This window comes from Pistacia vera, unplaced genomic scaffold, assembly GCF_008641045.1.
Source record: "Pistacia vera cultivar Batoury unplaced genomic scaffold, PisVer_v2 Contig872, whole genome shotgun sequence".
Classification (NCBI taxonomy): domain Eukaryota; kingdom Viridiplantae; phylum Streptophyta; class Magnoliopsida; order Sapindales; family Anacardiaceae; genus Pistacia; species Pistacia vera.
In genome coordinates, this window is record NW_022196748.1 from 8305 (window position 1) to 152483 (window position 144179).

Below are 144179 nucleotides of genomic sequence, written 5' to 3' on the forward strand. Positions count from 1 at the left end.
TTTCTTGACCGCCGAAGAAGAAAGTCTTGCACTGATCGATCAGTTCCCTTTCCGTTAATCTCTTCCCTTTCCGATCATCCACATTGTTTGCTTCTAGCAATAGTCCCAATAAGTCCTTCGAAGGATGCCCGTTATTACCAGCTTTCTTTCGGGCAGTTATGATCGATTGAAGAAGACTATCTATTTCTTTTCCAAGTTTTATGGCCTCCAAGTTTTGCATAGGGTTCATAAAACTGCTAAAAGGGACACCCACATAGCGGTTGTACTTGAAAAGTGCAACCTGCATGTCGGTTAATTTTTTTAATACTTCTCTTCCATTTTCGTAGCTTATGCCGAAGCTGGTTTTTGCGATGATTTCACCGGCCGTTGCTATAATTTCTCTCTCTACGTCGATTTCTGGGTTCCCGAAATTTGTGAGGCTACTCCACTTGTCTAGCATTTTAGAGGTGGACTCCACCATTAAACTTGCCATAGCCTATTGGACAAGCAACATAAATTAAGCAATATTATTGATAAAGAACATTATTGCTAAGATATATGTAATGGATTATAGTTTGACTCTTGCAACAAAGTGCAATTATAACCTCCAATTTATAGCCTAACTTTAAGATTATAGAGTAGATAAATTATTAAATATTAAAATTTTATATGGAAATTGTGGTTTTCTTTTATAAATAATGATCAAGTAGAGATTAGCGTCTTCAGTCATATATATGGTCGGGTCGGCTATCAAGGTGAACAAGTCAAGAGTTTGAAATCGCATGGTGAAACTAGGTTGAAATTCATATTTCATTATGAAAAATGTTCTTTTCAACTTAAAAAAAAACATGTATTAAAAAACTTTTTTTTTAATACTGTTACACTTATAAAGAAATCTTACGAAAGATCTTCATACAAAAAACGAGTAGAAAAATAAATATAATAAGTTTAACTTTTTGTTTAACTTATTTATTTATTTATTGTCACTTCATTTTATATAAAAATTTTGTATGATTTATTAGTAAGTAGAGTATTATTGTTTTTTTTTTTTGTTGGGATCCATATTTGTATTAATTTGGACGAGAGAGAAAGAGAGAGAAAGAGACCTTCAAGTTGGAGGAAGAGAATGCAGGTGTGATTACATGCCGAAGACGAACCCATTCATCACCTTCAACCATGACTAACCCGTCACCAAACATGGGTTTTCTGTCATATTTAAATACATTTGGTTTTCCCCAACTCTTTCCCATAACCCCTGAAGACAATTTCTTAAGAAACTCTGGATCTGCAATGCGTAAAAATGGCTCGGTACCCAGCCAGTAGATGAACACTTTGCCTGCAAAATTTATAAAGTACTCATAATCAATACACACATATACGTACGTTCAAATGATTAACAAATCTTGTACAAACTGATTGCTCAAATTTGTAAAGATCCATTAGGGTTTTGTTATTAAATGACTTACCATAAGACTGTTGCCACCGAGCAAAGTAAGGAAAAAGAGCTGAGTGTATATCATGAGAGATAGTTGAAGACGACCCAAGTGATGAAGAATCACTCTTCGTCTTCTTCTTCTTCTTCATCATCTCAGTGATATTCCCAAAAGGAAAATTTGGAGTCGGGCCTCGAAGCCCACTCTTTTTAATCTTATGATATGCTAAAACAGGCAAAATCCAGCAAGAAATCAACACTCTCAAGAACACGAATAAAAGAAACACCATCAATGCTAAGTTAAACACAGAAGATAACAGAAGCAAAGCCATCGATTCTCTCTCTCTCTCTTTTTCTTTCTCTTTCTCTCTCAAAACACTATCTCTAATCTCTGCTCTATTTTGGTTGATATAAAAACCGGGAGATCAAATGGGTATTTATAGGAGGAGATTGGCCTTCAAGCATGTCGGAGTTTTGACTTCGACAAGTACCTATTTGAAAATGCGTTTGAACACTTTTCAACTCCGTAATGATCAACTTTTTTAATTGTCTTTACGCACAGTATCTTAATCGTATTTTTATTTTATATCATAAAGTATGTTGCTTTTGGTTTTTGTCTTTGTCAAACAGCTAGCGGTTTGGCCTTTATACTGCTAGCTGGTGACGCGCGCTTAAGACAACAAAATTCTAATTTTTATTATTACTTTACAGTGTGGACCCGCCTCCAAAGGGTTCAACCAATGGATGAGCTCACGTTGGATCTTTTGACTGGCGTTTAGCTGTCTTCCACGTGGATTATGAGAAACCAGTAATTTCTCCGAATGTTAATCAGCCAATCAGAAAATACATTAAACATAATTAATAACATATACCCTTTTTCATGTGTGGAAACTGAGGAAACTTTCTATTTTCGTGTGCAATGAGCTCATGGAATCTACTATATTGGAATATTGACTTGTAAAATTCTAATACAAGAAATATATATATAAATATTGTCAAACCTAAAGTCAATTTCAGTCTTTGATAGAATTAAAAAACATGTGAAACCATGCATGCATATCCACACACATAAAGAGGAAATAAAGTTAAATATGATAACACCATTAAATTCTTCTTCCCAGATTAAGTGTTTAATTCGTCAAATTTCAGAAAAATTAAGCTTTAATAAATAATTTAATTAATGTTTATAACTTGATCCAGTAAGAATGGTAATAAGCTTCATAACCAGAGTACAGCAAGCCGTAAAATAAACAGTGGAGGAATGGAGATGAGACAGAGACACCTTTGCATGAAAGTCGTAAGTAGTTTAAATGTTTATGTAAAGTAATGTGAAATTCATTATCAATATGGTAAGAAATAAATAAAGGGTTGTTTTAGATGTGTTTCACGTAAAAGGTAAAATAGTAACAGTTGGCATAAGCCTGCAAGACGTAAGGCAGCAGCCAGATGACATGATATAATATAAGCACCTTTTTTCCATACGTTTTGGTAGACTAAATATAATCCCATCTCATCTCATGCATCTCGATATTCATATTGGGTGCTTTTTGTCAAACACCATATCTGAAACTGAATCCTCTCTTTCTTATTAGACACAAAATTCTTTTATCAAACTATTACATCAAAGAAAATATAGCTATAGCTATAAAGCTTCTCAACTACTTTCTGTTAAGGTGTCATTTCTTCATTCTTTTCATCTTTTTTTTTTTAGGTGTTTTTTGTTCTTCAAGCGCAAGGCTGCACTTGAAATTCTTCTATGTACTTCATTTATTCTATGTCTATAGGGAATGAATATACCACCAATCAGTAATATCAAATTTTTTATGTTGAAAACTTATTAATTAGATGAAGAAAGAGAATGGCATTATGGATCATGAGTTCGAGTGGTGATTGTAATTATGAGAGTTTATAATAGAGTTAAAAAGACTCCTTCTCACCCGAATAATGGCTTAATGACACATTCTCATCCATAGACTTTTAAATATTTCTTTATTACTTAAATTTATATTCCGGCAGTGAATAGAGAGCAAACTCCATCCAAACTGTTGGGACTTTTAAAAAGGGGGGGCCGATGAGTCTTTTGGTGGTGAAATATTGCATTTTGGTGATTGAAATTGATCAAAATTTGACTTGGGAGAGGTGGTTGCTCAAACTTTAATCACTCGATTGGAGGAGGGCGGTAGGAGTAAGGTTTGAGGGGTTTTGGTGAGTGATTATTGGAGAAGAGAATGTTCATAATATGGGGTCGCAACAATGTCGATATGAAACAGAATATAAGTTTGGATATAAAGTTATATTTTAAAAGTCTGTGGGTAAAAAAGTTCATTAAACCATTATTTGGGTGGGAAAAGTCGTTTACTCTTCATAATATCATAATCATACTTGTCTTCATATTCTCATATTCATGATCTATAAATTTTATCTTTATATTGAAAGTCAAAATTTAAGTCGATAGTTGATATTTTAGTCAAAACAATTTTTCTTTCTTCCTTTGTTTTCATTAATTGTTGTGTTAAATTTTTTTTTTTTTTTTTTTCTCTCTCTGACTCAGTCTATATTCAACTAAGTAAAGATGGAATTTAATTAGTTCTTCACCATGTCACCAAAAACTCCAAAAGTGTTAGGAATAGGATGAATTCTTTGTAAGGATTTTTGAGACGAATATTGTATTGACGTAGTTCTCATGATGGATTTACTATGTTCAAATTAAGTATTTGTACATTAATCATCATTGGATGATCTAATGGTAAAAGAGCAAAAGAAAGTTCTATGAGCTCCTAAGTTTGAGTCCCTTAAGCACTAATAAGGATAACCATTAGAGTTTTTACTCAATTAGTAGTTATCGGGCACAGGGATTAGTTGAAGTGTATGTCACTAATGAGGATGACTATTAGAGCTCTTATTCGGTCAATAGTTTTAGAATCTTGAAGGATTAGTTGAGGTGTGCACAAACGGACCTGGACACCCCAATGATAAAAAAAAAAAAAAAATGTATTTGTACATATCAAATAAAATTTTCCAAATCTAAAATTTGGAAAAATAAATATTGACTTTATGCGATAACATGGAACATACGTAATTAATACATTCTCTCTCTCCCTCTCTCTCTTTGCATATTTTAATTTATGAGAGTTTCCATATAATAATGGGTATGGCATATTAAATTTGATAAATATATATACATTTTTAAGAAAATAAAAAAGGAATAAAAATGTATGAGAATTTAAGGCTCCGTTTGATTCACTTTTTTGCATTTTTTTAGAAAAGTTTTTTAAAAAAAGTTAAAAAAAATTGAATTAGGCGGGTATTACGATGTAGGATTTGAAAATTAATAAAAATACCCCATATGTTTGTTTATTTACTAAACACGCCTATAATAAAACTTTGAAAGTTAACAAAAACACCCCCAACCCACCCATTGAATAATCACAGCCGACCACCACTGTCGGAGGGTGGTCGGAATCGCCGTATCGGCGCATAACTGGCTGGATCTTGCCGGTTGTGAGTTGATACGGCCTTTGCCGGCCAGATCTACGACTAGATCTGGCCATTGACGGCCAGATCTGGCCGCATTTGCTCGTCAACGATAGCCAAAGGTACGGCCGTCATTGATGGTCAACAACAATCATATGTTGGCCGTCGTTGACGTCTGGTTACTGCCTTAGATCTGGCCTTTTTCGACCAGATCCACTATGGATCTGGCCGGAAAAGGCTTGATCGGACCGGTAGTGCGCCATTATATCAGATTCCGGCCAACTTCCGGCAGTGGTGGCCAGAATCTGGTATAATGTGGGTTTAGGGGTGTTTTTGCAATTTTGAAAAAAAATATTTAGGGGTATTTAATTAAATTAACAAATTTAAGGGGTTTAAAAAAAGTTGAATAATATTAGATAATATTGTGAGTTTTTGAGCATTTTACTGTTTAACTTTTTTGGGAATACTAATAATAGTATTCCCAAAAACCAACCAAACGGAGCCTATGTCTTTGGAGAAAACAATTTACTGGGTGATGATTCTCCAAATAGTATTGAAGCCCTTAATTGTCTGAAATTAAAATTGCCTTTAACTATCGGCTAGAACAAAGAACATTAATAGACGATCATGAATAAAAACTATTTGACTATTTAAAAAAAAATCTTCAAAATGTGAAAATTGTCCAAAAGAAAATCAGGTGAGTAGAGTAAATATATATCAACAATACTACACTTACAATTTAATCTCACAAATTTTATCTCATAACCCCAACGTGATAACTTGTAATTGGTCAGTTTATAAATATGTCCTACTTGCTTGTTATAGATCTCATCTATCTAATTGCAAACTGACTAATTCGTTGTAAACCAATTTTTATCCAATATATATATATAAAAGAAAACCTTATTAAATTAAATACATTTGACATACGATAACTAATACAAACTCCATCTTTATATTAAAAGAAAAGTGCAGTCCTTGTTAATTAAGAACAATAATTCTCTTTGAAACTAACAATCGTACACAGCTGAAAAGAAATAAAGAGTAATAAATTTCTTTCCCACTACTCCGTATACTCTTCATTTGGTCATCAATTATCTTCTTGTTCTTGTGTGAAATCTGTGCTTGAAAAGAATCAAGAGAGTACTCTCCACTAATTGTCAATCTTTGAATCCCTAAAATTTCGCTGCAGTCTTTCATTTCAAACAATATATTATAACATTAATCACAGAAAGAAAATACAGAGAGGGCAGTTGCCGTCCAATTAGCTGATAAACTACTTCTAGAAAAAGTTGATCTTTTTCAGGTTTTTCAACTATATATTTTTTTAAGTTTAACATGTCGTGAAGGTTTTGTATGCTTGTAATTTCTGTATATGAAGTGGATATTCACTTAGATCGAGCTGGAACTGAAAGGATTCAGAACTTAAGTAAATAAATTAATAAATAAAACTTATAATTTTGTACTAGAATTAGAAATATATTAACTAGAACAACAACAGCTGACTCGATTGTTTGTCTTGATTCATTGGAATTTTAATTTTCACATTACAAACGTGAAAGTGTAAAATGTCATGTGGCAAGTATTTTCATGAGTAGTTGAGTTACAATACGTAGTTGAAATTTAGATAGTAGTTCATTGAATTTGGATCTTTTTCTCAAGTTTGTTCATCTAAATAAGCATGACTAGGATATGTTTAATTTTAATTCCCTTTATTATTAGTATTAATTGTAGTAATCACAAGTTTGATATATGTATTCGGGGTGTACATACTTAATGCAAATTGATTTGTATGATAAAATTTCATCAAAAATCTGCCTGCATTACACAATATATATATCTATATATATATATATATAGTAAAATATATCTCTATAATCATAATGGAAGGATCATACTAATTTATTACTATAAAGAGGTTATAATTTAATGGAGGTGTAGTTACAAAAGTTATTGTTTTGATTTCTTATTTTATAATTCACGTTTTCGTAGTATGTATTATAATTTCAATTAATTGTTTTAGTAGTCATTGCTGCAATTAAATAAGAAAAGAAAAGAAATAATTCTGAGGATAATAATACAAAAATACAAAACGTTTCATACTAATAAGCTTTAAATATACTTGAGAAACTATAAATGTTTTGGCTTCAACAATAAGATATATATGCTAACGAGTTATTATGTACCCACAAGTTAAAAGATATAGTATAAACTTTAAAGCATAATTCATTGTCTTAAACAACTTTAAATAAATATTTTATTTCATCGTAAACCTTTAATATAATATAACATTTTTTTTTTATAATATAAATATAATTATTACTATGTAGAGACAATTTTCAGGAATTAGACAAATTATAACTTATTATAATATGAAGTTTATTCTTATTTACAATTATCTTAAATTGAGACTATAATTTTTTATAATTATATAAAGACTATTTCTATATAAAATATTACTATAAAGAGGTTTTACTGTAATAAATAAATTCATGAATATAAAGAGATTTTACTATAATAAATAAATACATGAATAAATAGATGAAGTTGATTCATAAAAACATTTATTCTTCTTTTTCTCTCTCTGAGATTTTCTCTTCTATTACTTCATTTAGCTCCCAATACAACTGGAATCAATCAATCACGTGCAAATTAGGATTTAGAGTATGGCAAGAACCGAACCAGCTTTTATAGGGTTTCTTAGAAATTAAATTTATATGCTTCATTAAATTTTTTCACGTGGACATTTACCTGGTTAGTGTCTGGCTGTCAGCTTGTCTTGCTTGAACAAATTTCACAAAATTTTCTATTTATTACAAATTTACAAGATGCTTTTAACTTTTTATCTTTTTGTGCTAACGCGTAATAAGCGCAGAGTGCCATAGCCACTCCTCCACTTGATGAAGATGGTCAAATTTAATCTAGATATAGCCACCCTCAGAAACCCAATTTTAGGCAGCAGTCTACTTTTGAAACTACAACAAATTTACCATATTAAAAAACACGTAATAAAACAGTAAGTGCAAGACTAATTAAGCTAATTAAAAACTTTAAGAAGTGCCAACTGTGCTTTTTTATTTGTATATAATTAATAATTGGGAGAACAACATTTTCCCACCCAAGGTTTGGCGAAACGACATTCTTCTACCTTTCAAGTTTCAAATGACATTGTCCTACCCTTCGTTAGGTTCTGTTATATTTTCCATTGATATTTTACTAAAAAGACAAAATACTCTTAAATATTTAAATTTATAAATTTATTATTATTTTTTAATTAGCCAAAAAGTCAAAAAAGAAAAAATAGTTAACCCCGCCGAAAAAGTTAGTAACAATACTATAAAATTATTTAAAGTTAAATGATCTTTATATTTATTTATTTATAATGTCATCAATATCCCATCACTATTATTTAATAATCTATTAAATTTATAATTTTTTCGTAATATAATGTTTTTCATTTTTACTAATTAACACAGAAAATTAACATTCCTAATTAATCAAATAAACAAAGAAAAAAAGATATCTTTATACTTGAACTAATAAATAATTGAATAAAGATTTTGACCTAATTAAATTTTAATTTGTAGTAAACTAACTAAGAAATAAACTATTTAAGAGTATTTTCGTCTTTTTAATTAAATATTAACAGAAAATACTAATAGAACCCGATGAATGATAAAAAAGTATCGTTTCGCCAAACCTTAGGTGAAAAAATGTCATTCTCCCTTAATATTTTATGCAGAAGAATTGTCCCTTAACTATTTATATGGCACCCTTCTTTCGGAGACTCGAGGGAATTGGGGGAAGACACGCCATTGATATTAATGAATATTGGTACTTATTGTAACGCATATATAATTTAATGCATGTTGTTCAAATCAATCTAAGTGTAAAAAAGAGACACGGATGTAATTAAGATGCTAAATAATGAATGTTTGCATTTCTATATTAATTAACTGCATCTAACTTATAATACTTTCCAATTTTCATATCTGTATCCTGATATGGAAACTTTTAAACTTTTTTGTGGTTGAGATGTTTTATGTAAATTTTCAAATATAGGAGAGCTGGGTAATGGTTATTTAGTAGATATTTGAGGGCAATTGTGTCCGAAATGATATTTAATTAAAGGTAAAATAGGTATAAAAATTAGATTACCTGATAATCTTTTAATAATACCTCCTAAGAGGGTATCTGATTACCTCCCACATTACCAACAGTAAACATTATTTGCAATAAAAGATACCCATAATATTTTATTACTTGTAAACCAAACAATGAAATATTACAAAATAAACGAAGATTACTTCCGTTATCTTATTGACCACGATACAAATGCACCCTATAAACTTTTTATTTTCATAGCATTATTTAGGGTTTTTTCTCAACCCTTGAAGTTTAATCAAATAAATTTTTTTTTTTTGTTTTGAAATTTCAAAAATAACATAAATCTCCTTGTCAATAGTGCACTGTTGGGATTTATAATACAATGGATTAGTAAATATTTACCTAATTACCCTTCTGCCATTTATTTTAACCCAAAAAACTTAATGTTAGGATAATTTTTTTTCATTATTATAATTACAAGGATATTTTTTTTTAATTATACTTAAAAAGGATGATTGTTATAAACTTTATTAAATTAGAAAGTAATAATATAATATAATAAAATTATTGTGCATATAAATGAAGAGATATATATCTAATCATTTGAAAGAAAGTTTAATTAAATTTTTTAATAATAACATTATTTACATATTTATTATAATTTAGACTTGTTCAATGATTAAGATGTAGCACCTTCCACCTCTATGAATTAAGAAGCAGTTGATTGGGCCATGGCGAGTCAAACTGATGCCATTCTCCTTCGACTGCCTTACCCAATAACTTTAATGTTCAAGCCGATAATCCTTTCGCTTTCACACACTTTCCTGTGTGAGTACACGTGATTACGTGAAGTCAAATTCTCAACTTCCAAGAATGGATAACTGCCAATCTTAATTAACTTGGTTGACGAAGTCTGAGCTGAAATTACTTACCCAAAAAACAGAAGTGTGACCTGAAATTCATTAAGTTCATACCTGCAATGACCTAGACCTACACAAACCTAATTTTCTACTGAATAATTTCTATTTTCTGGGTCTATTAATCATTAAGACGGTCTCAAAAACAACAGTTTGAGAGCGTGTGATAGCTTATTTTATAACAGTCCATGGCATTAAATACACATTTTGTATCTGTTTCTGGTATAGGAGCACAATTGAAAAATGTCCAGCTCAAGAGTTGTGAAAATTGTGACCTTTTTAATAAGATGGTTCGAATTCGTACAAATTGATGGACGGTTAAATCAAATCAACTAATTCTAGAGTCTGGCTTTGGCTTGATGACAGGCGGCGTTTTGATAAAGACATTTAATTTAGTCGGGCCACCACACGCCCTAGCCCAGCTCCACCACGTAACACATATTATAAATAATATTTATTATGTAGTAGTACACGTAAAAGCCACATTTTCCTCCTACAACGTGTTTGGACCGTATTGTCCAAAATTTTAAGGCCCAACATTTATCATGTGATTCTGAACCTAAACCCTGGCCGCAAAATCGTACCAAACTATTTATTCACAGGGATCTTAACTATCTGCCATTCCTATCCTTTTCATATGAATTTAAAACATGTTATTCAATAAAAATTCGACTTACTCTTGTAACTTAATTTTTTTTTCTTTAATTATTAGTGTGTTTGTAACTTAATTTTTTTTATTTAATTATTAGTGTGTATATTTGGCGTGTGAATAAGTAGTATGCTACCTGACATACAATCAAATATTAGATGTAATATACCCGGTACGCGGTGTTTTATTTATTTATACTCTCAACTGGTAGAATATTATTGTACAAAAATTTAATGTTATTTTTCGTGTATAATCATCATTAGATTTTAAGAAAGTTTATTCGATGGTCCACACGGAGAATAATGTTAATATATACACGTATGTTTTATTACTCTTGAAATAATTAATATTTAAAATAAATACCATAAAATAACTTTTAAATTCTCACATAATTTAAACTTTTTAAGGCTTTCAAGAATGTGTATTTATTTTTATTCATGTTTGTAGTTAATATATATTCTTTTAATTATGTTATACTTTTATATTACATATAAATTGTATGTATTTTTTATGGAAAAAAAAAAAAAAACTCTAGCAAAAAATTGATATCCAAAAGCCTTAAAATATTTTCCCATATAGAGCGAGAACGGGAAATTCTTTCATTAGTTGATTAGATCTTAATGTTGACATAATAATTAGGTTAAATAGTTGTATTATTAAGGATCTTTATTGTTCATTTCCTAAACCCTAAACCCTAAAGGTTTGGGAAATACACACTTACCTCCTCTATGGTTACATTGAGCTGTTAAAATGGATCGTTGACAAACTTTGATTACTATAATGGCTAAATTACCCTTTAATAAGTTTTAGAAAATTTTAAAAAGAAAATCGTAAATTACAAAAACAAGATTAATAACATGTAATATATATATATACAATTCAGTTTGACTAGTTTTTTCTTTTTAATTTAATGATTTCCAATTTTTTAATTTTTCAGTTTTGCAAAGTTATTTTGAAATTTGAAGGGACTTTTAGATTGTCCCGCCGTCAAATCATCAACAGTCTATTTTTAAAAGTAACAATCGTGAGGTAAAGTATGTAATTTTGAAGTCTTTGGGGTCCAAATTAATTAAAAGTTTTAGGGGTGTAAATATATATTTTTTATTACATTAAAGTGAATAGCTTATGAAAATAAAGTCTAGAATACCATGTTCTATCCATACCATAAGGTCCATAATCCAGTAAATTTTTGTCACCTTATTTATTTATTTTTTTAAACTTCCCTTCTATCTTTACAATCAATATAATGGATAGTTATTAAATTGAAAACTTAGCTATCATAGATTATTAGTTTATGATATCTTTGATGTGGTAGTACTATTGTGATATCATGGGCTATGTTTGGCTTAGTATTTTTATCCATATTCTGGATCCTATTCTCCAAATAATGTTTAACATATTATTCCAGAAATATTACCCTATTTTTTTAATTATTTTTAGACCCCATAAGGTTATTAATTTCACTAAATATCCCCTAAAAAAAAGGTTTAAAAATTAACAAAAACACCCCCATCAACCCAACTTATCAGATTCCGACAACCACCATCGGTGATAGCCGGAATCTGTACAATGGCCTAACTTCCGACCAGAAATGGCCGAAAGTTCACCAATGTGGCCTTCAGCGACGGCCAAAGATGGCCGTCGTTTGGCCTTTTCCGACCGTCGACTTCCATAACAGACCGTAGATCTAGCTTTTTTCGGCTAGATCCACCATGGATCTGGCCGAAAAAGGCCATAACGACGTGTTACAGCACAGATCCGACCGATCTGTGCCGTAACAAAATTTTTCGGCTAGATTCACTGCAGGTGGTGGGGGTGTTTTTGTCATTTTATCAGTTAGGGTCTTTAATTAAATTAGTAAACCTAAGGGTTTTTTAAAAAAAAATTAAAAATTACCTCGTAATACTCCCCTATCCAATAACCCAATACTATCCTCAAAATCCTATCCAAAATACTAAACCAAACGCACCCATGGATTTTTTCTTCTACTAAACAATTAGTGTCTATTGTATACGTAAATTCTAAATACAGATATAAAGTATAGAACTATTCGACTTATATATTAATATTGAACTGCTAGCTTAAGTTTTTAGGTTAAGTGATAACTTAATATAAGTACGTATATGACTATTAACTCTCAAATCTGAATCTTCATATTTCAACTATTTAAAAAATAAATCGAACATACTAGCTTAACCTCCTAAGTTTTAACAATGACAAACAGAATAAAAAATAAATCCAAACTACTTGCTTAAATTTTCAAGTTAAGTCTTTTAAGTCTTAACTCAACAAGATTGAACATAATAAAAATAAAGGAAGTACTAAATACAATCTCTTTTTTACTCTCTTTGTCATAGCATAGAAAAAAATTATTAGGTTGTCACGAACACCCAATTCCTTTAACTTTCGTTAGGGTTTACTTACTTACACCCCGCAACATAAAAAATTGACAAGTTACCGTATGGGCCAAAAATCGTCTTGAGCCTTATCAAGTCCAAGCCAATATTTTCTACTACATAGGTCTAAGCAGTAGTGGATCCAGAAATTTTTTTTAGGGTTGGCCAAAATAAAAACTAATTACATATTAATATTTTTGTCCATTAATATTTTTATTAGGGTGGGCAAAATCCAAAAATTATATATATTAATATTTTAAAAAAAAAATTTGAGAGTGGGCCATGGCCTACCCAAAAGTGGGCTGGATCTGCCCCTGGGTCTGGTCCCAACCCAATTCTGTTTGGGCCAGTGTCAAAATTCATAGCATGGTCCAAAACATGCGGCCCAAATCCAGCCTCTCTCTAGAAAACATCTCTCTAGAATGGGCATCATTGATAGCCCACCTAAGGCTGGGCCTTCCATACTAGGGTAATTAGGACTCTTCCTATTTGGGTTCTATCCTAATTCGCCCAAGATTATGTATCTTAGGTGAATTAGGACTCTTGATACTAATGAGGCAACTGAACAAGGATCTTTCATATTCACTGAACCTCTATCATTGTGGATTCAAAGTCCTACTAGGATACGAAGATCTTACAACTAATATATAAACAATGGTCACTCCTCTACTTAGGCATTCAATCTCAATATTATCTACTTGCACCCAAGCTCTTACTCCTAAGAGTTATACACCTACACTGTGGTTCTAGTCTCCGACTAAACTTTTGGTAACCTTTCCTTCCCTTAGCCTTTACTAAATTGCCTCATTCAACCTTACTGGCTTGAGCGTCGGAGTGTCTACGATAGAAACCACATTGGTATTTACGTAAGCTTCGTGCTTGTTTGCTTTGTGTGTAGGTACAATGGATTGTTAGTAGCCTTAACCTCACAGTATCCATCCTTCTTTTTGTATCCATAGATTTTAGCATCTACAACTACCCCATATAATTAACCACTTACACCTCTTACCATCAATTTTTTGTGTTAAAATTAAGTAAGGGAAGGAGAAAAAAAAAAGACCTTATATTTTAAAGTAAGAAGAATTATAAATTAAATATTTCAAAATAACAAAAGTATTCAGAAAAAGTTTTTTAAAATAAAATATATTAAAGATTTAATATTATTTTTTAAATAATTTATTCTTTTTCAAAGAAGGTGTCCGCCGATCTCTTATGTTGAAACCACCATTCTTAGATCGTTTGAAAAACAACATCTTCTTTAAAATAAAAAAAATGAAAAAACTCTAAATTGCTGGCAAAGACTGAAGAGTGTTAAGTGACTGATTAAGAGGGGGTAAGTTATCAATTCTATATGTTGCAGGGGGTGTAAAGGAAATAGCCTCAACAGAGCCCTAACGAAGGTTAAAAGAGTGGGGTGTTTGTGCTAACCTAATAATCTAATCTATGCGCTTGTGAAATGTTTAAACCTAAGGGGAGGTTTGGTAAATAACTCATCTAAATTACTAATTTAACCTTCTTGTCAAGTCTTAAGTCTTAACTTAACAAGAACCAACAAATTAAAAAAAAAATTCAACTTGCTAATTTAACGTTTTAGGTCAAATGTTAATAGGAACAAGCACATTTCAAGCTATTAGCTTAGGTGGTGTTTGTTTCTTTATATGAAAATTGAATAGAACTGAATTTGTTTAAAAACTTAACAGATCTGAATAAATCTGAATAGTTAAAAAATGAAAAATAAAAATTACGTTACATTCGCATTTAAGTTGAATAAACAAAGAGGGACCTAACCTTTTGCGTAATATTTTTAGTCTTAATATAAGAAGAATGAATAAGATATAAAAAAATAAAAAATAAAATAAAAAATCTTAAGGTACGAGCCCAACATTTTATTACCATTGTTAACTTGAAAGAAAAACAAGGGTCAAAAAACGGTTTTCATTTTGATTTTACAAATCATTTTTCTACCTTTATTTAGATGAGTAAATCACATTTTTCTACCCAAAAAGTTTCAAAATACCATTTTCTTACCCAAAGTTTATATTTCATTAATACCTAAAACCGATTTTGACAGCGATAATTCTCTTTGTCACCGCCATTTGAATTTTTGGTCTCTTCTCTATAAAACCTCTTTCACTCTGACACCTGATTTCTCACCGATTGCCGGGCATTGTAAAGGTAGGTTTTTTTTATTCTTAGTTGATTTCTGACTAATTTTGACTGTGAATATTCAATCGGTCACCACCATTCGATGTACTGGTCTCCACTCTATAAAATTTCTCTTACCCTAACTCGTAGTAACTCGTTGAATGTCAACTAAGAAAATGAATTATATTTTGGATATTAACAGAATATAAACTTTGGGTGAAAAAATGGTATTTTGAAACATTTTGAGTGGGAAAATGTCGTTAAGGCAAACATTGGGTGAAGTGAAAACTATTTTTCATTGTGATTTACGTGTTTCGAACTCATTATTTTATCTTAATCCGTTCATAAGATCATTCAAAGTTTTTATATTTAATTAATTAAGAAAAGATTATCACTGCACGTGTATAAATATTTGACCGAAAACGACAATATATACGACGTTGAATGAAATTTCATTCGACTTATTATTCTCCCGAAATGGGGGGAAAAAAAAAGTTCCACATGCATGTATCATGTGAATTGGGTATGGATGTAAGTATGTAACATCTAATTTCAATTCACTTAACATTTTTATTTCTTTTGTAATTAACTATAATTAGACCTGCATGCAGTCAAGTCTAATCAATTGAATTGATTGTCGCACTTGTGTATAAAAGACTCGACCATTGCCGACACAGTTGAATTAACGTTGGGATTGTTTGAATCTAAAGTCTAAACCTATTTTAATTAGGAAAAAAAAAAAGGAATTCAACGACAGTCTTATAATTAATTTAGAACTGGGGATTATATAATAAGCATTTGCATGCGAACGCAAACTTTGAAAACGTGCAATGTTCGCATTGCCATGAAGATTATTGAGAGAATCTTCAACGAGTTTCACCTGAACAAATCTAGGAGTTCATTTTTGAGTTTGGTAAATGTGAGGTTTTGTATAGTCAATAGTTTCAGCTCCGTGGACAATTTTGATCTCAACATTAATTTAAATTTCTAAAGTTTTGAATTTGGTCGGTCAAAGATTATATTCTCGTATATTTTTTTAATTAATATAAATACAAAATGTCACTAAATATAACATATAAAATATTTTTATAATAATAAATCAAAATTACCATAATTTATAAATATTAAAATTAAATATTTTTACAAAGCACGTGGGTTGGCCTATGGCACAACCCAAGACACGACACGATATATAGCAAGCTGTGTTGTGGGCCTTCAAATTTGGTGGGCCGGCATAGACAACAAGGCACAAATTTTTGTGGGCCTTGGCACGACACGACCCACGGCATAATAGGCCTTGAATTTTTAAGCACGACACGACTTACCGCCACCTCTAGCTTCATCCATCAAAACAAAAGTGCGATGATATATGTCAAGGTGCATGTGAATTACTTCACATCCAAGCTTGCCCTCAGAACATTATAAATAGGGGTTCTTCACCTCAAACCGGGGGCACGATAATCTCATTTCAACAAGAACGCCACAATAATAGTTTCTCTATAGCAAATACTCTTTATAATCTCAAGCAATAAAATAACAGGAAACGTAAGAATTATTCTGTGTATCCAAACTACTTTAAAAATCGCTCTTGTCTATTTTTCTGCTTTCTTTATGCATTTATTGCTTTATACCTTATTTTTACACACATAAACCCCAATGAATCATTTGGTTCAGCATCATATTTGCTATTTCACGGTTTTGCACTGATCCTTTGTGCAAACTTCCCAAAGGCTTTAGTACTGCTCATTGTTGCGAAAAACCGCATCAACATAATCCACCTCATAATCTACTAACTCTCAACAACTATTAGAATACTTGTATAAAAGGGGGCGCCACCTCCAATTAGGGGATCCCTGGAGAAAAAAAGAGACACCCCGTAATACAGAGAGAAAAATGCCTGCTTAGTGAAGTATTCTCAGCTCGCTGAAGCATATCATATCTACCTACGCCATCAACAAGAGACCATTAAATCACATTACACAAAAATATGCATAATGTGGTTCAACATATATAACTTGTCTGCGTAAAATATTAAGACAAATAAATCTTCAGTTATACAAACTCCACATTACTCGGTATCTAATTTTAAACCACCTTTCCCTAGTTAGTTTAGTTAGGGAGTGGGCTGTCTCTTTTGTGAAGGATTGTATATCCTTAGTCTCCTTGTTCCTTTGGGGTGAGCTTTCCCTCGCTTGTTCCAAGGTAGCTTAGTTCGGCTTTCTCCCGTCTTTAGGATGTAATTCTTTAGTTCAAATCTTATGCCACTTGAGCACTTCAGTGTAAACAACGTTCTGAGTTTGTTAAATATTGGAACCATTGAATTGAGGACCAATTCTTTATATCTTAAATTTAGTAATAAGTACGGGTTTGAAGGATGATTGGACTAATTATATTTTTGCTTTCCGTAATAATCATTTCAATAAATACAATCGTAAACATATGTTTATAATCTGAACTCATGACTTTTTGGAAGTTGTTTTCTATAATTGTGAAGGGATCATTAATTAATCCTTGAATTGAGTCTTCTATTTTCCCAAATAAGAGGGATTTGGAATGATTCATAAGGTTTTAATTAGTTTAGTGGTCCTCTTCAGTTGTCTGCCATTGTCTTTTTTACTTATCACCAACTAAGATTAAACCGTACTTTCTTTGATGAAATATTCTGATATTTCATGTCCCCAGTCCCCCACCAGCCTCAGCCTCAGCATTATTCTAGCTTTTCGAAGGCAACGGCTACTCATTATTAAAAATTACCTAACTCAAAGATGGATGAGCTCAAAGCTTTCCTCTGTTGGCATTTTGTAGTTTACGACTTTATTCACGAAGTCCAAATAAATTAATATAACACCAATTAACCAAGACAAAGACAAAGAAATAAGAAAAGTGCTTATTTTATTTTTCCTATATCACATATTTTACAATGATATAATATTGCAGCCACAACCACAAGCAAAAACAGAGATGCCACAAATTCATGGCAAAACAGAGATGCCATAAACTTGCGGCAAAATCACTACATAGTAGTAAAAACCTTTTGTCTGCAAAATTTCTACATAGTAGAAAAACTTTGTGATTGATTAAACTGATTACAGGGGTTCAACTATGAGGGGCAACCCATGGGTCGGTCTAAGAGATAGCACAATCGAAGGCGCATGGTGATAATTTGGGGAGAGCTTCACAGAAAACCTCGATAGAATTTTGGTTAAAACAGCCTTATACTCCATCATGGCCAAGTTCCGAGCAACACACATTCTCCCTCCAAAACCAAAAGGCAAAAAACCCATCTTGTGTTTGCACCCACCGTATAATGGATCGTCCCTAAACCTCTCTGGCTTGAACTCATTCACGTCATCGCCCCACAAAGCGGGATCATGATGCATGGCCACCACATCAATCCACAAATTGGTTCCTTTGGGAACCACCACGTCATCAACTTTAATATCTTGGCGCGCTTGCCTTTGCGCATTTGGTGCCGGTGAATATAGCCGTAGAACTTCGTTCATCACCCATCCCATCTGCAACAAATGAACACATTTTATGAGTAAATATAAAATATTTATTCAATATAAACATCGTACTTGCAGAAACACGGAGAGGTTGGATTTGGGCGGCAAGCAGTAGAAAATAATATTTTGAGTTTAGACTCAGCGTGGACCAAACAGAGAAGTCGACGGCTCAAGGGGCGGCCAACGTTGATTTTTGGTTTGATTGAGTATAACAAATATTACGTGGGTGTAAATCTTATCGGAGCTTTGGAAGAGAGGGTATCTAGGCCAAATACTGTTAACCTGTTAAAAGTTCTAAATAATGGTTTATTTGTCGCCAAGTGAAGTGTGCGTGAAGATGACACAAAAATAGTGCTATTTTGCAAGCTATTTATATGACATTCATCTGACATCATCGTTTTTAAGCCAAAACATGTCTTTATAGTTTATTCACGCGCTTCAACGCGTGGACTAAAACATAAGCTTTTTTTTTCGCGGTTTGACCTTTGACGAATGACTCCTTTAAATTATTTAATAATAATATTTTTAATTTATTATATATTATTTTATATAATGACAACATTAGTGTTTTCCTTTTTGGTCAAGATACAGAATGACAACTGACCAGTTTGTTGTTTTCTTTTTTTGGTCATAAAATATCTTACGCATTATAAAATTGTCTGATATTAAATAAATAATTGTATTAACTACGCTTTTTGGTAGACTATCTAATCCAGCTCATCTCCATAGCATACTCGACTATTCATATTGGGGCTTTTAGTGTCAACCACCCATAGCTGAATCTGAATCCTCCTTTCTTATTAGACACAAATCTTTTATCAAACTATTACACAAAGAAAATATAGCATAGCTATAGCTTCTCAACTACTTTCTGTTAAGTTGTCATTCTTCATCTTTTCATCTTTTTTTTTTAGGTGTTTTTTGTTCTTCAAGCGCAAGGCTGCACTTGAATTCTTCTGTACTTCATTTATCTATGTCTATTGAATAATATACCACCAATCAGTAATATCAAATTTTTTATGTTGAAAACTTATTAATTATGAAGAAAGAGAATGGCATTATGATCATGAGTTCGAGTGGTGATTGTAATTATGAGAGTTTTAATAGAGTTAAAAAGACTCCTTCTCACCCGAATATGGCTTAATGACACATCTCATCCATAGACTTTTAAATATTTCTTATTACTTAAATTTATATTCCGGCAGTGATAGAGAGCAAACTCCATCCAACCTGTTGGGACTTTTAAAGGGGGGGCCGATGAGTCTTTTGGTGGTGAAATATTCATTTTGGTGATTAAATTGATCAAAATTTACTTGGGAGGTGGTTGCTCAAACTTTAATCCTCGATTGGAGGGGCGGGTAGGAGTAAGGTTTGAGGGGTTTTGGTGAGTGATTATTGGAGAAGAGAATGTTCAAAATATGGGTCGCAACATGTCGATATGAAACAAATATAAGTTTGGATATAAAGTTATATTTTAAGTCTGTGGGTAAAAAGTTCATTAAACCATTATTTGGGTGGGAAAAGTCGTTTACTCTTCATAAATATAATCATACTTGTCTTCATATTCTCATATTCATGATCTATAAATTTTATCTTTATATTGAAAGTCAAAATTTAGTCGATAGTTGATATTTTAGTCAAAACATATTTTCTTTCTTCCTTTGTTTTCATAATTGTTGTGTTAAATTTTTTTTTTTTTTTTTTTCTCTCTCTGACTCAGTCTATTTCAACTAAGAAAGATGGAATTTAATTAGTTCTTCACCATGTCACCAAAAACTCCAAAAGTGTTAGGAATAGGATGATTCTTTGTAAGGATTTTTGGACGAATATTGTATTGACGTAGTTCTCATGATATTTACTATGTTCAAATTAAGTATTGTACATTAATCATCATGGATGATCTATGGTAAAAGAGCAAAAGAAAGTTCTATGAGCTCCTAAGTTTGATTCCCTTAAGCACTAATAAGGATAACCATTAGAGTTTTTACTCAATTAGTATTTAGCGGCACAGGGATTAGTTGAAGTGTATGTCACTATGAGGATGACTATTAGAGCTCTTATTCGGTCAATAGTTTTAGAATCTTAAGGATTATGTGAGGTGTGCACAACGGACCTGGACACCCCATGATAAAAAAAAAAAAAAAATGTATTTGTACTATTCAAATAAATTTTCCAAATCTAAATTGTGGAAAATAAATTGACTTTGCGATAACATGGAACATACGTAATTAATACATTCTCTCTCTCCCTCTCTCTCTTTGCATATTTTAATTAATGAGAGTTTCCATAATAATATGTAGGCATATTAATTTGATAAATATATATACATTTTTAAGAAATAAAAAAGGATAAAAATGTATGAGAATTTAAGGCTCCGTTTGATTCACTTTTTTGCATTTTTTTAGAAAATTTTTTAAAAAAAGTTAAAAAAATTGAATTAGGCGGTTATTACGATGTAGGATTTGAAATTAATAAAAATACCCCATATGTTTGTTTATTTACTAAACACGCCTATAATAAAACTTTAGAAGTTAACAAAACCACCCCCAACCCACCCATTGAATATCACAGCCGACCACCACTGTCGGAGGGTGGTCGGAATCGCCGTATCGGCGCATAACTGGCTGGATCTTGCCGGTTGTGAGTTGATACGCCTTTGCCGGCCAGATCTACGACTGATCTGGCCATTGACGGCCAATCTGGCCGCATTTGCTCGTCAACGATAGCCAAGGTACGGCCGTCATTGATGGTCACAACAATCATATTTTGGCCGTCGTTGACGTCTGGTTACTGCCTTAGATCTGGCCTTTTTCGACCAGATCCACTATGGATCTGGCCGGAAAAGGCTTGATCGACCGGTAGTGCCCCATTAATCAGATTCCGGCCAACTTCCGGCAGTGGTGGCCAGAATCTGGTATAATGTGGGTTTAGGTGTTTTTTGCAATTTTGAAAAAAAATATTTAGGGGTATTTAATTAAATTAACAAATTTAAGGGGTTTAAAAAAGTTGATATTATAGATAATATTGTGAGTTTTTGAGCATTTTACTGTTTAACTTGTGGAATACTAATTAGTATTCCCAAAAACCAACCAACAGCCTATGTCTTTGGAGAAAAACATTTACTGGGTGATGATTCTCCAAATGTATTGAAGCCCTTAATTGTCTGAAATTAAAATTGCCTTTAACTATCGGCTAGAACAAAGAACATTAATAGACGATCTGAATAAAAACTATTTGACTATTTAAAAAAAATCTTCAAAATGTGAAAATGGTCCAAGAGAAATCAGGTGAGTAGAGTAAATATTATCAACATACACACTTACAATTAAATCTCACAAATTTATCTCATAACCCCAACGTGATAACTTGTAATTGGTCAGTTTATAAATAGTCCCTACTTGCTTGTTATAGTCTCATCTATCTAATTGCAAACTGACTAATTCGTTGTAAACCAATTTTTATCCAATATATATATAAAAGAAACCTTTTAAATTAAATCATTTGACATCCGATAACTAATACAAACTCCATCTTTATATTAAAAGAAAAGTGCAGTCCTTGTTAATTAAGAACAATAATTCTCTTTGAAACTAACAATCGTACACAGCTGAAAAGAAATAAAGAGTAATAAATTTCTTTCCCACTACTCCGTATACTCTTCATTTGGTCATCAATTATCTCTTGTTCTTGTGTGAAATCTGTGCTTGAAAAGAATCAAGAGAGTACTCTCCACTAATTGTCAATCTTTGAATCCCTAAAATTTCGCTGCGTCTTTCATTTCAAACAATATATTATAAGTGGTACAACATTAATCACAGAAAGAAATATAGAGAGGCAGTTGCCGTCCAATTAGCTGATAAACTACTTCTAGAAAAAGTTGATATTTTTCAGGTTTTTCAACTATATATTTTTTTTAAGTTTAACATGTCGTGAAGGTTTTGTATGCTTGTAATTTCTGTATATGAAGTGGATATTCACTTAGTCGGCTGGAACTGAAAGGATTCGAACTTAAGTAAATAAATTATAAAAAAACTTATGATTGTGTACTAGAATTAGAAAATATTAACTAGAACAACAACAGCTGACTCGATTGTTTGTCTTGATCATTTGAATTTTAATTCACATTACAAACGTGAAAGTGTAAATGTCATGTGGCAAGTATTTTCTTGAGTATTGAGTTACAATACGTAGTTAAAATTTGATAGTAGTTCATTAATTTGGATCTTTTTCTCAAGTTTGTTCATCTAAATAGCATGACTAGGATATGTTTAATTTTAATTCCTTTTATTAGTATTAATTGTAGTAATCACAAGTTTGATATATGTATCGGGTGTACATACTAATGCAAATTGATTTGTATGATAAAATTTCATCAAAATCTGCCTGCTTACACAATATATATATCTATATATATATATATAGTAAAATATATCTCTATAATCATAATGGAAGGATCTACTAATTATTACATAAAAGAGGTTATAATTTAATGGAGGTGTAGTTACAAAAGTTATTGTTTTGATTTCTTATTTTATAATTCACGTTTTCGTAGTATGTATTATATTTCATTAATTGTTTTAGTAGTCATTGCTGCAATTAAATAAGAAAGAAAAGAAATAATTCTGAGGATAATAATACAAAAATACAAAACGTTTCATACTAATAACTTTAAATATACTTGAGAAACTATAAATGTTTGGCTTCAACAATAAGATATATATGCTAACGATTTATTATGTACCCACAAGTTAAAAGATAAGTATAATTTAAAGCATAATTCATTGTCTTAAACACTTAATAAATATTTATTTCATCGTAAACCTTTAATAATATAACATTTTTTTTTTATAATATATATATTATTACTATGTAGAGACAATTTTCAGAATTAACAAATTATAACTTATTATAATATGAGTTTATTCTTATTACAATTATCTTAAATTGAGACTATAATTTTTTATAATTATATAAGACTTTTTCTAATAAAATATTACTATAAAGAGGTTTTACTGTAATAAAATTCATGAATTAAAGAGAATTTTACTATAATAAATAATCATGAATAAATAGAAGTTGATTCATAAAACATTTATCTTTCTTTTTCTCTCTCTGAATTTTCTCTTCTATTACTTCATTTAGCTCCCATACAACTGGATCAATCAATCACGTGCAAATTAGGATTTAGATGGCAAGAACCGAACCAGCTTTTATAGGGTTTCTTAGAAATTAAATTTATATGCTTCATTAAATTTTTTCACGTGGACATTTACCTGGTTAGTGTCTGGCTGTCAGCTTGTCTTGCTTGAACAAATTTCACAAATTTTCTATTTATTACAAATTTACAAGATGCTTTAACTTTTTCTTTTTTTGCTAACGCGTAATAAGCGCAGAGTGCCATAGCCACTCCTCCACTTGATGAAGAGTGTCAAATTTACTCAGATAAGCCACCCTCAGAAACCCAATTTTAGCCGCAGTCTACTTTTGAAACTACAACAATTTACCATATTAAAAAAACACGTAATAAAACAGTAAGTGCAAGACTAATTAAGCTAATTAAAAACTTTAAGAAGTGCCAACTGTGCTTTTTTATTTGTATATAATTAATAATGGAGAACAACATTTCCCACCCAAGGTTTGGCGAAACGACATTCTTCTACCTTTCAGTTTCAAATGACATTGTCCTACCCTTCGTTAGGTTCTGTTATTTTCCATTGATATTTTACTAAAAAGACAAAATACTCTTAATATTTAATTTATAAATTTATTATTATTTTTTAATTAGCCAAAAGTCAAAAAAAAAAAATAGTTAACCCCGCCGAAAAAGTTAGTAACAATACTATAAAATTATTTAAAGTTAAATGATCTTTATATTATTTATTTATAATGTCATCATATCCCATCACTATTATTTAATAATCTATTAAATTTATAATTTTTTCGTATATGTGTTTTCATTTTTACTATTAACACAGAAAATTAACATTCCTAATTAATCAAATAAACAAGAAAAAGATATCTTTACTTGAACTATAAATAATTGAATAAAGATTTTGACCTAATTAATTTAATTTGTATAAACTACTACAAATAACTATTTAAGAGTATTTTTCTTCTTTTAATTAAATATTAACAGAAAATACTAATAGAACCCGATGAATGATAAAAAAGTATCGTTTCGCCAAACCTTGTGAAAAATGTCATTCTCCCTTAATTTTATGCAGAAGAATTGTCCCTTAACTATTTATATGCACCCTTCTTTCGGAGACTCGAATTGGGGAAGACACGCCATTGATATTAATGAATATTGGTACTTATTGTAACGCATATATAATTTAATGCATGTTGTTCAAATCAATCTAAGTGTAAAAAAGAGACACGGATGTATTAGATGCTAAATAATGAATGTTTGCATTTCTATATTAATTAACTGATCTAACTTATATACTTTCCAATTTTCATATCTGTTCCTGATATGAAACTTTTAAACTTTTTGTGGTTGAGATGTTTTATGTAAATTTTCAAATAAGGAGAGCTGGGTAATGGTTATTTAGTAGATATTGAGGGCAATTGTGTCCGAAATGATATTTATTAAAGGTAAATATGTATAAAATTAGATTACCTGATAATCTTTTAATAATACCTCCTAAGAGGTATCTGATTACCTCCCACATTACCAACAGTAAACATTTTTGCAATAAAAGATCCCATAATATTTTATTACTTGTAAACCAAACAATGAATATTACAAATAAGAGATTACTTCCTTTATCTTATTGACCACGATACAATGCACCCTATAAACTTTTATTTTCATAGCATTATTTAGGGTTTTTCCAACCCTTGAAGTTTATCAAATAAATTTTTTTTTTTTTGTTTGAATTTCAAAACATAAATCTCCTTGTCAATATTGCACTGTTGGGATTTTAATACAATGGATTAGTAAATATTTACCTAATTACCCTTCTGCCATTTATTTTAACCAAAAAACTTAATGTTAGATAATTTTTTTTCATATTTATAATACAGGTATTTTTTTTTAATTATACTTAAAAAGGATGATTGTTATAAACTTTATTAAATTAGAAATAATATATAATATATAAAATTATTGTGCATATAAATGAGAGATATATATCTAATCATTTGAAAGAAAGTTTAATTAATTTTTTTAAAATACATTATTTACATATTTATTATAATTTAGACTTGTTCAATGATTAGATGTAGCACCTTCCACCTCTATGAATTAAGAAGCAGTTGATTGGGCCATGGCGAGTCAAACTGATGCCATTCTCCTTCGACTGCCTTACCCAATAACTTTAATGTTCAAGCCGATAATCCTTTCGCTTTCACACACTTTCCTGTGTGAGTACGTGATTACGTAAGTCAAATTCTCAACTTCCAGAGATGATAACTGCCAATCTTAATTAACTTGGTTGACGAAGTCTGAGCTGAAATTACTTACCCAAAACAGAAGTGTGACCTGAAATTCATTAAGTTCATACCTGCAATGACCTAGACCTACACAAACCTAATTTTCTACTGATAATTTCTATTTTCTGGGTCTATTAATCATTAAGCGGTCTCAAAACAACAGTTTGAGAGCGTGTGATAGCTATTTTATAACAGTCCATGGCATTAAATCACATTTTGTATCTGTTTCTGGTATAGGAGCACAATTGAAAAATGTCCAGCTCAAGAGTTGTGAAATTGTGACCTTTTTAATAAGATGGTTCGAATTCGTACAAATTGATGGACGGTTACATCAATCACCTAATTCTAGAGTCTGGCTTTGGCTTGATGACAGGCGGCGTTTTGATAAAGACATTTAATTTAGTCGGGCCACCACACGCCCTAGCCCAGCTCCACACGTAACACATATTAAAATAATATTTATTATGTAGTAGTACACGTAAAGCCACATTTTCCTCCTACAACGTGTTTGGACCGTATTGTCCAAAATTTAAGGCCCAACATTTATCATGTGATTCTGAACCTAAACCCTGGCCGCAAAATCGTACCAAACTATTTATTCACAGGATCTTACTATCTGCCATTCCTATCCTTTTCATATGAATTTAAAACATGTTATTCAATAAAAATTCGACTTACTCTTGTAACTTAATTTTTTTTTCTTTAATTATTAGTGTGTTTGTAACTTAATTTTTTTTATTTAATTATTAGTGTGTATATTTGGCGTGTGAATAAGTAGTATGCTACCTGACATACATCAAATATTAGATGTAATATACCGGTACGCGTGTTTTTATTTATTATAACTCTCAACTGTGTAGAAATATTGTGACAAAAATTTAATGTTATTTTCTCGTGTAAATCATCATTAGATTTTAAGAAAGTTTATTCGATGGTCACACGGAGAATAATGTTAATATATACACGTATGTTTATTATCTTGAAATAATTAATATTAAAATAAATACCTAAAATACTTTAAATTCTCACATAATTTAAACTTTTTAAGGCTTTCAAGAATGTGTATTTATTTTTATTCATGTTTGTAGTTAATTATATTCTTTTAATTATGTTATACTTTTTATTTACATAAAATTTATGTATTTTTATGGAAAAAAAAAAAAAACTCTAGCAAAAAATTGATATCCAAAAGCCTTAAATATTTTCCCATATGAGCGAGAACGGGAAATTCTTTCATTATTTGATTAGATCTTAATGTTGACATAATAATTAGGTAAATAGTTGTATTATTAAGGATCTTTATTGTTCATTTCCTAAACCCTAACCCTAAAGGTTTGGGAAATACACCTTACTACCTCCTCTATGGTTACATTGAGCTGTTAAATGGATCGTTGACAAACTTTGATTACTATAATGGCTAAATTACCCTTAATAAGTTTTAGAAAATTTTAAAAAGAAAATCGTAAATTACAAAAACAAATTAATAACATGTATATATATATATACAATCAGTTTGACTAGTTTTTTCTTTTTAATTTAATGATTTCCATTTTTTTAATTTTTCAGTTTTGCAAAGTTATTTTGAAATTTGAAGGGACTTTTAGTTGTCCCGCCGTCAAATCATCAACAGTCTATTTTTAAAAGTAACATCGTGAGGTAAAGTATGTAATTTTGAAGTCTTTGGGTCCAAATAATAAAAGTTTTAGGGGTGTAAATATATATTTTTTATTCATTAAAGTGAATAGCTTATGAAAAATAAAAAGTCTAGAATACCATGTTCTATCCATACCATAGGTCCATAATCCATATTTTTGTCACCTTATTTATTTATTTTTTTAAACTTCCCTTCTATCTTTACAATCATAATAATGGTAGTTATTAAATTGAAAACTTAGCTATCATAGATTATTAGTTTATGATATCTTTGATGTGGTAGTACTATTGTGATATCATGGGCATGTTTGGCTTAGTATTTTAATCCATTTCTGGATCCTATTCTCCAAATAATGTTTAACATATATTCCAGAATATTACCCTATTTTTTAATTATTTTTAGACCCCATAAGGTTATTAATTTCACTAAATATCCCCTAAAAAAAGGTTTAAAAATTAACAACACACCCCCATCACCCAACTTATCAGATTCCGACAACCACATCGGTGATAGCCGGAATCTGTACAATGCCTAACTTCCGACCAGAAATGGCCGAAGTTCCAATGTGGCCTTCAACGAGGCGCCAAAGATCGCACGTCGTTTGGCCTTTTCCGACGCGTCGCTTCCTATCAGACCGAGATCTACTTTTTGTGCGATCCACCAGACTGGCCGAAAAAGGCCTAAACACGTTATACAGACGACGGTCCCGTCCGACCAGATCTGGCCGTAACAAATTCGCAATCACTGCGAGGGGGTTTTTGTGTCACTTTTAGAATACAGACTAATAAAGAAACCTAAGGGTTTAAAAAAAAATAAAAATACTCGTAATACCCCCTACCCATACACCAATACTATCCTCAAAACCACCAATCTAACCAACGCCACCATGGATTTTTTCTCTACTAACAATTGTGTCTATTACGTAAATTCTAAATACAGAAAAGTATGAATATGTACTTATAATATAATGAACCTAGCTATGTTTTATGGTTTAAGTGAATAATTAAAGTACGTATATACATTAACTCTCAAATCTGAACTTCAATTCAACTATTAAAAAATAAATCGAACATACTAGCTTAACTCCTAAGTTTAACAAGGACAAACAGAATAAAAAATAAATCCAAACATCTGCTTAAATTTTCAAGTTAAGTCTTTTAAGTCTTAACCAACAGATGAACATAATAAAAATAAAGGAAGTACTAAATACAATCTCTTTTTTACTCTCTTTGTCTAGCAATGAAAAAAATTATTAGGTTGTCACGAACACCCAATTCCTTTAACTTTCGTTAGGGTTTACTTACTTACACCCCGCAACATAAAAAATTGACAAGTTACCGTATGGGCCAAAAATCGTCTTGAGCCTTATCAAGTCCAAGCCAATATTTTCTACTACATAGTCTAAAGCTAGTGGATCCAGAAATTTTTTTTAGGTGTGCCAAAATAAAACTAATTACTATAATATTTTTGTCCATTAATATTTTTATTAGGGTGGGCAAATCCAAAAATTATATTATTAATTTTAAAAAAAATTTGGAGGGCCATGGCCTACCCAAAAGTGGGCTGGATCTGCCCTGGGTCTGTCCCAACCCAATTCTGTTTGGGCCAGTGTCAAAATTCATAGCATGGTCCAAACAGGTGCGCCAAATCCAGCCCTCTCTAGAAAACATCTCTCTAGAATGGGCATCATTGATAGCCCACCTAAGGCTGGGCCTTCCATACTAGGTAATTAGGACTCTTCCTATTTGTTCTATCCTAATTCGCCCAAGATATTATCTTTAGGTGAATTAGGACTCTTGATACTAATGAGGCAACTGAACAAGGATCTTTCATATTCACTGAACCTCTATCATTGTGGATTCAAAGTCTACTAGGATACGAAGACTTACAATATATATAACAATGGTCACTCCTCTACTTAGCATCAATCTCAATTATTCTACTTGCACCCAAGCTCTTACTCCTAAAAGTTATACACCTACACTGTGGTTCTAGTCTCCGACAACTTTGGTAACCTTCCTTCCCTTAGCCTTTACTATTTGCCTCATTCAACCTACTGGCTTGAGCGTCGGAGTGTCTACGATAGAAACCACATTGGTATTTACGTAAGCTTCGGGCTTGTTTGCTTTGTGTGTAGGTACAATGGATTTTAGTAGCCTTAACCTCACTTCCATCCTTCTTTTTGTATCCTAGATTTTAGCATCTACAACTACCCCATATAATAACACCACTTACACCTCTTACCATCAATTTTTTGTGTAAAATGTAAGGGAAGAGAAAAAAAAAGACCTATATTTTAAAGTAAGAAGAATATAAATTAATATTTCAAAATAACAAAGTATTCAGAAAAAGTTTTTAAAAAAAAATATTAAAGATTTAATATTATTTTTAATAATTATTCTTTTTCAAAGAAGGTGTCCGCCGATCTCTTATGTGAAACCACCATTCTATATCGTTTGAAAAACAACATCTTCTTTAAAATAAAAAAATGAAAAAACTCTAAATTGCTGGCAAAGACTGAAGAGTGTTAAGTGACTGATTAAGAGGGGGTAAGTTACAATTCTATATGTTGCAGGGGGTTAAAGGAAATAGCCTCAACAGAGCCCACGAAGTTAAAAGAGTGGGGTGTTTTGCTAACCTAAATATCTAATCTATGCGCTTGTGAAATGTTTAAACCTAAGGGAGGTTTGTAAATAACTCATCTAAATTACTAATTTAACCTTCTTGTCAAGTCTTAAGTCTTAACTTAACAAGAACCAACAAATTAAAAAAAAATTCAACTTGCTAATTTAACGTTTTGGTCAAATGTTAATAGAACAAGCACTTTCAAGCTATTAGCTTAGGTGGTGTTTGTTTCTTTATATGAAAATTGAATGAACTGAATTTGTTTAAAAACTTAACAGATCTGAATAAATCTGAATAGTTAAAAAATGAAAAAAAAAATTACGTTACATTCGCATTTAAGTTGAATAAACAAAAGGGACCTAACCTTTTGCGATATTTTTAGTCTTAATATAAGAAGAATGAATAATAATAAAAAATAAAAAATAAAATAAAAATCTAAGGTACGAGCCCAACATTTTATTACCATGTGTAACTTGAAAGAAAAACAAGGGTCAAAAAACGGTTTTCATTTTGATTTTACAAATCATTTTCTACCTTTATTTAGATGAGTATCAAATTTTTCTACCCAAAGTTTCAAATACCATTTTCTTACCCAAAGTTTATTTTTCATTAATACCTAAAACCGATTTTGACAGCGATAATTCTCTTGTCCCCGCCTTTGAATTTTTGGTCTCTTCTCTATAAAACCTCTTTCACTCTGACACCTGATTTTCCACCGATTGCCGGCATTGTAAAGGTAGGTTTTTTTTATTCTTAGTTGATTTCTGACTAATTTGACTGTGATATCAATCGGTCACCACCATTCGATGTACTGGTCTCCACTCTATAAAATTTCTCTTACCCTAACTCGTAGTAACTCGTTGAATGTCAACTAAGAAATGAATTATATTTTGGATATTAACATAATAAAACTTTGGGTGAAAAAATGTATTTTGAAACATTTTGAGTGGAAAATGTCTTAAGGCAAACATTGGGTGAAGTGAAAACTATTTTTCATTGTGTTTACGTGTTTCGAACTCATTATTTTATCTTAATCCGTTCATAAGATCATTCAAAGTTTTTATATTAATTAATTAGAAAAGATTATCACTGCACGTGTATAAATATTTGACCGAAAACGACAATATATACACGTTGAATGAAATTTCATTCGACTTATTATTCTCCCGAAATGGGGGGAAAAAAAAAGTTCCACATGCTGTATCATGTGAATTGGTTATGGATGAAGTATGTAACATCTAATTTCAATTCACTTAACATTTTTATTTCTTTTGTAATTAACTATAATTAGACCTGCATGCAGTCAAGTCTAATCAATTGAATTGATTGTCGCACTTGTGTATAAACTCGACCCATTGCCGACACAGTTGAATTAACGTTGGGATTGTTGAATCTAAAGTCTAAACCTATTTAATTAGGAAAAAAAAAAAGGAATTCAACGACAGTCTTATAATTAATTTAGAACTGGGATTATAAAAAATTTGCATGCGAACGCAAACTTTGAAAACGTGCAATGTTCGCATTGCATGAAGATTATTGAGAGAATCTTCAACGATTTCACCTGAACAAATCTAGGGTTCATTTTTGAGTTTGGTAAATGTGAGGTTTGTATAGTCAATAGTTTCAGCTCCTGTACAATTTTGATCTCAACATTAATTTAAATTTCTAAAGTTTTGAATTTGGTCGGTCAAAGATTATATTCTCGTATATTTTTTTAATTAATATAAATACAAAAGTCACTAAATATAACATATAAAATATTTTATAATAATAAATCAAAATTACCATAATTTATAATATTAAAATTAATATTTTTACAAAGCACGTGGGTTGGCCTATGGCACAACCCAAGACACGACACGATATATAGCAAGCTGTGTTGTGGGCCTTCAAATTTGGTGGGCCGGCATAGACAACAAGGCACAATTTTTGTGGGCCTTGGCACGACACGACCCACGGCATAATAGGCCTTGAATTTTTAGCACGCCACGACTTACCGCCACCTCTAGCTTCATCCATCAAAACAAAAGTGCGATATATGTCAGGTGCATGTGAATTACTTCACATCCAAGCTTGCCCTCAGAACTTTATAATAGGGTTCTTCACCACACCGGGCACGATAATCTCATTTCAACAAGAACGCCACAATAATAGTTTCTCTATAGCAAATACTCTTATATATCTCAAGCAATAAAATAACAGAACGTAAGAATTATTCTGTGTATCCAAACTACTTTAAAAATCGCTCTTGTCTATTTTTCTGCTTTCTTTATGCTTTATTGCTTTATACCTATTTTTACACACATAAACCCCAATGAATCATTTGGTTCAGCATCATATTTGCTATTTCACGGTTTTGCACACTGTTTCAACCAATGGATGAGCTCACGTTGGATCTTTTGACTGGCGTTTAGCTGTCTTCCACGTGGATTATGAGAAACCAGTGATTTCTCCGAATGTTAATCAGCCAATCAGAAAATATATTAAACATAATTAATAACATATACCCTTTTTCATGTGTGGAAACTGAGAAAACTTTCTATTTTCGTGTGCAATGAGCTCATGAAATCTACTATATTGGAATATTGACTTGTAAAATTCTAATACAAGAATATATATATATATATTTTCAAACCTAAAGTCAATTTCAGTCTTTGATAGAATTAAAAAACATGTGAAACCATGCATGCATATCCACACACATAAAGAGGAAATAAAGTTAAATGTGATAACACCATTAAATTCTTCTTCCCAGATTAAATATTTAATTCATCAAATTTCAGTAAAATTAAGCTTTAATAAACAATTTAATTATTGTTTAAAACTTGATCCAGTGAGAATGGTAATGCGCTTCATAACCTGAATACAGCAAGCTGTAAAAAAAAAAACAGTGGAGGGATGGAGATGAGACAGAGACACCTTTGCATGAAAGTAGTAAGTAGTAATGTGAAATTCATTATCAATATAGTAAGAAATAAATAAAAATAAAAAGGGTTGTTTTAGATGTGTTTCACGTAAAAGGTAAAGTAGTTGGCATAAGCCTGTAAGACATAAGTGTTAGCCATAAAAATTATAAGGCTACTTCCCAACGCAGTCGTTTTTCAATAAAGTAGTTCAATAAGAACTACACGTCGTCGTTTGGTGTAACTGTAATGAATAGTTAAGTGTCAGTCACTGTACTCACTGAACTCAAGTTTCATTCAATAAATTTTTCTAGAAAATTCAGCTCAAACACTCTCAGAACTATCTCTCTCGAATCCTCCTTCAAACCCTAACCTTTTCATGGTATTAGAGCACCATTGACTAATGTCAACAATGGCAGAAGATTTTGAAAGCTCTTGATTCGACAACCTTGAACAAGGTATTCACAATGCGTCCAGTTCATCCATTTCAGCTACCTCAACAATCTCCTCAAGTCTTCAGGTTATCAATCCGAAGCTAACCAGAGACAATTACAAATTCCAGCGCTCTCAAGTGTTGTTTTTCGTAGGAGCCCATGAATTAGAGGATCATCTAACAGGTTTAATCCCTTGCCCATCTCCTCTTATCGATGCAAAATAAATAATTCAAAGAACAAAACTGTTGATCAGATTGATGATTGTTTGATAACTGAAAGATTAAATCCAGCTACTCTTTATGGAAAATAACTGACAAGTTCTTAGTGAGCTGTGTGTCAATTTCGAAGTGTCAGTTTTCTTCAGAAATATGGTTTGCACTTGAGAAAGAGTTTATTACTGACTCGAAGGCTAGAGCTTTACATTTGAAAAATTTGCTTCAAAACACCACCAAGGAACATCTTAGTATTAGTGACTATGTTAGGAAAATGAAAGGAATTGCAGATAATCTTTCTGCTAGTGGTTAGATTATTTCAAAAGATGACCTGTTACAACACATTTTAGATGGATTAGGTCTAGAATATGATGCTGTTGTGGTTAATCTCACATCAAGAATTGAGTCACCAAATGATTATGTGTCGATACAAGAAGCACAATTTTTTGCTTCAGAAATATGAAATTCGTCTAAACAAGTTCAATTGAGTTGAATTTCACAATAGTTCAGCTCATATTGCTTCAATGACTGATGCTAAGGACTTAACAGTGTCAAATACTATCTCACAACCAAATACCAGCACTTATAATGTGTCTCAAGTTGCTGGTCCCTCTCTTGATTCAATTGGTCATTACAAGATGAGCGGTTCCTACTCTATAAATTTTTCTCAGTATAGTCAAGCTAAATTTCCTAACCAATTTGACCAGTTCTCTCAATCACAGCCTCCATTCAATCTGCATTATGGGTATAGTCTTGGAATTAACAGACCTGCATCCTATAATAATTTTGGAAGAGGCCATGGCAGAGGAAATGGTTGAGGACAACTTGTTTGTTAGGTTTGTAATAAAACTTGACACATTGCTGTTCAGTGTTACCATCGGTTTAACTCCAACTACAATGGTGGTTTTTTAATGTCTGGACATTAGAGTCAATATGGAGGTGTTAGTAATCTAAATCAACTTTATGGTGGTTTTCATAGTCTAAGTTATCAAGGCCATGATCAAGGAACAAACAGCTTTCATGTGTCTAGCTATCAAGGCTTTCAAGGATCTACACTGCCTACTACACCTCAGCATTATAGAGGATTAAATCACCCAAGTTCAATTCACAGTTCTGGTTTTGCAACACCACCACCTCAACAGAATGGTTTTTCAACACTACCATCTTAGCAATTCTCTCAAAATATGGTGATTTGAATTAGGTTCATTTTGCTGCACAAACTGTTCCATTTGGCAATCAAGTGAATAATGTTGGTTCACGGGTGAACAACTCAACTGTTACAGCCCAAACACATTCACCTAATTCAAGTTCTGGACCCAATATTACAATCTTGACAGCCTCTTCCTCTACTCCACAAGATCTTATCTGGTACAAGGACTCCGGGGCCACTGACCATGTCACATCTGATCTAACTCAGTTGCATACAAGCCAGGATTATGCTGGTTCAAGTCAACTTCAAGTGGGAAGTGGTGAGTTTCTCCATATAACTCATACTGGTTTTATATTATTGCCTAGTCAATTGAAAACTAAATGCTTACACTTGAAAAATGTTCTTTGTGTCCCTAGAATAACTAAAAAACTTGTTAGTATATCCAAATTTACTAAAGACAATTATGTTGTAGTGGAATTTAATTCTGATTGTTGTGTTGTCAAGGACAAGGTCACCAAAACAACTTTACTACAAGGAGAGCTTAATGCAGACATGTATCAACTAGCTCTTCCTTCCCAATTACCATATCCTTCTTGTTTTTCAAATATGCATGCTTTATCAAGGAATAACTCCTTTGAAGAAAATAAAGAATGAAAGTATGAAAGAACACCAACTCAATTTCTTCTATGATATACTTTTCTATTGAATAAAGAAGATATAAATAAATAGGTTACAATGGTGAGACAATTCCGGAAAGGAATCTCTCTTAAAGGAAAAAAAATAAAAATAAATCAAGAAGATTTGACAATTAGGAATTCAATCTTCTTGTAAAAGGAAAAGAATAATTAAGATATAAAAAACTCTTAACAAACAAGATACACTAGCTAATACATAACAAGGAAAAAACAATCAAATAAACATAATCAACGACTTGACTTTCAACACTATCCCTCAAGCCGATGCATAGACATTGATCATACCATGTTTCTCTACAAAGTCTTCGAAGTTGGCTTGAGCAAGAGCTTTTGTGAGAATATCTGTAGTTTGACCGGTTGTCGAAGTGTAGCTAACCTTAAAAATTCCTTCTTCAATCTTTTCTTTGATAAAATTTTGATCTATCTCCACATGCTTAGTTCGATCATGATGAACTGGATTCTTGGCTATACTGATGGCGGCTTGATTGTCACAATATAATTCCATAGGATGCTCTAAGGGAACCTTTAATTCTGACAATATTCTTTGTAACCAAATCCCTTCACAAATTCCTTGTGCCATGGCTCAGAATTCTACTTCTACACTATTACGGGCTACAACAGATTGCTTCTTGCTTCTCCAAGTCACCAAGTTTCCCCACACATAGGAATAATATCCTGATGTTGATCTGCGATCTATCATTGAACTTGCCTAGTCTACATCTGAAAATATCTCAATATTCCGCTTGATTGTTCTTTGGAAGAAAAGACCCTTACCAGGTGTCATTTTGAGGTACCTCAATATTCTATAGATAGCTGTCATGTGACTCTTAGTAGGGTTGTTCATGAATTGACTTATCACACTTACTGAGAAACCTATGTCTAGCCTTGTATGAGATAAATATATGAGCTTCCCTACAAGGCGCTGATACCTTCCTTTATCAACCGGTGCACTATCATCGTTGTTAACAAGTTTGACAGTTGAATCCATAGGATTTTTGCAAGCTTGCATGCTAGCATTCTTGTTTCATTCAATAAATCTAGAACATATTTACGTTGTGAGATTGCTATACCTTTCTTTGACCTTGCAATCTCTATTTCGAGAAAAAATTTGAGGTTCCTGAGATGCTTGATTTCAAACTACTTTGCAAGGAATTGTTTAATCTTACATAGTTCCTTCTCATGATCACCTGTCATATTGTCCACATATACAATGATAACAGCCAATTTCCTATCAGAGGACTGCTTCACAAATAATGCGTGGTCTGACTGACACTGAGAGTACCCATACCTTTTCACTTCATTAGTGAATCTTTCAAACCAAGCATAAGGAGATTGTTTTAAGCCATACAAGGATTTTCTGAGACGACATACCTTGTTGACATTGAATCTTGATTTTAAGCCTGCAAGAATTTTCATATACACTTCTTCTAAGTCACCATTGAGAAAGACATTCTTTACATCAAGTTGGTGAAGCAACCAATCAAGATTTGCTGCCAAGGATAATAGTACACAAATGGTATGGAGCTTGGCAACGGGAGCAAATGTTTCCTGATAATCAATATCATATGATTGGGTAAATCCTTTGGCGACCAACCTCGCTTTATACATGTTCACATTCCTATCTGCCTTGTACTTTATTGTGAAAATCCATTTACACCCAACCGGTTTCTTCCCTCTCGGGAGTTCCATAATTTCCCAAGTACCATTCTTTTCAAGAGCCTAAACTTCCTCGTCAATTGCAGTTTTCCACTTAGGACACTTGAAAGCTTCTTGAATGTTCTGACGAACCTGTATCTCTATGATGCTAGTAGTAAAGGCATAGAAAAATGGTGATAGTTTATCATATGAAATAAAATTCCCAATGGGATGCTGAGTTCATGATCTAAATCCTTTTCTCCAAGCTATGTGCATATTCAGAATATCATTTTTTAACTCGGAATCAACAACACTATCTAAGTCAGAAATATTGTTACCTGGAATTTCGCTCGAATTTGGACTTGGTTCAACTTCATGGATTTGTTGAGGAAGTGCTCATTCCTCCGTTTCCTTTTGGATGTGCTCCTTATCCCACAAGTTAACAATGAACTTAGTGTTTTTGATAGTAGGAGTTGATTAGGAGGCTTTGGAGAAATGTGATTTTCTGTGGTGATAGGTGACTCAATAAGTGACTCAAAGTCCCAAAATTGATATTCTTGAGTTGAATTCTCCCCCTGAATATCAGTTTTGGTGTAGTAGAGCTCGTTTTCAAAAAAGGTGATGTCCATCGAATGGTAGAATTTCTGTGTGACTGGAGAGTAACATTTATACCCTTTTTTATTTGAGGAATTCCCAAGAAAGATGCACTTGAACAACCTATGATCAAGTTTACTTCTATGTTATTGATGGACATGGACAAAGACAGAGCACCCAAAAAAAGGATTTTAGGAGGGTGTGACAAGGTGTGTTGAATTTTTGAACTCTAGACGACATTCTATTGATAAGGTAAGCTGCTGTAAGAACTGCTTCCCCCTAGAGATATTTTGGTACATTTGTTGCGAACATGAGCGATCTAGCCACCTCTAGTAAATGACTATTTTTCTTTAAGTGGTTCCATTTTGTTGTGGGGTATCTATACATGACCTTAAGTGAACTATTCCTTCTTTTGCTAGAAATTCTCCTAGGGTAGAGTTGAAATAATCTCTAGCATTATCGAACTTTAGGATTTGTATTTTTTATTAGAATTCGGTTTGAATCATATTTTTGAAACTTTTGAATATTTGAACCGATTTGATTTTTCTTTCATGAGAAATACCTAGGTTAATCTAGTGTGATCATTAATGAATGAGACAAACCACCTTTCACCTGTTACATTTTTTATTTTTGACAGACCCTAAATATCACTATGAATCATTGAGAATGGACTACACGCTTTGTAGGGTTGAATGGGAAAATGAGACCGAACATGTTTTGATAATTGACAGATTTCACACTCAAAGGATTTTGGATTTTTGTTAAATAAGAATGGAAATAAATGCTTGAGATACATAAAATTTGGATGCCCTAAGCGATAGTGCCACAACATGATTTCACTATCGTTATTTTGACAAGAAACAGAAAAAAATTTCCACTAATTGCCTTTTGAGGTTGTTCTTGTGGATAGTGGTGCTCCTTAAGGATGTACAATCCAGAGCATTCCTCAGCATTGACAATCATCTTCCCCAAATTCAAATCCTGAAATTCACAATGAGTGGAGGAAAAATTAATTACACACCTCTTTTCCTTACTGAGTTTACTAATTGACAATAGATTACATTCCAAGTTAGAGACAAAGAGAATAGAGTTGAGAGTAAGGTCCTTTGATAGCACCACTGAACCTGTACCGATAACCTTTGATAGCAAATCATCTGCTATTCAGACCTTTAAATTATTTGGACATGGGCTATATGTATCAAACATCGTTACATTTCCCATCATGTGATTAGATGCTCTTGAGTCCACAATCCAAGGTTTTTTACGTTTCTTACCCATAGTAAAGGCGCTCAAAAAATTATCTTTGTGAGTCAAGGTTCCGTAACCAGTGACATGGTTGGAAGATGAGTCGGTTTGTGACTGAGCTGACAGAAGAGGAGACAATAGTTTTTGAAGTGTCTCCATTTGCTTTTTGTTAAACGGACTTCCTTTAGAAGGTGATGGCTCATCAGCAGAGACATGATTTCCTCGGCCTTCTTTCTCCATCTATTGATGTAGAGATAATACCATGTTAAAAATCTAACAACAATACAACCAATTGCTCTGATACCATGAAGAAAATAAAGAATGAAAGTATGAAAGAACACTAACTCAATTTCTTCTGTGATCTACTTTTCTAATATTGAATAAAGAAGATATAAATAAATAGGTTACAATTGTGAGACAATTTCGGAAAGGAATCTCTCTTAAAGGAAAAAAAATAAAAATAAATCAAGAAAATTTAAAAATTAGGAATTTAATCTTCATGTAAAAGAAAAAGAATAATTAAGAAATAAAAAACTCCTAAAATAATAAAAACTCCTAAAAAACAAGATACTCTAGCTAATATATAACAAGGAAACAAATAATCAAATAAACACAATCAACAGCTTGACTTTCAACATCCTTTACTGCTCAACTTCCTCTGAAAATCCAATAAAACATTATGTTTGTAATAAAGATAGTGTAGTCTCAAATGTGGTCACTAAGAACAATTTGTTTTCTGATTTGAACTCTCTCAGTGACGAAGTTGTTGTTCCTAGTGCTTGTGTTGTTTTGTGCTAAAAAATTTCCCACTGTTTGTACAACAAATGTTTTTGCTGATAATACTAATGCCTGTGCCATTGTTAATAATGTCTCTACTGATGTTTCTAATGATAATACTGCTGCATGTGCTATTGTTAATACCAATACTGTTTGCACTGATCTAGCTGCTCATATTGCTTATTCTGTGTATAAGTCTGATTGTTCATTAGCCCATATACCTAACCATACCTTCTCTAAGGTGGCAAATCCTAAATGTAATATAACTTCTATTCATTTAGCTCAAACTCATAACACCAATTCCATGATATGGTATAAGAGACTAGGTCACCCTCACTCTACTGTTTTTCAGAAAATTATACATAGTATGGTCAAATCAGACTCAGCTTCGTTCAAACCTATGTCCACAGTTGGTTTTTGTGATGCTTGTCACCTAGGTAAAATGCATCAGAATAACTTCCCCACATCAACCTCTAGAGCAACCGCACCTCTTGAGTTAGTGCATTGTGACATCTGGGGACCTTCTCCCCTGGCATCTTCTGAGGGATTTAAGTACTATGTCCAATTTCTTGATGATTTTAGTAGATATATTTGGTTATTTCCCTTAAGAACCAAAGCTGAGGATAAATCCATTTTCATCAAGTTTCATCATCCAGTTGAAAGACAATTTAATTGCAAATTAAAATGTCATCAATCTAATCAAATAGGAGAATATAAAAGTCTTATACCTTATCTCACCACTAAGGGTATTCAATTTAGATACTTATGTTCTTATATTTATCAACAAAATGGTCGTAGTAAACAAAAACATAAGCATATAGTTGAAACCGGTTTAACTCTTCTTGCTCATGCATTCATGTAATGATGGCAATGGGCCGGGCCGGGACCGGGTACCCCTTGACCCAGGCCCAAGCCCAAGCCCGACCATATGACATAGGCCCAAGCCTGGCCCGACGAGTTTTTTATAACCGTAGGCCCGACCCAAGCCCACCTTTTTTAATAATCTTTATTTTTAAATATTAATAAATTTCAAATTTTTTTTATATTTTTAATTTTAGAAATAGTTTTTAAATATTAATTAAAGCTATTTCCGCAAATAATTTAAGCAATAAGTGAGCAATTAAAACTCCATAATATTTTATTATACTAACTTTTCAGCTGTGCATAATATATTATGGTGAAATCCACTTTTATAAGTTGAACCAAACCCATCTAACTCATTTAAAGGCAATTTTAACATGTTAAACCTTCAATATGGGATGAAAATTGAGGTTAGGGTTTGGGGAAAATGGATATATATATATATATATGTAGGATAATATTGTAATTAAATATATAGTATAAAGGTAAATTAGTAAAATTAATACTAAAATTTTTGGGGACGGGCCGGGCCTAAAGTTATACCCATGCCTGGCCCGTACCCGAGGTCGGGCCTTAAAATCAAGCCCAGGCCCAAGCCCAAGCCCAAGCCCGCCAACCTCGGGTAAAGCCCGCCCCAAACCCGAAAATGTCGGGCCCATTGCCATCTCTACATTCATGCCATTGCATTTCTGGTCACTTGCCTTTGAGACAGATGTGTTTTTGATAAACAGAATGCCTTTATCAGTTCTGGATCATTCTTGTCCTTATAAAGTTTTGTTCCATCGAGATCTTGTTTATTCTACTTTGAAAGTGTTTGGTTGCGCATGTTTTCCCTTTTTAAGAGTCTTCAATAAACAAATTTGTCTTTCATTCATCCAATTGTGTATTTGTGGGTTATAGCTTAGTTCACAAAGGGTTTAAATGTTTAACTTCTGCAGAAAAAATCATCATTACACCTAGTGTTAAATTCAATGCAACTATTTTTCCTTTTGAAAGTGGTTTTTTTACTGCTTCTGTGCCTTTGGGTTCAGCTTCAAATAATTCTTGTTCTTTAGACACCTCAAAATTTCATTTTATTTCCTGGCCTGCTAATAACTCTCCTGCAGTACCTTGGTCTAACACTAAGTCCTTTACATCGCTACATCAATCTAATATTCCTGCTGCATCTCATTGTCATGCACATAATCTTATTTCTGATGCATCTAATTCATCTCATTGTCCTGTACATTTTTCTAATTCTGATGCATCTTGTTCATCTCATTACCCTGCACATTTGCCTAAGTCAAATACATTTGATTTTCCTTCACATATTCAACCATCACCACCTTGCTCTTCACACATATACACTTCCTTTCCCATGACAGAAAACACACAATCCCCTACTCCTCAAACATCTATTTCACTAACATCATCCATCAAATCTCCACAAACTATTCCATTAGATCAGTCTTTCTCAACTTGCCCTCTTGAGGTTGACTTGTTTAATTCAAACCCTACTATATCTCCTGAGCAGTCAGTTGTGAAGCAATTAGTTGTGTGCCCTAATCTCCATCCCATAATTATTAGAGCAAAATCCACAGCCCTTGCTAAAGATAAATCAGTCAGCTCAAAGCCAGTAACTTTTGATAAAGGAAAATCAATCAACATAACACCCACTGCTCATTCAGCAACAATTTCTCCAATTCCTGAACCACTTACCGTGTTTGAAGCTCTTAGTTCACCAAAATGGAAACAAGCTATGCAGCTTGAATTTGATGCTTTGAAAGCCAACAATACATGATCTCTTGTTCCTTTCTCATCTGATATGCATGCAATGGGAAATAAATGGGTTTTTAGAACAAAGTTTCATGCTGATATGACACTATAAAAGTATAAAGCAAGGTTCGTTGCAAAGGGGTTTCAACAAACTACTAGATTAGATTACTTTGAAACCTTTAGTCCTATCATCAAGCCCTCAACTATTAGGATTTTTCTCACCCTAGCTACTACTTATGATTGGGACATTCAACAAATAGATGTCAATAATGCATTTCTGAATGGTGAACTCAATGAAACTGTTTACATGTTGCAACCTCCTGGTTTTGTTGATTCAACTAAGTCCACATTTGTTTGCAAGCTTCATAAAGCTCTAAAACAAGCCCCTAGGGCCTGGTTTGACAAATTGAAAGAAGCCTTAATTGGCAAGGGCTTTCACAAATCTATTTCAGACACTAGCTTATTTATTCACATACAAAAAGGTCAAGTTACCTATGTACTCATATATGTGGATGATATTTTAATTACTGGATCTAATAGTGAGTTTATTCATCATTTAGTCAAGACACTCAATGATCAGTTTGCACTAAAAACACTTGGAGTTGTGCATTACTTTCTTGGTTTGGAAGTGACTGGAAGTTCAACTGGGATTCATCTCTGGCAGTCCAAATATCCTACAGATTTACTGTCTAAAACTCAAAATTTTGAAGCTCATCCTTGCACTACTCCTATGGCACTTGGTACTAAGCTCTCACTTGAATATAGTGTTCCTTTTGATAATCCCAGTCTTTACCAAAGCACTATAGGAGCTTTGCAATATCTAGCACTTACTAGACTTGATATTAGCTTCATAGTCAATAGACTTAGCTAATTTCTTCAAGCCCCCACTACCTTACAATGGCAAGCTTGCAAAAGCGTGTTACGGTACCTCAAAGGGACACTTAATCATGGCTTATTATTTAAACTAGATGCCCTACATGTTGAATTTTATGCAGATGTAGATTGGGCCAGTGGTCCTGAAGATAGGCGATCCACTAGTGGGTACTGTGTTTATTTAGAACCTAATCTAATTCAGTGGAGCTCTCTAAAAAGAAAAAGGTTGTAGCTTTATCATCCACGGAAGCAGAATATAGAGCATTAGCTCATACAACCACTAAAGTGGTCTGATTGCAGAGTCTTTTTGCAAAATTAGGCTCACCCTTGATAAATTCCCTGTCATTTGGTGTGACAATGTAAACACTGGTGCATTGGATTCCAATCTAGTGTTTCATGCTTGAACTAAACACATCGACATAGATGTCCACTACATAAGGGAACAAGTACTTGCCAAGAAAATTACAGTGCAATATGTTCCATCTAATCTTCAGATTGCGGATATTTTGACTAAGGCATTATTAGCAGCTTAGTTTAATACTCTGAAAAGTTAGTTGAATGTGGTGGAACTTAATGAAATAAATAACAGCAGTGCTTCTACAAACAAATGACAGTACTGTTTCAGCACAACAATGTTTTTGCTTCTTTGTTTAAAGTCATTAATAGTGTTGGCTTCATTTTACTAATTAACAGATGAAGTTTACAAAAAAGACAAATAACAATAGCAATTTTGTTTGTTAATGAAGCAATTGTGTTGAAATAGCTGTAACAGTTTGGTTTGTTGATGAAATAATTGTGTTGAAATAATAGTGGCAGTTTTCTCTATTGAAACAGTAGTGGCAGTTTTCTTTGTTGAGTTTGTTTGTTTTTCAATTGCTAATCAATGGCTGGGAGCTAAAATGTTGAAGTCATTTTGTTGAAGCAGAAGTGGCACAATTAGTTTGTTTGTTGGAAGTTATTGTGTTGAAGCAATGGTGGCAATTTTCCTTTGTTGAATTTGTTTGATTTTCAGCTGCTAGTTAAAGGTTGAAAGCTAGAATGTTGAAGACATTTCTCAAGAGTGTTAAAGCCACCTCTCATCTTATTTGTGATACTGTAAAATTTTGCTGTTATTTTTGTCTTTTTTGATAATTGTAACAAGTTAAGACTGGAACATCAGTCTAGCTTGAAGGGGGATGTTAGCCATAAAAATTATAAGGCTACTTCCCAACGGTGTCGTTTTTCAATAAAGTAGTTCAATAAGAACTGAATCTTCTCTTTCTTATTAGACACAAAATTCCTTTATCAAACTATTATAGCAAAAGAAAATATAGCTATAGTTATAGAGCTTCTCAACTACTTTCTGTTAAGGTGTCATTTCTTCATTCTTTTCATTTTGTGTGTGTGTGTGTGTGTTTTTTTTTTGTTCTTCAAGTGCAAGGTTGCATTTGAAATTCTTCTACGTATTTCATTTATTCTATGTCTATAAGGAATGAATACACCATCAATCAATAATATCAAATTATTTATGTTGAAAAATTATTCATTAGATGAGGAAAGAGAATGACATTATGGATCATGAGTTTGAGTGGTGATTGTAATTATGAAAGTTTATAATAGAGTTACTTTTTCTCACCCAAATAATGGTTTAATGACACTTTCCCATCCATAGACTTTTAAAATATCACTTTACTACCCAAATTTATATTCTGGTGGCAAACATAGAGCAAACTCGACCCAGACTATTGGGGCTTTTGAAGAGGAGAGGCCGATGAGTCTTTTGGTGGTGGAAGGTTGCATTTTGATGGTTGGGATTGATCGAATTTGACTTGGGAGGGGTGACTGCTCAAACTCTAATCACTTGATTGCTGACGATTGGTGGGGTCGACGGGTGTAGGATTTGAAGGGTTTTTGTGAGTGATGATCGGGGAAGAGAATGTTGATGGTGTGGGGGTCACAACGATGCCGATATTAGAAACATAATATAAATTTGGGTAGTAAAGTGATATTTTAAAAGTTTGTGGATGAAAAATGTCATTAAATCATTATTTGGGTGGGAAAAAGTAGTTTACTCTTCATAATATCATAATCAAACTTGTCTTCATATACTCATAATCCTGATCTATAAATTTTATCTTTACATTGAAAGTCAAAATTTAAGTTGATAGTTGATATTTTAGTCAAAACAATTCTTCTTTTTTCCTTTCTTTTCATTAATTGCTGTGTTAATTTTTTTTTTCTCTCTCACTCGGTCTATATTCAACTAATTAAAGATGGAATGTAATTAGTTCTTCACTATGTCACCAAAAACTCCAAAAGTGTCAGGATTACGATGAATTCTTTTAAGGATTTTTGAGACGAATATTGTATTGATGTAGTTCTCATCATGGATTTACTATGTTCAAATTAAGTATTTGTACATTAATCACCATTGAGTGGTTTGATGGTAAGAGAGCAAAAGAAGATTCTATGAGTTTCTAAGTTTGAGTCCCCCTCAGAAACTAATAAGGGTGGCCACATGGGGCTCTTACTCAACCAATATTTCTAGGGCCTGGGGATTAGTTGAGGTGTATGACACTAATAAGGGTGACTATTGGGGCTCTTACTCGATTAATAGTTTCAGAACCCCAGGAGATTAGTTAAAGTATGCACTAACTGACCCAAACACCCAATGATGGAAAGAAAGCAGTATTTGTACATATCAAATAAAATTTTCCAAATCCAAAATTGACTTTGAAAAATAAAAGTTGACTCTATGCAATAATATGGCACATACATAAGTAATACATTCTCTCTCTCCCTCTCTCTTTGCATATTTTAATGTATGAGAGTGTCCATATAATAACTGGCATGCCATATTAAATTTGATAAAGAAATATATTTTTAAGAAAATAAAAAAGGAATAAAAATGTATGATCTATGTCTTTAGAGAAAACTATTTGCTGGTGACGATTCTCCAAATAGTATTGAAGCCCTTAATTGACTGAAATTAAAATTGCCTTTAACTATCGGCTAGAACAAAGAACATTAATAGAAGATCATGAATAGAAACTATTTAACTATTTAAAAAAAAAAAAAAAATCTTCAAAATGTCAAAATTGTCCAAAAGAAAATCAGGTGAGTAGAGTAAATGTATATCGACAATACTATACTTACAACTCAATCTCACAAACTTTATCTCACAACTCCGATGTGACAGTTTATAATTGGTCAATTCGTAAATGGGTCATGCCTGTTCACTATAAGTCCCACCTACCTAATTGCGAGCTAACCAATTACGTTATAAACCAATCTTTATCCAATGTATATATGGACGTAAAAGAAAACCTTATTAAAGTAAATACATTTAACATATGATAACTAATGCAAACCCCATCTTTATATTAAAAGAAAAGTGCAGTCCTTGTTAATTTAGAACAATGATTCTCTTTGAAGCTAACAATCGTACACAGCTTAAAAGAAATAAAAAGTAATAAATTTCTTTCCCACTACTCCATGTACTCGTCATTTGGTCATAATCAATTATCTTCTTGTTCTTGTGTGAAATCTGTGCTTGAAAAGAATCAAGAGAGTACTCTCCATTAATTGTCAATCTTTGAATCCCAAAAATTTCGCAGCAGTCTTTCATTTCAAACAATATATTATAAGTGGTACAAACTATAATTACAGAAAGAAAATATAGAGAGCGCAGTTGCCGTCCAATTAGCTGATGAAGTACTTCTAGAAAACATGTTGCCGTCCAATTAGCTGATGAGGGCAGTTGCCGTCAAACAATATATTTTCAGGTTTTTCATCTTTGTATTTTGTTAACATGTTGTGCAGGTTTTGTATGCTTGTAATTTCTGTATATGAAGTGGACACTCACTTAGATCGAGCTGGAATGAAAGGATTCAGAACTTAATTGTGTACTAGAATTAGAAATATATTATCTAGAACAACAACAGCTGACTCAATTGTTTGTGTTGATTCATTGGAATCGTATCATCATTTTAATTTTCACATTACAAACGTGAAAGTGTAAAATGTCACGTGGCAAGTATTTTCTCGAGTAGTTCATTGAATTTGGATCCTTTCTCAAGTTTCTTCATCTAAATAAGCATGATTAGGATATGTTTAATTTTTAATTCCCTTTATTATTAGTATTGTAGTAATTACAACTTTGATATATGTATTCGGGGTGTATATACTTAATGCAGATTGATTCGTATGTTAAAATTTCATAAAAAATCTACCTACATTACACAATATATATAGTAAAATCTCTCTACAGTTATAAAGATGGGATCAAACTAATTTATTACTATAAGGAGTATAACTTAATAAAGGTGTAGTTACAGAAATTACTATTTTGATTTCTTAGTTTATAACTTCGCATTTTAGTAGTATATATTAGGATTTCAATTCATTGTCTTAGTAGTCATTGTTATAATTAGACAAAAAGAGAAATGAAATAATCCTGAGGATAATAGTACATAAATACAAGAAGTTTTGTGTCAATAAGCTCTAAACATGATTGAGAAGCTACAAAATATTTTGGTTTCAACAAAAAGGTGTCTATGTTAACAAATTATTATATACCCGCAAGTTAAAAGATAACAACTCTAAAGTATAAATTATTGTCCCAAACAATTTTAGATAAATATTTTATTTCATCTTAAACATTTAATGTAACATAACATATATTTTTTTTGTAATATACAGATAATTATTACTATGTGGAGGCAACTTTCCTAAGATGAGAATTAGAAAAATTATAATTTATTATACTACAAAGTTTATTCTTATTTATAACTATCTCAAGTTGAGACAAAATTCTTTTATGATTATATAAAGATTATTCTTATATAGAGTATCGTTATATAAAAGTTTTATTGCAATATATATAAATATATAATCAACTAATTAAAAATACTATTTTTATCAAACAAAAGTTGGGGTTTTTCTATATATTTTTCCAAATAAGTAATTCGTCCATTAGCTAGTGTATATTTTTCCAAATAAGTAATTCGTCCATTAGCCAGTATAGTTATCAGGGACGTAGCTAGAATTCTAAGTCAGTGGGTTTAAAATATCAAAGTTGATAAATTGACAATAAAATATATACTGAAGTAATAAACATAAAAATATAATTTTAAAAGTTATACATACCAAATTATCAATTCTACAATTATCTTCGACGATTTTATATATTCTGAACACGTTGTATAATCCCCAAATCTCTATAACTTAGGGTTTCATCAATTATTTAAACCATTCAAAATTAACTCAATAACGAACCAAAATTTATCAAACTCAACTTAAAACAACAACTAATTAACCCATACCTCAACATGAACAAAATTAAATCAAAATCTACATCAAAATATAGTAATTTAATCTTCCAATTTCAAACTCATTTACTAAACCTAACAAAAACTCATAGTTCATGATCTTTCATGAATTAAGAAAGCTAAAAGAAAAGAATTTTAAGTAAAAAAATAAAAATAAAATGAGTATCATTTTACCTTGTAATCTAAAAAAGTAGTCTTTATTGAATATCCAACTAAAAGGAAAAATATAATTTGAGAGAAAATGAGAGAAAATGAAGAGAAGAGAAAAGTTAAAAAAACGTTAATTAATCATTCATTTTGTAAGGTCAACATGAAGATAAGTGGGGTTAAAATTGTAAAATATATAAAACATTAATACTTTTTAAAAGTTGAGTGGTTCAATTGAACCCACAAATCTCTATGTGGTTACGTGTTTGATAGTAATATATAGTAATATATAGTTGACTCGATCGTTCTTTTTATTGATCATATTTGATTCATGGGAATAATAGTAAAAATAAGAATATCAAAATATACTTTATAATATATGACATGCTCAAATATTAACATGTGAAAAACAATTATATATATACTAGCACGTACTTATAATACATGTCCTTTAACGCGGCAACAAATACATGAAGTTGATTCATGAAAACATTTATTCTTCTTTTTCTTCTATTACTTCGTTTAGCTCCCAATACAACTGGAATCAATCAATCACGTGCAAATTAGGATTTAGAGTATGGGAAGAACCGAACCACCTTTCTAGTTTCTAGGGTTTCTTTCTTTTTATAGAAATTAAATTTATATGCTTCATTAAATTTTTTCACGTGGACATTTACTTGGTTAGTGTGACCTTGTCTTGCTTGAACGAAAGTTTCTATTTATTACAAGATGCTTTTAGTTCTGGTGATAATCAACTTTTCATCTTTTTGTGCTAACGCGTAATAAGAGCAGAGTGCCATATCCACTCCTCCACTTGACGAATATGGTCAAATTTAATCTAAGATATAGCCACCCTCAGAAACCCAATTGTAGGCACCAGTTTACTTTTGGAACTACAACAAATTAACCACACGAATATATAATTAACTATTTATACAGCGGTGCCAATCCAAGTCATGGCCTTCTTTCGGAGACTCAAGGGAATTGGGGCGTAATTAAGATGCTAAATAATTAATTAACTCCCTCTAACTTATACTACTTTCCAATTTCCATGTCTCTATCCCGATATCTTTTCTGGCGATACATGACCAATCCTTCACCATAACTTGACAAAATTAATCTATCCTTATAAAATCAGGGGTTTTTCTCGACCCCTAAATTTTAATTAAATAAAATTTTGTTTTTGAAATTTCAGAAATAATATAAAACTCCTTATCAGTAGTGCACTGTTATGATTTATAATATGATAGATTAGTAAATATTTATCTAATTATCCCTCTGTCATTTATTTTTAACTGAAAAAAATTTAATGTCGGGATAATTTTTTTCTATTATTATAACTACAAGAATATTTTGTTAGTTAAGAGGGATTATTGTTATAAACTTTATTATTTATTTTATAACATTAGAAAGTAATAATATAATATAATTATTGTGCATATAAATGATGAGATAGATATCTAATCATTTGAAAGAAAGTTGAATTAAATTTTTTAATAATAAAATTATTATGCATATAAATGATGAGAGATATAGTTATAAAATTTAGACTTATTCAATGATTAGGATGTATCACTTGGCACCTCTAGGAATTAAGAAGCAGTTGCATGGGCCATGGCGAGTCAAACTGATGCCATTCTCCTTCGACTGCCTTACCTAATAGCTTTAATGTTCAAGGCTTCAAGCCGATAATCTTTTCGCTATCACACACTTTCTGTGTTTGAGATACGTGAAGTCACATTCTCATCTTCCCAGAATGGAAAACTGCCAAATTTAATTAATTTGGTTAATGAAGTATGAGCTGAAATTCATTAAGTTCACAGCTGCAATGACCTAGACCTACACAACCTAATTTTCCACTGAATAATTTCTATTTTCTGGGCCTACTAATCATTAAGAGGGTCTCAAAAACAACAGTTGAGAGCATGTGATAGCTTATTTTATAACAGTCCATTCATTAAATACACATTTTGTATCTGTTTCCTTCTGGTATAGGAGCACAATTGAAAATGTCCAGCTAAATAGATGTGAAAATTGTGACCTTTTGATAAGATGGTTCGAATTCGTATATAAACATTATTTAGTGTGTAGTGAAAATAAAAGCCACATTTTCTTCCTACTACGTGTTTGGGCCGTATTGTCCAAAATGTTAGGGCCCAACATCTATCAAGTGAAACCCTGGCCGCAAAATTTTACCCAACTATTTATTTACACAAGGATCTAACTATCTTCCATTCCTATGAATTTAAAACATGTTATTCAATGAAAATTCGAGATACTCTTGTAACTTAAAATTTTCTTTTCTTTAATTATTAGCGTGTATATTTGGCGTGTGAATATGTAGTATGCTAGCTGACATACGATCAAATATTAGATGTAATATACGCGGTAGGTGATGTTTTTTTTCCTACTCCCAACTATACAATATTATCATACAAAAATTTAATATATAATCATCATTAGATTTTAAGAAAGCTTATTACATTGTTCACACGAAGAATAACATTAATATATGCAGATATGTTTTATTACTCTCGAAAGAATTAATATTTAAAATAAATATCCTAAAATAAGGTTTAAATTCTCACATAATTTAAACTTTTTTAAAGCTTTCAGGAACATGTGTTTATTTTTATTCATGTTTGTAGTTAATATATGTTCTTTTAGTCATATTATAATTTTTTATTACATATAAATTGTATGTATTTTTTATGAAAAAAATCTCGTATTAGAAAATTGATATTTAAGTGAAATACTGAGATCTACTCTGAACTCTCTAAAAACCTTAAAATATTTTCCCATAAAAAGCGGGAATGGAAATTCCTTCATTAGTTGATTAGATCTTAACGCTGACATGATAATTAGGTTAAATAGTTGTATCATTAAGGATCTTTACTGTTCATTTTCTTTTGGAACAAAACTTATTTACTTCCTAAATTCTTGGACCCCAAAAGGTTTTGGAAATACACACTTACCTCCTCTATAGTTACATTGAGCTGTTAAAATTAGGGGTGAGCGGTTCCGGGTATCCTGCATTTTTCGGGGGAACCGAAACCGAAACCGCACAGTGCAGGTTCCCAAAAAAAGGAACCGGAACCAGAACCGTACAGTACAGGTTCTTCAATTCAAGGAACCGGAACCTAAAATGCAGGTTCTGGTTCCTTTCCCAGGTACCCTATAAAAAATCAATTACCCCCCTATTAGTTTAAAAAATGACAAAAATACCTTAAAAATTTATAAATACACCCCTAACAAATTTTGATTACTCATTCATTTGTGTCCAATGTAACTCATAACATGTAAATTTAATATTATAAATTAATAATGTTTATAATGTAATATAGTAATGCTGTAATTAATTAAGTAATTATTAAATTATAATGTAATGTTATAATTAATTAAGTGATCATTCTATAATGTAATGTTATAAATACTTATAATTATTTAGGAGTTATTGAACAATAGTGTAATGTTATAATTAATTAAATTTCTAATAATTTAATTAATTACTTATGTTTAATGTTTATAATATAATGTCATAATTAATTAAGTAATCATTTAATTATGTAATGTTATAATTAATTAAGTGATCATACTATAATGTAAATTGTAATGTTATAATTAATTAAGTAATATACTATTTAATTATAATGTAATATTATAATTAATTAAATTATTNATTCAGTTGAATTATTTGAACAAGGTTTGGAACAACTACCTCTTTCTTTTTCTCTCTGTCTCTCAGTCTTTGTTTTGATTTGTGATATGAATTTGTTTTCACCAAAGTACAGATAAACACATATCCTAGCAAGCAGAAAAAAAATTCAATAATTTTCTTTTGCAGCAAAATTCTACCCTGTTAACTTTAGGTAAAATATAGTCTCCTTTTTTTGTCTCCTAAATGTTTTCTTGCTTTATGATAGCTAGGATCTTTAGGATTTTGATTATTTTGTTTTCGCATTTTATGATTTCATTGTGTACTGTTGAATGGTTCAACCAGTGGTTGATAAACTTAATTCTAAAGATCATTCTAATGATCTAACACTTAAAAGGAAATTTGGATTTATAAATTTATTGCATTTTACACGGAAGGTATTGGAAACTTTATTGTTCATTTGTCTTGTGTACTTCAAACTGGCTTTTGGTTAATAACTTTTGAGTGCATTAGGATCACAGAATTTTATAACAGGCAGTATTATGGAGGCATACCATATGCTCAGCCTGATTCTTATCTTGAAATTTGGGATGAGTATGTGATACAATAAAGCCATTTGCTTTATCCCACCTACGCATTATTATTTAAAGCTCTTAAAACAGGCAGTATTATATAGACATAATAGCAGGAAGAAGATAAACATGTGATTGGAAGTGATTAAGAAGATCAGATATGCAAGATTTACAATATGTTGGTTGCATTTTTTTACATATTAATTTGTTTTATTATTGTCTAGCCCGGATTTTGGAAATAATGTATATCACTAACCCAGGCTTTGGACACATTCAACACAGCAATTGTTTCTCCAATCTACTATGCTCTATTCACATCATTTACAATCCTTGCTAGTGCGATAATGTTCAAGGTATCTATGATTCCTGAGCTGGAACTATGTGCTTTATCTATTTAAAGTTATAGCGCAACCATTCTTTTATCATTTGTAGGATTGGTCTGGCGAGAGTGCTAGCAGCATTGCTTCTGCACTCTGTGGATTCATTACTGTGCTTTCGGGTACTGTGGTTTTGCATAGTCAAAGAGAACCTGATCCACTTCCTGTTACAGGTTTGACATTATGAACTGTTTGGAAACACACTACATCCTCTCAACCTAGTGTTATCATATCACTGTTTGTGTTAGCCTATTGTTCACCACTTAGCAATTAGGCATTACAACAGGCTTGGCAATTATGGATTTCCCTAAAATTAAGAAGTCTAAATAAGTACTGTTTATCGAGTAACATCTTAATAACATAATTATAAAATCATGACGTGTTCATGTTACTTTGTCAAAGTATCATCACTTCTTTATAGCAAAATCTGTTTCCACACCTGATAACATCATTTCTGGATCAAAATTCTAACTCGCCTAACTCTAATTTTCTCTTCTATTAGCATCATTCGCTGATTTTCTGCTTACTGTTTCAAATTTTGGACATCTCTTGATGTGTAATTCAGTGTAGGATATCTCTTAACCCTCTAACATAGCCCTATAGGTCTAAAATTCCAAACTCAACCCAAGCATGATATCATGTTGCTCAATCGTGCATGTCATGTTGTTAAAGTATTCATGCTGCACTTTACAATGTCCTTCCATGTCATGGTCTGAGAAAATAATTTGTATCGTAGCATAGTACCAACAGAAATGATCCATTTGATACCTCTACACTTGAGGTAATAAGTAGTTATCATGTGGTTCTACCTTAATCAGTCATAATTTAGAAACCAAAGCCATCCTTACGTATTCAGAGATGTTCATACAGTCTTCATTTCTATGTTTTGGTAGAGCCTTCTAACTTATTATGTAAAGGAGACATGGATAAATTCTATTTCTTTTGGAACGACGATTTTTTCAAAGTAAGTATTTGAATAATCTGTGGCCCTGTCAAATAAATGCAGATATATATTCATCTTTATCCCCTCAAGTATCATGGCTTATCAAAGCGAATGGCAAAACATGGAAGCAGGAAGTTGATGATGACCTATTTCCGGATTTTGACACAATTCTTAAACATGATCATTTCAAATAAGATGAACGATTTCTTGACACACCCATAAGTTTTTTTTTTCTTTTTCTTTTTAACCTACTAAAAAGTGTACCCACAAGTGGAGAAAGCCAGCAGATGTTATTGTATTTTCTCAAGGTTGAATTATCGAAGGCATTGCTAGTTTCAGGAGACTATTTGATTCCTCGGACAGCTTGAAGTTCAGTGGATCAAAGGCCAATGTTGGTAATAATTTCTTTATATTATAGTTTATGAAAAACAGTTTTTTTGCCACACCTTTTTGTATTATAGTTTTTGTAACATTTTGACTATAGCATTGCACTACAGAAGTAGATTATATGAATGCCCCATTTTTTATTTCTTCTGAGTCAATTTCTGCTGCAGGTCCATCTGTTTTGTGTGTACAAATGATTGACATCGGTCACCAATGAAGAAAATGTAAGAATAGTTGTGTTTTTTGCTCCTCTGTTTTATAATCTCGGCTTCTTGCTACTGCTGGTGTAATTCTTCTAGTTTGGGCATCTTTATGACATGCTTTATTTTTTAAGAGAATTCAATTTTGCATAAACTATCCCATGATTTTCATACCATCTCCATTGTTCATCCCTGAATCAATTGCTTATGCGCACGTAATGTACTCTGTCTAACCAGTTTGTTTATGCTGTAAATAATTGGTAGAATACTTGACAAAGGTCATAGATAAAACTGCAAAGAATTCACGGGGCTGGTATGTCGAACAATCTTGCATGGTGCATAAAAGTCACCGTGGTAATTGACAGTCGAAATCCAATTATCATTCAGGAAGTAATCAACAGTGCGCAGGACCAGAATTTAACGTGTTACAGAACAAAATCACCCTTGTTTCCCTTAGCTAAGCTTGGCTCAAGAGCCTACCTTCACATCACCAACCCTTAATCAATCAACATTAGAGAAGAAGGTAGAAATTGGAAGAGGACAAAAGAAACTAACAACTTTGGCTTATATTGGCAGTTCAGTTAGTATTTGAGAAACCACTTACAGGGTATTTCAATTACTTTCTCAAGGCTTAGAACAGAAAGTTAAAAAGGTGAACAAGACGGTGGATACCATAAAGGAAATGTGACTGTATGATATTCTTTGCAGCAATTTAGCAAGTTTTACGATGAATGACACCAACCAATCTATAATTATCATTACGAAGAGCAATCTTACATATCACGAATTTGATTAGCAAAATCAAGAGAATTGTCCATTGTTAGAAGGTAAAGGTATAAGGTCAAAAATCCTGATTACCAATTTTGTAAGCTTCCAAACATCGAAGCAAATTGCTTAAACTACTGTTAATAACTTCATTTTGGCCATCAATCACGGATAAAAGACAGAAGAAAACTTTAGGATAGGTTGTTTACTTTATCAGATAAGGGTAAAACAGTGTTTTAACTAAAGATTATCTATCAAAGTCAGTTTTCACAAGCATCATTTAAAATATTAGGTGTATTTGTCATTTTCAAAAACCTCAAGGTGTGTTGCAGTTGTACATAACCCAAACCTTATTAAAAATGAATTATCTCAATATTTATCTCCAAAAAGGCCACACAAAATCCAAAAGTAAAAGATATCTCAATCCTGCACATGATCTTCAGCTGCCTCACTCTACCATTGACACTTGAATTTGGAGTATTACAAATCTAGCTAAACCTTCCCCAAAATTCATAATTTAGACAAGGACAGAGCAGCTACATTTAGATTGCGTTTGGTTTATTATTTTGGATAGGATTTTAGGGATAGTATTGGATAATTGAATATGGAAGTATTACAAGGTAAAATTTTAAAATTTATAAAAAACCCCCCTAAGTTTGCTAATTTAATAAATACCCCAATATGTAAAATGACAAAAATACCCCCACCACCTGCAGTGCCAGATTCTGGCCACCACTGCCAGAATCTGGCCGAAAAATCGCGTTACGACATAGACTAGTCGGATCTGTGTCGTAACGCGTCGTTATGGCCTTTTCCGGCCAGATCCACCACGTATCTGACCGAAAAATACCAGATCTACGGCCTGCCGTGGTCGTCGACGGCCAAAAAAGGCCAAAACGACGGCCATCTACGGCCAAAGATATGACCGTCGTTTTCGGTCAACGATGGCCAAGATTTGGCCGTCATTGACCTCAACGACGGCCATTTCTTTGGCCGTCGTTCATGGCCATATCGGTGAATTTCTGGCCATTTATGGTCGGCAGGTAGGCCATTGTACAGATTCCGGCTACCACCGATGGTGGTTGTCGGAATCTGGCAAGTATGGGTTGTGGGGGTGTTTTTGATAATTTTTAAACTTTTTTTAGGGTATATTTGATAAAATTAATAACTTTATAAGGTCTAAAAGTAATTAAAAAATAAGATAATATTTCTGGAATAATGTGCCAAACATTATTTAGAGAATAAAAATAAAAATAATAAGCCTTGCCTTAAATATCTTAATTTAATGCCACTTTGACTTTCTCTTGCAGCCATAAATCCTATTTTGTACTCATTGAGACCTCAGTGTGCTAGAAAAGGATATTTCACCAAACTTGTCCAGCTACTTTATTTAAGAGGTAAAATTTTGCAACTAAATTATAAAATTAAACCTGTAACAGATTACATTTATAAATGATAAGTACAAAAAGGCAAAGATGGGATAAAAATGTTAATTACATAATTTCTTGAGTGAACTGAGAAAGAACTTGTACAGGCGATTCATACATGATGGTACTACACCATATTGATTATACACTATGGATACTCAAACATCGATATCACATTTGAAATTTGAGAAACAACTCTTTCTATGATATACAGATTCAGAGTAGTAGAAACAAAACCAGTGGTTGTGCTAGAAGTGTGAAATGAGCTTCAGTTTGGGTTGGATGGTCGTAGTAGAGATGAAGATGCCCTCTCTAAATTTCTATCTGAAGGTAAAGGCGAAACTCCGATTTGTAATGATGAAGATGAAGAGGGAGCTGGTGCTGAGGCTGAGGCTGAGGCTGCGAAAGTTGAGACAGCACTGAAATTACTGCTCATATTCATGCTGGGTCCGCTTACAGAACCTTCCGTGAATGCCTTGGGTGCTGGTGGCCGCTCAATCTCCATAATTCCTTCTAGCATTTGAACTACTTTCCCCATCATTGGCCTCTGAGATGGTTGCTCTTGGATGCACCAAAAGCTCACCTGAATTGCTCTCATTACTTGCTCTATGTCCACATCTTCAGCTAACCTTTTGTCAACAATGCCCTTGACATTCCCCTTCTCAAACTCTTCATAAGCCCACAGAGAAAACTTTTTCCGATTAGTTTCTGGTGAGACTTCAAAATTCCTTCTCCCACTCACTATCTCCAACAAAACCATCCCATAACTATAAACATCAGATTTAGAAGTTATTGGAAGATTTGCCAGCCATTCTGGTGCCAAATATCCTCGTGTACCTCTAACACTTGTCAAAGTTCTGTACCTATGGTCCTTTGGATTTATGAGCTTTGCGAGGCCAAAATCTGACACTTTTGCATTGTAGTTTTCATCCAAGAGGATGTTTTCTGGTTTTATGTCACAGTGAACAATGCAGTCTCGACACTCCTCATGAAGATATGTAATTCCCCTAGCAGTACCAAGAGCAATGTTAAACCTATACTCCCAATTCAACAATTTCCCTGATTGCTCTTCGTTCACAAAAAGGAAGTTATCCAGAGACCCATTTTTCATGAACTCATATACCAGAAGCCTATGCCTTCCTTCAGAACAAAAGCCGACCAATCTCACCAAATTTAAATGATGGGTGCTACTAATAGTAGCAACCTCCATCCTAAACTGTTTTTCGCCTTGCTCAATCCCCTCTAGTTGTTTCACGGCAACAATTGTTTTATTAGCAAGAATCCCTCTATAAACAGCCCCAAAACCTCCAGCACCAAGCTTCTCCTTAAACCCCTTTGTTGAGCGTTCCAGCTCCTTATATGAGAATTGCACAGGTGCACCAGAAGCGTACTCAAGAAGCGCGTATTGGGCTGACAAACCACCAAATTTAGGACTATTTCTGCAGCACCAGTACCACAAACCACCCTCCAATGCAACCAAAACCAAAAGGGTAGCCACGACCACTACTACAACAATCCAAGCACGCAACCTCCAACTTTTTCTATCATCCAAAACCTGCATATTACTTGAAGGGTTTGGTACCACCGGTCCACAAACCTTAACGTATGAAGTACTAGGAAGCGCTGGATTCTCAAACCCACTCACAAAATCTGGCGTTTTCAAGTAACACAACCCTGTCCCATCTGATAATGAAGTAGAAGCAACACAAGATCCGGTAACTAAACAATTCAATCTACAAGCCGATATCCCCACAAAGAAAACCTGAGACGTCAACTCAGGTGCAAACGTCAAGAACTTCGTATGCGGCAACTCCAACATAGTAGCACTCCCAGGACAATCCTCAATCTCCACTTTCCTCTTACACCCTTGCTTACTATCATTAGCATCAACCAACTCAAAATTCTGACTCGGACACCCGCAAACTGGATCCGAACCGGTATCATTGTAACTACAAATACCCATATTTCCACAATACCCAAAAACTTGACACTGATCAGTAACAGCAGCCCATCTTTTAGTAGTAGTCCCACTACCTCTAGCAGAACTATAAATCCTCAAATTCCCATCAGTATCCAACCTCAAAAACCTCAATATATCACTCCCTTCTGCATAATCACTACTATAAGCCACAATAACTGCACTAGGTAACGTTGGATCAACTATAGATAAAATCCCTATAGACTGCAATCTTAAAACCGGCGAAGTTAAATTAGACTCAATGGATGAATTTAAACTATTATTCCAATAAATTATACTATTATTCCATTTCAATGTAAGGTTCCCCGATTGAAGAAGAGTAAAAGAATATTTCCCAGATTCCAAGGCTTTCCTATTAGTAAAATTCTGAGAGGGAACAATAGTATCACTGGGGTTATCAAACGAGGACCAAACTGAAACAGAATTGTTACCAAGCAGCACAAGATTGCCGGAGTCATCAATCGAAGCCGAAGAAACGTTCCGGTTCTCGGTGTTGGAGTCCCAGACGGTTGCGCCGGAGCCGTTGACGAGGCGGAGAGTCCCACTGGAGAGCAAATGGAAGGACCCAGATGAGTCAACGGCGCGTTGACTGGCTTTCCACACCGGAACTCCGCCGGCATAACTGATTGCGGCGAAGTACGCCGACGGGCCATCTTGAATGAAAGAGACTGAAAAGGTGCCGTTGGGAGAGGGCCAAGACACGTTCAAGTTTGAGGCGTAGAGGGTCGAGCCCAGCGGAATGGTAGCTGATGAGAAGATGAAGAGAAGGGTTAAAGAGAGAAGTGTTAAAGATAATTGGGAGGTTTCGGGGGGCATTTTGAAAGTGGAAAAGAGTGATTTCAGTTTCAGTTTAGTCTCGGATGTTTGTATGAAGAGAACTGAGAAGTGGGGTTGGGTTTAGAGTTAAAGGGGAAAGAATGAGGAGGATGGAGAAGAAGAAGGAAGGAAGAAGACTCTGACTAATTCAAAGTTTTGATTTTTCTGAGGTTTGATTGGAGTTTGGTGAGGGAAGGAATGGCAAGAGTTTTCAATTTCCCTGCCAGTTTTATGTGGGAAATGAGTAAAAGTATGAAACTGGGTTTAGTTTTGGATGATGACATTTTAGTCCCCCGAGGCCGAGGGCCGAGGTTTAACAAGGATACAATTTTGTCAATTTCAATTTTTAATTCAAAGGTTTTAAATATTGTCATGGACCACCCTTGCCAATTTCCAAAATTACCCATAATATTGAATCATTCTTATTGAGAGAAAGACTATCCAATTAAGGTTTCGGTCAACAATTGTCTAGCTCTTGCATTTTAAAATACTAGATTTACGCTCCTTGAATTTAACTTACTTTAATCGATTAATTGGAATGGTTTTTCTATTTATGATATTTTACGAGTTTTAAAGTTTAGATTTTGCCCTCTAACTGTCTATTTCCCCTTTATATTTGTTATAATTAGGGGGTATACTCAATACTTCGACAATGGACCTAAACCTCATAAGGTAAATGCAATTAACTTACTCTCACTTAAATGCAATTAACTTTATTATTTGCATTTTTCTTACAATAAATACATATAAGTATGATTCTATTAGTGGTGCGTATAACTCACTCTAGCAGCTTTGAAGCAAAAGTTTGGTCAGTTTTGGTTGCAACAATGGTGAAGAGTTTAACAGTGGTGAAAAAGGGCGACATCTATCATTTCCTTGAGAGAATGTGGTAGTTCAATTAACCTTGGGCCAGATATTTAGTAAAAGCGACCAAGTTTATGGTGATTAGGACACGATAGAGTGGTTTATTATGTGGTGGTGGTGAGACTTAATTAGTTATCGGTAGTGGTGCTCATTTAAAAATTTTCGTGATTTTGATGGTAAACTTTTTTTGGGTTGTTGGTAGCATTAAAAGGGAATGATATTTATAAATTAGCTATCTATAGTTCTTTTGATGTTAGTGTTTTTTTTTTTTTTTTTTTTTNATTACTTAATCAATTATAACATTCCATTATAAACATTAGTATATTAATCAAATGATTTGAAATTTAATTAATTATAATATTAAATTATAGATTTATAGTATGATTACTTAATTCATTATAACATTACATTATACTATTATAGTATGATCATATAATTAATATAACATTACATAATTAAATGATTACTTAATTGATTATGACATTATATTATAAACATTAGTAATTTACTAATTTATACAATACTTAATCAAATTATTATAACATTATATTATAAATTTATGTTATGATTATTTAATTAATTATAACATTCTATTATAAACAATATTACAATACTTAATTAAATGATTAACAATTCAAGTGTTGCTTAGAGATTACAGGTTATGAGTTACATTGGACACAAATGAATGAATAATGAAAATTTGTTTGGGGTGTATTTGTAAAGTTATAAGGCGTTTTTGTTATTTTTTAAACTAATAGCAGGATAATTGATTTTTTACAGGGTACCCTGGAAAGGAACCGAAACCTGCATTTTTGGTTCCGGTTCCTTGAATTGAAGAACCTGTACTATGCGGTTCTGGTTCTGGTTCCTTTTTTTGGGAACCTGTACTGTGCGGTTCCGGTTCTGGTTTTCCTGGCAAATGCTTAGAGGAAGGCAGAAGCAAGATTATTGTGCTGAAGTGAGGAAGGCAGAAGCTTCATCAATTTAAGTCGACCCAGAAAAAAGTAGCAAAGGGAGTTTCAGCAGCATCCAGTGGATCAGCGTCAGAAGCGGGAAGCATTTGAATTAGATCCAATTGACAAGTGGAAATGCGGATACAACTGCATCTAAACTAATGTAAGTTGTTGATTCAGCTCAGTAGTTGAGCCCCAGCACCAATTGAACCTGTCCTAGCCAGCATCCCTTTTGTTTCGGGGAGGCGTTCCTATCTATGTTACAAGAAATGGCTATGTTTTGATAGAGTGCATTGCCTTTTGTTCTTAGCATGTCTATCTCACAAAAGATATGCAATAGTCTTTTAGAAAGGTTTTACCCTTTGTATCTCCATAAACACCATTCAAAGACTCGTATACTATGCAAAGGCAAAGAGATTCTATATAAAATATTATATATCTATATATCTATAGATAGTGGAGGGAATTATAATCATTTGCTATGGATCTTGAATATATTTTCGCATGTTTCAACACATTAAAGGGTCTTTATTATGGATTTATTATTGCAGTTTGTTTCATAATATTTTCTTCCATGCATAATGACATTTGCTACCATGAACTCAAATTGTANTGCAATAGTCTTTTAGAAAGGTTTTACCCTTTGTATCTCCATAAACACCATTCAAAGACCCGTATACTATGCAAAGGCAAAGAGATTCTATATAAAATATTATATATCTATATATCTATAGATAGTGGAGGGAATTATAATCATTTGCTATGGATCTTGAATATATTTTCGCATGTTTCAACACATTAAAGGGTCTTTATTATGGATTTATTATTGCAGTTTGTTTCATAATATTTTCTTCCATGCATAATGACATTTGCTACCATGAACTCAAATTGTATGATCTCATTACTGTGTAGATGTTCTTAATGACACCTATATATCTATCATAATCAAGTCTTCTAGCTGCCTTTTGTCTTTGATTGGCTGTTATAGTCTTCCTGTTTTTCTTTATAATTTCATGCTTAAAATGGGAGGCACTCAAATTCTGTACATTTGAAAAGACAATTAAAGCCACCTATTGCAAACGGAAACATCCTGTAGAATTAGGCAAGACTCAGTTTGCAGGCAGAAGAAAAAAATGAAAAAAGAAAAAAAATGACAGCTTCAAAATATGTTTCAATTTTATTTTTCACCAGCTTCAGGCTTACCCATTTCAGAGAAGACGAGTCTCTGCCAACTGAACAAGTTTTGATAATTAATGGTGCTGCTTATTTGTTTGGTTTTCTGAGCACACCGTGTGTTTGATAAATTGCCGCTTTGGAGTGGGGTTTTTTATCACTCATTTTGCCAAGTGCAGACTTTATCAGAGTTTTTAAAATATTTTCTTTCTTATTGACTTCTTCAACTAATTTTTTTTCCTTTAAATTTACCATTGATTTATGGTGTTAAGTTTGGAAAATATACGAAATAGAAATCCATGACTATGCTTAGAAAGTACTGGAGCTTGAGAGTCAATTTTTGGGTGCACTTAGTCACACCCTTATGATTTTAGGCAGCTAATGAGTTTCTTATGCCTTTAGAGCCTGAGGTTGAGCCACAAGTTCCGAAAATTCAGCTGGCCATGTGGGTATGGATGGATATGTAAATCCATGTTAAAAATTTAAAATTACGAGCTAATTTTTGCATTGTGGGGATGAAATTAATTTCTTTTCTTTTTTTTCTTAAGGATTTTGGACAATGTAATACAAAGAGATGTACCGGACGTAAACTTTCGAGGTTTGGCATGTTGAAAGAAAGAATCTGCTATTTATATATATTCTTTTGATGTAGTTGTCGGTGACTTTTACTTGGCTGTATATATGTCCATTTCTCAATTGACTTTATTATTTATGTTAGTGTTGATGTTATTTGAATGATTACCATGAAATGGGTTTGATTGGTATTCAGTGAATTAAAATGATAGCTTCTTATCTATCATCTATTAACTTAGTAAAGTCTAATTGAGTTGATTTTGGCATTTATCCTTTAAGAATGAAACATAAACATTTTCAAGTGTCATTAGTTAGGACTATTCAATATTTAATGCAGGAGCTACGGGTGAGTAGTGGGTTTGGAGGCATTGCATTAAGGTACTTGCAACATTTATTTTATGTTTACCTTATTTAGTGCCTGGTATAATTGTTCCTCTTGAACGGCGACCTCTGAATCTAGGTGGAACCCACATCCCAAGAAGTCCAAGATGAAGAAAATGGACCTGCTGGCGGTGATGGGCATGGGCAAGGTGATGGTTTTGTTAATACCGGGAGTGGGAGGAAACATTTGAAGACCAATTTGTCGAACTTGAAGAAAACCAAGAGATATAGCATGATGAAGAGGGATTTGATTGTTTCTAGGAATTCTGGGTTTGTTTTCAGCTTGGTTTCTTTCTCGGTTTTGGTTGCCGATAGAGATAGTGGTTGGGCCATTGATTCTTTCTACCGTTTCAAAGAATTCAGGTTTCATTGTTGCTTCTTACAAAGAGTTAAATATTAAAGAATTTATTTGCAGAAACCCATTGGGGTTATCGCTCTCTTGGATGAAGCTTGGTACAGTTTGACTTCTTGAGTATAAATTGGTGCGTGTTGCTTTATAAAATTGTTCCTATGCAGTTTGTCCTCATCCTGATTTTCTTATCTATGCAGCATGTTTCCAAAATCAAAACATGAAACATTTTCAACCAACTTTCGAGCCCGCCGAAGGCTGGAGAAGGCTAAATTTTTGGAAACAAATTTTACCATTTCCCATTATGCTGGAATTGCATGTAATTGTCCACAGTATACTTCCATATCGACTCATTTTCTTATGTCTGCTTTCTCTCTCTCTCTCTCTTTTTGTTGCTTTTTTTTTTTTTTTTTTTAAACAGAATTTTCAATTTAATTCCTCTTCATGGTTGACAATTTGGTTGTAGTTAGATTTCTGATGCACTTTTTTTGTTGACAGCATGGGGATCTGATTAGTTTTTCTATTAATTAATATGATTGCTTGATGAAATTATCTATTGTGACCATGGGTTGATTCTTTTTGCTGTGATCAACTATTTGCAATGTGTTTTTTGTATTGTTAAGGTTGGAGATTTTGGAACTTTGATTACAAGTGTGTTTTTCTTCCATGTGAGTGTTTTGGTATTTAGTATATGCGTTTATTGATGCAATGCATAAATAAGGTTTTGAATTACATTTGTTTTGAATATTTAACAATCGGAGTCGAACAAATTGGCAACAATACTAGAAAACAAAGCAAACGAGAAGATGAAGATGATAAAAGGAAAAGGAAAAAGAAAAAGAAAAAAACCCTAACTAAATAGTAGTCTAATTTTCAATCAAATCGTTCGAACCATTGGTTCAAAATTAATTACCTAATCACAAAAAATTACAATTTAATATTAACACTAAATAAATAATAACCCAATTTAAAAGCCAAACTTCTAGACTTCAGCATTAATTGTTCAAGTCACAAAACATTTCAATCTAATATTACTTATTTGGATTCAACGGATACATTGACATGTAATATCTATATAAAATTACTATTCTTAATTTCTTTAATTATTAATTCAACATCAAATTAAATACTATGACAAAAATTTTCTAATATATTATTTTAGTTAATCTTAGAATACTATTTATATGGTATAATATCCAATTATGTCAGTATTTGTGTAGTTTATAATTAACATAATTAGGAGATTTAATGAATATTTTTTACCTATACAATGTAAATATCACTATAGTATATATCATCCAATTGAAACATCTAATTATTCAAATAAACGTGGTGTCAAAACCGATTTCATAAGCAACCTGTGCAATGTGTTGGCCTTTTATCTAGTTACTGATTAATATTTCAGGATAAACAATTACCCGGTTTATCCAAAAATAATAATAATAATAATAATATTGCCCTATATATATATATATATAACAATGCATTTTTGTTAATTTCACATATTTCTCTTTTCGGATGGATTACTTACTAATATTGCAAGATATTATTGATGGGAGTAATTTTTGTTTTCTTTTTTCNTGTAGTTAGATTTCTGGTGCACTTTTTTGTTGACAATATGGGGATCTGATTAGTTTTTTTATTAATTAATATGATTGTTTGATGAAATATGATTCTTTATCTATTGTGACCATGGGTTGATTCTTTTTGCTGTGATCAACTTTTTGCAATGTGCTTTTTGTATTGTTATGGTTGGAGACTTTTGAACTTTGATTACAAGTGTTCCTTCAATGTGAGTGTTTTGGTGTCTAGTATATGCGTTTATTGATGCAATTCATAAGTAAGGATTTGTTTTGAATATTTAACAATCGCAGTCAAACAAATTGGTAACAATACCAGAAAACAAAGCAAACGAGAAGATGAAAATGATAAAAAGAAAAAGAAAAAAACCGTAACTAAATAGTAACCCAATTTTCAATCAAATCGGTCAGACCATTGGCTCAAAATTAATTATCTGATTCACAAAAAATTATAATTTAATATTAACCCTAAATAAATAATAACTCAATTTAAAAGCCAAGTTGGTTCAACATTAATTGTCTAGATCACAAAACATCTCAATCTAATATTACTTATTTGGATTCAATGGGTATACATTGACAAATAATATCTATATGAAATTACTATTCTTAATTTCTTTAATATTTATTACTTTAATGATTAATTCAACATTAAATTAAATACTATGACAAATATTTTCTAATATATACTATTTATATAGTATAATATCCAAATTATGTCAGTATATTTTGTAGTTTATAACTAGCATAATTAGGAGATTTAATGGATATTTTTTACCTATACAATGTAAATATCACTATAATATATATCATCCAATTGAAACATCTAATTATTCAAATAAACATGGTGTCAAAACCAATTTCCTAAGCAACCCGCACAACGTGTGGGCCTTTTATCTAGTTACTGATTAATATTTCAGGATAGACAATTATCTGGTTTATCCAAAAAAAAAAATAATAATAATAATAATAATAATAATATTAACAAATATATATATATGTTAACAATGAATTTTTGTTAATTTCACATTTTTCTCTTTTCTGATGGATTACTTACTAATATTGCAAGATATTATTGATGGGAGTAATTTTTGTTTTCTTTTTTCAGATACGTACACTAATAGAGGAGATGATTTTGTAGAAATAACATTTGCAATATTTATTACTATGTGAAGTTGCCTAGAGCCAGGTAGGAGTAGCGATGGAGTTGTTTTGATCACGATTGTCAGTCGTTAAATCCTCCAGCATCTTCATAATCTGTATCATAATCTCCTTCCGTACATATTTGTTCTGATTTCTGCCGAATCCTATGTACTCTGTCAATGGATTCTTTTGATCCCACCCTGCCAATGTCTTGATGTTTAAAAACGTCTGCCGAATCTTTGCCTTCATCGTTCTTTGAGTAATTTGTACTGAACTAGTTTAAAAAACATACAAGTATTACAGGTTTTATAATTGCATATATATAGAGAGAGAGGTAATTAATGAATTAAAACTCTTTCAAATTCTACGATTCATGAACGATATATACGTTTAGAAATTTTTATGAACTTCATTAATAAGTTTTATTAATGCAAAATTCATGAATCGTATTAATTAAATTGATAATATTTAAATAGCTAATAAATTAAATTAATTATTGTGGAATTTAAAACACATGCATCTAGCGTTATTTAGTACAAATAATTAATAATTAATATTTCATTGAAAAGCTTACTGTAGTGGGCGCATTAATTAGCAAAAACAATTAGGATTTGTACATGTTGTGTGGCCCGCAGCTGAGATACATTAATTTTCCCAATTAAAATATTAAATGGTTTGGTTAATTCCTAATTATTCTTTGAATTAAAACATTATTTCACACCGTTAGTTTTCCGAATTCTGAGTACAAATTCTCTTGACATTTGCGCTAAGGTAAAGAGAATGGTTGATACAAACTTTGACTGAATAAAAATATTTGCTTAATTACAGCATGTGTCTTCCATGAATGTCTACTGGCTCTTATAATTTTACGTGCTTTAGATTTATAGAAATTTTTTCTCTAAAACTTTTGTTTTTTCGTTTTATGTTCAACAATTAAAATCTAATTTTAAAATCTACTGAGAGCTTTTTTATGTGAAACGGGGATTTAGTTTAAAATTAAATATATCCGATGAGATATATATGTAAAGATTAAACATACAACTTTTGTACATGTAAGTAAAAGTAAAACGTTATTGTTTCGGTTTGATAACATGTTAACTAGACATTTAACCCAAAAGCATAAATTATTTATTAGGTAAGGACAATACTACACTTATAAACTTTCTTATTCAAACTGATATGACAAAAGATAATTAAGTTATTTTAAATTAAAAATAAACTTTTACCTAATCATTTTTTGTCACATCAGTTTGTATGAAAAAGTTTGTAAATGTCGTATTACTCATATCAATATGAGTAATACTATGTCCACAACTCAATCTCACAACCCAATATAGTAATTGAGTTGACAATTGTCATGTCAGCTCCCACCTCACCCAAGGTACTAAATGACGTTGACTAGACACGAACGGTCATTTCTTAGGGACGAATAACCGTTCCTTCATAAGGAATGAATGTTCTTTATGAAGGAATAACCGTTTATTCATAAAGAATGAATGTTTTTTATAAAGGAACAATCATTCCTTATGAATGGAACAACCATTTCTTATGAAAGTACGGTTGTTCTTCCCTAAAGAACGACCATTCGTCTCTAAGGAATGATCATTCATATTTAGTCAAAGTCGTCAATTGATGCGGTAGTGCTAACTCTGCTGTCACGTTAGAGCTGTAAGAGAATATTGTGAGATTGAGTTATAAATATAGTATTTCTGTATTAATATTCAAGCCCAACATTAATAAAAACAAGTAAAAAAATTCAAAAAATAAAAACTGCTTATATGTTGATGACCTTATTTATGTTAGTAATGATGGAGTCATGCTTGCTGGTTTTAAGAAATCTATGATGAAAGAATTTGATATGACAGATTTGGGGTTGACATTAAAGTAATGCAATCTCCTACTAGTATCTTTATTTCACAAAAGAAATATGTCTTTGATATTTTAGATAGGTTCCAAATGAACGTTTGTATCTAGTTTCAAGTCCAATTGAGCCTAGTCTGAAACACACAAAATATGGAACTAAAAAAAAGGTGAATGCTGCTCTATACTAGTAGATTGTTGGGAGCTTTATGCAAATGACATCCACAAGACTAGACAATATGTATGCTGTGAGTCTAATAAGTAGATATATGAAGAATCTATCTGAAGTTCATCTCTTAGCTGCTAAGGAATTTTTCGTTACTTGAAAGGCACTGTAGATTTTGGAATCATGTATAAAACTACCGGAAAATCAAGGCTGGTTGGTTTTTTAGATAGTGATTATGCTGGAGACCTTGATGATAGGAAGAGTTACATCTGGTTCTGTGTTTATAATGGCTTTGGAGCTGTTACTTGGTCATCAAAGAAGCAACAAATAGTAACATTATCAACTACCGAAGTTGAGTTCGTTGCTGCAGCATCAAACTCATGTCAAGCTATTTGGTTATGAAGGCTACTTGGAGTTCTACACAATCAACAACAATGTCCAACTTTAATTTATTGTGATAATATTTCTACAANCTATAGATTTTGGAATCATGTATAAAACTACCGGAAAATCAAGGCTGGTTGGTTTTTTAGATAGTGATTATGCTGGAGACCTTGATGATAGGAAGAGTTACATCTGGTTCTGTGTTTATAATGAGCTTTGGAGCTGTTACCTGGTCATCAAAGAAGCAACAAATAGTAACATTATCAACTACCGAAGTTGAGTTCGTTGCTGCAGCATCAAACTCATGTCAAGCTATTTGGTTATGAAGGCTACTTGGAGTTCTACACAATCAACAACAATGTCCAACTTTAATTTATTGTGATAATATTTCTACAATAAAGCTATCAAAGAATCCAGTTCTACATGGTAGGAGTAAGCACATTGATGTGAGATTTCTTTTTCTATGTGATTTATGCAATAATGGTGTTATTGAGTTGGTATTTTGTAAAAGCGAAGATCAGGTTGTAGATTTGTTAATCAAGCCCCTTAAGTCTTCTGTCTTTGTGAAGCTTAGAAGAATGCTTGGAGTATGCTCTTCAAAGGACATTGTTTTAGAGGAAGCTTAGCAGTGTTGTTGAATAGTTGAAGTCATCTGTTCCTAAATTGATTTTTGCAGATATCAGTTTAAGGGTGGGTGTTAAGATTTATTATTTACTTATTTATTGGGAAGCTCTATTGTTCATTTTGGGAGTTTGCTTACTTTGACCGAGTCTATAGTCATCTAATTAGTGGTGAAAAGAAACTGGTTTTATTTTGCCTAGTTTATAGGAGTTGAGGCTAGTGGTAGACTTAGTTCTTTTATCTGTTCTGATGCGTACTGGCTATTTATAGGCTATTATTTTATTAATTGAAATAATCAGAGCTTCAAAAACCCCATGTGCTTTTTCTTTCTTTCTTCCATTTTGTATCAAAACTACCCCATGTATGTTAACAACACAACACGACATTATAGTTTAGGGTACATTTTTTTTAATTATTATTGAAAGCTATAAAATTTCTTGTTTAAGATTTAGTAGAGTCAGCTGATGGGTGTAAATTTCAAAACAATGCAAATATGGATCTGTAATAAATAATAATTCTTCTATTTTCAATATGATCCTTTTTACATATTTAGTATAAAACATAAAATAAATAAATAAAACATATGCATCTCTTAGTACATAGAGTGCCAATTTTTTCTATATAATTTTTGAGTTCTTCAAATTCAAAAATTAATTGTTGACGATTTAAGTTGTATATTATATATGAAGGATCACGATATAATTGTCAATAATTAAAATTATTTATTAGCTAAGAAAAACCATAAATATATATGGCTTTCTTGAAGAATGTTTAATGTTAACATACCATAATTGAAAAGTATGGTTGATGTGTTCCAAGGGTTAATTATGAGGTACTTCGGAAAACATTTTTTATTTTTTATAGGCTCTTTATAATGGAGAATGATACATGAGTTTAGAAAGAAGCAAACCATGTGGCCTCCCACGCACACGAGGTTTCATAACTCAAGCCCAATTCTTAAAACCAATTGACTGGGTACGTGCATTCAATAGTTCATTAAGAGGGTGAGTTCGGCCTACAATGTGGGCTTGGCCTATTTTTGCAACTTTTTTGGTATATCTGCGATCAACTTGAGCTCCCGTTTTCTGTCCCAATTGTTTCTCTCTCAAATTTCTGTCCAGATATAGTTTCTAGTTCTTTACCGCCAGATATAATTTTCCTTTGTTGTTCTAACCTTTCGTTTCGAGTGGACGGAATTCTGATATTAAGGACAGTGCTGTTGCATGCCTTCACCTGCTTATTTCTCTTCTTTTTTTGCTGCTTCTGTGGTGCCATTTCCCTGCCGTGCCTGCTGCTACTTTTCCTTGCCGATTGCTGTTTTCATTGCCTGCCGAGCTGCTGCTGCTGTTCATCCGTAGAACTGCTGGATTTCTAACTAACGGAGCAATGGGATTAAAGAATAGTTAATAGTAAATATAATAATTGTAGTGACTAATCAGGCTCACAACTATGCGAATCAATCAATCAGTGAACAAACAAATCTTATCAAGCAATAGAATCAGAGATTAGTAAAGCATGAAACTAAACAGAAAAAGAATTGACATAGGGGATTTATAGTGGTTCGGCTAAAGCCTACATCACTCTTAAGGCACACTATAGGATATTCTATTAATCACAGAACCAAAGATTACAAAGAGGAAACAATCAAAGAATAACAAGAAAGAACACACCCGTTTCAGCCCTCTCTCTACACCCTCTGTATTCGCACAAAATGGTTAGAAATTTATACACATCAAGACCCCATTGATCATCTTCCAGCCGTCCTCTAAGATCTGCAGTTTGTTAGAGCAAAGGAGCACTAGAATCTTATGTCGTTAGGGCTGAGAAGGAACCAGGGAAAAAAGAGGTGTGAGCTGTGAGTTTGTTGCAACGAAATGAGATGCGTGTGCCAGGTAGGGCACTTATCTTTGATATCCAAAACGATGCCACATCAGCTTAGACTTAAATCCATTTCCTTTTACTGAAGTTGACTTTACCGTGGCAGTTTCAAGCCACATCATCATCACAATTCTCCACCTTGGCTTGTAAATTGACACCCTAAGTGGCCTTGGCAAAATTGAATTATGCTTGAACATGTAATAGGCTCATACAGAGCCTATGTTTGTCTGCAGTGACTAGTTTGGTGAGCATGTTTGCAGGGTTGTGAATGCCTCTTATCTTCTCAACCTTGACTTCTCATTTTTCAATCAATTCTCTGATGAAATGCATTCTTACATCTATGTGTTTTGTCCTCTCGTGGAAGACTTGGTTCTTGGACAAATATATTGCACTCTGACTGTCACTTTTGATCTCCATAATTTTCTGTTCTAGCTCCAGTTTATTCACAAAACCCTTGAGCCATACTGCTTCCTTTGATGCTTTTGTCAAGGCTACATATTCAGATTCTGTTGATGAGAGAGTAACCATATGCTGAAGCTTTGATTTCCAGCTAATCACATTTCCCCATAGTGTAAAAACAAATCCTGAAGTGGACTTTCTCTTATCAAAGTCCCTTACATAATCAGCATTAACATAACCTCTAATGCAATATTTTTTTTCCTTGTTCTTACTAAAAACTATGCCCACAAATTTTGATCCTTGTAAGTATGTCAGAATTCATTTAAGTGCAGACCAATGGAGTCTTCCCGGATTACTCATGAATCTATTTACTAAACTCACAGAATATGCCAAATCTGGCCTGGTGCAAACCATTAGGTACATTAGACTGCCCAGGGCATTTGCATATGGAATGGTGGACATTTCCTTTTGCTCTTCTTCTGTTTTCAGGCACTGATCATGGGAAAGTTTTATGTGCTGCCCTAGGGGAGTTTGGACAGCCTTATCATTCTGCATATTGAATTTTTGTAGAATTTTCTCTGCATATTCTTCTTGAACCAGCTTCAATCTTCCCTGCATTCTGTCTCTTATAATGGTAATACCAAGAATCTTTTGAGCCTGACCTAGCTCCTTCATTTCAAACTTGGTATTGAGAATTTTCTTCAATCGAATAATCTCAGTTTTGTCACGGTAAGCAACCAACATGTCATCCACATAAAGCAACAAGTATAAGACAAATTAGAATTTCTTTTAAAATAAAAACAGCTATCAAATTGACGTTTATTAAAGCCAATTTCAATCATAAAAGAATCAAATTTCTTATACCACTGTCGTGGTGATTGTTTTAGGCCATAAAATGATTTTCTAAGAAGACAAACTTTACCTGCTGGTCCTAAATATCCCTCTGGCTGCTCCATCAGAATATTCTCTTCTAAGTCACCATGTAAAAAAGCTGTTTTTACATCCAGTTGCTCCAGTTCCAAATTGAACTGTATAACCAAAGAAATCAGAATTCTGATTGATATATGCTTTGCAACCGGGGAGAATATTTTATGCCTTCCACTTGAGTAAATCCCTTTGCAACCAGTCTAGCCTTATACCTAGGTGAATCTTTTGAGGTTAGACCTGGTTTCCTTAATTGTAATGCCCCACTTGAGGTACGTAGTTAAGATTTGCTGTATTGTTTAAATGTTCATTGATTCAGCTTAAATTGAGTTTGTATGTTAAGTTGGTTGAGTGTTTGCCTTGAAATTGGTTGAAACTTGAGGAATTTTGGAATGGCAGTCTTCGCCGCGGCAACGTTGGCTTTGTGTATGGCGGTGTCGGCTCTGTAATTTTTTGTCGAGGTGATGGAAGTTTCTTCACCGCGGTGACGAGTTGACTAAAGTGTGTATTGAGGTTTCTAGATATTTCTCCATAGGGGTAAAATGACCATTCTATCCCTAATTAGTAGGAAAAGTGGGGAGTGAAATGTAAGGAAATTTCATGGAGAATAGGTGAGTGTGGGGGTGTGAGTGTAATGAATTAAAAGATATAGATGGAATTTTCAAGGAAGAGCAAGGGCAAATTGGGAAAGGATGGCTATAATATGAGCTAAAAAAGGTTAAGTGAAATAAACCCTTCATTTCATCCATTTCCACCGCCATTCTCATTCTCTACTTCCTTTCAATTTTCCTTTCAATTTTCCCAAGATTTCCAAGGAGTTTAAGAGAGCTTTTGGGTAATTTTAGTAGAGATTTCATCTAAAGCATCCTAAGGTAAGGATTCTTGCTTTAGATGTGAGTTTGCTTATGGTTATATTGAAGTCTTATATTGTTGTTATTGTTCTTGTTGTTGTTTTAAGTTGTGGAGAGAAGACAAGACAAGACAACAAAGGAAAGGAAAAGTGCTAGAGAAGTCACTTTTTCATAAGGTAAGTAAATCCAACCAAGTTGAGTTTTGAATAAGCTTTTGAGTAGAGATTTAAAGATTGAGTAGAGATTTATGTATGTATAAGTATGTTATGTTATTGAGAATTGAGTTGAGATGATTATTTGTTTTGTGGTTGTTGGATACACTTCATGTATGAGAAGTGTTTTAATGTGTATTGAGAAATAGAAATTGAGATGAAGTTTGAGAGATGTTGTGTAAACCTATTTGGAAGTGCTTTCTTGACAGGGATTATGATTATATGAGGGAGTTTTCTCCCATTTTGGATGGCTAGGGAATGAAGTAGAGTAGTAATTATAGTAGAGTGTTTATATGCATATGAGTTGCTTGATGAAATGCCTAAGTGAAAACATGTTACCAAACTGCCCTGTCACAACCGTGACTTTCTAAGTGATTTTTAGGCATCTTACGGATTGAACTAGGTTTAGACCAAAACAAAAAATTATAGCCCTGTCTCTAAGCTTTAAAACGAGACAAAAATCGTAGCAATCTGATGTGTATAACTCAAGTTATGCCTTATTGAGTGTGACCTGTGCAGAATGACTGTCTTTGATGCAACATTGCATTTGTGCTTTTCATGAGTGCATTAATGAGCATGAATCATTTATATGCATTAATTATGCATTAGAGAGAGAGTTTATACGCTCACATGGCCAATTTCGAATCCATGCATAACCGAGTCCGATCGGTTAGAATGAGTAGAAGTCACGGAGAGCGGGAGCGAGTCCCGGCCGTGCCTCCGGTAAGATGAGGCCGTGACTTACACAAAAGAGAGTTAGTAGAAAGAGTTAAGAGAAAGAGAAAATAGAGAGAAGTATAAAAGAGAGAGTAATTGAGAATTGTAAGGAAAGAATTAGAGAGAGTTACGGGGATAGATGAGTAGAGGATTTACTTACTGAGCATTAGTTATGCTCACCCCGTTGTTTCCTATGTTTTTGTAGGATCTAGGTGAGGACACAGTCGGATGGGCATCGGCAAGCGAAGGGAAATGGCTACACTGTCCGCCTCGTTTTGATACTTTTGTACATGATACAACTTTTTGTATAAAGAATGTATATGTTTAATAAAAGAAAAATTTGGGCCAAACTTTTTATGCTATATTACTTGTATTTTACTATGCATATTTTAAAAGAATATGAGTAGAATGGAGTTGTTACATTTTGAAAATCCACTTGCACTTAACCACCCTGCAATTTTCTGGTTTATCAACTAGGGTCCAGATATTGATTTTCATTAAGGAATTGAATTCTTCCTCGATTGCCCTTTTCCACTCAGTTTTATCAGGTCTTAATATAACTTCCTGAAATGTTTAGGCTCATCATTCAGCTCTTCTTCTACCTGAAATGCATAAGCAACCAGATCTGCATATCCTAGTCTATTGGGAGGTTTAATGACTCTCCTGGTTCTATCCCTAGCTAGCTGATAGTTTATCAAGTCTGGTTCCTGTTCTCCTTACTCATCCAACTCATCTGTATTAGGATTTTTAGGATTCTGCTCTGTTTCATCAGCTCCACCTTGATGATTAGTAACTACATCCTGAATTTCTAGTTCTAAAAGGTCTGATCCTGAGTCACTATCAGCTGATTTTCCAGGTTCACATTCTAGTCCAGGAAGGACTTCTTCCCTAAAAACCACATCCTTACTGATTATACACTTCTTGGTTTTTAGATTCCAGAACTTATAACCTTTTACTCCCTCTGGATATCTAAGAAATAGACATTTTATAGCTCTAGGTTTCAGCTTATCATCCTTTACATGAACATAAGATAGACACCCAAAAACTCTTAAGTTGTCTAGTTTTATAGGGTGTCAAGTCTATTTTTCTAAGTGCACCTTGAAACCTATGGCAGATGAAGGGTTCTATTAATCAAATACACCACAATATGTGCAGTTTCTACCCAGAATTTTACAGGTAGCTTAGAGTTTGACAAGATGCTCCTAACTTTGTCTAGGATGGTTCTATTCATTCTTTCACAGAGGCCATTCTATTGTAGGGTATTTCTAACAGTTTTGTGCCTAACAATTCCATGGTTTTTACACAAACTATTGAATTCATCATTCACAAACTCAAGACCACTATTCGTCCTAAGCCTTTTAAGTTTCTTCCCAGATTGCGTTTCAACCATCATTTTCCATTCCTTAAACCTAAGAAATGCCTCATCCTTAGTCTTCAGAAAATAAATCCAGACATGCCTAGAATAATCATCCACAAAGCTAATGAAATATCTACAGCCCCCTAGTGAGTAGTGTCTAGCTGGTCCCCATACATCTGAGTGAACATACTCAAGTGGTGAGCTTGAGTAATGCTTACTAGATCCAAATTTTACCTTGCACATTTTGCCAAAAATATAGTTTTCACAGAAGGTTAAGTTTCTAGTTTGATCCCCTCTTAACAGGTTCTGTTTACTCAACTCATCTAACCCTCTCTCGCTAACATGTGCCAACCTTTGATGCCACAGTGAGGTTTTATCCTTTGTTACTTGAGACCCTATATTATTTATGCCATAATCTGTCTTACCCTTTAACACATAGAGACCATTTTTTTGTTTTTTTTTTTCTTTTCACCTTTCATCACTATTAATGACCCTTTCATTACACTAAGACTTCCACTTGAAGCTTTGTAACTTACTCCTATTGAGTCTAGGGTACCTAGTGATATTAGATTCCTCTTGTGGTCAGGGATGTATCTTACATTGGTGAGAGTTTTGGTTAGGCCATTGTGAAGGCTTAGCTTAACTGTAGCTATGCCCTTAATGCCACATACTGCATTATTTCTCATCACAACCTTTCCACCATCCGTAGTTTGAAAAGAGCTTAACCATGCCCTATTTGGTGTCATGTGTTAGGTACATCCTGTGTCTAAGATCCATTCTTCACTGTTTCTACCTTCAGAGATGACTAATACTTCTGAACTTTCATAATCTTCAGACACAACACTAGCACTGCCCTCTTCTTCCTCCTTTCCATGCTTTTTCTTATTTTTCCTCTTAGGACAGTCCCTTCTAAGATGCCCTTCTTTGTGACAGAAAAAACACTTCCACTTCCCAGTTTTGGACTTAGATCAATTCCTATTTTATCCCCCCTTTTTCCAGTTTCTCTTTTCTGATCTACCCCTTACCATGAGACCTTCCCCATCACTGCCTAATGTCATTCTGTTCTCTCTATCCTTAGCTGTGATTGCTTCTACAACCTCTTTTAATTTAAGTGTCTGCCTACCATATTTTAATGTTTCTACAAAATTTGAGTAAGGTTTAGGTAGGGAATTTAGAAGAATTACAACCTGATCTTTATTATCAACCTCTACTGATATGCTTTCTAAAACCTGTATAAGTTTTAGAAACTCATCCTTATTGTCTTTTAAAGATTTCTGCTCATCCATTTTAAACCCAAGCAATCTTTGTTTTAAATACAATCTATTAGGAACAACTTTAGATTGGTACAGAGAATCTAACTTGCTCCAGATCTCAGCAGCAGTTTTCTCCTTCTTCATTTCTCGCAGGACTTTGTCACCCAGTCCTAGGATCAAGGAGCTCTTAGCTTTGCTGAGCACATCCTGCTTCTTTGCTTCAGTCAAGGTCTTAGGTAGCTCAGATTCTCCTTTCAGAGCTAATGCCAGTCCCTCTTTAATCAGTACAGCTTCCATTTTCATCTTCCAGAGTCCAAAATCATTGTCCCCTATAAACTTTTCGAGTTCAAATTTAGTGGACATGTTTTTGGAATAGGATTTTCAACGACAGAAAATGAATTTCAAATAACCTTAACTCAGATTCGAACTAGGCTCTGATACCAATTTGTAGTGACTAATTAGGGCTCTCAACTATGCTAATCAAATCAATCAGTGAGCAAACACAATCTTATCAAGCAATAGAATCAGAGATTAAGTAAAGCATGAAACTAAACAGAAAAAGAAATTGACACAGGGGATTTATAGTGGTTTGGCAAGGAAGCCTACATCCACTCTTCAAGGCACACTATAGGACATTTCATTAATCAAGAGAACCAAAGATTACAAGAGGAAACAATCAAAGAATAACAAGAAAGAACACACCCGTTTCAGCCCTCTCTCTACACCCTCTGTATTCGCACAAAATGGTCAAAAATTTATACACATCAAGACCCCATTGATCATCTTCCAGCTGTCCTCTAAGATCTGCAGTTTGTTAGAGCAGAGGAGCACTAGAATCTTTAGTCGTTAGGGCTGAGAAGGAACCAGGGAAAAAAGAGGGGTGAGCTGTGATTTTGTTGCAACAAAATGAGATGCGTGTGCCAGGTAGGGCACTTATCTTTGATATCCAAAACGATGCTGCATTAGCTTAGACTTAAATCCATTTCCTTTGACTGAAGTTGACTCCACCGTGGCAGTTTCAAGCCACATTATCATCACAAGATTTTCTGTGAAGAAGGCTTGTGTAGCATATAGATCTTAGTTAATTTTTCTGCAGTTCTATTTGGCAGTACATATAAGTATAATGTGCCATATGGTTGTCAATAGAATGTTCATGTTCAGGAATGTTCATATGTGTTCAAAAACCTATTGACTCACAGATACATCAGAACTGTGTCCCCTAAATTTTAGTTTAATTTGTATTAGTACTGAAACCAGTACTGAAATTAAATAATACATGATGCTTTATGGGGAAGGTGCTGTTATGAAAACTTAAGAATTGCTAGTTACTGAGTTGTGTGATATTTCATTACTCTAAGTTAGGGGCTGAAGTGGGTTAATAAATTATAAGAGAATCTTAATATTTTTTCTATTATATTGGCAAACCAAAATGAAATCCTTGCCATGGTCAAGAGGTGATATTTCATTCATCATTTAAGTTATTCTCAATGGGGTTATGGTTTAATTACGTTTGTAAGAGATTTTTTTTTTTTTTAGTTAGAAGATGGTTAAAGTTGATCGCATGTATGTACCTTGTGTATACTCTTTTCTTGAAGGGAAAATATTTTCATCACTGATAAAGTGTGTTTAAATTTTTTTTTTTTTTTTTTGTGTGTTAAGGATGACACTGCATTTGAGAAACGAAGTGCCCTGTTTGCTGTAGCAATTACAGATGTTGTACTGATAAACATGTAAGTCTCTTTGATCTTGTATTTAGTGCTGCAAATGGCATTATTGACACAAACTTCGTTCAGGAATTACTACTGCATGGACAAGTACAGGCTTTCCTACAAAAAAAAGGATTGTTTTAAAACGACATATATTATATGATATGTGCAAAATATTATATATTCTTGGCATGATTTGTATAATCTACTTCGGTAAATGTAGCTTCAGTTATGCATGTAAGTCTAGGCCCGACCATTCTCTAAGGTTGCCTAAGGTTTCTAAAATCTGGATTTCTTTGGTCCATCGACCTATATGGCATACATGATTCCTCTCCTTGCTGTAACTTTGGCCAGCCAATGCTTAGCCCTTGTTTTCTTTTAAAGTTGTATGTACATATAGTATCTAAACATGCATCGGTATTGTTGCACTAATTCCAAGAAGCAGCATTTTATTAATTGTGGTTTGATGTTTAAAAACCACTGTATCAGGATAAGTTTTGGCAATTTATATCTTAATTTTGTTGTTCCCGAAAAAAAAAAAACAACAAAGCTACGGATACCGAATATTTTGCACCGAAAATGTGTATCGGCCTACGTGTACCTAGGAACCTGATTTTTCTATCAATTTTTTTTCTAGTGAACGGTCGTCCATCAAATACGGACGGCGGTTCACTCACATGGACTCCCGTCCATATTATATGGACGGGGGTCCATATACGATGGATGGGTGTCCCTATTTAAAGGACGCCCGTCCATAAATAAAATACAATAAAAAAATTTGCTAAACATTAGGGACGGCCGTCCATTACTTTTGGACTGGCACCCACAAATAATGGACGCTCGTCCTTTACCCAAATATGAAAATAAAAAAAAATAAAAAAACTTTGGGGACACCCATCCACCAATTCTGGACAGCTGTCCCTTACATTTGGACGGGTGTCCATAAGAAATGGAAGCCCGTCCATTATTTTGGTTTTACAAATAAAAAATAAAAATCTTTGGACGGCCATCCTTTGACTGTGGACGGGCTTTTGTAAGGAATGGACGCCAGTCCATTCTTTTGTTGTTTCAAATTTAAATAAAACTATGGACGGCCGTCCACAAATTGTGGACGGTCGTCCTTTATACTTACGGACACCCGTCCAAAAGTACTTATTTTAAAAAATAAAACTAAAACACTGGATGGCCGTCCCTTCATTGTGGATGGGCGTCCATAAGTAATAGACACCTGTCTTTATGCACGGCCGTTCGTAAGGGTTGGATGGCCGTCCCTTATGTAAAGGACGACCGTCCAACCCTTATGGATGCTCGTCCTTTAATGTAATTAAAATTTAAAACAAAAATTAAATGTTTTTTTAATAAAAATTTTTTGTTTGTTGCGAATAACATTAGCTTCTCCAATACACTTCTCCAACAACAAGTGCCAAAATTGTTCGAGCAAAAGAAAACCAACGCCAAAATTCTTCATCCCCTTCTCCTTCATCGTTGCCGTCTGTTCTTCGCCTTTGTGTTGCGTCTGCATTCCTTAGCCATTTCTTTCTGCAACAAACATTTTTTCCTCTTTTTCTAGCTACCGTGTGAAGAACGAAAGCGATAAACTTTTCATCAAACCAATTTTTACAGTGGAAAGGAGATTATAAAGATTTGTCCAGGTTGTTAACTGATTTTTATATAACTTATACATTTATTTAGTTTTTTCACAGTGGAAAGGGAGATTAGAAAGATTTGTTGTTAACTGATTTTTATATAACTTATGCATTTATTTAGTTTTGTATTATATTTTGGATTGAATATATGTTACAATAGAAAAAACCACTGAAGCTTTGTAACTTACTCCTATTGAGTCTAGGGTACCTAGTGATATTAGATTCCTCTTGAGGTCAGGATGTATCTTACATGGTGAGAGTTTTGGTTAGGCCATTGTGAAGGCTTAGCTTAACTGTACTATGCCCTTAAGCCACATACTGCATTATTTCTCATCACAACCTTTCCACCATCCGTAGTTTGAAAAGAGCTAAACCATCCCTATTTGGTGTCATGTGTAGGTACATCCTATTGTCTAAGATCCATTCTTCACTGTTCTACCTTCAGAGATGACTAATACTTCTAACTTTCATAACCTTCAGACACAACACTACACGCCCTCTTCTTCCTCCTTTCCATCTTTTTCTTATTTTTCCTCTTGGGATAGTCCCTCCTAAGATGCCCTTCTTTGTGACAGAAAAAACACTCCCACTCCCAGTTTTGGACTAGATCAATTCCTATTTTATCCCCCCTTTTTCCAGTTTCTCTTTCTGATCTACCCCTTACCATGAGACCTTCCCCATCACGCCTAATGTCATTCTGTTCTCTCTTCCTTAGCTGTGATTGCTTCTACAACCTCTTCTAATTTAGTGTCTGCCTACCATATTTTAATTTTCTACAAAATTGAGTAAGGTTTGGTAGGGAATTTAGAAGATTACAACCTGATCTTCATTATCAACCTCTTGATATGCTTTCTAAATCCTGTATAAGTTTTAGAAACTCATCCTTATGTCTTTTAAGATTTCTGCTCATCCATTTTAAACCCAAGCAATCTTTGTTTTAAATACATCTATTAGAAACAACTTTGATTGGTACAAAGAATCTATCCGCTCCAGATCTCAACAGCAGTTCCTCCTTCTTCACTTCTCGCAGGACTTGTCACCCAGTCCTAGGATCAAGGAGCTCTTAGCTTTTTTGAGCACATCCGCTTCTCCGCTTCAGTCAAGGTCTTAGGTACTCAGATTCTCCTTTCAGAGCTAATGCCAGTCCCTCTTTAATCAGTACACGCTTCCTTTTCATCTTCCAGAGTCCAAAATCATTGTCCCCTATAAACTTTTCGAGTTCAAATTTAGTGGACATGTTTTTGGAATGGATTTTCAACGACAGAAAATGAATTTCAAATAACCTAACTCAGATTCGAACTAGCTCTGATACCAATTTGTAGCTAATATAGGGCTCTCAACTATGCTAATCAAATCAATCAGTGAGCAAACACAATCTTATCAAGCAATAGAATCAGAGATTAAGTAAGCATGAAACTAAACAGAAAAAGAAATTGACGGGATTTATAGTGGTTTGGCAAGGAAGCCTACATCCACTCTTCAAGGCACACTATAGGAATTTCATTAATCAAGAGAACCAAAGATTACAAGAGGAAACAATCAAAGATAACAAGAAGAACACACCCGTTTCAGCCCTCTCTCTACACCCTCTGTATTCGCACAAAATGGTCAAAAATTATACACTCAAGACCCCATTGATCATCTTCCAGCTGTCCTCTAAGATCTGCAGTTTGTTAGAGCAGAGGAGCACTAGAATCTTTAGTCGTTAGGGCTGAGAAGGAACCAGGAAAAAAGAGGGTGAGCTGTGATTTTGTTGCAACAAATGAGATGCGTGTGCCAGGTGAGGCACTTATCTTTGATATCCAAACGATGCTGCATTACTTAGACTTAAATCCATTTCCTTTGACTGAGTTGACTCCACCGTGGCAGTTTTTGTGGTTGTTGGATACACTTCATGTATGAGAAGTGTTTTAATGTGTATTGAGAAATAGAAATTGAGATGAAGTTTGAGAGATGTTGTGTAAACCTATTTGGAAGTGCTTTCTTGACAGGGATTATGATTATATGAGGGAGTTTTCTCCCATTTTGGATGGCTAGTGAATGAAGTAGAGTAGTAATTATAGTAGAGTGTTTATATGCATATGAGTTGCTTGATGAAATGCCTAAGTGAAAACATGTTACCAAACTGCCCTGTCACAACCGTGACTTTCTAAGTGATTTTTAGGCATCTTACGGATTGAACTAGGTTTAGACCAAAACAAAAAATTATAGCCCTGTCTCTAAGCTTTAAAACGAGACAAAAATCGTAGCAATCTGATGTGTATAACTCAAGTTATGCCTTATTGAGTGTGACCTGTGCAGAATGACTGTCTTTGATGCAACATTGCATTTGTGCTTTTCATGAGTGCATTAATGAGCATGAATCATTTATATGCATTAATTATGCATTAGAGAGAGAGTTTATACGCTCACATGGCCAATTTCGAATCCATGCATAACCGAGTCCGATCGGTTAGAATGAGTAGAAGTCACGGAGAGCGGGAGCGAGTCCCGGCCGTGCCTCCGGTAAGATGAGGCCGTGACTTACACAAAAGAGAGTTAGTAGAAAGAGTTAAGAGAAAGAGAAAATAGAGAGAAGTATAAAAGAGAGAGTAATTGAGAATTGTAAGGAAAGAATTAGAGAGAGTTACGGGGATAGATGAGTAGAGGATTTACTTACTGAGCATTAGTTATGCTCACCCCGTTGTTTCCTATGTTTTTGTAGGATCTAGGTGAGGACACAGTCGGATGGGCATCGGCAAGCGAAGGGAAATGGCTACACTGTCCGCCTCGTTTTGATACTTTTGTACATGATACAACTTTTTGTATAAAGAATGTATATGTTTAATAAAAGAAAAATTTGGGCCAAACTTTTTATGCTATATTACTTGTATTTTACTATGCATATTTTAAAAGAATATGAGTAGAATGGAGTTGTTACATTTTGAAAATCCACTTGCACTTAACCACCCTGCAATTTTCTGGTTTATCAACTAGGGTCCAGATATTGATTTTCATTAAGGAATTGAATTCTTCCTCGATTGCCCTTTTCCACTCAGTTTTATCAGGTCTTAATATAACTTCCTGAAATGTTTAGGCTCATCATTCAGCTCTTCTTCTACCTGAAATGCATAAGCAACCAGATCTGCATATCCTAGTCTATTGGGAGGTTTAATGACTCTCCTGGTTCTATCCCTAGCTAGCTGATAGTTTATCAAGTCTGGTTCCTGTTCTCCTTGCTCATCCAACTCATCTGTATTAGGATTTTTAGGATTCTGCTCTGTTTCATCAGCTCCACCTTGATGATTAGTAACTACATCCTGAATTTCTAGTTCTAAAAGGTCTGATCCTGAGTCACTATCAACTGATTTTCCAGGTTCACATTCTAGTCTAGGAAGGACTTCTTCCCTAAAAACCACATCCTTACTGATTATACACTTCTTGGTTTTTAGATTCCAGAACTTATAACCTTTTACTCCCTCTGGATATCTAAGAAATAGACATTTTACAGCTCTAGGTTTCAGCTTATCATCCTTTACATGAACATAAGATAGACACCCAAAAACTCTTAAGTTGTCCAGTTTTATAGGGTGTCAAGTCTATTTTTCTAAGTGCACCTTGAAACCTATGGCAGATGAAGGGTTCTATTAATCAAATACACCACAGTATGTGCAGTTTCTGCCCAGAATTTTACAGGTAGCTTAGAGTTTGACAAGATGCTCCTAACTTTGTCTAGGATGGTTCTATTCATGCTTTCACAGAGGCCATTCTATTGTAGGGTATTTCTAACAGTTTTGTGCCTAACAATTCCATGGTTTTTACACAAACTATTGAATTCATCATTCACAAACTCAAGACCGTCCTAAGCCTTTTAAGTTTCTTCCCAGATTGAGTTTCAACCATCATTTTCCATTCCTTAAACCTAAGAAATGCCTCATCCTTAGTCTTCAGAAAATAAATCCAGACATGCCTAGAATAATCATCCACAAAGCTAATGAACCGCCGCCCCCTAGTGAGTAGTGTCTAGCTGGTCCCCATATATCTGAGTGAACATACTCAAGTGGTGAGCTTGAGTAATGCTTACCAGATCCAAATTTTACCTTGCACATTTTGCCAAAAATACAGTTTTCACAGAAGGTTAAGTTTCTAGTTTGATCCCCTCTTAACAGGTTCTGTTTACTCAACTCATCTAACCCTCTTTCGCTAACATGTGCCAACCTTTGATGCCACAGTGAGGTTTTATCCTGTGTTACTAGAGACCCTACAACAACTATGCCATAATCTGTCCTACCCTTTAACACATAGAGACCATTTTTCTTTTCACCTTTCATCACTATTAATGACCCTTTCATTACACTAAGACTTCCACTTGAAGCTTTTTAACTTACTCCTATTGAGTCTAGGGTACCTAGTGATATTAGATTTCTCTTGAGGTCAGGGATGTATCTTACATCGGTGAGAGTTTTGGTTAGGCCATTGTGAAGGCTTAGCTTAACTGTACTTATGCCCTTAATGCCACATACTGCATTATTTCTCATCACAACCTTTCCACCATCCGTAGTTTGAAAAAGAGCTAAACCATGATCTATTTGGTGTCATGTGGTAGGTACATCCTGTGTCTAAGATCCATTCTTCACTGTTTCTACCTTCAGAGATGACTAATACTTCTGAACTTTCATAACCTTTAGACACAACACTAGCACTACCCTCTTCTTCCTCCTTTCCATGCCTTTTCTTATTTTTCCTTTTAGGACAGTCCCTCATAATATGCCCTTCTTTGTGACGGAAAAAACACTTCCACTTCCCAGTTTTGGACTTAGATCTATTCCTATTTTGTCCCCCCTTTTTCCAGTTTCTCTTTTCTGATCTACCCCTTACCATGAGACCTTCCCCATCACTGCCTAATGTTATTTTGTTCTCTCTATCCTTAGCTGTGATTGCTTCTACAACCTCTTCTAATTTAAGTGCCTGCCTACCATATTTTAATGTTTCTACAAAATTTGAGTAAGGTTTAGGTAGGGAATTTAGAAGAATTACAGCTTGATCTTCATCATCAACCTCTACTGATATGCTTTCTAAATCCTGTATAAGTTTTAGAAACTCATCCTTATTGTCTTTTAAAGATTTCTGCTCATCCATTTTAAACCCAAGCAATCTTTGTTTTAAATACAATCTATTAGGAACAACTTTAGATTGGTACAGAGAATCTAAACTGCTCCAGATCTCAGCAGCAGTTTTCTCCTTCTTCACTTCTCGCAGGACTTTGTCACCCAGTCCTAGGATCAAGGAGCTCTTAGCTTTGTTGAGCACATCCTGCTTCTCCGCTTCAGTCAAGGTCTTAGGTAGCTCAGATTCTCCTTTCAGAGCTAATGCCAGTCCCCTTTAATCAGTACAGCTTCCATTTTCATCTTCCAGAGTCCAAAATCATTGTCCCCTGTAAACTTTTCGAGTTCAAAATTAGTGGACATGTTTTTGGAATAGGATTTTCAACGACAGAAAATGAATTTCAAATAACCCTAACTCAGATTTGAACTAGGCTCTGATACCAATTTGTAGTGACTAATTAGGACTCTCAACTATACTAATCAAATCAATCAGTGAGCAAACACAATCTTATCAAGCAATAGAATCAGAGATTAAGTAAAGCATGAAACTAAACAGAAAAAGAAATTGACACAGGGGATTTATAGTGGTTCGACAAGGAAGCCTACATCCACTCTTCAAGGCACACTATAGGATATTTGATTAATCAAGAGAACCAAAGGTTACAAAGAGGAAACAATCAAAGAATAACAAGAAAGAACACACCCGTTTCAGCCCTCTCTCTACACCCTCTGTATTCGCACAAACTGGCCAAAAATTTATACACATCAAGACCCCATTGATCATCTTCTAGCTGTCCTCTAAGATCTGCAGTTTGTTAGAGCAGAGGAGCACTAGAATCTTCAGTCGTTAGGGCTGAGAAGGAACCAAGGAAAAAAGAGGGGTGAGCTGTGATTTTGTTGCAACGAAATGAGATGCGTGTGCCAGGTAGGGCACTTATCTTTGATATCCAAAACGATGCCGCATCATCTTAGACTTAAATCCATTTCCTTTGACTGAAGTTGACTCCACTGTGGCAGTTTCAAGCCACATTATCATCACAAGATTTTCTGTGAAGAAGGCTTGTTTAGCATATAGATCTTAGTTAATTTTTCTACAGTTCTATTTGGCAGTACATATGAGTATAATGTGCCATATGGTTGTCAATAGAATGTTCAGGAATATTCATTTGTGTTCAAAAACCTATTGACTCACAGATACATCAGAACTGTGTCCCCTGAATTTAGTTTAATTTGTATTAGTACTGAAATTAAATAATACATGATACTTTGTGGGGAAGGTGCTGTTATGAAAACTTAAGAATTGCTAGTTACTGAGTTGTGATATATTTCATTACTCTAAGTTAGGGGTTGAAGTGGGTTAACAAATTATATGAGAATCTTAATATTTTTTCTATTATATTGGCAAACCAAAATGAAATCCTTGCCATGGTCAAGAGGTGATATTTCATTCATCATTTAAGTTATTCTCAATGGGGTTATGGTTTAATTACATTGGTAAGAGATTTTTTTTTTTTTTAGTTAAAAGATGGTTAAAGTTGATCGCATGTATGTACCTTGTGTATACTCTTTTCTTGAAAGGAAAATATTTTCATCACTGATAAAGTGTGTTTGAATTTTTTTTTTTTTGTTAAGGATGACACTGCATTTGAGAAACGAAGTGCCCTGTTTACTGTAGCAATTGTAGATGTTGTACTGATAAACATGTAAGTCTCTTTGATCTTGTATTTAGTGCTGCAAATGGCATTATTGACACAAACTTCGTTCAGGAATTACTACTGCATGGACAAGTACAAGCTTTCCTACAAAAAGAAGGATTGTTTTAAAACAACATATAGTATATGATATGTGCAAAATATTATATATTCTTGGCATGATCTGTATAATCTACTTCGGTAAATGTAGCTTCAGTTATGCATGTAAGTCTAGGCCCGGCCATTCTCTAAGGTTGCCTAAGGTTTCTAAAATCTGGATTTCTTTGGTCCATCGACCTATATGGCATACATGATTCCTCTCCTTGCAGTAACTTTAGCCAGCCAATGCTTAGCCCTTGTTTTCTTTTAAAGTTGTATGTACATATAGTATCTAAACAGGCATTGGTATTGTTGCACTAATTCCAGGAAGCAACATTTTATTAATTGTGGTTTGATGTTTAAAAACCACTGTATCAGGATAAGTTTTGGCAATTTATATCTTAATTTTGTTGTTCCCTGAAAAAAAAAACAACAAAGCTATGGATACCGAATATTTTGCACCGAAAATGTGTACCGGCCTATGTGTACCTAGGAACCTGATTTTTCTATCAATTTTTTTTTCTAGTGAACAGTCGTCCATCAAATATGGATGGCCGTTCACTCACATGGACTCCCGTCCATATTACATGGACGGGGGTCCATATACGACGGATGGGCGTCCTTATTTAAAGGACGCCCGTCCATAAATAAAATACAATAAAAAAATTTGTTAAACATTAGGGACGGCCGTCCATCCATTATGGACGGCCGTCCATTACTTTTGGACTGGCACCCACAAATAATGGACGCCCGTCCTTTACCCAAATATGAAAATAAAAAAAAATAAAAAAACTTTAAGGACACCCATCCATTGATTATGGACGCCCATCCATTGATTATGGACGGCTGTCCCTTACATTTGGACGGGCGTCCATAAGAAATGGAAGCCCGTCCATTACTTTGCTTTTACAAATAAAATATAAAAATCTTTGGACGACCGTCCTTTCACTGTGGACGAGCGTTCGTAAGGAATGGATGCCAGTCCATTCTTTTGTTGTTTCAAATTTAAATAAAACTATGGACGGCCGTCCACAAATTGTGGACGGTCGTCCTTTATACTTACGGATGCCCGTCCAAAAGTAATTATTTTAAAAAATAAAATTAAAACACTGGATGGCTGTCCCTTCATTGTGGACGGGCGTCTATAAGTAATGGACACCCGTCTTTATGGACAACCGTTCGTAAGGGTTGGACGGCCGTCCCTTATGTAAAGGACGGCTATCCAACCCTTATGGACAGATGTCCAACCCTTATGGATGCCCGTCCTTTAATGTAATTAAAATTTAAAACAAAAATTAAATTTTTTTTAATAAAATTTTTTTGTTTGTTGCGAATAACATTAGCTTCTCCAATACGCTTCTCCAACCACAAGTGCCAAAATTCTTCGAGCAAAAGAAAACCAACGCCAAAATTCTTCGTCCCTTTTTGCTTCATCCTTGCCGTCTCATTGCCATCTGTTCTTCACCTCTGTGTTGCGTCTGCATTCCTTATCCATTTCTTTCTGCAATAAACATTTTTTCCTCTTTTTCTAGCTATTGTGTGAAGAACAAAAGCTATAAAATTTTCATCAAACCAATTTTTACAGTGGAAAGGGAGATTATAAAGATTTGTCCAGGTTGTTAACTAATTTTTATATAACTTATGCATTTATTTAGTTTTTTTACAGTGGAAAGGGAGATTAGAAAGATTTGTTGTTAACCGATTTTTATATAACTTATGCATTTATTTAGTTTTGTATTATATTTTGGATTGAATATATGTTACAATAGAGAAAAACTAATAGAGGAAATTTGTTGGTTATTGTTATGAATCAGATTTGTGAACGTGAACACTAGTATTGGATTTGCATTAAATTACAGAATATGGAAGAGTCCAGTTTGCCTCAAAATATGAAAGAGTCCAGTTTGCCTCAGAATATGGAAGAGTCCAATTTGCCTCATTTCAATGATGTTGAGGTAAATTGTGCTCGAAACCTTAACTTTTTCGTTAACATGATTTTAAATTTATTGTATCATATTGTTTATTTTGATGTGTTGTATTAGTACATTCTAATTTTATGTATTATAAAACTATTAAATCAGGAAAATGAACGTGATGAATTAGAAGATATGGGATGTGCAGAGGAAGAAGTAGAGCCTCATATTGGAATGGTGTTTGATTCAGTTGATAGTTTGGTGAAGTATTACAAACAGTATCGTAACAAAATGGGATTTGAAGAAATGATACGTATGTCAAAGAAAGGCAAAGATGGAGAGATGAGATATGTGACAGTGGCATGTTCTCATTCCGGAAAGGAGAGATGTAAGTCTAGAAATACCTTGAAAAAACAACCTGTTGCCAAAACAGATTGTAAGAGTCGGATTAGTGCAGCTTTGAATGGTGAATGCCAATGGGAAATTAAATCAGTTGTACTTGAACATAACCATGATCTTACAAGTCCGACAAAAAGAAGATATTTCAAGGTTAACCGAACAATACAACCTTATGTGAAAAGGCGACTTGAAGTTAATGATGTGACTGGGATTAGACCATGTAAAAATTTTCAGTCATGTTCAGTTGAGGCAAGAGGTGTAGAGAATTTGATGTTTCTAGAAAAAGATTGTAGGAACTACATTGAAAAAGTGAGAAAGCTAAGACTTGGAGTTGGAGATGCTTCCGCAATACTTGAGTATTTTAGGAAAATGTAAAATGAGAATTCAAAATTTTGGTACATGATTGATGTAGATGAAGAGAGTCGATTACAGAATGTGCTATGGGTTGATGCTAGATGTAGGGCTGCATATAAAGAATTCAGTGATGTTATCACCTTCGACACAACGTATCTGACGAACAAGTATGACATGCCATTTGCTACTTTTGTGGGGGTTGATCATCATGGACATTCGACATTGTTAGATTGTGGGTTAATTTCTCATGAGGACACTGAGACATTTATATGGCTATTTCGTTCTTGGCTTGAATGCATGGATGTTGCTCCTAATGGAATAATCACTGATCAAGATAAGGCCATGCAAAATGCAATTGAGATTGTTTTCCCTTGTACAAGACATAGGTAGTGTTTGTGGCATATAATGAAGAAACTGCCTGCAAAGTTAAGGGGGTATAAGGAATATGAAACTATCAAGTTTAAGTTGCAAAATGTTGTGTATGATTCCTTTACGCGTGAAGAGTTCAAAGAGCAGTGGAACCAATTTGTTGATGTGCACAACCTTCACGAGAATGCATGGTTATGTGGATTGTACAAAGAAAGAATATGATGGGCGCCTGCATTTCTTAAAGATACTTTCTAGGCAGGTATGTCTACTACCCAACGTAGTAAAAGTATGCATGCATTTTTTGATGGGTATGTCAACTCCAAAACCACTTTGAAACAATTTGTGGAACAATATGATAATGCATTGCGAGCTAAAGTGGAAAAAGAAAGGGAGACTGATTTTAGATCTTTCAAACCTTGGATACCATGCATAACTAATTACCCCATTTAGAAACAATTTCAAAGTGCATACACAACTGCAAAGTTTAAAGAGTTTCAAAATGAGATTGTAGGGAAGATTTATTATGAGTTATCTTTTTTGAAAAAATGTGATTCATGCGAGGAGTTTCAAGTTTGGGAAGATGTTTGGTTTGGAGATAGTAGTTGTTGTGTTCCTTATTCAGTATACTTTGAAGAAAGTTCGTGTGATATTTGTTGTACTTGTCATTTGTTTGAGTTCAGGGGGATTTTATGCAGACATGCTATTATGGTGTTGATTCATAAAAGGGTTTCACACGTTCCAAAAAAGTACATTTTATGGCGTTAGAGGAAAAATGTGAACAGATGTCATACGAAAATTAAGGTCAGTTATAATAGGTGGAGCACCAACATTGAAGGACAACGTTTTAATAAGTTGTCTAATATAATGCTGACAGTAGCGGATATGGCATCAAACACTGAGGAAGATTATAATATGATGACGGAGTTTATGATTGACATGAGGAAACAGTTGGAGCAAAAGGAAATAGAGGGAGGGCTTGGTACAAAAGTGAACATCTCTTCCACAACCGGTTTGACTAGTCAAGATGGGGACAGTCCTCTGAAAGAGGGGAATACCCTAATTATTAGTCCACAGGTAGCTCGTACCAAAGGTCGTCCTCCATGTAGAAGAAAACAATCGAAGATTGAAGAAATTGTACGTAGGGTTAAAAAGAAAAAATTACAAAAACAAAGAATTGGTATGAGTTATACATTATTTGAGTATTTTTTTGAAGCATTACTTACTTATTTGAAGTTTAGAATAATATCGACTTGATTATTAATGTGTTATGATACTTTTTAGGAAAAGGATCATCGGTACAGTGACAAAAGGAGCAGTTTCTTTCATGTACTTCCATGGCCAATGCGGAAACTCAAGTGTTGTCGAATGATGTTGTTACTACCCAGGTATGTGTTATGCATCTTGTATAATTGTAATTGCCTTAAGTTTTCTATAATGTGTGCTAAATTGTGGTTGTTAAACAATGACAGATGTCCACTGGTCCGGTTCAGAATATCGCAGGACAAATTAATTTCTATACTGGACAGGAGTTTGTAAATGATGAACATGTCTCGTTGGGAGATGTTTGATATTTTTGCCAGGCTGAATCATATAGAATTATATTTGGTAGAAATTTTTCATGCTTTGGTTAATTTCTACCGAATGCAGTTGATGTATCTTACGCATTGTTTATTTTTAGTATTTTCGTCATTGGTTGTGCAGGGTAGTGAATTCATGATAATGACGTTAATATAACTTATTATGAATGTTTTCAGTATATATTATCGTCACATTGCAGACTCCGGTTGTACATGGCATTTTGGATATGCATTTCATTGAGATTTGAATTTTATGTCTTCGGTATGTCTAGTATTACATATCACATACATTGAAAAGAGTTGTTGACATATGTATAAACAAAGACAAATCTATTTATAAACAAAAGACAAATTATTTATAAACAAAATACAATCTTTATTAACAACATCCGCTCAAATCAATCTATTTAAACAAAGGGAAAAATTCTTCATCATGGTGCAGGGGGTGGAGGTTGACTAGAGGATGGAGGCTGTTGAAAGTTCTTCTCATGCTGAAATCTCTGTCATGCGTTCCCCAATGATGTCAACTGTTTCTTCTAATTTGATGCAAACGTGTTGAAATCACTTGCAATTGATCATGTTGTCTTGCATTGCCTCTCAATACATGAAACCGCTCCTCTTGAAACTTTTCCATCCGCTCAAATTTGCTTTCTGTTCCTGTAAAGTATGAGAAGGCATATCTCTACATTCTCAGATGGTCCGGTTCAGTACTCGTTCTTCTTTTTTGCACACATAGACTTGTCCTTCATTAACCCTTTGGAATACTACACTTCCTGAACCTTACCTCTCCTCCATTCATCCTAATAGAAACCATTGTCCTGCCTATTCTTTTTAATCAACCCATTTTTCAATGTCACATCCCTTCACACATTATTTGTAGAAAACGTAATCTTATTTGTTGCATCATTAGGGGTGATCTCAATATTCAACTTCTCACATATTAACGTAACAAGCATCCCCTAATATATTTCTCCTTTTCTGCGTGATCTCTCTCTTAATCAATAACTTCGCTGAATTAACTTGCCTCCCTGCTACTGCTGCTTCCATGAAAATTAAATCCTTAACCGTCACATTTCCATTTGTCTCTTCTACCATTAAATGTGAAAGTCGTATCTGTGAAATACTCTATAGTAAGATTCTGTAACTTTGTAGATTTACACTATGTGGATGGTAAGTCCCTATCCCGGAAACATCAATCAAATCCTATCCAGGATTTCTAGATACGTTTCCAAACCTTCACAATCAAATCCTATCCAGGTTGCTAAATCTTGTGGTGTCACTACAAAGTTCTGATTCTTTAATCTAAAGAACATTGTATACGCCTGAAGCAGATCACTATCTGTCTTTGCAACTTCCAAACTACCAAAAAAAACTCATATATCGAATGCCTATCTCTCATATCTCATACTGACCAACGGTCCATTTCAAATTATTAATCCAACCATTGATTTCATCACCTAAACCTAAACTTGTTAGAAGTCCTAAATCCAAACTCTTTCCAAGGCAAATATCTCTTTTCGACACATCCTCGTATGTTTTTTATGTCATAAGTCTCGAAATTGAATTGCCGATGAGGATGTGCCTTCTTGAGAAATGGTTGTATTTTTGCCCTCACCATTTTTGCTTTCTTCTAAAACTTGTATACATAAAAAAAATCGTCATTATAATCTGCCAAAGACACAGAGCTAATTACTCTTAAACATACACTTTGAGCTCATCATCATTTCTGCATGGTACTGTAAAATCTGGTAATGTTAACAAATGTCCAAAATTAAACCAGAAACTAATGAGCTCTCATCAAGCAAAAAAGAATACCCAACTAATTTCTCAAACAATAGAGAATGGTTCATTCTTCAGACACTTGTTTCGCATTCAGACTACATTGTTGTCATTTTGTAACAAACAGGTACACTTAATTAGAAAATGTAATTTCTCTTTCAATCTCAGCAAAATTTGGCACATCATAATTACATTCTCATTCCCTCAAAAAGAAAGGTGAGCTCTTAAAAAGTACATTAGCTTCAACCTACCACCCTTTCTGATGCATTTTGATCTTGATACTTCAATATGCACTAATATTTTGTAGGGGATGACATTATAATGCTAATCCTAAGGTTATTGGTTTCCTAACCATGTCAGAATATACTTTAAGCATCTTTTAAGTTGTTTGGAGGGTTGAAAGACATGAACTCTTCTTTCACTAATATGATTTGTTGCATGTAGAGTTTTGTGATTATGTGATAGGAAATACCAAGTTATTTGATCAAGTTTTTTTTCTATTTAATAAGTTCGATTTGAATCTCATCATGAACAGATCAATGAGAACAAACACCACAATGTGACACTTGATGCAAAGAATACTAAAACTGCCAGCCTTTCCCATGAAAATGCAACTTCCTAAATCAGCAATATCACTAGTTCCTCAATGGCCATACACATCACACATGCAGAACAATCTTCCATGAATTCAAGACCGTATGTTCCCACTTGCAACAACGGGAGAGGGTGATTGGGGAAACATACGGTCTTGAATTCATGGAAGAAACATCATGAAGACCATAAAAAACAACCCAAATATTTTGTCTCCATGATGAAAAACCAAGCAAATATTTGTACTTTATTTTTTTAATTTAACAGAAACGGTTTCAAGATTCATGCAGTGTAAATGCAGAGAATCAAATTTAGGCCTAACACATTCATCCAATGGCGTGCATTGTAAATACAGAGAATCAAATTCAGGCCTAAGACATTCATCAAAATAACTACATTCTCTTTATCAATGGCAGAACACTTCTATTTATCAATCACACAAACCAGTCCCACCAAATTGACTGGATTTCTCTTCATCAACTCAACCCATTCACACATTCATCCAACAAAAAAAAAAAAAAAAAAAAAAAAAAAAAAATTGAAAAAGAAATTGTCTAATTACCGATGGCAGATGACGAAGACGAAAAACAAGCGCAGAATAGGAATCTAGAAGAACAAGAGCGCGAAGATGAAGAACACCCTATAACGTAGATGGAAGACGAAGAAGATGGTAATGGCTGTGAGTTTTAGTTTTAGAAACTTCCCCAAAATATTTAACCTAATGCGTGAGTTTTTTTTTTTAACTTTTATTTACATTAAAGGACAGGCGTCCATTACTATTCTTTATGGATAGGCGTCCATAATGGTTGGACGGCCGTCCATAAAGAATGGAAGGGCGTCCATTACTTATGGACGCCCGTCCACAATGAAGGGACGACCATCCACCATTTATGGACGGCCGTCTAGTGTTTTAATTTTATTTTTTAAAATAATTACTTTTGGACGGGAAGCCATTACTTACGGACGCCTGTCCACACATAAAGGACGACCGTCCATAGTTTTATTTAAATTTGAAACAACAAAAGAATGGACGGGCGTCCATTCCTTACGGACGCCTGTCCACAGTGAAAGGACGGCTATCCACAATGTTTGGACGGTCGTCTAAAGATTTTCATTTTTTATTTGTAAAAGAAAAATAATGGACGGGCGTACATTTCTTACGGACGCCCGTCCAAACGTAAGGGACTGCCGTCTAGAATTGGTGGATGGGCATCCCCAAAGTTTTTTTATTTTTATTTTCATATTTGGGTAAAGGAAGGGCATCCATTATTTGTGGGTGCCCGTCCAAAAGTGATGGACGGCCGTCCCTAATGTTTAACAATTTTTTTTATTGTATTTTATTTATGGACGGGCGTCCTTTAAATGGGGATGCTTGTCCATCGTATATGGACCCCTGTCCATATAATATGGACGAGAGTCCATGTGAGTGAACGACCATCCATATTTGATCGACGGCCGTTCACTAGAAAAAAATTGATAGAAAAATCAGGCTTTTGGGTATACGTAGGCTGGTACACATTTTTGGTACAAAATATTCAGTGTCTGTAGCTTTGTTGAAAAAAAATTATATGTGAATTCTTCTTTCTCATTTGCGGTTGTCTGTACCAAAGTAAACTTTTCTTTACAAAATTTGATTTTGAATGCATTTGATCAGAAATGGACACTGTTTAACATTCAGAACTTTATCGTAGGGTTTCTTAAATGTGTGGATTAGAGGCACAGAAAACTCATGGTAACACAAAAGTTTAGACGTCAATTCAAGAGTTAATAAAATGTTTATATATATATAAACATTTTATTAACTCTTGAATTGACGTCTAAACTTTTGTGTTACCATGAGTTTTCTGTGCCTCTAATCCACACATTTAAGAAACCCTACGATAAAGTTCTGAATGTTAAACAGTGTCCATTTCTGATCAAATGCATTCAAAATCAAATTTTGTAAAGAAAAGTTTACTTTGGTACAGACAACCGCAAATGAGAAAGAAGAATTCACATATATATATATATATCTCGACTATTATTCATTTTGTGTGTTAAATTTATTTTATACCATATATTTTATGTATGGAGTTTGCATGCCAACTAGGGTTAATTTCATTGTCCCCTGAGAGATTGTTAAGTGCTCTTTTATACAGGGTTTTAATAATTTAATGAAAGAGGTTTTTGATAATTTGAAATAATTATTTAATAGTTTTGGAGAATCACTGGACATTTGAGACCTAACAATTTCTCAACTCTCAAGTACTGATGAGATTAATTTACCCTACCAATTATAAAATAAAATAGAAGAAAAACCGAAGGCAAATTTTACTCCTTATAACAACGCAAGGATAAGCATCACAAACAACTCATTAATTATTTGATACATTATGGAAATTTTAGTACAATAATATACAGAGGCTGTACAAGCATTAATTAGACGATGGATAATTTCATGTTTTCAACCACTACGTTAATGCTCGGCCTTTCGACAAGTGTCAATCCAACAGCTATCATCGACTATTAATATTACTAAACTATTAACATATACAGCCATTCCCATAATGGAAACTTTTGTCAACACTGTAAGAATATTAATAATATAAACTTAGTAATGATAAAGACGAATTGGAAGTCCTTGTTCCGGAGTTGGCATTGTTTCGCTTATAATTCTTTCTTTCGGAAGGACCATCTCCCATTTAAATCTCTTCATCACATTGTGAACAAAAGTGAGTGTTACTAATTGAGCATACTCCTTTCCTGGGCACATCCGAGGCCCCCCACCAAATGGAACAAATGTGAAAAGAGGTAAATTATTTGTTTCATCATGTCTTGATGGGTCAAATATTTCTGGATTTGGGAAGTATTTAGGGTTCTTGTTTGTTGAATTTACATTCCAATATACCTGTCAAAAAAAAAAAATTCAATCATTATGAAGCAATTAAGTGAGAAAAAATTAATTGAGCTAGGTCAGGTCTTTGCATGGTGAATAGGATTTAAAATTATATAATAAATTCAATCATATATTATAAAAATTAAAACATTTTTGAATTGATTTAAACAATCTTAAGCATTAGATTATCATAAAAAGAAAAATCTTGAACCCTTTAATAAAAAGAAGATTGTCAATGTGGCCATACAAAGTTTGAGAGAAAGTAAAAAAAAAAAAAAAAAAAAAAAAAAAAAAAAAAAAAAAATCATCACTTTCATGAAAGCAAGCTTCGGTTTTTTAAGTTTTTGGCATTGATTTGTTTAATAATTAAAAAAAATGTAATTTTCATAATAATTTTTCTAAGTTATAATAAAAACATAACTTTATATAATCACTGATTACATTATAATTCATTGGGAAGAAACGCTTTGAAGGGAAAATTAATAAAATCTTTGCCTAAGACACACGTTAAATTGCATGATTAATTTTTATTTTCTTTTAAATAATTAATTTATACATCAATGTTCTTAATTAATGTGTATGTTAGTACAAATCATTAATTGAAACTGATTCTAGATAAAAAGTACCTTTATTCTGAAGTTATCATTATATGTGTTGTCCTTTGGTAGATACTAGATAACAATATTAAAATTTGACTAAAAATTTAAATGTCAGGCGTGTTAGCATCATATATGTTGTCCTTTGGTAGATAACAAAATTAAATTTTGAATAAAAATTTAAATGTTGAACATGTTTTCAATTTTTATATGTTAAATATATTGTTTTCATCCATATGTGTCGAACACATTTTTATTTTTTTTAAGTATATATTCATCATATGTATCAATAATTTTCAATATTTTCGAAAAACCCAAATTAAATTTATAAAACACATCCACAGTTCTAATTTTTTTAAAATCCAAAAAATGAAATCATAATCAAAATCCGAAGTTTATAAACTCAATTACCTTCCATCCTTTGGGAACTGTGTAACCAGCATATGTAAAATCTGTAGAAGCCTCTCTAATTATCGTCCCTTGTATTGCTGGTGTAACTCTCATCACTTCACGTAAAACTTTCCAAGAATATTTCATCTTTTGTATATCATCCAGATTCAAGAGCTCCCCAAGCTTCTTCGAGGCCGCGACTTCTTGTTGCTCTAGTTTAAAATTAAGAAGATCAAGTCCACCATAACATGATATTGCCAATATTAAATGGTCCTTAAAAATATACCATGCCGTTGAGTCATTAGATCATTCTTGATAATCTCAACAACACTGATCCAGTAATTCTAAAAGATGATGTATGAATAAAAATTTATAATACTTTTAATTCGTATATGTCTCTGTTTAATTGGATGGTCTTACCTTATCGATTAAACGAGATGATAAAATTGTCAGGGTATAAGTATTTCTCCTATGCATGATATTACATGGTTAATAAAGCAACATAACACAACTCAAATGATTTATAGAAAGTAATAAAGAAAGAAGTAAAATTGTGTTATGGTTAGGGTAAGTACCAGCAAGGACTTTATTGTATATGTCAGGTCTCTCTCCAACGTGTTTCATGAACAAAGTCATGACAGAAGCGACAGTGCCATATCCTACAACAAGCAAGCCCATGAGTTTGTCCGCAATCTCAACCTCTGGAATTCGTTCCCCAGATCCATCTGTAGCTAAAATCATATGTGACAAAATATCCACCGTCGGTTCTCCTCTAGCCATTGCCGTTTTCTTCTCAGAAATTATGCCTCTCAACTCTTTGTGCACTGCAGCTGCGGCTTTGCATGCTTTACGAAAATTCGTTCCTGGAAAATTTAAAGGAGCAGAAAACATCCCTACTTTTACATCATCAAGTCTGGTAATAGTTCTGGCAACGAGCTCAGGATCTTCGGTACACATGAATAAACAACAAGCGATACTTAAGGTTAGAGATTTTGCTAGAGGGAATGCCTTCACTTCATCTTTCCCTTCCCAAAGGGTTTGCATTTGTTGTTGAGTTATGGAATCCATTTTGCCCAAGAACTTCACCAGGGCTTCACGTTTCAGGAACCCTGTTGTTGTTCTTACTTCTTCTTTAAAGTTAGAGCTGCCTGTTGGAGCTTTAGAGAGGAACAGCTTTTGCATGGAATAGGGAAGGATTGGAGTGAAGAGTTTACGTTCATTACTGAAGATAAATTTGTGGCCGTTTGGACCGCAAATGACTGCAACTTCTTCTCCGAGAATCTTGGTTTTGAAAATATCTGGAGAGTATTTCTTCATCCTGTCGAGGACAAACTTCTCTTGCTTCCGGAATTGAATTGTTTCTCCCACGAAAGGCCATCCGAAGCTCCCTGGCGGCAGGTTTTTGTGTTTGTTGCTTTTGAGTGAACAAATACCTGAAACAAGAATGAGAAGAAGGGGAGCGAGATAAAAAAGGAAGATATACGAAAGCTCCTTATTGAATGGTGTTGAAATGAGATCCATAGGGAAAGATAGAAGTTGAATGTAGAATGTGCCTTACTTGAATAGCCAGATATCAATTTATAGACATCCAATGCACTTAATACATCTCTCATTAATTGTATATATATTAAATATCATGTGGGCCAAATTACGTCATCTCATTAATGGTGTATATATATATACCGGAGCACGGATTTACGTGACGTGTCATTCCGTTTTAGGTTTACTATATTTACAAGTTTGCCATTGTAACAAAATATAAGCTAATTTTTCACCCAAATTAGGGTTGTGATTCATACTTTATGCAAGCAATGCTTGTACGTAAAAAAGAAGAATCACACACAAAAAGCAATACAAAAATAGTGGACGTAGATTTAAGCCTAGCATCCGAGCCACTAATTTTTTCTTTTTTTTGTGCTCTTTATTCGTTCATTGGTTGATCCCGCATCAAACAATAGGTTTCATATAATCTCTTGTGTAGATTTTATCATGAGATCTACGTACTTTTCGTTGATGCAAATCACAACATCAACATTTTAGCGATAGAAGGAGAGCTTTCTTTATCTTCCAGCAGATCTCATTCTGTTCTCCAAGCTCGTACAAGATCAATCATGGTTTGTGCCACCAGGGCTAGTTCAAAGAACAAGGTTGTTGCTAGCCAAACTGGGGAGGCTTCCCCGAGTCACTTGAGGGCAATCTTTTAGGAACACTATCCACCTGGATCAAAGAGTAGATCATCCATTCCATAGGCCAATCCACAGATAATGAATGTCCTTGGAATGCTTACTGCCACACTCCAAATGCTAGTGTAGCGCTTGGACAACATCCCAGTGACGACACCAAGGGCTCAACCCCTAGCCAACAGAATGTTGTCCAGATGGCAGCACCGAGGACTTAGAAATCCCAATCACCGTGTACTATAACGCCCCCACGTAGTTTAAACTAGACGAGCGATCGTCTTCGCTAGCAAAGACAAGAGCATGATACTTGCGGGCACGAGACTTCAAGCTCTTCAAACCTTTCGTTGGCATGCTTAGCCTTGAGATGTGACCAGGGAAGTGTCCTAAGGAGAAGACAAAATGATAAACTTCACAGAGGAAGATGCAAGATGGGTGCATCATCCCCACAACGATGCACTCGTCATTATCTCTCGAGTGAGCAACAATGGGGTCCACAAGATACTAGTGGACAATGCCAGTGCAGTCAACATTCTTCCAATCTGCATTAAAAAAGATGGGGTTAAAGGATGCAGGTCATAAACAAACTGCTGCGCCATTGTACGGATTCACAGGGGATCATGTCGTTCCCCGATTTATGATCACCTTGTCAGTTATGATCGGCAAAAGAAACAAGGCAACAAAAATGATAGATTTCTTAGTTGTGGACTGCCCGTCTGCCTTCAACGTTGTGACCAAGAGGTCTCTCCTCCAATGTCTGAAGGCGGTCACATCGATCTATCACCAAATGATGAAATTTCCCACCTTTAATGGAGTTGGGGTCGTCAAGGGGTTGTAGTTCAAGTCTTGAGAATGTTACAACAAGGTAATCTGAATTGCCTCGAAGGGCATGCAACCTGAGCAAATGATGGCTATTGAAAAAGGAAAGCAACATCTTGGTCATGTCGAGGATGCCATTGATCCTTAAACACGCATGAAAGAGTTTGTTAGCGGACCAATGGAGAAATTGGTTGAAGTCACAATTGATGAACGCGAGCCTACTCATATGCTAAAGATAGGAAGTAACCTCATTGCCAATTAGCTGAACAATTGATTGGTTTCTTGAAGTAGAACTTAGATGTCTTTGCATGGACCTACGTGGATATGGTTGGCATCAGTCTTGAGGAAATTTACCAAAAGCCAAACATTGACTTGAAGCATGCTATGTTTGCCAAAAGCGACAATGGATGCAAAGCATTATGAGGCACTCAAGAGTGAGGTGGATAAGCTATTGTCAATCGACTTTATCCGAGAAGCCCAGTTTCCGCAATGGGTCACCAACCTTGTCTTAGTAAAGAAGTTGAATGGAAAATGGCAGACATACTTCGACTTCACAAACTTGAATAAGGCTTATCCAAAGGATGGATTCCCATTGCTAAGGATTGACCAACAAGTAGATGCGACCTTTGGGCATGAGCTACGAAGCTTTATGGATGCATACTCGGGTAACAATTAGATCCCAATGTTTAGGCTAGACGAGGAGCACACATCCTTCATCACAGATCATGGAATGTAGTGTTAACGCCTTTTGATCTCAAAAAAGTTGGAGCTACTTACCAGTGGCTAGTCAATCGGATGTTCATTGAGTAGATCGGGAAAATGATGGAGGTGTATGTCAACGACATGCTGGTGAAGTCCAACATTATCATGGAAGATGTCATACACCTTGAGGACAGATTCGATATCTCCAGAAATATAAGATGAAGCTGAATCCACTGACGTGTGCTTTCGGAGTCAGTTCAGGAGCACGCTGCATAACTCGAACTCTTTAGTTTGGTAGCACACTGCATAACTCAAATTCTTTAGTTTGGGAGTGCATCGTATAACTTGAACTCTTCAGTTTGGGAGTGCATTGCATAACTCAAACTTTTTAGTTCGAGACAACACCTAATAACTCGAACTCTTCAGTTTGAGAAAGAGACTAACAACTCAAGCTCCTTAGCTCGAGACAACATGGGCTCCTTGTTGGGTTCTAATCGAATTATATGTATTGAAAAATAATTTTTTTTTTTAATTAAAACCCTGAATGCCCATTAATCCTTATATTGATTTGCATTATTTACATGTTAAATTGCACAAAATAAATTCAAATATTATCTTATACCTGCATTGATGGCTCATTCTCTTTACAAAATTCAAGTCGCTATCACTCTAAGGTTAGGAATGCATGAACAGTGATCTACATGAAGACAGGAGGAAGTCCAATTGATTTATCTGCTACAATAATATCAATTGGTTTAGGAATTAAAAAGTGTATAATTTTTCAATCGAAAAATCCCTTCAATTTTTGTTTAACATGTTGGGGTGAGAGAGAGAGAGAGGGCGGCTAGGTTTTTTTTTTTTTTTTTCTTGTTATATTTCTCTTGTATTTTTATTTTAAAGTTGCACTTATATAGTGCTAAAAAAATAAAAACCCCATTCCTAATTGAAATTGCAGTAACCCTTTTCCTTTATTGGAATATCCTATTCCTAATTGGAATAACATTAACCCTTTTTCCTTCATTGGAATATACTTATTCCAATATCCACTCATTGCTTATTGATAAGAGCTTGAAAATACACATTTAGTTAGTGGTTTTTGGGGGATTAATTGTGGGAAATTAGACTTAATTTGGTAAAGTTGCTTAATATTTTCAATTGCCTTTTACGGGATCACGGGTGTTTTGAGTTTTTCAGGTCACAGTACTTAAATGGTATGCTCGGATGAAGAATCATGTTTGTAACGGAATGAGTGATGAGTGGAAACAAACGATCAAGAATCGGAGTTGAATTGAAGAAGTTATGGAAGTTGAAGTAAAAGAAGATTCTAGATTACGTTCCAGCTTGCACATGCCTTGGAATTTTAATAATATCTTGAGCTGTAGAACGATTGAGACGATTCTTGGACCATTGGAATATGTTCAAAGGGCTACATTCATATGTTACAAACTTTTCCAAATTCCATCGTTATCGAGTTTAAAAATAACATATTTGAAGAACATGGAATGATGCGGGAAAAGGCAGCAGCTACTATGCCGAACACACTTTTTCCAGAGCTACTGTGCCACAGCACATGCCATGACATAGTCATGTAAGTCACTAGTTTGTTGTCCGTTTTTGCCAGGGAATAGGGTTAAGGTTCCAAATCAATAGAATAAGGAAAACAAACCTAACCTTGGGATAGTCAGTAAGTCAGGCACAGTCATGTAAGTCACTAGTTGGTTGTCCTTTTTAGACAGGAGAATAGGTTAAGGGTTCCAAATCAAATAGAATTAAGGAAAAACAAACCCTAACCCTTGTGGGATATAAATAGAAGTTTTTAGCATTATTTTGGGGATTTCTTGGGTGAGAAGAAAGGGAGAAAAATCTGCAGAGAAGAGAAGTAACAGAAGTTTTGGAGCTTTGATTCACAATAGAGAAGTTTCCTTGTCTTTTCTTGTAAACTCATGATAAATTTTAAAAATATGATTGTTTCTTTCATGTTTATTATGAACTAATTCTCTTTCTAGGGCTAAGATGTAGCCCATTTAGAATATGTATTGACTTAAATTGTTGTTAATTCCTATGAGCTTTAATCTAAATTTTATTATTGTGCATAATGCTTTCAATTCTTAAGGGCCTGAGAGTTGATTGATATAGGGTTGGGTAAGATTGAGAGATGAAACCTAGTTTGACTAAGGTAATAAAACCAGATTGAGCGAACCTAGAGATAGGGTACGCCGGTCTGTGAAGTTCTGGTAAATTCCATAGACTTAATGATCTCTTAGCTTCTAATCCGACTTAGAGATATCTTGGGTTGTTGCTTAAGGGTTAATTTGCTAATTGTTCGAGAGAAAGTTAGTGGAATTTTAGGGAATTTGGCTTTTAGAATATGCTTAATTAGGTTAGCAATAATTGTCAATGCATAGGATTAAATTGGTGTGAAATCTGTGCCCTAGGTTTAGTTATATTGATCTTGACTTCAAAGTGTTTACAAATTCTGCATTTGTTTAGTTTCTAGTTTATTACTTTTTCATTAAAGTCATTCTTAAAATTATGTTTTATCAAATAGCAATAGAATAGACTAGTTTGGTACTTGGTAGGTAGTTCCCTTGGGATTCGACACTCGTTTACTCAAGCTTTATTACTTGCACGATTTCGTATACTTGCGAAAAGCCTGTCACTTATTTGGTATTTTATTTTAATTGTTATTATTATTTTCCATAATTATATTAATATACATAAAATACATTAATATTTAATAATAATAATACAAATCTAGCAATTATTAATATTTAATAATGATCCAGCAATTCGAGTGAATTCGAGATGAGCAATATAGGAGAACGACCATTGAGCAAGATTTCTTGGATTGCTATTAATTTATAAAAATCTTGTGTACCATTCTAGAACAGAGCATATAGACATTAGACGTCATTTCTTACATGATCGTGTTAACAAGGTGATATTGTGCTTGAATTTGTTGATACTAATCACCAATTGTCTGATATTTTCACTAAGCCTCTTGATAAAGAAATATTTTACACTATTTAGAAAGAGCTAGAAATGATTGATGTCGGCCAAGTATGATTCATTATCTCATGTGAGTGTTTAACATGTGAAATTGATTGAGATGATGTGTTTTTATGTGCATATTAAGAATATGTTTGAGTTGATTGTGATAACATGCTTTAAACATTGATTGTGTGATTGTCTTTGCATAAGTCAAAATGCAATAATTCTTTTATAACCCCATTAGTGATTTGATCCATCTGATTGCAAGGGTAAAAAGGTTGGGATGATGAGCTGGGTGCTCAAAATCTGCCTTTGCAACAACCTATGCAGAGAAATCTACACCTACCCCCAAAGGAACTCGATCAGGGACATTAGATAATGGACTTAAAAAATCACCAAGTGGCAAGTCTTCTCACGAAGATGGAGAACTTATTCAGTTCATATGTAAGAATTTTTGCAACTTGGCATATGAGGGACATACTTAGATAAATATATGCATGTATGATTTATTGTTTGATGTGATTGAAGAAAAATCAAGTTGATACAATCTTATGGTTGGTGTCAAATTGATACATTTACGTATTAAAATTGAATTCCCCAAGTGATTGAAATATCTAAGACATTCTTGTTGGATGGTATTTCGATCAATGTGCATAAGAGTCAAAATATTTAAACTTGTTCCAGTTGGAATGATCATGCTCAATGGTCATTCCACATCATATGAGCGTTCATCTCCTTGGAACGTTTGTGCATGGTAATCGCCACTTTTCTAGGTTTAAAAACCTAAGCACAACCATACCTTCTTCACATATGACCGTTCAACATCAAGTTTCCTGAACTGTAATTCTATATGTTCTAAGAAAGATTGTGCCCAATGTATACATGACCGTGCCTCGTGATTTCTATAAATATAATCATTCATTTTCACAAGAGTGTCATGCTAAAAAATTCTCTGAACTCAAAAGATTTTCATTCAAACTGTCTTCAAATCAATCTAAACTCATTCCAAACACCACCAATCTTTAAATATCCCTAAGGAAGGATGGTCAACACTAAAAGAATGGCTAGTGGAAGCAACATTCCTCATTTTGAGAATCTTCTTGGACCAAATGATGTCATTTTTAAGGATCTAGAGCAAAAGCAAAGATTCAAGGTCATGGAAAAGAGAGGTAGGTTTTTGGGACGTACATTTGATTGGCCTATTTTGATTAGTCTAGAATTGATAGATCCTATACTTGAATGGATTCAAAACTTAAATTGGACAAATCTTATGGAGATTAGGTTAGACGGTTATGAACACTTGGTGTATGAATTTTATAGTACTAGCTTGGAGATATTAGATGAAGAAGATGATGAATATCCTAAGTATACTGTGAAGTTTAGATTGAAAAATGCTAAAAGGGTAGTAACTCCAGATGTGTCAACAAAATGGCTGGAGTGTGAGAATGAAGGGGTGGTTAATCCTCCTAGCAACTAGAGTGTTGTTGAGGCAAGGTCAGCTACCTCAGGAATGGGGAGATATAACCCCCACCTATGCAAATCAACAAAACTGAAAGATCCTGCAATGAGAATATTTCAAAGGTTTGTCACATACACTCTCACTACGAGAAGAAGGAAAAATGCTCAAGTATCAAGAAGGGATGTAATGATACTAGAAGCTGCAGTGAAGAAGAAGAAGATCAATACTATAGTACTCATGATAAATAGATTGGATGAAATCAGGAAAGATACAAGAGAGATTTAGTTCGGGATGTTCATAACATTCATTATCAACAATTTGAATTTGGCTTTGACTTAAGTTGATGAACCACGAAAAGTTGAATTCAATGACAACCATCAGATGGATGGACACATGCTACAAAAGATGGGCATGGTGAAGTCCAAGAAAGGTGGTAAGTGGAAATTGATTTCATCTGAAGGAAAATAAGTGGTAGAGGAGGATTCCGAGTCTTCAAGTAAAGAAGAGTCAAGAAAAAGGCCAAGAACTAAAGCTAGACCAAGTTTCAAATTCCCAAGCCAAGCTGATGAGATTTTTGCAAAGTTGAAAGAGCATTTTGAAATGAAATTTGAGTTCCTAAGTCTTCAGTTGTTTGAAATCTCTGATGAGCTTCGATAGATTAAAGCCTCTATGCCATCTTTTTCCTTAACCATCTCAACCTTAGCCTAGTCAACTTGAATCAATTTTCTTTTTATATTTTGGTTTCTTTATGCACATGGGAAACATATATGTCCATTTGGACACTTAACTGTTGTGCTACTTTATTTTATGTTTTCTTTTATCTTCAAACTTATGTATTATGCTTGTTTATATATATATATGTGAATTTCTTTTCATCAATTTTTTTTATTGATTGTTGTTGATAAATGCTTGTTGGTATCTTTTTTATCAATGACAAAAAGGGGGAGAAAAGTTGATGAAATTGAGTTTGAAGTGCTTATGTGTTTATTGTAATTGTTTGTGTTGTTTGTGTTATATTGAGTTGAAATGGAAAATCAAATGGTTGGATGTTGGTTTGCTTGGTTCTGCAGAATGCTTGGTGTAAAGGGGAGCATCTATGCTTGATTTTTGTTTGTGAAAGACGCAAAGTTTGAGGGAGTGCTTTCATAGTTTGAGGAGTTTTTCAAATTTTGTTTTGGCATGTTGGTTATAGATTTACACTTACATGATACTGAATTTTTGTTTGGTTATATCATCAATAAAAAAGGGGGAGATTACTGGTCTCTCATGTGTTTTGATGTGCCAAAACTAATCAAAAAGTTGATTGATCACTAACCAAACATGCAAAGGCATGAAAGAGTCATAACCTAAACAAAATGCAGACTTTCCATATGGCATGATCGTGCATCAGCAACGCACGACTGTTCCTAGTCATATAACCTGCCCTAGATGAACATTCCACTCAACACGACATCTTTCCAACTAATCATGCATTCTTCTGTCAAATTGGTATCAAGTTGCTCGCAATGGCATGACCATTCCACTCAAGTAAAAAAGTCAAGACATTTCAAATTCGATGATTTCGTGCCCTTGACTACTTCTTAAAGGTCAAACTTGTAGAACAAGTTAAAGTACAAGTGTTTAAATGGGAACGACCAAGCCGTACGACTGTTTCTACTTGAAGAATCATTCCTTAGTAGAACATCAATGTTCCAGGAAGCCGCTCATGCTTCTGGAATTTTCATGGATTTGAAAGAGCCAATGGACTTACTGTTCCACGTGGTGGAATTCCTGTGCGCGATAGTGGTATGCCCATTCACTGTGCTGGAATGATCATTCCATAAAACCTAAAGCTTAGAAAAAAGTATCTGTTATGGTAGGAATGACCATTTGTGATGGTGGAACAATTGTTCCTCTGGATACTGTAGGCTTTTCAGAGAGCATTGAATGCAACAACGACTCTTTAGTTCAAAGGGGAGAAACAACCAATAAATAGAGCGATTTATTGCAACGTCAATAGAGAAGAAAAGTGGAAGAAAAATCTTATCATTCAAAGAACATTCTCACATAATCCCTTGAGCTAAAAATCTGAATCATTAGCTCTTTCTTGTACTCATATTGAAAACCTTTGAGAGTATACTTGTTGTTATTGTGTGTGTAAGAGTAGTTTGAGAGGCAAATTAGTCACAAAACATTTTAGCCTTGATATTGATTGGCGAAATCTTGTAAAACTAGAGGCGAAATCCTGTAAAACTAGAGGCAAAATCCAATCAAAAAATCCAATCAAACTATTGTATGAGGCGAAATCCGATTCTAGTGGAACTTCAAGGAGGTTTCCTTGAAGTGGATGTAGAAGGCCTATGGAAAAAGCTTTGAACCACTATAAATCTCTAAGCATTCTCTTCTCTCAACTCATTTAATATTCTTGCACATTTATTGCTTTCATTCATTATTTATACTTGTTATTATCTTGTGTGGTTGGTGAAAGTTTTATTTCGCATTTATTTTCATTGATTCCTATTCACCCCGTCTAGGAATATTAGCCGTATCTGGGTTTCACAAATTTCCTGCGATGTTAGGCTCCTTATAAATCATTCTACCCTGGTTGTCCTTTTCTAGAGAAGGCTCCGACTATTACGCGCCACGATTTTCCTGGTCGTCTTGCGATATGGCAACAAACTCTTTAAGACGACCTTCCTAATAAGGTCTTCAATGGCATCCTTCAAAGCTCGACATTCGTTTGCATTATGGCTAATGTCTCTATGATATCGGTAGTACTTCTATGTGTCTCTCCAATTCTTTTGACCCCTTAGTTTCTCAGGCTGAGGTAACTGTCTTGCCTCATTTGACATTATGAGGAGTTCTCCAAGCGAAGCCACCAAGGGTTTTATTAGTTAAATCGAGGGAGCTATTCTCGGTCTCTTCTTTGCTCAGTTTGTTGTTTCTTTAAGAAACAACGCCTATCTCTGTTCCCTCGATCTTGGCCATTCCGTTTCTTATCTTTTGGATCATTATCTTCTCGTTGAAAAGAAGCATTGGTGGGGGCTCATGAATTTAGTGTGGCCATCAAACTCTTTACTCGTTGGTATTTTGCTACCATTTGATAGAAATGATCTAAACTTACATGACCTTTTGCTTACAAGTCTTTCTAGAGTTCGGTTTACAACCTTATCTCGGTGATTAGGAGTGTCCAAATTAATTCCTTTGGCATGTCTGCCATTTTACTTTTCTTGTATTGGAACCTCATTAAATACAAGGTTGGGGTTTTGGTATTTTCCTATCGGATATTGCTCAAGTAACTCAAAGGCATGGTGGACTGTCTTCTTGTTTGAAACTATTGGAGGTAAAGTGCGGCAAACTATTGCAAGGAATGAATGGAATTGGCTGGAAGCCTCTTGTACCATCTTTTTGCATCAACGACCAATGTGACTATGATGCGACAACACTTTGCATGATCAGAGACCTGATTCAACTCCATTAGGTCGTTAAAGGCATCAAGGTGGTCATGGGGATCACATTTTTCGTCAAATTTGATGCCCGGTGCTTTGAACCCCTAGGGCAATGGTGCTTGGCGCACTTTGGAAAGTTGACTACTCCTACTATTTGGTCACTTTTGTCAGCTCGCAGGTCATCAAGCATCCTTTGTACTTGATCTAGTTAGTTGTTTACATGGGGGTTCCCTATTGGACCCTGATTGGACCTTTGCATATTTAGGTGTGTTTTGAGATCGAGTCTCCACAAATTTAGATGGTTACAAAGATCTGTCACCTCTTCTCCTCAGCTATTTCTGCATGGCACACTGGCATATGATGAGATACTACCATTGTTCAGGTAGTAACTATAATCCGAGGTAGACTCTTGGTCAACTCTTTGATGTTGGTTTGAACAAGTACGTTGGCTACGGGGCATGTGTTACAATTTTTGCGTGCTCGTGAAGACCATGCTTGTCTTTTTCAAATCGGCATGCTGGGCTTGATTGTATTGTCACTTGACACGAACAACTTTTGAGCGACCATTTTTCTTCGCTTTTGGCTGTTTTCCTTGCCAACTGCCAAGGAGATTGTCACAGCCCCATCTTACCGGAGGCATGACTGGGAACTCATCCCACTCTTCGTGACTTCTACTCAATACTGTCCCGACCGGGCCTCCAATAAGATGGGGGGAGGACAGTACTGAGTAGAAGTCACGAAGAGTGGGATGAGTTCCCGACCGTGCCTCCAATAAGATGGGGTCGTGACAGAGATTCTATTCCTAAGTCTCGCACCCACGGGTGTCCCTTACTCCTTGTCCCTGATGATACTGCTCACTCTCTAACTCTAGTGGGCTGGATTCATCCTCCATCGTTCTGAGTTCCCAACTTGGAATTGGTTCACTCTGTGCACTTGGAGGCTGGTTTGTCGGTTGTGCACCCCTTATTCTCACCACGTCCCGTTGGAGGGCTTGCACCGCATTGGTGAGTGACTTTAATACATCCATCACCTAGGAATTTTTGGCAACGAAGGTGCTTGCCTCTTGAGGATTTGCCAACTAAATCACCATTGGAGGTAGGACTACCGGTAGACGGCCCGATAGGGCTTCTTGGTTACCAATTTTCTCGTTGCCGGTGACTTGGCTCCTAGTACATGTCATGGTTGTTGTGAGGTGGTTGTGGTTGTTAACCAAAATGGTTACGGAGTGTTTAAGTCGTGCTCGCCTTCCAGCGCAAAAATATTGTTACGTAAATCCGTAACAACCAGAGATACCCAGTCGACCTTGACGGGATTGGATAGGATATGTGCATGGCAATAAATAACCAGCAATGATGGGATGAACATACTGAAAATGAGGAAAACAAGGAAAGGTTTATAAAGTGGTTCGACAAGTTAGAATCAAGCCTATGTCTACTGTTAGTTTATTGCTTTGTATTGGCTTTACAACCAAGCTATTTACAAAGTGAAATGACGATAGATAAATATGAAATGGAGTGGGTTCCCTATGTATTCTCTCATTTCTCTTTCAAAGTTGACTATCTATTCTTGTTTGTATGTGTATCGACCCCTTGAAATGGAGACTACTTCCCCTTATATACTTCCGTCTGATAGTGGTTGGGAGTTGGTGTTTATGGGGTGATTTACAAGCATAATTCCCCTTAATTCGGATATGCACTAGGCTCTCATGCTTAATTCCCCTTAAGACAGTCAACCCCCATACTTGAGACAGTCAATCTTGCTGGATAAGCCTTTTGTTTGGGAGGTGACACATGGAGCAAACTTGGCCATTGGATCATGTACCGCACATGAACAATATGGAAATTGAGTAACTTCTTGACTCAAAACATTATACATTTCAAATCGAATGCAATGGGATTTCATTTTCATCCTAAATATTCATGTGGCTTCGGTTGCTCTGCATATCAAAGTCTTGCTAGTTCTACTAACCAGCATAGATCTCGCCCCTGAAGCTACAAATGCTTAGGCAATATATGAACTGACGCGGAATCTTTATGCAAATACTAAAAAAACCTCTCTCCTCCTATTGTGTATAACAACAATAAAAAATCCATTTTTATAGTTTTGATTATTGGAAGGTTTTTGGTCTTCTTTTTTATGATGTCATTTTTTTAAAGAAGTTAATTAGGAGGGTTTTTTTTTTTTTTTAAACAATAAATGAGGAAATAGATTGCATTAATAAATAGGAGAAGATAATAGATATAAATTAATTTTATACATATGTAATTTCCACCTCATTCTCATATATATATATATTGTTTGGACTATTATTAATTTTATGTGTGTTAAATTTATTTTATACAATATATTTTATGTACGGAGTTTGCATATGGTTAATTTCCTTGTCCCTAAGAGATTTTTAAGTGCTCTTTTATAGAGGGTTTTAATAATTTAATGAAAGAGATTTTTGATCATTTCAAATAATTATTTAATAGTTTTCAAGAATCATTGGACATTTGAGACCTAACAATTTCTTAAGTACTGATGAGATTAATTAACCCTACCAATTATGGAAAAAAAAAACAATAGAAGAAAAACCGAAGGCAAATTTCACTCCTTATAACAACTCAAGGATAAGCATCACAAACAACTCATTAATTATTTGACACATTATGGAAAGTACCCTTATTCTGAAGTTATCATTATATGTGTTGTCCTTTGGTAGATAACAAAATTAAAATTACTACATCTCAGGGTACAATAATATAGAGAGGCTGTACAAGCATTAACTAGACAATGGATGATTTCAACCACTTCGTTAATGCTCGGCCTTTCGACAAATGTCATTCCAGTAGCTATTATTGACTATTAATATTACTAAATTATTAACATATTTACCGATTCCCGTGGGTGATAAAGACGAAATGGAAGTCCTTGTTCTGGAGTTGGATAAGCCTTCTGTTTGGGAGGCGACACATGGAGCAAACTTGGCCATTGGATCATGTTGTATTAGTTGAACAGGAGGCACAGATCTAAGTCTTGAAAAGTGTACCGCATATGAACAATACTTGAGACAGTCAATCTTGATGGATTTCATTTTCATCCTAAATATTCATGTGGCCTCGGTTGCTCTGCATATCAAAGTCAACCCCCATACTTGTCAATCTTGCTGGATAAGCCTTTCGGAAGGACCATCTCCCATTTAAATCTTGTAGATGTAAAAATCTACCAGTACGGAAAGGGGGGTCTGATCCTGCGAGGTTGAGGCCACTAGCGATCTGCTGTACCTGCACACGTAGAGAAACACGCGTAAGCGAACGGGAAACACCAGGGTGGTGTTTGCCGTAGGCACTCCGACGCTCAAGTCAGCAAAGCTAAAAGGCTAATATAGTGAGGGCTAGGGAGTGAGGGCTAGGGAGTGAGGATTTACCGGAAGTCTAGTCGGGGACTGTGACTACGGCGATTAAGTGAACTCTCAAGTAAAGAGTCTCGGGTGTGAAGGGGTAATGTCCATATCCCTTGTGAGAGGGCTGGCCTCTGCGTATATAGTGGTCGTCTGGTCTTCCAATCCTGGTGGGAGCAGGAGTCCTAGTATGATTCTGATGCCAACCCTCGAAGAATCAGGGCCGTAATCAGCTGTCTTTATTAGTGTCTAGATAGGAAGTTAATTCCATTTAGGAGAATGACCCCCAAGTGGGAAAGTCTCCAGGAGAGAGGAAGACGACCTTGAATAGGGGATTGATCAAGAATGGGAAAATGTTGAAGGGGCTATGGGCTCTGGACCCACCCATAGGCCTGGATATTGGACAGGGCTTAAGAGGCTCGCGCCCATGTAGTCCGGGCCGGCTATACTTAGTATCAAATAGGGCTAATTCGAATTGGGCCTCTGCAAGATTGGGCCTGGTCATTCTTCATCAGTGATCCTGTTTCCCTATTTGGGCCGAAGACGATTTTTAGCCCTAACAGTTTGTCCCCCACTCTCTGAGTTGAGAGTAACTCAAGTCAGAGAGTAGGTTATGCAGAATGCGAGCTCGGTCTTCCCTCATGGACGAACGACCACTGAAGTGATCGCTCTGACCATTGCAGGTGATCCTTGATTGAACCTCGCTCGGTATCTCCTCCCGACCCAAAGTATTCTATCCTTGTGAGGTGCCTGATCGGTTCGGCGAGCTGAAGAGTAGGAAGTCAGATGCGATCGGTCGGTACATCCGCACGACTAGCAGGGGACTGCTAAAGAGGCACTCATTCGTCATGTCGAGTCAGACAGGTTCAGGAAGTACTAAAAAGCTTCATTCGGTCGGGGTGATGGGACGACTAAGCGGGTGAGGCATCTCGGGTACATGTTGTCCATTCGTTCTCCACGGACAGATGATTGGGCGAGATTCTCAAATTTGTTCCGAAGATGGTTCGACCCGGACCATTCTCAACTCGTGCCTCGGTCGACCGGGCCTTCAGGGCCGGCTGAGCATGGGATGCTTGGGAGGGCCCCCGAACCGATGAGTCGGTCGGGTGGACCAAGTGGCCAAGTGAATTTTGTTGACGCGTGGAGATTGGACGCGTTTTGGACTCATTCCAGGTGGTACAAATGGGGTCGGTCAAAAGGAACGGGCGATCGAAATGCAGCTTCCGTACGGAACAACGATTTCCCAGGTGATTCAGATCGCTGCCACGTGTATGGTGGTGATCTGTTTGTCGTTTCAAGAGCGGGAAAACGAAGAGACTCCTGACACCTGACCAATCACAGCCTGCCACGTGTTTACACTTTCTTTACAAAATTGGAGAGCAGACTATTCATCTTCCATTCGCGTTGGTTTTGGGTTTTTATCTGAAAAATTTCTCTCCCCTTTTTCTTCGTTTTCGTCCTAGTTTCTTGAGCGAAGGTGGTCTTCTCTACAACCATCCAAGGTAATTTTTCCTTTTTAGGTCGTTTTGCTGTTCTGTAGGTAGATTTATTTTTGTTGAAATTTCTGGGAAGCAGGATAAAGGTGTTTTGAGTTTTTGAGCGGGTTAAACTGGTTTTCCAAGTGTTTTGGTGTTAGGATTTTGGAGAGTAGGCGTAGGTTTGAATTTTCCGGTGGATATCGGGGAAGAATCCGGCAGTTTTAAACATTTTCTGGGTTTTGTTTTTTTTTTTTTTGTTTTTGGATTGGGTCTGGAGGACGAAGTCAACTTACGCGTTGTTTGGGTCGGTCGGTACGTCTGACCGAGTGGTGAGGGGTCGTGTGGTGTGGACTAGGCGATCGGTCATTCAGGGCGAGTGGGAGTTTTTAGGTTCGTGGGAGACTAAGCGAGGTTAGTAGGTGACTCGGTTTGAGCTTGGAGGTGGGTCGGTCGCCTGGGGCGAGCGAACTACTGTACTGAATCTAGTTCCAGGGTCGGTCAGTCGGTGGGGTCGATTAAGGGTAGGTTGACGTCTAGTTATCGGTCAGGTCGAGTGGCAGCGTCTCTTCATTCGGCCAATCAGGCAGGGCGACTGAGATTGAAGGGTGACTTTCGCGGGTGTCGGTCGGTGTTGAAGGACGACTGGTAGCTGGGCTGACATTTGAGTGTTGGAGCTTTCCAAGGAACTAGTCGGTCGGTTTGGACGGGCGAGTCATCCGCTATGTCCGATGATATGTCATCAGAGTCGAGTCAAGGTGGGGTTGATGTTGGGGACGAGTATGAGCATGCCCCGACTATGGTGATGATGCCTAAGGGGAGCGTTTCGGTCAGTGTGCCGACCGCAGTTAGTGTTGCTGCTTCGGGGTCGAGTGGTGCTGGGCCGAGTGGCTCGGGTCGGTATGGTGGGAGTGGGGAAGACTCCGGAGGGGCTGGCAGTCCCTCTTCATCCGGTAGTAGCTCTGAGGAAGAGCCAAGCCAGCAGGGCAGTGGGATTCTGACTAGGGATTATCCGCCCTTGTTGAAGGACAGTGACGTGTGGCGTATCCGTACGCTGTATCATATCCCTGGTTCTGTCAAAGTCCGGACCCCGCGGTCATACGAGCGGGTTGATTGGGAAGCCGAAGGTTGGGTCTGTGTGTACAAGAAATGGTTTCACGATGGGTTGAGGTTGCCTGTGCCTCGCCTCGTCTGGGAGGTGCTGAATCACTTCATTATTGCCCCTTCCCAACTTATGCCGAATGCTTGGAGGCTGTTGATGGCCTTGGAGGATCTGTGTGTTCGGCATCAAATCGTGTTCGGGTTGCACGAGCTGCTGTACTCGTACTTCCTCAAGGAGAATGATAAGGAGAAGGGCCGATATCTGCTAAATTTGAGGCACGACCGGTCTCATCTAGTGACCGACCTGCGGTCTAGTGATAAAAACTGGAAAGACCGCTACTTTTTCTTGAAGGGTCAGGCCGTTTTCGGAGACAGGGGCACGGGCGAGATCCCGATCGGCTGGCGGGCTACTGGTGAGAACTTAGTCGTTTCTTTCGTACTTTTGATTACTAAATCTTGATTGTGTTTTTTGTTTGCAGAGCTCGATTTCAATCGTGCTGGGCAGAGTGGGGACGGCTTAGACGTAGCTACCCAGAGGGTGTTAGCCATCCCGTTGGAGCAGAGGATTGGCGAGTGGTGCTGGCAGAGTCGAATCTGAGGAGCAGTATTCTTTGGGTCGGAGTAGAGGCTATTCAGAGAGGTACTCCCTTCCCCTCGCTGAGGCAGACTTGGGATGTGCTCCTGAGTCGATACTGTAACCATATCATTTTTGGTGAGTCCGGGCTGAACCCACTAACTGTTAGAGAGTTTGCACTTGCAGAGTCGCTGATGAAGAAGTTGACTGTCCCCAGCGCGAGCGAATCCATTGCCAGGCGTCAAGAGAAGAGGAAGAGGGAGTCGTTGGTAAGGGCGGATGCGAGGGTTGAGGATGTATTGGCGACGCCGCCTAGTCGGCAGCCACCGAGTCAGCAGCCTTCGGCGGGAGTCGGGTCATCCCAGGCTGCCGTTGTGGATGAGGAGGCCAGGACTATTACCATCACGATTCCGGCTACTGCGTCGACTTACTCGGACACGACATCTATGAGTGAGCTGGCCGACTCCTTCTTGTTTCCAGCGGACGAGGCGCGCCTGAACCAGATGGGTGCGGTTGCTGCCGTTGATTAGGGTGTATCCCGCGCCGTTCAGGTATGGCAGTACTTGGTTCATTTTTCTTGTTTGACTTTGTTCTCATTGCTCAGTTTTGTTGTGCAGGTACTCACTAGCAGTCTCCATCTAAGGAAGTCTGTCATGGCGCAGGAGAAGCGGATACAAGATGTATCCAAGGCCAACGCTGGTTTGCGGCAGAAGGAGGCAGCATCCCGGAAGGCTGAACAGGAGAGTCAGCAGTGCCTCCGGGATAGTAAGGCCGAGGTCGAGAGGCTACGGCGCGAGTTAGCCGAGAGGACCGTGGAGGTCGAGTCCCTCAGGGAGCAGTGCATCTCCATTGCTGATGACGCCATCATTAAGGCCCGAGGCGAGCTCATGCTAGAGTTTAAAGAAGGGCGGACTTCTCATTGGGATCCGGATGAAGACATTCTGCTCATGCAAGAGTTGTTGGAAGAGGAGACTGGTCATCCGGTGGGACAGGGCGAGGAGCAGGCGCCTGAGCTAAGTCAGCCGGGTGTTGGGGACGTAAGCGACCTGGCTGCGGGGCCGAGCACTAGTGGTGCTTGCGTGGCGACTGATTTGATGGAGGATGAGACTCGTGCCGAGGATGTTTAGTGCTCTACACCCTTTTTTGTATTTTGGGGCCCGCGATGCCCTTTTGTCTGGCGTCTGTGCCGTTTTTTGTATTCTGAACTTGGGCGTTTGGCGCCATATATATTACTTTTGATTGTTCTGGTTTCTCATGTTGGCTCCTTGGATGAATGAATTGTTCTTTTGTTTCTCTTCCTTATTTTTGTGCGTGTTACCTCAGCGTGGTCTGATGGCTAAGGCATGTAGGCCTTACGTTAGGTCGCGTTGGTGCTTTGCTAGGACTCATTCGTTCGGTCGGGTTGACCGAGTGTGTAGTCCCCTGGATGAGTGGCGGTGCATCTTGAGTTCAGTTTTTGGGTTAGATGGGGCCGGTCCCAAGGTACCAAGTCTTGGATCGGGCAGGGCCGATCTTAAGGTGTTCTCGAGAGTCGAGCGGGGTTGATTTGAGCGTGAGTAATTCATCAACCGGGTCGACTTGAGGGTGTCCGTACGTATATCGAGTATGGCCGATTTGAAGGTGTCTGTACGTATATCGGGCATGGTCGATTTGAAGGTGTCCGTACGTATATCGGGCAGGGCAGACTTGAAGGTGTCCGTACGTTCATCGGGCATGGCCGATTTGAAGGTGTTTGTACGTATATCGGGCAGGGCTGATTTGAAGGTGTCCGTACGTTCATCGGGCATGGCCGATTTGAAGGTGTTCGTACGTATATCGGGCAGGGCTGATTTGAAGGTGTCCGTACGTTCATCGGGCATGGCCGATTTGAAGGTGTTCATACGTATATCGGGCAGGGCCGATTTGAAGGTGTCCGTACGTTCATCAGGCATGGCCAATTTGAAGGTGTTCGTATGTATATCGGGCAGGGCCGATTTGAAGGTGTCCGTGCGTTCATCGGGCATGGCCGATTTGAAGGTGTTCGTATGTATATCGGGCAGGGCCGATTTGAAGGTGTTCGTATGTATATCAGGCAGGGCCGATTTGAAGGTGTCCGTGCGTTCATCGGGCATGGCCGATTTGAAGGTGTTCGTACATATATCGGGCACGGTCGATTTGAAGGTGTCCGTACATTCATCGGGCATGGCCGATATGAAGGTGTTCGTACATATATCGGGCAGGGCCGATTTGAAGGTGTAAGTAACTTGTCGACCGGTGTCGATTCGAAGATGAGAACTACTAAATAATACTTCATTAAATATCTGGCCATGAGGTCGACTGTGTAAGAGAAGGTGGATAGGCCCACTCATCCTTTTTATTAAGAATGAAAAAACAAAATTCCCAACAAGGACGGGGTTCACCTACGAGTAGTAACGTTTGAGGTGAACGGCATTCCAACTGTTGTTGATGTCTTTGCCCTCGAGGGTCTGGAGTTTGTAGGCGCCCTACCCTGCTTCTTTGATTATCTTGTAGGGGCCTTCCCAGATGGGGCCGAGTTTGCCAGAGTTCATCTCCTTGGTGTTTTGGAAGACCTTACGAAGGACCCAGTCGCCTATCCTGAAAGTGCGGATCCTCACGCTGCGGTTATAATGTCGGGCGGCCTGTTGCTGGTAGACTGCGTTGCGGATGCTCGCTTGTTACCGTAGCTCGTCCACAGTGTCTAGGTTCTGGCAAAGGTTTTGGCTATTTGATTTCTCGTCCGCCCACTGGAGCCTGGTGGACGGAACTGATATTTCGGCTGGGATGACTGCTTCTGAACCATATGTCAGGGAGAACGGTGTTTCGCCAGTTGATGATCGAGCCGTGGTTCGGTATGACCAGAGGACTCCGGGTAGCTCGTCCGCCTATGCGCCCTTAGCTTTCTGTAATCGCTTCTTCAGTGTCTGCATGATTGTTTTGTTTGACGACTCGGCCTGGCCGTTAGACTGGGGGTTCCGGGGTGTTGAGAAGCTTAACTTTATTCCCCACATGTCACAGAAATCCCTGAAGCTCGCACTAATGAACTGGGACCCATTATCGGTGACAATCTCTTTTGGTATTCCGAACCTGCAGATCACGTTCTTCCAGATGAAAGCTTTGACTTCTCGGTCTCTGACTTGAGCGAAGGCTTCGGCTTCGATCCACTTGGTGAAGTAGTCTGTCACTGCCAACATGAAGACTCGTTGCCCCGGTGCAGTAGGTAGCTTTCCCACGATGTCCATTCCCCACTTCATGAATGGCCACGGTGTTAGAATGGAATGGAGTCGTTCTGGTGGGAGGTGTGAGACGTGAGCAAACCTCTGACAGCTGTCGCATCTCTTTGCGTAAGCGATCGAGTCGGTGTGGATAGTCGGCCAGTAGTACCCCGCGGTGATCACCCGGTGAGCAAGACTACGCCCCCCTGCATGGTTGCCGCATTCGCCTTCATGGAGTTCGGCTAGAATACTTTGGGCCTCTTCTAGGCTTATGCATTTGAGGTAGGGGCCTGAGAACGACTTTCTGAGGAGTTGGCCCTCATGTATGGTGAATCTGGCGGCTTTTGCTTTCAATCGGCGTGCTTCGTTCTTGCCAGCCGGGAGCTCATCGTCTTCTAGGTACTTTACTATCGGGGTCATCCAACATTCGACTTGCTCGATGCCCATGGCTTCTATAGGAGACTTGTTAGGTGGCGGTTCTTTCCAGTTGGCTAGCCACTGCATGAATAGGAGGGGGATGGATGACTGAGAGGAACATAGGAGTGTTGAGCCAAGGTTGGCGAGGGCGTCGGCATGGTTGTTCTCAGCTCTGGGGATCTGTACTATTGAGAACTCTTTGAATTCGGCCTGTAGCTCTTTGACCATGCTTAGATAGGATGTCATTTTTGAATCACGTGCTTGGTACGTACCTTGTAGTTGATTGACCACGAGTTGGGAGTCCGACTTCACTTCTAGTCTCTTGGCGCCAATTTCTCTGGCCAAGGTAAGTCCAGCTAGGAGGGCTTTGTATTCGGCCTCGTTATTCGTGCACTTGAACCCACACCGGGCTGTTCGCTGGATGATGTCTCCCTCTGGCGCGATCAGCACTATTCCGAGTCCGCTTCCATTGACATTACTCGATCCGTCTACTAGGAGGGTCCACTTTGAAGGTGGTGCGCCGTTCATGCATAGTAATTCTTTTTCGGCCTGGGTGGTGGCGCTTGGTGTGAAGTTGGCAATGAAATCTGCTAGTGCCTGGGACTTGACGGCGGTGCGTGGTTGGTAGGATACATCGTACTCGCTGAGTTCTACCGTCCATTGCATGAGTCGGCCTGATAGTTCTGGTTTGTGCAATATTTTCTTGAGCGGGAAGGAGGTGATCACAACTATAGGATGGCACTGGAAATACGGTCTGAGCTTCCTGGATGCATGGATGAGGGCAAGGGCAAGCTTTTCCAGTTGGCTGTATCGAGTTTCTGCGTCGAGGAGCGACTTGCTAATGTAGTAGATCGGTGACTGCTTTGTTTCTTCTTCTCGAACTAGCACCGCTGATATGGCCGTCTCTGAGACCGCTAGGTAAGTGTAGAGCTTCTCCCCGTCCATGGGTTTGGATAGCAGCGGGGGGGTAGTCAAATACCTCTTCAGCTGTTGTAGGGCTTCTTCGCATGAGGGGGTCCAATCGAACTTGTTGGATTTTTTGAGGGCGTGGAAGAAGAGGTGGCACTTGTCAGCGGACCTGGAGATGAAGCGGCTCAGGGCGGCCACTCGTCCTGCAAGACGCTGGACATCTCTGATGCAAGTCGGGGATGGTATGCTGAGGACCGCTCTGATCTGGTCGAGGTTTGCTTCTATTCCTCGCTGAGTAACCATATAGCCTAAGAATTTACCTGATGAGACGCCGAATGAGCATTTTTCTGGGTTCAGTTTCATGTTGTACTTCCGGAGAACGGCGAATGCCTGGCTAAGGTGGTCAAGGTGTTGTTCGGCAATCAGGGATTTGACGAGCATGTCGTCGATGTACACTTCCATGGTCTTCCCTAAGTGGTCAGAGAACATTTTGTTGACCAGACGTTGGTAGGTGGCTCCGGCGTTTTTCAATCCAAACGGCATCACATTGTAACAATAGGTTCCCCTCTCTGTGATGAAAGCTGTCTTCTCCTAGTCGTCCGCATGCATCAGAATCTGATTGTATCTCGAGAAGGCATCCATGAAACTGAGGAGTTCGTGCCCTGCGGTCGCGTCTACCATCATGTCGATATGTGGGAGGGGGAAAGAATCCTTGGGGCAGGCTTTGTTCAAGTCAGTGAAGTCGATGCAGACTCTCCACTTCCCATTCTTTTTCTTTACGACTACGACGTTTGCCAGCCATTCGGGGTAGTGGACCTCTCTGATCATGCCATTGTTTAGGAGCTTTTCGATCTCTTCATTGATGATCTGGTTCCGCTCAGGTGCGAATTTCCTCCTCTTCTGCTTGACTGGCGGGTGATCCGGATCTGCCTTGAGCTGGTGGACCATTGCGTCTGGATTGATTCCGGTCATGTTGGCATGGGACCAGGCGAAACAGTCTTCATTCCGTTTTAGAAATTCTATCAGCTTATTTCTTGTCTCGGGGTCGAGGCGGGAGCCTATGTGTGTCTTTCTCTTCGGGTCATCTGGATGTATCTGCACTTCATCCAACTCCTCAATGGTCAGTTGGTCGGGCTCTGCTCGAAGGGTTGGACGAGACTGTAATTGCTATGAAGAGTTTCCTGTGCCTTTGAAGGCGTTTTTGTAGCAGTCCCTGGAAGCTTTAGGGTCACCCTTGATCTCCCGTACTCCCCACTTAGTCGGAAACCTGATTGTCTGGTGGAAAGTAGATGGGACTGCCCATATGTCGTGGATCCAAGGGCAGCCTAAAATGACGTTGTAGGGGGATGGGCAGTCGATCACCAGGAAGATTGTCTGTTTGTTTACTCCGCCGGCATAGATAGGAAGGATGATCTCCCCGATAGTGTATTTCTGCTCCGAGCTGAATCCAACTAGCAATGTCTGTCGCCTGTTGATATTTGCTTCTTCTAGTCCCATTGCTTTGACTGCTTCGAGGAATAGGATATTTGCTGACGAACCCCCATCTACGAACACTCTTTTCACTAGGATGTTTGCTATTTGCAGGGAGAGGACTAAAGCGTTGTGGTGAGGAGCGGCTAGGGTGATCGGTTCGTCATCCTCGAACTGAATTACCTGATGGGAGTATGACCTCGAGACCGGGTGGATGGACTGGACTTCATGATGGTTAGTTCTAGCATGCTGCTTCGCCGATGAGTAACTTACCCCACTGATTACTGATCCTCCGAAGATTAGCGAGCAGAAACCCTTCGGTATGGGTTCTCGCGGAGGGGGCGACTGTTGTTTGGAGCTTTTCTGGCTAATGGTGTTCTTCCCCTTGTTAGTGAGTAGATCACGGAGATGTCCCCTCTTCAGAAGTGCGGCAACAAATCTCTTCACCACGTTGTGAACAAAAGTGAGTGTTACATCTTTATGAGAGATTGTGAAGTGCTCTTTTATGGAGGGTTTTAATAATTTTATGAAAGAGGTTTTTGATAATTTCAAATAATTATTTACTTCCTGAAAAATAATGCGACCTACTTCTTGGTTCAGCATATTGGTGAATTATACTCTCGTAGTAGCCAAAATTGAAAAATTAATTAATAGATCAGGAGAGGGATGAGTACAAGGAATTGTCATTACTTACCAATAAATATACAAGACATCTAACTACAACCTAAAATTAGATTTGAGACATTTATTGTTGTTCATTTATTATCAATAATTGTTATATTGCTGTTCCCAAAACACCCCTAACACCAATTTATGCACTTCACATAAATATTAAAGAATATTATTTTAATTACAAACTTTCTTATACAAATTGATGTGAGTAAAAAATAATTTGGTGATTTTTAATTAAAAATACACTTTCACTCAATCATCTTTTACTATATCACTTTGTATGAGAAAGTTCGTATAAAAAGTTTATAGGTTTAGTATTATTCAATTTTAAATTTAATTACTACCTATCAAATTCAGTATAAAGATAGACGAGATTAAAAAAAAAAAACAAAGGTTCTAACATATATGACATCAAAATATTAATTTGCAGTATATTTAACAATAGTCTAACCTTATATATATTATTTTGGGGGACCTTTTGTATAATATTGTAATAATCAATGGGATTTATAATTTCTAAAACAAATATCTATATTATAAACTTTATTAAAATGTCCAGATGATATGGTATGCCCCATATACATAGAATATATTCTTTTCTACAATTACTTGACATCCATAATGCATTTGATCTCTATAAATAAAATATGTCGGCCATTATACTAACACATGTTGACTGTAAAGCTGTTGAAGTTCTACGCAGTTACGTTTGAGGGAGCATGTTGACTGTAAAAGTCAAAATCTGTTTTAAGTAATTGACTGATACGCTGCCGTTTCTTGTACAACTGATTACTGTTAAATCAGTTAACGCTGCAGCTTATCTTCAACCTCTATATAAAGCTGTAATTACTGTTTTTCTGTTTAGCAATAATACACACAGTAAACATATTTTCTTCTCCCTTTTAATAATTTTATGAAAGAGGTTTTTGATAATTTCAAATAATTATTTGATAGTTTTTTAGAATCATTGGACCTAAAAGTTTCTCAAGTACTGATGAGATTAATTAACCCTACCAATTATTAAAAAAAAAAAAAAAAAGAAAAAAAAAAGAAAAGAAAAACTGAAGGCAAATTTCACTCCTTATAACTCAAAGATAAGCATTACAGACAACGCATTAATTATTTGACACATTATGGAAAGAACCTTTATTCTGAAGTTATCATTATGTGTGTTGTCCTTCGGTAGATAACAAAATTAAAATTTGAATAAAAATTAAATGTCGACCTTGTTAGCATTATATAGATGGCTGTTATACCATTTGCACTGACGTAATATTTGTTATACTCAGTCTAATAAATATTATTACAATTAATAACTAAATAACCTAGTTAATTAATTAGAGAGAAAAACACATAAATTTAGTTTTAAAGATTAATTCATACCGGAGTATCAATCTTCTTGAATGAACATTTTTCTTTACTTCGAGTAGGCAATTCAAAAGTAAAGCAAGAGATTAAGAGAACGAATTTTTCACAGACTGAAAATATTATTAATTTTTCTCTGATTAAAAATATACATAAACTTCTCCTTATATAGAGAAGTTCGGATTTCAAATGAATTGAATCCGTAGTCAAAACAAAACAAAACACAACAAAAGGTTTAATCAATCACCAACTAAATGTGACTTGTCAAACCTACTAACTATTAACAAAGACTAACAAGAGAATAAGAAAATAACACTTATCTTAAAGATAATGACACTGGGGTCTACATGTCTCCCACGTGTCTTACAAAAATATAATTATTACATCTTTTACACACCAAGATATTATTACAAATGACAATACACAACATCCAATGCTTTCTTTTAATCTGGATCGTTGAATTCTGTCGGCAAAATCCTGGATGTCTATGCATTATCTTCCGCTTGTTTGATACATGTCAGCGTATTTATGTGTTGGACATTTTCAGTTATCCAAATCTCCATCCTCTAGATTTTTATCAATCTTTGAAGTTATCAACTTCTATAAGATCAATTAAATCTTTCAGAGTCTCATCTTTTTAGGCTTCTTGGTCGTGGGCTAAGACCATCCTCAGAAGATTAATAGTACCTTCCATTAAAGCTTGCTTTGATAGATGGGCTAAATCAAACCCTTCTAGTAGCGTTCTTAACTAGGCTTGGTTATGTTTGAAGAGTGTATCCTGGATTGTTGCATACTTGTCTGGTAAAACTACCACTATCCCATTATGGATATGGACAGTAGCATTTGTTTTAACAAGCTCTCCATCTTGGATTTAACCAGTAGCAATTTTGCAATATGCAACCTGGTCCAATCTTCCTCTTCTTTTCTTTGAATTTCTTCTAGTGCATAAGATCCCATCCTAACCTCGTTATCCAACATAATTTTGTACCATGGTTCTCCTACAAGAAATTCCCATATCTGTACAGGTTGAACATTATAGTTCTTTTGCAATAAGGAAGTAATCATGCAAGTGAAAGTGTCGACCTTTCTATTCAATACACAGAGTGTTTGTTTAACCGCGCCTGGCACATTCAGGTCCACCATCGCTTCCTGTACGTTAATTTCCATTGTATCGATCCATCCTCTATTCAAAAGGTTTCTACAATAAACTTTTCTAAAGGGTTTCCATGGAACGTACAATTCCATAGCGCCATTAGGATAAGTTGCTAATCCTTGGACAAATCTGCCATGTTAGTTTTTCCTAATTTCACTATTAGATCATTTAAATATTCGAGTTTGAGATTTATCATGTCAAACAAATGACATTTTCTCATTACCTCGATTTTTTGAATTCCTGCTTCATAAAGTAGAGCATTTCCTCTAAACTCCTCGTCTTTATAAAACAGTTTATCAGCTTCCAGACAAGCTAACTTTCTTGCTAGTTTCTCTAAACACCTCTGCAGTTGTACTTCCCCTTGACCTATCGCCAATGCGATTCTAATTTGGGTTTCCAAATCCTCCCAGAGTGTTTGACTAGCCGGAGTTAATCTTAAGCCTTCTAAAAAGCTAAACCTCTCACAAATATCTGTGTCAATTAACCATTTTTGTTTTTGTGGAGTCACCACGCTTGCAGTGCCTGATGATAATCCTCAGAAGTTTTTGTCTTTGGCAATGGACAATAAGCCCGATCATGTCCTTCCTGTTTACAAGACCAGCAAACCATTGCTTTTTTCTGAGTTTTCTGTTTTTCCTTTAGGAGTAACCTCATTTTTAGAAGTAATTTCCTTCGTAGAAGTACCTTTCAAACGTTGAAATTTCGGGTTTCTTCTTTCCTAAGTATCAGAGTCATAGTCTCGACTCTTTCCTTCTTTAACCTGCTTTGTTGTAGTAACCTGCTTAGGAGTAGAGATCACCTGATTATCCACAGTCTTCTCCTTTTTGGCATTACCCCTTGGAGCCTAAGTTATCTTCAAGTGACAATTCCTTCTCAAGTGTCCTCGTTGTTTACACTTAGAACATGAGAAGTGATTTCCAATTTCCTTCTTGTCCGCCATCATCCTGTAATTCTTCAGAGAAATGTCTAGACAAAAAGTCAGCAACAAAGTTAGATTTACCAAAAATATACTCAAATTGATTCTATAATTTGCAAACCAAATTTGCCATCTGATTAGTCTAGCTTTGTCATCCTTTAAAGACAGTTTCATAAAAGTTTTTAAATATTTAGAGTCTGTCCTTAGGGTAAATTCCTGACTGATTACGAACAATCGAAATCGGTCAATACATTCTTTTGCTGCTAAAACTTCCTTTTCATGAACAGGGTAGTTTATCTCAGTAGAAGAGAATTTTCCTGTCGCATATCAAACAATCCGTTCAATATTATCAGTACCCTTAGCCTTGAGCACACCTCCCCAGTATAAGTGGGACGCATCACTCTCTATAATAAGCGCATCTTCATCTTCCGGGAGCTTTAAAGGTTTTAATTACTTTGTCAAGGCTTTGGTCCGCTTAACACAGTTAGTATTTTCAAGTGTCTAAACCCAGGGCACTTTATCACTAACCTCAAGGGTCAAGCCATTGATTACATTAGCGAGATTAGGAACATACTCATGCATATAATTGGCTAATCCAAGAAATTGCTGTAACATGTGCTTCTCTTCCAGCACATCTGGAAATTCTAGCAACTTCTTCGAGATATGTTCTTAGAGTTGAATACCTCCTTTACCTATCTCAACGCCTAAGAACTTCGCCTTATTCTTAAACCATTCTACCTTTCTTTTAAATAGAATCATTCCATTATCAAGGAACCTTTTGATCACCAGTCTAAGATGATTTACATGTTCTTCTTTGGTTTTACTAAAAACCAGAACATCATCAATATAGACTATACAAAAGTTAGATAAGTCTCTAAAGACTTTATCCATTTTCCTTTGGAATATTGATGGTGCCTGCTTAAGCCCAAAAGGCAGAACCATCCATTCAAACAGTCCTTTAGGACAGGTAAAAGTCATCAAAGAAATGCTTGACTCTTCCATTCTGATCTGCTAGAAACCTGACTTTAGATCGAATTCTGAGAAGATTTTTCCAAATCTAGCTTTATTCAAACAAGCTGATTTGTTTGGTATCTTATAGGCATCATCAATAGTTTTATCATTTAATTGCCTATAATCGATAACCATCTGCGCCTTGCCTCTTTCCCTCTTAGCTATATTCATGACCATGAATGCTGGCAAAGAGTGTAGGCTTTTACTAGCGCGTATTAATTGCTTTTCCAGCAGTTCCTGTATTTTCTTGCTAAATTCCTCTTCTGCATTAGGAGAATTCCTCTTCTACATTAGGAGTATAAGGATAGGATTTGGTAGTTATCGTATCATCATCCTTCCTTAATTTAAGCAAAGCATATATACCGTTTCTTTCCCATAGCTTTAACTGTTGATCATCAAAGCATGGAGAAAGTTCCTCTTTAAAGGATTTTACAAGTTCCTTAATCCTTAAAGAGTTCTTTTGGCTCTTGTTTTCAACCTTTAAGATTATCTTCTTATGTGTTGATTTATCCGTGCTCTCAGGGCATGCCCTAGAGGGACCAACCTCCTACGATATACCCCGTGCGATCCAATTTATATGATGACTAGGATACAATCTTTGAAAGAAGACATTACAAGCCACATCCATTTCTTCTGCTTCAGAAGCTTCCAACCACCATTTCTCTTTTTCCAAAATTTGGAAAATAATGTGATCTACTTCTTGCCTCAGTTTCGCTAGTCTAAAACCGTTTCTAACTTTCAAAACTTCACGCTTAGCAAGAATAGGGATTTTATGATCTCCAAGGATAATGTAGTCGTTATCCTGAGTAAATGGTCTAACTTCTGCTTGTCCTCACAGAAAGCTATTCCCGAGAATAAAATCTACTTCTAAGTAATCTACTACTAAGACTTCCCTTAGAGTAAATTTTTTCTTGTTTAACAGTACAACCATGTTTTCAACCACGTCTGTGATCATACTTTGACCTCCATCTGCAACCGTATTTAGGATTGGTCTTTCTAATGATTTCCAAAGCTCCTCTGGAAAACATTGTTTTTTTGCAATACATTTGGTTGCTCCTGTGTCTATAAGAACATCTAGAGTATATTCCTCATATTCTGGAAAACACAGTTTAGCACAAATACAAGTGTCAGTAGTTCCTTGAACTAGCGCATGATAATGCATTTCATAACTCATCATCATTTTCATGCTTGGAGTTTCATCTTCATATACAAGAATTTGTACAGATATATATCCAATTATTTTCTTGCCACTGTTGCTCCCAACATCACTAGCAGTGTCATCTGTTTTCGGTATATTTTTCCTTGATATGATAGGTTGAATTTCCTTATTCCGCTCTAGAGACATCGAGTTTCTAGGCGTAGGAAGAGTAACCTCAACCTTATTATCAAGTTCCTGGATTTGAATTCCCCAATTTGGGTTTAATTCCACCACGCTAGGCTGCGTCGAATATTCTAAAACCCATCATTTTGGCCACGTAAGAGCCTTAGCATTGACTATCGTAGGTCAAATTGGAATTACAGAATCTTGTCCCAGGCCATGAACCTCAGTATCTGCACTGGAGTTCATTCGTATAGGATTAACAGAATTTATCAATCAGTAAATTAACCTATACTGGATTGCTATTCCGTCACTAGAAGGCATTAAGTCTTCTAGCCCTGAAGTATGAATTCGAAGAACCATAAGCTGTTTCAGATTTGGATCTTGGAGACTAACCATATATCCTGGTTTAACAGTCCCGTAGGCATCTCCCAAAGCCAAGTTAGTGTGAAAACCGCCAACTAAAGATTTTCCAAACGTAAGCCATCGTCTGTCCAGTAAAGTAACCTGAATAGGTACATTCATTCCTCCACAGAATAATCCTTGTACACGTATTTGTACAACACCAAGTTGTACATAATTATACTTGCCATTTGCCCATTTGGCAAGATTCCTAACCTTCTGTAGCCACTCATCATTCGAGAGTACTAATTAACCTTCTCGAGACTGAGATAAAGCTACACGAATAGGTTTTTCGTGTACATCTTCCAAGCCTTCAGCTTTAAATAACCACTTAAAGCATTTCTCGAAAATTTCTCTAGGTGTTAACCTCAGAATTACCCAATTATCCGAGTTACTTGAGTGATCCTCGTAATTAGATGACGAACTAATTACTGAGTTAGGATTTTCATCTTCATTTCTAATTGGGATAAGATCATCCTCATCACCAATTCCATTATTCCTAGGATATTCACTAAGACTTCTAGTCCTTTGCATGTATATACCTATGCATTAAAGATTTGAAGATTGTTCCTCAAAAGTCATACATTTTGAGTCATCCTCCGAAGAATCCAAATCTTCAGAGTAATCCGAAATTAATTCATAAACCTCATCATTTGAATCAATTTTGTATCCACAAACTGGCTCAAATTCAGAAGTTTGGCTTTCAGCGTTGACTTCCAAAAATCTTATCGCTACCTTCTTCTTTCCCTTATGAGGGCATTTATCCGTAAAATGATTTTTGTCACCACAAATCCAGCAACAATTACAATCTTTTGCATTTTTGCCAGATAGGTAGGTAGCACAATACTTATGCGCTCCACGTTCTTTAGCATTGAGTCTACCTGTCCCTGTTCGCCTAATAAACCTTCCATGATTCGGAAGATTCCATTTATTAGTAACAGGTCTTTTTAGCATATTACGGAAATGTTTTGGTTTAAAATTCTTTTTACCAAAAGATCCTTTCCGTTTCATATGGTTTTTCCAACATTGATGTTTAGTCTGATTCCACAACTCACAGCCATATTGTCCTAGCACTTTAACAAAGTTTTGACAACAAGTTTCATTGAACTAAAGTCTTTTGGCCTCTTTATCCAATTTGGTGTTCAAACATCTTGTTCTCACGAGTTGTCTAATAGCTTCTATCCTTCCTCCTAAAGAATGAACAACCTGATTCTTTTCGACTAGAAGCCTAAACGCCTTGTTTGCTGCCTTATCCCATCCTTGGGGAAGCTTAGCAAAGAAAGTATTTTTCATGACTTCTTATGTGCCACCAGGCAATTGATAGAAATATCATCTATATTCCCAGACGAAATTTTCAAACAGACACATGTCACAAAGCTTAAGTTTTGTCAAAGCTTCTAAGGCAATTACCTTCGCGAGATTCCTATTGGTTATGGTTATCCCAGTAAATTCTTGATAGAGCATATCCTTGAAGAGTGCAAAAATAGCCTCTGCATTCTTCAAGTCCCTTAAGTATCTAACAGACCCATACTAGCTTCTAAACTTCTCTAGAAGCTTTCTGCAGCTCCCTACAGAGTGGATCTTAGAAATCTATAAGTATCACTAAGTCCAAAAGCCTTATTTTGCACATGAACCCAGTTAACAGTTTCCCATGCTTCAATTGCATCAGTAACATTTGTGACACAATCGATTTTTAGGAAACTAAAGCTAGACGGTATCTCCACCATTCTAGGTATTCCCCTAGGTATAAACTCCGACCTTATCTTTGTGGGATAAGTTTGTTTATATTCGGGTTTGGAGATTTCCTTAAAGAATCCTTTGAAAGAATTTAAAGGGTTACGAATTCCTTCAAGCGGGTCATCTTTAAACTCAGATTCCTTGAGTCTAGAGATTAGCTCATCGAGCTCTGCCTTTTTAAGGTTTTGGAGTAAGTTTCAAACCTCCAGTTTCTTCCCCTTTCCTTTGTTTCTTCATTTCTTCCTCATAATACCTGTTGATTTTTTCAGCATAAGAGGTAGAAATTTCCAGAATATTAACCTTTCGTTTGCCATCCATTTTAGAAACAAAATCTTCTTCCTTTACTCCTTTCATAAAGAGCTTTTCCGCCTTTTCCCAATCACCGTGGGTTTCTTTGGCCACAAACTGTGCATACCTTGGAGGTAATCCAGGATATTTTTCCTGTAGACTTGCCACAAATTGATCTAGAATGTCCTAACCACCCATGGTCAATCTGAATCAATCCTTAAGCTAGTTGCAAAGTCTGACTCTTTATATGGTTTAGGATCCGGATCTGACTGGGATTTGCCGTACCAATAAGGAATTACCACCTTAGCTTTTTCCAACCACTTATTCCGAAGTTCCAACTCGGCAACTTCAATGGTTGAAATTCGGCAAATAAAACACAAAATCTTTGTGCACCCTTGACTAAAGGTCTTGTGGATAACATCCAAAAGTCGCTTTACTCTTAGCCAAGCCAGATACTCTTCTCAAATATCTAGGTTTTCATTATAGAGGTCTAACACAACTCGTTTTACCTCTTGTTCTGTATAACCTTCAATAGGCCACACTTGTTCAATGTCACTTAGAACCAAGGACATCTCCTATTTTACTGGCTTAGTAAAATAGTTAGGATTTGTTCCAGTGTCTTGACCTTTTGAAGTGTAGAATTGACCTTTTCAATATGTTTTCTAATCTAATTCAATTCTTCGTTTAGAGCAAATATACGATACACTGTATAATTCACTCTTCTGTCTAAGTTATCAAGCTTCTGGGTCAAAAGCTCTAACTTATCTATGATAGCATTTAACAAACCGATCTCTGATTTTCTCTCGAGTCCATGATCCAAATGAAAACAAGTCTTATTCACACAGACTTCATCATTAGAACCATTATTCATACTATAGAACTTTTAACAGGTTTACAAGTATTTGGCCTAGATACCCCCAGTCTTTCAAAGCTCTGATACTATTTACACCCACATAATATTTGTTATACCCATTCAAACAAATATTATTACAATTAATCAACTAGGTTGTTTAGTTATTAATTGTAATAATATTTGTTAGATTGGGTATAACAAATATTATGTGGGTGTAAATGGTCCACAAAAACAAAAGCGGTTAATTGACGTGGATATTTGTGAGAGGTTTAGCTTTCCAGAAGGCTTAAGATTAACTCCGGCTAGTCAAACACTCTGGGATGATTTGGAAACCCAAATTAGAATTGTATTGGTGACAGGTTAAGGGGAAGTACAACTGCAGAGGTGTTTAGAGAAACTAGCAAGAAGATTAGCTTGGCTAGAAGCTGATAAACTGTTTTATGAAGATGAAGAGTTTAGAGGAACTGCTCTACTTTATAAAGTAGAAATTCAAAAAATTGAGGTAATGAGAAAATTTCATTTGTTTGACATGATAAATCTCAAACTCGAAAAGTTAAATGATCTAATAGTGAAATTAGGAAAAACTAACTTGGCGGATTTGGTCTAAGAATTAGCAGTTTATCATAATGGCGCTATGGAATTGTATGTTCCATGAAAACCTTTAGAAAAGGTTATTACAGAAACCTTTTGAATAGAGGATGGATCGATACAATGGAAATTGACGCACAGGAAGCGATGGTGGACCCGAATATGTCAGACGCGGTTAAGCAAACTCTCTTTGTATTGAATAGAAAGGTCGACACTTTCACTTGCATTATTACTTCCTCATTGCAAGAGAACTATAATGTTCAACCAATACAGATATGACAATTTCTTGTAGGAGAACCATGGTACCAAATTATGTTAGATAACAAGGTAAGGAAGCCCATTTTATGGTCATTCTTTGTTATATATAAATAGACTTGAAACTGTTCACACTTTATGAAGGTGTTCACCTTTAGAAAGAGTGGCCACATTGGCAGATAAGGAAAATATTGTGCAGGACTCAAAACAAGATCATAAGGTGATAAAAACACTAACATATTTAATATATTTTGTAGCTATATTGGACTGTGAATTCAACAAACAAGAACCCTAAATACTTCCCAGATCCAGAAAAATTGACCCGTCAAGATTTGATGAAACAAATAAGTTTCCTCCCTTCACATTTACTCCATTTGGAGCTGGTCTTCTGACATGCCCAGCAAAGGAGTATTCTCGGTTGGTAGTACTTGTAGTACTCACTTTTGTTCATAATGTGGTGAAGAGATTCAAATGGGAGTTGGTTTTACTAGAGGAAAAAGTTATAGGCGACATGATGCCCTCTCCAGAACAAGGACTTGCAATTCGCCTTTATTCTCATTAAGTTTACATTATATGTAAAAGTTTCCACTATGAGAATGGCTATATATGTTAATAATCTTTAATGTTATTAATTAGGTCAATATTAAGGGTTGGATTGATAATTGCCGAGAGGAGGAACATTAATCCAATGGTTGATATCATCTAATTACATTAGAAATTATGATATATTAGGCAAAAGCTAAGAAGTATAGTAGTTTGGGTTTCAATGCAAGAAAAAAGGTCTTAGGCTAAGACAATGTGTTTTGTATATGTTAGTAGATTTTGCTCAATACGGTGCGTTTTATAGTCATCTTCTTGATATAATAACAAAGTGTTCTCTATACTCAAGTCAGTTAACAAAATTCAATGTACTCATTCAATTAGCTCAACTGTCTTTCTCTCAAATTCTTTATTTTTGTTAATTTTCTTTTCAAATCCACCCAAGAATCTTCATGGTATCAAAGTTATAGACAGATGTCCGTGGGTAATTTGAGTTATGGATCCTTGAATTCTAGCTCCAAGGTAGTGAACAAGCAATCTGACAATGCAAACGCAATGAGTTTAGTTGCTCATTCCTCTCTTCCAACTCTTTCAGTCAAGCTAAGAGAGAGAAATTACAATCACTGGAGGTCTCAAGTTTTACCTACATTAACCTCCTATGAGCTCGATGGCTTCGTCACAGGTGTGAATGTATGTTCTTCCATGTTTTTAACTGAGCAAATACAAGATTCTGAACGAATAATCAAGAAACCTCACCCTTGGTATTTTTATTGGAAAAAGACAAACAAATTTCTAGTAAGCTGGTTAAACTCTTCCATTTCTGAGTCTATGTTTAGACATGTTGCTAAATGCACTAGTGCGTATGAAATTTGGAATACATTGGAGTTGCATTTTCAGCCTTTCTCAAAGGCAAGAACACTTTATTTGAGAAATTTATTGCAAAACACTAGAAAGGAGTCTATGAGTGTTAATGAGTATATTTTGAGGATGAAAGAGTTAGTGGATGAACTAGTAGCCAATGGAGTTCAAATTGGAGATGAGGAGCTACTACTATACATTCTGGATGGCCTAGGTCCAGAGTTTGATGCTATGGTAGCTAATCTGGTGGCCAATGGTAGCACTGCCACTCTTCAGAAGCTCAGCTACTACTCCACAAACATGAGATGAGAATTGAGAAACAGAATAGTGCATTATCAATTTTTCATGGGATGACATCTACACTACTAGCTGCAAAACAAGCTCCGATTGATATTACTGGTGTACTGTAGTTTCAAAGTCCTACTGCCTCATAATTTCAAAATATCGGGTCTAGAGGGATTGCATTTCAGAATCCTGATTCTCCATCTATGGTTCAACCAATTGCGTGGCAGAATACTAACCCTTCACCTATGATTTCACAAGGCATGATAAATTACCAACATCATGGAATTTATCCTCAATAGCCTTCTAATGTAGCTGTGTAACTGCCACATTTCCTCATCCTGTCACTACTCAGTATTCTACTCCTGGTGTTGTTTAGTTTAACAAAAATGGGATGAGAGGTAGAGGTCGAGGTAGAGGTCGAGGTAGAGGATACTTTAGGCCTCGGCTAGTTTGTCAAGTATGTGGGAAGAATGGCCACTCAACTTTACAATGCTATCACCGTTTTGACTATGAATATCAAGGGTTTATGAACACAAACCATGGCAACTACAACTCTTCTTTAGCTTGGATAGTACCTTTCCCACCTCCAGTCAGTAATAATCAACCATATTTAGGGATTTCACATGACTCTAGTACCCAATCTCCAGCTTTCTTTGCAGCGAATTTCCTGCCACCCAAGCACCTTTAAAATCTTATGAGGGATTTCATGATCTCTCGGTTTTTGGGGTGTCTAGAAATTCTACACCAAACTATAGTATTCTATAATTTCAACCATATCCACTTGAACACTGCTTATCAAGTCATAATCCCAACATAACTTCAACTAATAATTCAACCTTGGTGACTTTTTCTCTAGCATCCTCATTCTCCAATGCTACTGCTCCAGGTATTATGTCACCACAAGCATTCACAAATCAGTCCTAGTACATGGACTTTGGCACTTCGAATCATGTGACTGTAGATGCTAACATCATGATGTTAAAGTCCAGTTTTCAGGGAGCGTCCTAAGTACAAGTTGGTAATGGTCAGTCCATTCCCATTACCCATACATGTATGTTGTTATTGCCTTTTGCTAATTCTAATAGAATTTTGCAACTTCATAATATTTTTTGTGTTCCACGTATTGCTAAGAACCTACTAAGCATATTTCAAATCACTAAAGATAACCATATGATAGTTGAGTTTCATGCTGACCACTGTTTGATAAAGGATAAACAAAGCAAGGCTATTCTTCTTCAAGGGATAGTAAAGGATGGTCTCTATCAATTTACCTTGCTAACCATTGCTTTCTCTTCTGTTGGTTCTCAACTAAGGCCTGCACCTGGTGATCCTAGTTCTGCTTCAGCTTTCAATACTCATGTAGTTAGTTCATCCAAAACTAATAAAGAATGCTTCTTAGATAATGATTTAGATTCTGATCCTGCTTGTACTTCAACTGATAAATCTTTTCTTAATGTGCCATCTAGTAATGTTTTTCTATGGCATGCTAGATTAGGCCATCCTAGTAGTAAGATTCTAAATAATGTACTTGAAAAGCTGAATGTAAGAAAATCAAGTACTGGAAGTAAAAAAAATTTCTGTGAAGCCTGTCAATTTGGCAAACTACAATGGTGCACATTTCCTATTTCTACTTCTAGGGCTCAAAAACCTTTAGAAATAGTCTACTCTGATTTGTGGTGTCCTACATTGTTCTGTCCACTGAAGTGTGTAGGTATTATGCTATATTAGTGGATGATTTTAGTAGGTACACGTGGATCTATCCTCTAAAACTGAAGTATGAAGTTCTTAGTGTTTTTACTCAGTTCCATTGTTTTGTGGAGAAACAATTGGATGCAAAACTGAAATGCTTACAAACAGATTAGGGAGGGGAATTTCGACCCTTTGCTGGCTATTTGGAGAAACATGGAATCATGTTTAGGCACCCTTGTCCATATCTTCACCAGCAAAATGGTAGAGTAGAACGCAAACACAGAACAATTACTGAATTTGGGTTGTCTCATCTAGCCTATGCAACCATGCCCTTAAAATTCTAGTGGTCAGCCTTCAGTATCACTCTGTATCTACTCAACAGGCTTCCCTCAGTAGCTATTAACTTTGTATCTCCTTTCGAAACTCTATTCCAACAAACACCAGCTTAAACTAACCTTAAAGTGTTTGGTTGTTGTTGTTATCCATTTCTTAGGCGTTACCAGAAGCTTAAATTGTCATTTCACACAGAAAAATGTGTTTTCTTGGGTTATAGTCTTGCTCATAAAGGCTACAGATACATGAACTCTTCTGGTAGGATTTATGTTGTTAAGCAAGTTTGATTTAATGAGATTGATTTCCTATTCAAGTCTGGTTTCCAACCTGACCTATCCCATTCATCTTCACCTGAATTTTGTGAGGTTACTAAGTCCTGGATTTTGCCATCACTTTCATCATCATCCGAGCCTTCAGAGTGAGTTTCTAAACTTGTTCCTTATGCAACCATCACTCAAGACACCTCTTCTACAGAATCTACTCAGGCTAAACCTATCACTAATGCCATCCTTAGCCAAGATAATCCTTCTACAGAATCTATTTAGGACTGTAGAGTGTCTTCACCAAAGTAGATACTATTAATATTATCTCTGGCAGTCATAGTTCTATCCTGCCTTCTCTTGAAAAGACATCTATAGTATCCACTTCAACACAAACAAATCCTAGGATTCAACTTGACGTTGTCCTTCCCATGGCTCCTCCAAGGTGCTCTACCTTACCTAATAGCATAACTAAAAATGTTCATCCAATGGTTACTCGATCTAAGGCTTGTGTTTAAAAAAATATACCTCATGCGCTTCTCTCCACACATACAATCCTACCTGAGCCATCCTCTGTTACTGAAGCTTTGAAAACTCCAGAATGGAAAGCAACCATGGAGGCTGAATATCAAGCCCTAGTGAAAAAACAAACTTGGAAATTAGTTCCTTATATAGATGGCATGAATGTAGTTGGCTGCAAATGGGTGTTTAAAACCAAACTAAATTCAGATGGCTCTCTTTCTAAGTATAAAGCTCAGTTAGTAGCCAAGGAGTTCCAACAAACTTCTGGTCTTGACTACTTTGAGACCTTTTCTCCAGTAGATAAAGTAGCAACTATTAGAGTTATCTTGTCCTTAGCTATGTAGAATCAGTGGGAAGTGCAACAACTAGATGTGAATAATGCATTTCTCAATGGAGAGTTGATTGAATATGTTTTTATGATGCAACTAGAAGGTTTCTTTGATTTTTCTCAAACAAGACAGGTTTGTTAGTTGCACAAGGCCTTATATGGGCTCAAACAAGCTCCAAGAGCTTGGTTTGAAAAGCTGAAACATGCTTTAATAAGTTGGGGTTTCTAGAATTCAATGTCTGATGTAAGCTTGTTTTTCTACAAAAAGGAGTCTTGTGTAGTCTATCTACTAGTATATGTAGACGACATTTTAGTAACAGGAAATAACTCTCACTTAGTTGATCAGATAATGGTAGATTTGAACACCAAATTTGCTTTAAAAATCCTAGGCCCTATAAGCTACTTTCTTGGGTTTGAAGTTAAGAGAAATGACAAAGGATTACTACCAACACAAAGTAAATATGCCAAAGATCTCTTGATAAGAGCTAGTATGAATGAATCCAAACCTTGTGCTACCCCCATGGCTATTGGAACTAAGCTGAGGAAAGAAGACAGTGATAAGTTTGATCAACCTTCATTATACAGAAGCATCATTGGAGGACTACAGTACCTGACATTGTCCAGACCTGATCTTGCATTTGCTGTGAACAAATTAAGCCAATTCCTTTAGCAGCCTACTATCAATCACTAGACAACATGCAAGAGGGTTCTTAGATATGTAATAGGAACTCTAACTCATGGTCTATTATTCACTAAAAAAGAGCATTTTATGTTAGAAGCTTATGTGGATGCAGATTGGGCTAGTGATGTCGATGATAAAAGATCTACAAGTGGTTATACTGTGTTTATTGGTGGAAATCTAGTCTAGTGGAGTTCAAAGAAACAAAAGGTAGTTTCTCTATCATCTATAGAGGCAAAATATAGGTCCTTAAGGCAATCTTCTACAAAACTTGTATGGATCAGCAATTTGTTTGAAGAAATTGGTATTACTTTGCATGGCTACCCTGTACTTTGGTGTGACATCATGAGTGCTGGAGCATTGTCTTCAAACCCTATGTTTCATGCTTGAACAAAACACATCGAACTTGATGTGCATTGTGTGAGAGACTTAGTTGCAAATAAAAACCTAAGTGTGCAATATGTGGCTTCTGACTACCAAGTGGTAGACATCCTAGCCAAAGCTTTACCGAGGAATCAATTTCATTACTTGAAAGAGAAACTTATTGTTACAGGCTCTTTATCTGATTAGACTACTTTACCCAATCTAAACAGTTACTTGAGCTATGCAGATGTTATGTTTAATATCTATAGTTATGAAAATGAGCTGCTAGGTTATATGTTGCTGATGCTTGTAAGATGTGCTACTGCGAAGTGGTGTTCAGATATGATTTATTGAAACGAAGTGTCATAAATGCAGATGGTATGGTATATTCCTCTGTTGTGCTATAAATGTCATGAATGTAAGAAGCAGGAATGAAATTAACAAATGAAGCTGCTATGGTATGTTTTCTGCTGTATTGTGAGTATAAAAGTATTACTACTGTGTTCACTGGAAGTCTGCAAGAATGGCATTGCTGTGGTTAGTTGCTGTATGTGAAGAAAATATAAATAAGAAGAAGACATGGATACTCAGCAAGAGGAGATTCTCAGCAAAGGTTAAAGCAGTAAGGATAGTTTTGTTTACGGGGAAATATTAGGAAGAGTTAAGATCAAGAGATGTTTTGCTTAAGGGGAAATATTAGGCAAAAGCTGAGAAGTATAGTAGTTTGGGTTAAAGTGTAAAGATTAGAAGTAGTTTGGGATTCAATGTATGAAAAAAGGTCTTAGGCTAATATGGTGTGTTTTATATGTGTTAGTAGATTTTGCTCAATACGGTGCATTTTATAGTCATCTTCTTGATATAAAGTGTTCTCAGTACTCAAGTTAGTTAACAAAATTCAATATACTCATTCAGTTAGCTCAACTGTCTTTCTCTCAAATTCTTTATTTTTGTTAATTTTCTTTTCAAATCCGCTCAAGAATCTTCATGATACATATTGCTTTCTGTAATATGTTAGATAATGATCTTGTAATTAATGCTTGTCCTCTCTCGTTAAGTTATGAAAATAGTATGTAGTGCTTGCCATAGTATGTCAAATGATGAGCTTAATTGTATTATATAACGAGTCAAATTTGCAACTGTTTTTTCTTTTCTTTTCTTTTTAAATAATATTAGACATGTAAAGTACAAACTTCTTTATAAAAACTAAGATGATAGAAAATGAATGGAAGTAAACTCAATTCCCAATTAATGCTTTTCTTTTATTTTCTTTGCTTTTCTTTGTGGTGTTGATATTTGGGGTGGGAGAAGCGGCAGGTGTGGGGTAGCCAATTTGGGTTGGTGTTGTAGTAACAGGATGGTGATGGGATATGGTTGTCGGTTTTTTTGGCTGGTTGGCACAGATGGTTCCGGTGAAGGAAGAGTGTCGGCCCACGCCATCCCTGAAATTTTTAAAAAAAGCGGCTAGTTATCACATTCAGATCTTCAATGTTTTAAATAATTTCAATTAAACCTCAAATAATTAAACCCAAGAATATGCTAAATAAAATTTTACCCAATCAAATAATTAAACCCAAATCTAAATAAAATTTTAGATTATAAATAGGCCCGAGCCCCAAACACCAATAAGCACCAGCTCTCATCACAATTCTTTTAAAACAATTTTTAATTTCTCTTGTGGGAAACAATAAATGTTATTTTAATTGTTAAACATTTTTTCTTGTTCTCCAAGTGGTTGACTTTTGCTTTAAAAAAAAAAAAACTAGAGATTTATTACGATTGAATGGGAACTGCAAGGATAGAAATTTGAAAAAAAAAAAAAAAAATTTTTTTTGGTGACACGGTGTATCTAAATTTTAACCCTTAGGGATTAATCTGACAATCAAGAAGGTTTACTCCCTTAATTGATTTTCTTGGTTCAACCACTTTTGAGTTACTTATTATATTTGTGACTTATCTTGAAACCCTTATAAAGTATTTAATAGAACCTGATGATTAGTTAAAGTGTCCCGATCATAAAAAAATTAAAAAAATCATAATAGTGTTGACTTTCTTAACTTAGAAAATTTTAGAATATTGGTGAATTATAAACTCTCGTAGCAGCCAGAATTGAAAAATTAATTAATAGATAAGGAGAGGGATGGGTACAAGGAATTGTCATTACTTAGCAATAAATATACAAGACATCTAACTACACCCTAAAATTAGATGTGAGACATTTATTGTTGTTGTCATTACTTAGCAATAAATATACAAGACATCTAACTACACCCTAAAATTAGATGTGAGACATTTATTGTTGTTCATTTATTATCAATAATTGTTCCATTGCTGTTCCCAAAACACTCCTAACACCAATTTATGCACTTCACATAAATTTTAAAGAATAATATTTTAATTACAAACTTTCTTATGCAAATTGACTTGAGTAAAAGATAATTAGGTGATTTTTAATTAAAAATAAACTTTCATTCAATCATCTTTTACCATATCACATTGTATGAGAAAGTTCATATAAAAAGTTTATAGGTTTAGTATTATTCAATTTTAAATTTAATTACTACCTATCAAATTCAGTATAAAGATAGACGAGATTAAAAAAAAAAAACAAAGGTTCTAACATATATGACATCAAAATATTAATTTGCAGTATATTTAACAATAGTCTAACCTTATATATATTATTTTGGAGGACCTTTTGTATAATATTGTAATAATCAATGGGATTTATAATTTCTAAAACAAATATCTATATTATAAACTTTATTAAAATGTCCAGATGATATGGTATGCTCCATATACATAGAATATATTCTTTTCTACAATTACTTGACATCCATAATGCATTTGATCTCTATAAATAGATATGTCGGCCATTATACTAACACATGTTGACTATAAAGCTATTGAAGTTCTATGCAGTTACGTATGAGGGAGCATGTTGACTATAAAAGTCAAAATCTGTTTTAAGTAATTGACTGATACGCTACCGTTTCTTGTGCAACTGATTACTGTTAAATCAGTTAACGCTGCAGCTTATCTTCAACCTCTATATAAAGCTGTAATTACTGTTTTTCTGTTTAGCAATAATACACACAGTAAACATATTTTCTTCTCCCTTTTGATACTCTCTGTTTTCTGCCCTATAGTTTTTCTTTCTCATAGTATCTAGCTACTGACTTGCATCAACTGTAATTCTTCTAATTCACTCAACAACTCTAACGAGATGTTGAAGCAGGCATCTAATCAAACTACATCAGCTCCAGCACTAAGCTTGCAGGTAATCAACCCAAAGCTTACGCAAAACAACTATCGATTTTGGAGTTCCCAAGTCCTGTCTACCGTTGGCTCACACAAGCTTGAAGACCATCTTCTCAGTAGAATTCCTTGCCCTTCGTCTCTGTTAATTTCTGATTCACCATTTGAACGTGACTTAGGTCAAATAGGCAATATAGTTAAAGCTAGTAATGTGTCCATTGATGGAAATTAAATCCTGCCTATATAATGTGGAAGAGAACCGACAAATTCTTGGTTAGCTAGCTTTTGGAGTCAATTTCAGAAAGCATGTTTGGCAATGTATAAAATGTAGAAATTCTACTAAAATTTGGTTAGCCCTAGAAAATGAATTCATCACTAATTCCAAAGCAAGAGCCATGCACCTTAAGAATTTGCTTCAAACAACACAAAAAGGCAATCTAATTATAGGTGACTATGTTAAGAAAATGAAAGAGATTGCTGAAAGCTTGTCCAAAAGTGGACTTGTCATAGCTGATAAGGACTTACTACAGTATGTGATTGATTGTCTTGGACCAGGGTTTGATCCTGTAGTAGTGAACTTAACCTCCAGAATTGAGTCAAAATTTGACTCTGTTACACTGCAAAAAGCACATTTTTTGCTTCAAAAGTATGAGATTCGTCTTGAAAAATTTAATTTGGTAGATCTTCATAATTTTTCTGCTTGTTAGAGTAGGTGTCCTAGAGCCAATTAGTTATTGTAAAATTGATTCTGTAATAAATGTTTATTTATCAATAAAAAGACATATTTTTCTATATCGTATAAATCATAGTTATATGTAATGATATATGTCCTTAGGATGGTAGAACCATGAGGAGGGTATCAAGTGTTTCAAATCTTGATAGTGAGAACCTTATGATCACATATAGTGGCCATTCTAGAAACGTCCATAGCCCTAGTATTACTCTGATCAAGGACACAAATAATACGGTAAGACTATCATAAAGTTGAACGACCTTGTCAAAAGGCAACGACTGATCTCACTTGTTAAGGTTGTTTGCCGACAACCTGGTGCAATGCATGGGTACTTGCTAGAGGCAAGTTCACTGGACAAACCCACCAGAGGATTCCATATGGATGGTAACCCCAACGTCTATCGAATAAATCCTCTAACGAATGGTGATGCATGTGATCCTTAGACTTGAGATCATCAGAGCACCTTGTGCAATGATTGGTGTAGTTTGATACTAGCCCAACGTAGTTCTATTCAGAGCTATCAATAAGGTAGTGATTGGCTGCATCAAGGAGTGTATCAAGACTATGGTGGATCGACAAAGGATTCATCACTCCCGGGTATGGGAGAAATTATCTTACGGCGCAATCCAGTGAATAGCAATGACACTAAAGTTGTGGCCACAGTGGGATTGAGTTGTTGCTCAATCCAATTTATTATTCCGGTCATTGGTCCAGTAACTGAATACAAAGATATCGAGGATAATTGAGGTTGACACTATTTCTGTACCTTAGTCTCGATGAGATAACATATGATGAAATGATTTGATTGCATGGTAACCATATCGTTGATAGGTAGCTGTTTCGTTGAATCCGAATCTATTGGGCGGCCATGATGCCTTGCTAGAGGCCAATCTTAGTTTGTGAGTAGTGAGACGATTAATTGGTA

The 144179-nt window shown here is 35.2% G+C and overlaps 4 protein-coding genes and 1 long non-coding RNA gene across 5 annotated transcripts in view; 1 reads left to right on the plus strand and 4 right to left on the minus strand.

Annotated features, from left to right (window-relative positions):
- The window catches only part of LOC116119092 (cytokinin hydroxylase-like), a 3420-nt gene extending 1677 nt beyond the window's left edge, over positions 1 to 1743 (minus strand). Inside the window, exons 1-3 of the mRNA XM_031405046.1 lie at positions 1446 to 1743; positions 1086 to 1315; positions 1 to 475 (exon numbers count right to left, since the gene is read on the minus strand). The exon at positions 1 to 475 is cut by the window's left edge and continues 137 nt beyond it. Coding sequence (XP_031260906.1) covers positions 1 to 475; positions 1086 to 1315; positions 1446 to 1743 — 1003 coding nt within the window. The remainder of the gene's footprint in view (positions 476 to 1085; positions 1316 to 1445) is intronic.
- A 16442-nt stretch (positions 1744 to 18185) lies between these two features.
- LOC116119085 (cytochrome P450 734A5-like) lies at positions 18186 to 36295 on the minus strand. Its single transcript, XM_031405040.1, has 2 exons — positions 36092 to 36295; positions 18186 to 18614 (listed from the first exon to the last, which is right to left on the minus strand). The coding sequence occupies exons 1-2, from the start codon at positions 36293 to 36295 to the stop codon at positions 18186 to 18188; spliced, it is 633 nt and encodes a 210-aa protein (XP_031260900.1).
- A 17152-nt stretch (positions 36296 to 53447) lies between these two features.
- On the plus strand, positions 53448 to 54605 carry LOC116119094. The gene is made up of 3 exons (XR_004126315.1): positions 53448 to 53491; positions 53571 to 53688; positions 54522 to 54605. It is a non-coding gene; the product is annotated as an uncharacterized LOC116119094 (long non-coding RNA).
- A 2637-nt stretch (positions 54606 to 57242) lies between these two features.
- LOC116119091 (G-type lectin S-receptor-like serine/threonine-protein kinase At1g34300) lies at positions 57243 to 60230 on the minus strand. The gene has a single exon (XM_031405045.1). It carries the CDS (start codon positions 60026 to 60028, stop codon positions 57503 to 57505), a length of 2526 nt encoding a protein of 841 aa, XP_031260905.1. The 5' UTR covers positions 60029 to 60230; the 3' UTR covers positions 57243 to 57502.
- Positions 60231 to 97281: 37051 nt separating this feature from the next.
- LOC116119093 (beta-amyrin 28-monooxygenase-like) lies at positions 97282 to 100270 on the minus strand. Its single transcript, XM_031405047.1, has 3 exons — positions 99311 to 100270; positions 98757 to 98947; positions 97282 to 97761 (listed from the first exon to the last, which is right to left on the minus strand). Exons 1-3 carry the CDS (start codon positions 100254 to 100256, stop codon positions 97465 to 97467), a joined length of 1434 nt encoding a protein of 477 aa, XP_031260907.1. The 5' UTR covers positions 100257 to 100270; the 3' UTR covers positions 97282 to 97464.
- Between the last annotated feature and the right edge of the window lie 43909 nt (positions 100271 to 144179).

What these genes read in the sequence shown, in the direction of transcription:
- LOC116119085 (XM_031405040.1), bottom strand. Translation starts at nt 36,295, where the DNA reads ATGGCACAAGGAATTTGTGAAGGGATTTGGTTACAAAGAATATTGTCA. An exon ending in TTGAAGAAGGAATTTTTAAG is followed by an intron (nt 18,615 to 36,091) that starts GTTAGCTACACT and finishes CATTTGTTGCAG; the next exon opens with ATGGGATGGGTGATGAACGA.
- LOC116119091 (XM_031405045.1), bottom strand. Translation starts at nt 60,028, where the DNA reads ATGCCCCCCGAAACCTCCCAATTATCTTTAACACTTCTCTCTTTAACC.
- LOC116119093 (XM_031405047.1), bottom strand. Translation starts at nt 100,256, where the DNA reads ATGGATCTCATTTCAACACCATTCAATAAGGAGCTTTCGTATATCTTC. An exon ending in ATACAATAAAGTCCTTGCTG is followed by an intron (nt 98,948 to 99,310) that starts GTACTTACCCTA and finishes ATTTTAAACTAG; the next exon opens with AGCAACAAGAAGTCGCGGCC. An exon ending in CAGTTCCCAAAGGATGGAAG is followed by an intron (nt 97,762 to 98,756) that starts GTAATTGAGTTT and finishes TTTTTTTGACAG; the next exon opens with GTATATTGGAATGTAAATTC.